Raw genomic sequence first — 144,179 nt, 5'->3', positions numbered from 1 at the left:
AAACAGAACGAGTTAGAGGATAGCACGTCGATGATGAAAGCGGGCAAGACGATCGTGTTTTGATAAACGAATTACCGGTCTGCGCTAAATTTCCCAACATTCTCAAGCCAGTGGGTTCATTAAATGCAACAAAATGTCAAACTGAGTTCTTCTTTAAAATTGCGGCGCTGCTCAACAGCTCGAGGCAACACACTTATTACAAATTGAGCCATTAGACGACAGAGCTGTGCTCTGGCTTATTGTTTACACTTTTCTCTCTCTCATCTCTCGTCTCTTCCTCTCCCTCCACCAGCTCTATAAAGAGAGAGATCACACCTATCCGCACAACCGCTGCTTTTGTCTGTGCTTGGGGGGGGGGGGGGGGGGGGGGAAGAAGAAGAAGAAAAAAAAAAAGCTGTTAAAAGACAAGATGTCGATCTGATGCTGCTGCGTTCGTACACCGACGTGGTGCTTTCACCACAAGGGCGAAGCAAGGACATCGTGCTAGAGAGGCCGCACGACGCCTTCTCTCTGATGACTCGCAGCTGATTAGAGCACACAAAAGCAGCAAGGTCACTCTCCCCTCATGCCCATAATTCACCAGTTTAGATCCCCACACGCACGCATGCACACCCATTAAAACATCAGGCAGAATTCGATCATCTCGGCTCAGGCAGCAGTAAAGAAATGCAGCGCCAGTAGAAAGAGCAGCGCAACCTGCTTTATGAGCCAGTCGCACAGCTTTTAAATATCACCCTGCGATGTTGCTCGGTTTGACCCGGGAGCCCTTTAAAAAAAAAAAAGGGGTGGAAAAGCGGAGGCTTCAGGGACTATTTAATGAGCTGTACTGTGTATGCACGTCGAAAAGCTATTAAAGTAAAAAAAAAAAAAAAAAGACAAGCGGCTCTACAAGAACCCATAATGTTATTAGTAGGTATGATGATACGGAAAATCCATGACTGACCAAGCGGCTCTTAATTAAGCGCGTAGTCGAGTGTCTTTCTAACTAGTCTCAGTTCCTCATGATTATTCATGATGGCTCTGGATGCAGAGAAGCCAAATAAGACTCCAAAATAAACGCTTTCGCGTACGCACCCTTTTAAAAATCGACTCCGAATTGCCTCGACTGCTGGAAGTGAATGAAACATGCCGCGGATGAAAGAGCTGCAACACTGCAGAAATATGATGCGTTCTGAATAAACAAAACGAGAAAAGAAACACTATGTAAATAAACAATATGTTTTAAAATACAGGTGGATCCAAAAGTCTCCATACATTTATGGGGATTACATCGGTTGTGCCTTCGTCAGTGGATGTCCGCGGACGTTGACTTCTCGGTCGGTCCGCAACACTCCCGGTTGTTTTGTATTTGTTAATAAGTTCGGCAGGAGTGTCGTGTGCGACGTGTTCGCCATGTTTCCTGTTAAACGTCATCGCAACCTTGCGACAGCTTTCCCATCCAGCCATGAGAATCATCTCAATACGTTGTTCTTTTGACAAAGGCGTTCTTAAAGGCTATCTGAAAAATATGTAATATAAACTAAGTATGAAACATTTTGGAAGACAAAGTGTTCATTTAGTCTCTGAATGCAGACCTCGAGAACACCCTGTAGGTCCTTGCATATATAAATACAGTATGTAATCATTTAGCATGCACTAACTCTTTTCTTTCTCTCTCTTTTTTTTTTGCAGTTTCTACACACTCTGGGCAAAGATTTGTTTACCTTCATCCATCACCAATTTAAGACCAATGAATGAAAGTTCTGGTTTTTCGTTGGTTCAAATACGTGTAGTTTGAAACAAAACTAAAACAGCAAACAAACACATCAGCTTTAATTTTGCTCTGATTCAGTCTCCACAAACAGTCTGAATTAGAGGTCAATCGTAGATTTTACCGATACTGATAACTAAGTTGGGAGGTACCCGCCGATAACCGATTAATCAACCGATAGTTTTAAAAATGGATACTAAATGAAAACATAACACTTAAAGTAAAATACTGCAGTACTGACTGTACCATGAAAATGTACTGCAATTTTTTGATTAAATAAATATATAAATATATATAAACAATTAATAAATATTAAAGTCAATAAAAGATATACATCCAAACTTGAACCAAAAAGTAACACTCCAAATAACAAATAAAAAGAGACATCCAAAATTAATCAAAAATACTTTAAATAACACAACAAAATTTGTCAGTGATAGTTTTTATTTCTCCTCTAGGGGGCCATTCTTGTACTGTATGATAATGACAGCTGACCCTTCTCAGCCGCAACCAGGAAAACCTGTCCTGTGTGGGCTATGGCTGTGACGGTGGCCATGACAACTGCACCACCACTGTGGTAGTTTGCCACCACGGTGGTGTCACATCATACGCCACGTTAATGGGCTTGAGTGGGCGCTATGACAAGTACAATGTACAACGTTTTGTACAGTTGCTATATTCATTTGTATTTATAGCGGGAGATTATATATATTAATACACAAGTTACACAATCATAATCAAATGCCTTATATGGCGTTGTCTTAGTTTGGCGCGGGTTTGTCTGAGCTCGGCAAAATCCATTCAGGCGAATTTTGCCATTTCACTTCGGGTTCTGCCGCTGCAATGGATCTTTATTGGGAAACCAAATGTTACATCGGTGATCTGGGAACATTTTGGATTCGTGCCTAATGAGAGAGGAACGTGCGTGTGCACCACTCCATCTCTTTATTATCCACTTCCTCTTTGCGGGTCAATCACAATACCGTATCCATCAGCGCCCTCAGGCTGTTTCTCACCGCAACAACACGACACAACAAGGCTGTATTTGAGCTGTTTCACTGACGGAAGTGCTACAATAAAGCCTCGTTTAAGTTTTTTATATTTTAGTTTTATTTAAGCCTAAAACACACACACACACACACACACACACACACACTATTATTATTATTATTATCATCATCATCATCATCATATATAGTGATATAAATTTCACCACCTTGGTTATTATAGTTTGTGATTCTCTGGGGAAAAAAGAACAATATCTGTCTAGAAGAGCTCACTCATGTTGTGGTGATTCAGTGTATCCAGACAAGACTGTATCTAGAATTTGAGTCCAATATCTCTGGTACTGATCGCTGCCTATGAGGCCAATCAATCTGTTGCAACATGAGCCGCTTGCAGGTGGTGGACACGGACCATGAGCGATCACTGATGAGCTATTGATTATCATTTACAATTCTTTGTGGGGTCAGGAAAAAGCCAAACAATGGCTCACCTTTGTGTAAGCCTCTGTACTGCTGCGATCAGGACTGCACATCTGTTCTGATGTATTAGGCTGGAGAAATGCCATGAAACGGCTTGAGGGACACGATTCGATTCTGTAGGTTGACGTACTTCCTTTTGAAACAGGAAGTCAGAGTGATGCTGTGTTGAAGTGCTCGACTAATTGACAGCAGCCAATAAGAGTTCCAGATGCACCTCGGTGAATCAAAACAAACTTACCAAACAAGCTAAATAAGGAGAACTTACGAAGAGGCTTTTTTTTGTGGAGGACTTTTTCCAACCACACCTGTTCTTGTAATGCTGTACACATTGGAGCACAGTATGCTCATTATTTGTATATACGCTCGAAATCCACTTTATTAGGAACACCTGCTCATTCATGCAATTATCTAATCAGGTGGCAACAGCGCAATGAATCAAATCATGCACGTGTATACATATAAAGAGCTTCAGATAATGGGGCAGGAAGTGATCTAAGTGTTGACTGTGGCATGGTTGTTGGTGCCAGATGAGCAGAAACTGTTGATCTCCTGGGATTAGGGATGGGCGATATCTTATCGTTTGCGAAATACCGGTAGAAATTCTCCCCACAATAAGAATTAGTCTGCCCATGATAATAACGATAAAGCCTAGTTGATGGTGTATTTGTGTGTGTGACCCATTCGCAGCTCACATGCAGAGCGAAAACAAGTACGGCGGAAAGCGGACATGAAGCTGAGGAGGATTTAAATCGTTAACCGAGGAGCTACCTCCACAATCTGGAACTGTTTGGTTACAGAAAATCAGTTTTACTTTTAGATCAGTGTTTGTGTTTTTGAGTCTCTCAAGATCACAGCTATCACGTGTAGCCATAAACAATGGTGCATGGTACTATATTTATATCGTCACTGATATCGTTATCGCAATAAATACCAGAAAATATCGTGATATAGTTTTAAGTCCATATCGCCCGTCCCTACCTGAGATTTCCAGACAACAGTCTATAGCGTTAGCTAAAAATAAATAAATAACAACAGATGGAAATGTCTCATTGATGAGAGGAGAAAGGCTAGACTGGTTTGAGCTGGCACAAACGCGACAGTAACTCGATGCACGACTCTTTAAAGCCGTGGTGAGCAGAAAAGCATCTCGGAAAGCACAACGTGTCAAACCTTGAGGCGGATGGACTACAAGAGCACTCCTGTCAGCCAAGACCAGGAATCTGAGGCTACAGCAAGCACTGAACAGATGAAAACTGAAAGAAAAAAACAAAGTCCAAGTCATGTTTTTCATGAATGAGACAGGTGCTCCTAACAAAGTGGCTGGCGAGTCGACTTTTGTCCAGGGTATTACAGAGCATTAAATCAAACCTTGTCCGTGCTCCAGGCCAGAACAGATACATTTAAATGCACGAATACAAGACGAGAACAGGATGAGTCATCAAAAACATTTTTAATATACTCCACAACACTAAAGGACAAGTGCAAACACCAAGTTTGTTTTCGGAGGCACTTTAACCATTGGATAAACGATGTCAACGAGTTGCTATGTTTACAGGGTGTGGCAGTGTATGGCATGCATCAAAGCCAAGAAACATTTCCCTGCTCTCTCCTTTCGACCTGTTCTGTCACAGCTGCTGCATCGGAGAAAACTGTACTGCCTTCGCTAATATATCTTCATCTCTCCGCCTCACATTCATTCACTTACAAACAGACAAACCAGACGGGGACCTCTGCGTGCGCATCTGACGGTCTCCCCCTTGTATATGTCTGGAGCTCTGGAAAAGGATATTGTCTGAAGAAAGCTCACAGCCCAGGCAATAAAACACTAGTACAGTGTGTGTGTGGGGAGCACAAAGCTAGCATCACGCCGTGTCATTACAGAAGGAAATCTCTTAACTAATCAGCAGTGTAACACTCACTCCAGTCGGCAGGGACAGACCAATATGGCTCCATTTTCCCACAAGATGGCATCTCATTTTCCACTCGCTTTACTGAAAACAGGCCGGCAGACAAACGGACAAACAGCTGCGTTGCTCTTAAAACATAAACACCAGCTTGTTCATGGCTTGTTTTGGTTTTTTTCCCCCATAGCATCCACAGCAATCCAGCACTAATTTCATTCTCCAACATCTGGGGTTTTTTTTTTTTTTTTTGGTTTTGCTTTTAAATTACAAAACAGTCCCTTCGTCTGATTCGGCAAGATGACGCCCTCAGTTCAGCTCCGTCTGATCTGGGACGACATCTTGCAGTAATCCGTAATTCGTTTGGGTCTGTATGATCCTGTGCTTCTGGGATGGAGTTTGACTGTGAGCCTGGGGTACTGCAGTACTACAGTACTACCTCGATTTAACATCAGGCCCCGGGCTGTAAGGCTGAAATTCAGAATCACTCGATAAAATGTCACGTAACACTGACGTGTGAGTGTCAGTGACATTTACTGCGGTGTAAATAGTCGGCTTAATGGAATCTGACCTCTGAGCTGTTGGAACACTGAACTGCTTGGAATTGCAGGTCTCATTTGGAAAGCAATCACATCTATTCAGGAAATTGTATTCAGGTGAGCTGTATGATTTTTCTAACAGTTAGACCTACACTACACTAACGGTGAAGCCAGCAATCTAGCATATGGCTGATTTCATGCTAGGATCAAGGGTCTGCTTATACACTCACCGGCCACTTTAATAGGAACACTCATACCCCTGCTTATTCACGCAATTATCCAGTCAGCCGATCACATCGAAGCAGTACAATGCTAAAAGAAAATCATTCGGATACAGCTTGAGCACTTCAGATAATGTTCGTCGGAATCAAATGTTGAAATTGAGGGAAAATGAGATCTCCGGCTGATCTCCTGGTATTATCTCATACAACAGTCTCTAGAGTTTTATGAAGTCTGCGGTAACTCGAATATCCACTCTTTACAAACGTGGTGAGCAGAAAAGCGTCTTGGAACACGAAACACCCCAAACCTTAAAACATGAGCTACAACAGCAAATCAGGTTTCACTCCTGTCAGCAGTGGTGGCTTGAGGTGGGCAGTGGTGGCTTGAGGGGGGCAGTGGTGGCTTGACGGGGGCAGTGGTGGCTTGACGGGGGCAGTGGTGGCTTGACGGTTAAGGCTCTGGGTTACTGTTCGGAAGGTCAGGGGTTCAAGCCCCAGCACTGCCAAGCTGCCACTATTGGGACCTTGAGTAAGGCCCTTAACCCTCTCTGCTCCAGGGGTGCCGTATCATGGCTGACCCTGCACTCTGACCCCAACTTCCTCACATGTTGCGAAGAAAAAAAGAATATCACTGTGCTGTAATGTATATGTGACCAATAAAGACTCATCATTTTCGCACGAATGTGCAGAGGTACAGGCGTTCCTAATAAAGTGGTCAGTAAACGTATGGCTCATAAGACTGCTGTTGAAATATAAGCAGCAGCCCCCCCCCCCCCGCCCAAACACACACCATACAGCAGTAGTTTAATACATGTAATGCCAGAGCGGTTTGTTGTTTTTACACCCGTTACTGTACTTCTACGATGGTAAAAATCGATCTTTTGACATTACAAATTCAAGCTATGGTAGCAGGCTGTGCACAGTCCATCTTGTACACGTATACTTAAAAAGCTCTTCTCGTTAATCTTTCATAAGACCATCAGCGTTGTGTAGTTTGGCTCGGAGACATTAAGAGTCTGATGAACAAAAGAAAAGGAGTTTGCTGTAAATCTAATACTACGTCCTCTTTGTGTCCTCTCGTTTTTGTTTATTTTTGTTTACTTTTCAGCTGGAGTACTTTTTGTATTTTGCAGCGCTTTTACATTGAAACACAGGCAACAGCAAAGGCCACAAGATGGCATGTTCCAGTATTTGGTTACAATACACCACAATATTAAACAAACCGATCTAGCTATTTGTAAATTAGCCAATATTGAGCAATGATTTTGTGAATAAAAGACCTCACGAAAAACTTCGAGTGTTTATATCGTTCCTTCTTACTGGTTTGTCCGACACACCTACCATAGAAAGGCGAAAGTGTTTCTGGGGAGCGCCTTAAGCCGAATAATTATAAAACGGCATTTAGGCGACATAGAATGAGTGTAAAAACAATGGTGAGAGTTCTATGAAAAACAAACAAAAAAAAAAAAAAAAAAAGAGGTGGCTTGATTTCAAACGGAAAGGTAAGCTGGAAACAGGAATGAGCGGCCTATCAACAATCAGTGTTTGGACGAACGTTTGTGTGATTGGTGTGTGACAGATGCTCGTCGCTAAGCTAATCAAACAGCCCATTGGATATTTCTCTGTACCATCAGCTCGGGAGGGTAGTGACATCCATCGACTCGGATAAGCAAGTTGCAAGCCCTAATTGAGGCTTAGCTTTATCGGAGAATAAAGAAAGGATCGTCTTTTTTGCTAGGGAGTAATTCTTGTGGATGTTAACAGTGAGAGCAGATCGAGAAGAGAGATAACTAGTCAGTTCCTCCGGGATTTTGCGATCAGAGAAATTGACGCAAAACGAAGGAAACACTGCGACATTCGCAGGATTTTGCAATTTTTCAAAATTACCGCAGATTTGGGCCAAGCCACGTCATGTGACGTCATCACAACACGCATTCAGCCAAAGCCCTCTTCGATTCACGTGTGTCGAACATGAGTACAGCTAAAAGGTCTCATTTAACAAACATCACTGCAAAAGACCATGCAAAACAATTTCATGCAATTGCAATGTCGCCAATTTAAGTGGTTTTCCTCAACAAAAAAAAAAAAAGCAAACAAACTCCACAAACTGCATCGCAAATTTTGAAAAAAACCATAGCAAAATCAAGCATTTTTTACCGCACAAAAAAAATAAATAAATAAAAACGCTGCAAAATCCTGTACTGAATGCACTAATGTAGCCTATCTTACAACTAAAGAAAATGCTAACCTAGCTAACTTACATAGTTATTCATGTACTGAATTAAGTTAGGTTAGCCAGCAACGCTACGAGAATGACGGTATATAAAGATACCTCGACTGAACTAACGTTAGTATCCAACATGGTTTGGAAGCTAAACAAAGTTAGAATGTGTTCACATGTAATGTCTTTTGCTGAGGAAAACCGCCAGTCAAAGTGTTTCTTCATATAAAAAAAAAAAAAAAACACAGTTGAGAACATCCCTCTGGGTGTTTTTGAAAACACGGTCTACATCCTAGGCTTATTGTGTAATACAGGTGCTGACTGCTTCAAAAAAAAAATGTAAAAAATTAAAAATAAGATGTTACGTGTGGACACGGCAGTTGAAATAAATGTTTAACTGATCCAAGAAATTCTGTCGGTCTCCTTCGTGTCGTTTGGTTGCATTTTCAAAATAATTACGTTTGTATTTCAGCATGTTTATTCTTCCTGTAGTGGTGCTAGAAATTTCTACATATCTGCACAAATATGACCTAAAACATCATTAGACTTTCACACTAGGTCTAAAAGTAGATAAAGAGAACCCAATTAAACAAACGAGACAAAAATATTACACTCGGCCATGTATTTATTGAGGAAAACGATCCAATGTTACATATCCGTGAGTGACAATAGTATGTAAACATTTGCTTTCAGTATCTGGTGTGACCCTCTTGTGCAGCAATAACTGCAACTAAACGTTTCCGGTAACCGTCGCTCAGTCCTGCACATCGGCTCGGAGGAATTTTAGCCCGTTCCTCAGTACAGAACAGCTTCAGCTCTGGGATGTTGGTCAGTTTCCTCACATGGACTGCTCGCTTCATGTCCTTCCACAACATTCCTATGATGTTGTTTTAGGTCATATTTATGCAGAAATGTAGAAAACTCTAAAGGGTTCACAAACTTTCAAGCACCACTTTATGTTAAGGCAATCCACATACAGTATATTTTCATTAAATCTCAATCATCATTATTCAGTGAAACGAATAGACTTTTGACTATAAGTACAAGAAGTGCTGCCAGCTTTCTTTCACAAATATGCCAAGGATAATGCTTGAAAACGAAGTAGAAAAAAAACCCTTATATTTCCTTCGAATAATTTCAAACCCCCCAAAGCGACTGCATCAAATGTAAATCTGCTATAAAAAAAAGAAGAAGAAGAAATAATTAAATCTAACAAATGTGAAAGAAATCAAAGTTTTTACCTTGTCGAGAGAGAATTTGCATGAAACTTGGTTCTGATTTTTATAACTAATCCGGAGCTCAACTTTTCCGGTACAAAGGTGTTGGAATGACATGTGACAGTAACAGAAGCTAAAGAGGAAGCATATAAATCAACGTGTTTATGGCTGTTTTAAAGCACTTGAACTAAAAGCGTGAGAGAGAGAAAAATCCTTCCCTTTCTACAGAATGCAGGCTTTTGGTGTGTGTGTGTGTGTGTGTTCTCTCGTATGAAGCAACCAGGGGTTTAAACTGAACTGCACATCATGTAGTGATTAAGCCCATACCAGTCTCCTCACATATATAACATGACATTAACGTTTCTATTTCATCTTTAGAATAAACCAATTAATAAATATGCAAAACAAGATACTAGTAGATTTATACCCTGACCATCCACTTTATCTGGAACACCTGCTCATCCAAATTTTATTGGTCTCTCACACACACACGCAGTATGACATGCAGTGAAATGCTTTTTTACGACTGTACAGTGCAATGAAATGATCCAATCGGCCAATCACGTGACAGCAGCGCAATGCATAAAATCATGCAGATGCAGGTCAAGAACTTCAGTTAAGGTCCATATTAAACATCAGAATTGGGAAGAAAAAGGACTTTGACTTGATGCCAGATGGGATGGTTTGAGTGTTTCAGAAACAGGGTTGTTGGTTTTTTTTTGTTTTTTTATACACAATAGTGGAATGGCGCTAAAAACAAAACCATGTGCAGCAGTGCTGTGGGTGGAAATGCCTTGCGGATGAGAGAGATCAGAAAAGAGTGGCCAGCTGACAGAGGGTTTACGGGAAAGCAAACAACCACGGTGTGCAGAAAAGCATCACAGAATGCACAACATATTGAACTGTGAGGCTACAGTGGGCACAGGCTCAGCAGAACTGGAATAAGACCAAGTGATGTTTTGTCAATATTTTTCCAACTGTCCAGTTTTGATAAACCTGTGCTCAGCGTAGCCGGAGATTCCTGTTCTTGGCTTACAGGAGAGGAACCCAGTGTAATCGTCTCTTCTTAGGTTCAAAGTGCTTTCTGAGATGCTTTTCTGCTCACCACGAGTGTAAAGAGTGATACAGGGATGACGTATTTTTCTAGGCCGACCCGGAAGTTAGCATCACCCTGGTTCCCTCGGCAAAAAGCCAGTCGGATTTTTTCCATTGGCTTTTGGATTAGTGTGGAAAATAATCTCCGTGGCCGACAAATGTTTCTGATTCTTACACGTTTTATTCATCGAGATGATCTTCACAAATGAACACGACTTTTTTTTTTTTTTTTAAATCTTGAAGCCTAAAAACGAACTACACCACGGTCACGTGACTTCAGCGTCACCACCCGACAACTCTGTCGATCTTTATTTTAAAAAAATACTACAATTAGGACATTGATAAAACCTAGAAATTGATAAATCTACAAGTTTGAGTGGGAATAGTTTGCAATAGTTTGCTCACTTTAAAGGTTGAAAATAAATGATAAAATCCTATAAACCAAGAATGAAAAATTGTGGAAGCCATAATTCCCCGGTGGATGGAGACATTCGGGATTCCTGTAGTTCAGGGTGTGCAGCCTATCTGAAGACAGCGAGACGATGAGAACTGAACCGCAAGCACATCAAGCACGTGTCCGTTCGATACGCTCGATACGAACACACGTGCTGTTTCTCGTGTGTTCTGAGGGCTGTCACAGCACATGCCTGCTTCTCCTCACCAACACTAAAGATGACACGGGATGGAACCTGTTCACACAAACCTCATGCTTCGAGGAGCGAGGGGAAACGGGGCTCTGTGAGGAAAACGACGTGATCTCCGCTTGCTTTCCTTACAGCGATCCCGCGCGTGTCGGCGTGGGGGGGCGGGGTGAAGCCGGCCTGTCTCTTTTCTGCCAGGTTGCCCTGAGTGTCAGCTGAATCTCTTAAAACGACAGACGAGCGGGCCAATTACCCTGCTTTTGGCACCCGTAACACACGAAAAAAAAAACAGATTCTGAAGAAGAGCAGAGCGCGGGCTTGTTGTTTGCTGTCAGGGAGTGTTGGCAGATTGTTCAATTTAATGAGTACACAGCAACTGAATGCCCGATCAAGAGTTCTTTTGAAGGAACACGGCCGCCGGAGTGCAGGAGAGCAGACTGTGCTTGATGTGGTCTGGACACACACACACACACACACACACACACACACACACACACACACACACACACACACACAGATTTCCAATGAACATTGTGGAAAAACACATTCACACAAGTCAGTAAATGAAAGCCTTAAATGTTGGGAAATGTAGCATAAAAACAAAGAGCTAGCCGTACAGACTAGATCCATCTCCAAGAAATCAGTAGGCCAGCGGAGTTTGGAGGGAAATAACAAACAAAAACAAACAAAGTAAGCTAAGGTTAAGTTTAATGAAGTGTTTAAAACAGCTTTTTAAGCCCGTGCCAGGTGATGGTGGATAACATCGTTCAAAGAGCCGGAAAGCTACCGCTGTCAGACGTTTCTCCGAAGAGAAAATCCAACGTCTTAAACCGACCCGTCCAAACACCGACTCCGATTTCTCATTTCACGATGAATGGACTGGGTTTTCAAATGGAGTGCGCCTCACACTGTGCTGTTCGGTGTCTAAACGAGTAACGAAATCAAATCTCGGCTCAAAGGCGCTGCGTCCGAGGGCTCCGTTACGCACGCCGGCCGCATGGGATCTTCCCTACAGGTTGCCTGACACTTCATAGGAAAGCGGCTCCGTTTGCAACACGTTACTTACTGCTCTCCGCCTGCGAGTGCTTCACACGGGCTATGGCAGCAGCCGCTCTCCGAATTGCCCTCTCGGGTGAACTCGGAACGCGCACCGGCTCAAAAGATGGATTAACGCTATGCCAAAAACGCTAACCAGATTACTTCTGTCCTGTCACCATCACCCTCAAGGCTTCCCTGGTTCTGAGAGCGAGACAGGAATCCAGGACGGCAGAAGACAACGTGATTGATGGAAGGAAAGCTGCGAGGGGCAAGTGAACAGTCGGCAGCGCCGCGTTCTCGTAGCGAGCACTAATCTTCCATGTAAAACTATTCTAATAAAAGACTCCGAGCCACAGCGATGACGATGAACGCTCGGCTGACCGAGCCAGCGAGAAGACGTGTTGTGAGAAAATGATTGGCAGTCGGTTTTAACGACGGGGAGCCGCACAAAAGGAATCTGCTTTCTTAAGCGTTTTGTTTTCTGAAGCCGAGCACAATGGGATCGGGTTGGGGGTTGAGCGAGAACGGTTCGCATACGTTGAGTCACTTTAGCAGAGGAAAAATAAGCACAGCTGTGAGGAAGTGTGTGCGACACTGGGTTTTGCTCAAACACAGCTTCTCTCTGTAGGACCCGTGAGACGTCTTCGTGCCCTCTAGCCTGTAGGGAATGATTACTAATAGATGCCTCCTACGCTGTTTGACTGCCTCTCTCTGCAATTCACAAAGAAGCGAGACATTATTTCACCATGTCTCACCCCAGCGCTAACGACTAAAGTGAGCCGTTATTCTACGCCTCCATAGAACTGAGACATTTGTACAAAGAATATAGGGAATGTTTTTCTTCCCCCCATCCAACCACCCACCCCCAAATCGATGGAGTATGAAATCTTTCTTGGAACAGAACATTACCTAAAGTGTCCACTTCATTCGATAACTGCACAGAAATACTGACGGTTGCTTGATGTGTATTTTAATACGTTTCCTTTTATTATTTATAAATGTCAAACTCCCACAGAGGATTAAAACCATAACCTGATACTTATGCTTGCACTCTACAGGACCTCAATAAAGACTTGAAACTCCACCCTGAAACACATTCAATATGATCACATGTGAGAACCTGGCGGTTGTCTGCTGCTCGGACGTGACACGGTGACATTGCCAATGCCGCTACGATGCCATTTATTAGTGGGAAATATGTTCGACCATCAGGGACAACAGTCGGGATTCGTTGTAAGCAAAAGAGCAAGAGCTTCGTTTCTCACTCGCCATTATCCACAGACACATTAATGAGAAATCCAAAGTAAATTTGACCTAGGATGCAACGTGACTCGACTGTGAGTGCTGCGTTATGCCACATACCCGACTCGAGAATACATGCGAGATGACACTGATTGTGGACAGCGACACGAGCAGGAAATCTGAAGTTCTGGAAGCTGATTAGAGATTAGAGATGAGGTGTGAGGGCGGGACAGACTAAAAGACACAAAGCGCCGCTGCACCGCTCTCTCTCGTTCTGTACATTGTTGTGTAATGCGTACAGGATTTCGCTGAGGGGTTGTTTTTTTGCGATTTTTGCTGCCAAAAACGGTTGATTTTGCGGCGTCTTTTTTCAAAAATTACCAAATGTAATTTGCGGAGTTTTTTGTGCTATTTTTTTCTCCAGAAAACTAATTGACTCTTTCGCAGTGAATCTTTGTTGCTAAACGAGACCTTCTGGCTCTACTCACGTTCAACGCACGTGACTCGAAGAGGGCTTTGACTGAATGCACGTTGTGATGATGTCACATGACACGTCTTGGCCCAAATCTGCGGAAGATTCTGCTGTAATTTTGAAACAAAATAAATAACGCAAGCTCCTCGGAACGTTGCGGAGTTCGCTTTTTTTGCGTTAATTTCCACGACCGCAAACATCGCGAAATCCTGGAGGGACTGACTTTATACAGATTAAAGAGAAGTCTAACAAAGAAGTAGTGCACACAGCAAACATTTGACTCAAAGTCCCAGAATGCGACGTGACGCAATCGTGCCATGTTAAGCCAGAGACCCGACACTTCCAAAGCGAGAAGGCACAAAGTGTGGATGGCGACATGAGCGTGAAATCTGAATCAGTCGGAGTATAGTGTACAGATGAGGTGCGAGAGCGAGAGACAGACTGAAGGACTGAAGCGCCGCTGCATCGCACTCTTCTCACACCGTCATGTAGTGCCCTTTATGTAGTCTTGCACCATGATCCGAGAAACAACATTTCGTTCTGATGTCTACCGGCTATATAGTGGAATATCAATAAAAACCACTTGACTTGAAGTGAGCGAGAAATCCCACTGCCACCACTCTCTGCGAGCAGTCGAATAGCATTGTGGGTAATGTAGGAAGCTCAGGATTTACTCAGTGGAAAATCCCAAGTCATTCAGTGTGGATGTTTTTCTTTAAGAAGGTGGTAAAGGTCTAATAATCCCAACGCATTATTATCTGTGTTATATAGAATTATTAACCCAGTGAAAGGTGTCTTCACCTTAAGAAGCGTCAACAAACGCCACCTATATCAACATCGTTGAGAAAACAAGGTCACCGAGAGGTGAAGTAAGCCTCAAACACAAAGGATTCACACGTCTCCGGCGACATAACCTGCAGGTTAAACCTGAATACATCTCTATGGACATCGCCACGCAAACAACGCTTACCAAGCAGCAGACAAACCAGTGCGAGCAGACTGACTCACTGTAAGCAAACTGTTATGTATTATACGACAGGCCTTGCTTGAGGAACGTGTGTGTGTGTGTGTGTGTGTGTGTGTGTGTGTGTGTGTGTGTGGAGAGAGGAAAGAAGGAGAGCGAGAGAGAGCAAGAGAGCACAAAATGATTGTGTGTGCTCCTCCAATCACACGCTGCTGAGAGCTCCATTTGGTCGTGGTGCAACACAGTGGCAGGTGGCCATACAATCCAGCCTGTGTCTCCTGCACACTGAATGGACCCAACACAATGACACGCTTATGATCTTATTCAACAGCACGGGGGAAACTTCCAATTAAACAAGCGCCCTTTGTGAAACAGGGTGTTAAAAAAAAAAAAAAAAAAAAAAAAAACCCACTACATACAAAAACGCTTGAATAAAAGAAATGTATGAAATAAAGGCAACAAAACATTTTAATGGTACTTAATCCTTAATCTTTCCTCTAGAGCTGTGCGATATGACAATATATCTATATCACGATACGTCACGATACACTTTCTGGAGATATCACGGGTATCGTCGTTACTCTTATAACGTTCATCCATTCACCAAATCTCTTACACACACACACACACACACACACACACACACACACACACACACACACACACAATAGACCAGCTAAGTGGAAGTTCAATATTTTTGCATGGAGGATTTCCCTTCGATATGAATATCACTGACGTGGTTTCTCAACACGGCTACATCGATAACACGATCTCACATATCGCTTGAAAACGTTTCGAAGATACATGACGTGCATCATGATACAGTCCCCTGCCGAAAGTATTGGAGCAGCAAGGTCGATTGTAGTTTTTGCTATACGCTGAAGGCATCTGGGTTTGAGATCAAAAGATGAATGAGGTGATAGACCAGAATTTCAGCCTTCATTTCCTCATGTTTACATCTAGACGTGCTAAACAACTTCGAACATGCTACCATTTTTGAGCTGAGCTGGAACATGTGCCTGATAGGTGGTTCTTGGGTTTCGCCTGTGAAGACTGCATTTGTTGTTAAAAAGGATAAACCAGTAGGAAGGCCAGGAGAGCTGTCTATGGGAGAAAAGTACGCCATTTTGAAGCTGAGAAAAGAGGGAAAGATCTATCGGAGCCATTGCACAAGCGTCGGGAATAGCCAATACAACAAATCTGGAATGCTCTGAAAAAGAAAGAACCCACAAATGATCTCAAACCCAAATGTCCTTCAACGTATAGCGAAAACATTCCTTGCTGTTCCGATACTTTCGGAGAGGACTATATAATACAGCCAAACAAGTGTGTTGCACAACAAAAAATATTACAAATTAAATACTAAAACAGGGCAAAAAAAATATATTCTTCTTTTATTTAACATTTAAAACAAAGATTTTTTTAAAATGAATAATATTTTTCAATTTTACTGAAAAAATGTTGTACAATATTTTAACATAACCAACTTCTCCTTATTACCTCAGAGTTTGTAATTGGTGTAAAAACCACAGGAAAATTCTGTGAAGTCTCAGAAAAGTGCCCTGACAGGACCATTTTTCAGAACAGCAATATATCGTCGTCTTGCTTTGTGATACATTTCCACATCTTATATACAAACTTCTTTTCCTAAACTCTGCGGCTCTTCTTCCATTACGATCGAAAACGTAATGGTGTAGTGTAGGTAGGACACAAACTCGTGCAAAAGACAAGCAGATGTTTTTAGGCCACATCTGACCACCATCTGTCCTCTTCAGGATTACACGGTCAACATGCGCTCCTTTTTCGCTCGGTTTGTCCACTCGGCTTGTTTTGATCAGTAGTAACGTTAAATGTTGACAGAAAACTTTTTTTTTTTTTTTTTTTTTTTAAACTGTAGGAATACTAAAAATAAAAAGAGAAGAAAAAGAAAATACAAGACACCCTTAGGATTAATTTCATAACCATAATCCAACAGATTAGCCAAAGGTGTACCAACTTGCCAAGATCTATTATGCTGTTAAAATTTAGATGTGTAATATTTTATATGTTGACAGTTCACTTCGTTTGATTAATGCTGAAGTTAGATTAAAGCTTTAGATTGAGAAGTACACACACAAGCACAACTGTAATCATTAATTCAAACCCATTCAGTTTCACTCTAAACTCTACATCATTCCCATAACAAATATATCAAACGTACAGGTATGATCTTGAGTATCTACATCAGCAGGATACTGTCCATAAATACAGGATCAGCACCTGATCAAGGTGGAGTTTCCCATCGTAGCATCATAACACGATGATGTTGAAGGTATATTAGTCTTTAACAGTATATTAGTCTTTTCATTTTCAAAAACTTTGTCTCTAATGTTTAGGTGGGTTCGATATTCGAATGATTCCTGGCCGTGTTCACGAAGCTCCGCCCCCAGGATCTTCGATGGCACGCATAGGCCGTTTCTCAGTATGCGTTCTTAAGAGAACTTGCGTCTTCGTGAACTCGTTCTATGTCCTCATCCACCGCTGAAGTTCAATTCCAATACTCAAGAACGCAAGTACCGGGGATGCATGAAACTACCCGGATGTGTTCCTGACATCGAGGATGCATCGGATGCAGACTGAACCCACCGAATCCGCATGAAGTCCCAGAAGTCTTTGGCCCATACCTGTAGCTGTAACATCTTTTTTTTGACAATAACCTGAATCAAACAAAACATGCATCTAGCAAGAATGATTTTGATATATGATTTAGATAGATCTGAGATATACATGAGGTTGTTGAAAAGTCGAATTTATCCCTCAGAAGTATTTTAATTTAACTACGCTAGCGTACACCCTGAGGTAACGGTAAACACGTTAGCTTACTTTTCAGTCCGCGGTAGTAAACAGAGTTTTTACTACATGAAATCATGCATAAGTAACTTTTGGTTAATCAGTCAGTTAACAGTAAACCTCTTAACCAGCTGAAACATATTACTTAGGGAGCACTGAAGAGACGATGGTCCTGTCCCACTATGAGAAATGTCCTGGGACGGTCCATTGTGCAACGGGAAGCTCACAGCACATCTCAATTCTCGCAAAGAGGCGTTATGTCCACCTGTCCTTCCGAGTTTGTTCTTTCAGGGTAGCCTGGCAAGATCCGGTCTTCACGAGAACGCAAGTCCGTTCTTTGTGCTCTTAAAATTGAGAAACAGCTACAGTGTCTAGAAAATGCCTGACAGGCGGTTCATCCAAAACACAAGCAAGCATTCAAAAGAAACAAAACAAAACATGCTTTCTCAACGACTTAAAACGTTTGCTACAGCCACGACTTATCCTACTGTTTTTGATCACGTTCTACATATCTTCTGGGTTATTTGAATAATAAAATACATTATTGCACCTTTAAATGGTTGAGTAAGCATCATATTGAACTCTTTCTTACAGCCGGGTTTACACTTTTGTGGTCACAAATTCGAATCACACGTCATAAACAATTCTTTGGCCGTTGAGTTTGGCGGTCTGGCTTAGAGCACATAAAGTGATGTGATTTAGTGCCACTGCAACCAAAGATATCCGACAACAACGTTCACAAGGTGCCAGAAATGTTTTATTCAAATCTCAGTGTGCGTACGCTGCCATCACGCCTGTCTAAAATCCACCAATAGGAAGATGGCGAAGAATTGAGTGAAAATCACAGAGCCTGTCCAAAACATGTTTACCTCAACGTGGTTACCTCAAGCTAACGGTGAAGGATGTTTCCGTTCACGTGACGTTTTGGATGGATCTCTCTGATCGAGGACGTAACCAGAATGCAGTTGTTTTCTTTAATCACAGCTCCATCGATACAAGATTGTACAATCTGACATGGAGAACGCATCACACCACAGTCTGTTACAGAACGCAGGTTTTATCAATATCCGTCGGGACGAGTCATAATCTAAAAAAGCTGAAACAACACAGTGTAAATAAGGCTTACTAAGCTATATCTTCATTTTAATGATGATTTATGGAAACAAGAGCCTGGATCTGACACGCTCTCTGATCCGAACCTGTGTTTTATTTTATTGTAGTGAAGGTATGTGTTTTTGACCGACATGCCTCAGATCCTGCACGCAGACACAGAACACAAACTGTCTTAAGGCTCGCCGTGAGCACAGCTGTGATGTTTGGGATACCTCTGCAACAAAAGAAGCTAGTAGAGAGCTTTTAAGTTACTTTGAGAACACGTCACGAATCAGTATCCAAAATAGAAAAAGGAGAAGCAGTGCGTTCGTAATGACCGCTGAGAATAGTTCAGAGTGATCATGATCACCACCATGTCATAAAATAATAAGCGAATAAATAAATAATCAATCATCATCATAATAATAGGTATCACAAGAAGATCAGCAGTTGAACGAGGATTACACTGAAAACTCACTCTGTCTCTCTTTACAGGTTAAGATCTTAACTTTATGATGTTTTGGGGAAACTGAGCCAGGATCTGGCACATTCTCCAATTTTATTGTCATATTTTTTTTTTTTTTTTGCAATTAAGACCGTGTTATTTTGAGCCATGTGATTCAAAGCATGTAAACACAGACCATTAACTGTCCCCAGCATCTCTTTTTTTTTTTTTTTTGCATAACTTCTAAACCGAAGCATGGAGAAGGGACTGCTTTGGTTACTGAGAGAAAGGTTTGTCAGCTGGACTCTCAGTTTAGATGTCAGCATCAAATCCAAAATATATATATTTTTTTTTTATAAAAGTAGACTCTGTGCATGCATAATGAGCTCTAGCAGTCACATCATTGACAATAATAAAAATCCTAATAACCTTAGACCCCTGGAGGTCTCTGGAGCCCACTTTGAGAATCATGGGGTTTAAGAAATGTGTGAGCGATTTTATTTTATCATTTTGGGGGGGGGGGGGGTGCTGTGTAATGAATGATACAAGTGCCATGTGAAAGACCAGCTGCTGGAGAGAGAGAGAGAGAGAGAGAGAGAGAGAGATTAGTTGAAGAGCAGATGGGTGAGACAGAAACCCGCTGAAGCCACACAGCAACAACAACAAATCATCAACAAAAGCACGAGTCCAGGAGCCTCAACAAGTTCAATATGCACAAGTCTCCAGAAGACAAAGCTTTCCAAGTTCAAACTTCATGCTGCTTCTTTTCTTTTTTTCCCCCCCTCCTTCTTGCACAGGCAAGTCAAACCCCTGTATTGTACCTGCAGCAGCCATGATAACGAGCATCCATCCCTGGCTGCTGCTAAGAGCCGCGCTGCTGTTTAGCTAGCTAACCCACCTCTCAGCACTATGGTGGCTAATCAGCACCCCCCAACACTGCTAGCTAATAGCCACTGATTAACACCGAGGCTAATTGCAACAGCCGCTGCGACCGAATATCGACACACACACACGGACGAATAAAGACGCTGTCGGACACGTCGAGGCTGGAAGTCGTAAATGTTATAAACTTACCTTGCGTCTTGCTCTACAACATCAGAGATTTGTTTGAGATGGGACTGCGAGCAACAAACACAAAGCGGCAGCAGGTAGCTACAGCTAAGGCTATAAAGCTGTAAAGCTATAGCTAGCAGGCTATAGCTGCTCTGTGGGTGGAAAAGGAGCAAATGAGTGATTCACTAACGTCAGGGAGCGAGTTTAATCATTCGGGAGGAAATCTTTGTAGGTGTGCGTGTTGAGAGTGATGGGATTGGGATCTCTGTCCTTCTTCAGTAAGAAAGAAAAGCCCTGCATGAAGAAGCTCCTCCCTCCCAGCCAGAGGGACCTGATAAAGCCCCGCCCACTACCAGTGTCCTGACGCAGGATTGGCTGTTCTGCTGCTGTGAGCGCAAGAGCAGCCAATGAGCTTTAGGTTTTTGTGATTTAAAAACGCGTGCGTGGGTGCGCGCGCGTGTTTGTGTATGTGCGTGTGTAGTAGATTAGGCGTGTGCGCGCGCGTGTTTTGTTGTCAATTCATAAAGGTGTTTTGTTGCTGAGGATACTTTTAACCACAGTCTGTTTGCTTTCATTTCAATCACTCAACACGTTTTTTAACCCGTCTTAAGTCTAATCAGTAACATTTAGAGACAATTGAATTATAATCCCGTTTTTTTTTTTTTATCCTTTTATAAATACAGAAATTCATAAACTATTAGATGTCTATGATGGGCCATCAAAGCTATTGATATTTCTCATCCTTTTATAAATACAGGAATTCATAAAGTATTAGATGTCTATGATGGGCCATCAAAGATATTGATATTTCTCTCTAAAACAAGATGTTTCCTAAATAAATATGTATATGTTCGAGCACGGCCAAGCTGCCAGTGTTGGGCCCTTGAGCAAGGCTCTTAACTCTCTCTGCTCCAGCGGGGCTGTATCACGGCTGACCCGTTGCTCTGGCCCCAGCTTCCTAACAAGCTGTGATATGCGAAGAAAAGAATTTCACTGTGATGTAATGTATATGTGACAAATAAAGACGTCTTCTTCTTCTATCGTTACATTTTCCATACCGTTTATCCTACACAGGGTTGCAGGGAGACTGGAGCCTATCCCGGGGAACTCAGGGCACATGGCAAGGGATAGGGTGCCAACCCATCACACACACATTCATTCATTCAAATGCCAATCAACCTGTAACACATGTCTTTGGACTGGGGGAGGAAACTGGAGTACCCGGAGGAAACTCCTGAAGCATGGGAGAATATGCAAACTTTACGCACACAGAGCTGGGTGGAATTCAAACCTCCAACCCCAAGAGGTGTAAGACAAATGTGCTAACCACTAAGCCACCGTGCTCTCCTTCTTCTTTTTTATATTATATAAATATTGATTGGCGACCATACCTTGAAATAAGGTAGCAAGGTTAATAAATGAATTTGCTGATAAAAAAAAACAACATAATTTTATAATTCCTTCAGGTTTTCCAGTTTGGACTGGATAATTTTACATAATATTATCTGCATGTTACATATGAGTATTCAGTCCTAGAAGATGTTGCAACTTGTTTTAAAAGAAAAAACATTCATATTTTGCATACTTGCATAATATTTTGTCTACTTTCACAAATAACTATTTACTCTAATAAACTGTCACCCTTCTCAAAAAGCTTTTTGAAAAACATCAGAAATACATGGGGATGGCTCTGACACCAACTTCTTGTCCAGTCCTTCTTGGTACTAATTTCTATGCCTCAAATACCCTTAAAATATACTTGGGAAGGAAGCTATTGAAGGCTAACCATTTCAGACATTTATCCTTGCTGTGACCTTGACCCTGTGTGGATCAGTTCAGAATCAGTTCCAAGCTGTATACAATGATCATTCTGTATAAATCCTACAAACTTTCAACTTCTGATTCTGGGGATATCGAAAGAATCTCAGAAGGACAGACGCAAAGACAAGCAGAAAACCTAATGTAAAAACATCAATTTCATCTTGAGGTTTAATAGTCCATCCATCCATCCATCTATCCATTCAGTTTTTATTCCTGGTCTCAGTGGTTGTCATTGGCAAAGTACACAGTGGATTAATGAGACCCATTTGATCTTAGATCATTTAATCACATTTACTTAAATATATATTTTTTTTTTTTTCAAAAAGAAATAGCAAAAATAAGTAAATCTTTGATCTACAATGTCTCACACAAACTGTATAAACAGCAAACAGATGATGCTCAGGATTGTGTTTGAGCCACTGTGTTATGTTACCACCAGCATGAATTTGTTCATATGAATTGAAGACAACTTATAATCTAGTGTGATCTGACTAGTGGGATCTATTGGGAGTCTGACTAGTTGGATATGTTGAAAAAAAAATTTAAGCTATCTTAAAAATCATCTTAATGGACTGACACAGTTTCAGTGTCAGTTTTGATTCTGTAACAAACAGCTTTGTTGTCATGCTCTCTGTGAGTGAGGAAGGTGACCCTGTGAACACAACACTCATGCACCACGAGCCCTGGCCACAAACTCACGCCATTATTTTTAATAAAAGCTTTTAGGCTGTAGGGTTTGAATGTGCCTGTGAGTGTATTCAGTGTGCAGCCCTCTGCAGGAGGGAATGATTGGTTTACAGTGTGACTTTCTAAGCAGTGTGTATTTCTCTTCCCCTGTCTAAGAAGCAGTTCTGGTCCCAAAGGATTCATTCACAAGTGAATGATCAGGCTGAGCCATTACCACTGAGCTCTGCATGCTGCACTTAACCCCCCCCCCGTGTGCTTCCTAACACAATACTGTACACTAGTGATCGTTTTTCTTTCTTTCCTTTGTCATTTTTGCTCCACAATAATTCAATCTGCATTGTCATTACACACAAACACACACACACACTGAATGAATAGATGCCTATTACAGGGTTTTTGGCTGAAGTAAAAACTGGCACTGCGCCACTAAATTCATGACCTTTTTCAATTTTCAGTGCTATTGTGTAACATCGCAGTTGACAGGAAAGCATGTAGGCCTGTGATGAAATAAAGCTACGAGGACGAAAATGCCTGGGTTCGGAATAACTGGATGTTATTACGGAGCAGGGTTAGAGATGATTGAGTGATAAGTAATTACAGAGTCACATAGATAGAAAAAGAAAAGAAAAAAAAAGAAACAAAGACGAATAACACACCCGGAATGATTGAACTTTACACTGCTTGGTTTTGGTATGCAGATCAGATTTTTATGGGGTGCCAGTAAAGCATGTTAAAGGTTAATGCAGGGAGAATTTTTCACGATTTACATATGTAAGTATAGACCACAAAGAGTGGTGAATGGCTATTCTGTGCTATCATCCCATGAGTGATAGTTTTATAGACTGCACCTAAAATGTTCCGCTGAAATGATCACAACTGGCTGTTTTTCATTTCCAGTACGATGGAGGTATCTGAGATACTGTGCACGGAAACGGATGGCTTGTTGTATCATGACAGGCCAAACGAACAATGCAAATAGAAGAAAAGGAGGAAATTCTAGAGTGAGTGTTGTCAGGAAGAGACCGGGTACGCTGGCGGTGATTGGAGAGGGAGGAGGCAAGAGGTGAGTCACAGCCAATTCACCAGAGTGCCTGTAATCACAGAGACAATAATGCCTACAAGTGCAGTTAAGAGACAGGCTCAGTGGCTCCAAAAGGAGCAAAGCACACCACCCTTTTTCCTTTGTAACTTAGAAAATGCATGCTTAATGGACCCTCTGCACACATAATACCCCCATCATTCCTGCCAGCACCAAACAGATGGCCTGAATCTCATTCCCACCTCTGAGCTACCTTGTCTTGGCAGCCCATCTGAAACTCTGCTATCAGTAATCCTTTACATGTTGTGCGTCAAAGTATAATTTACATTGAAGGTATTATTCTGGCAGAGTACCCCTACTGTGTGATCGAAAGATGTAATGAAGGGGTTAGTGGTGTGTAGCGGCTGTTTTCCAAGCAGTGCAGGGACTCCATTAGGCCACATAGCAAGGTTGTTATTTAATATTGTTATTTAATTATTATGGTACTAGCACAACTAAGAGTGTCATAACATAATCTATACAGTCATTAATGTGCACATGGATCTGCATGTTTTGTGCTAATGTATGTGTGCATTAGTCTAATTATTGCTAGTTATTAATAGACTGTACTAAAACAACCTACTGCAATGATTTCATTAATAGATGAGGCATGAGTCAGTGGGGGATAAATGCCTGCTATACACCATGACAGGCAGGGAGAGAATGATTATTATCAACGAGAAATGATTATTAATAGGGAGCCTTCTGTGCATGTTCTTCATGTTCATGTGGGTTTCATCCTACCTCCCAAAAACATGCCAGTAAATGGATTGGCTATGCTAAACTGGCCCTAAATGTGAGTGTGTGTATGTGCATGCATGAATGGTACCCTGCAATGGACTGGCGTCCCATCCATGATACAGTGCTGTGAAAAAGTATTTGCCCTGATTTCTTCTGTTTTTGTGTATATCTCACACTAAATTGTTTCAGAAATGAAAACAAAAGCTAAAATAAAACGAAGGCAACCTGTGTAAAAACAAAACACAGTTTTTATATGATAATGTTATTTATCGAAGCAAAAAAGTTATCCAATATCAACTGGGCCTGTGTGAAAATGTATTTGCCCCCGTAGTTACTAATTCCCCAAATCTATGAAACTGCATTCATAATGGGGCTCAGCTGGACTAGGCGCAACCCGGTTCTCATCCAATGATTCATCCAGAAAGCCACAAAAGAGCCAAGGACAATATCAAAGGAACTACCCTCTCTTGCATCAGTAAAGGTCACCGTTCATGACTCTACTATCAGAAAGTCACTGGGCAAAAACGGCATCCATGGTAGAGTGGTGAGCCAAAAACCACCGCTAACCCAGAAGAACCTTAAAGCTCATTTGAATTTTGCCAAAACAGACATTTATGATCCTCACACCTTTTGGGAGAATGTTCAGTGGATTGATGAGTCGAAAGTGGAACTGTTTGGAAGACAGGGGTCCCGTTACATGTGGTGTAAACCAAACACAGAATTCCACAAAAAGATCATCATACCTACGGTCAAGCATGGTGGTGGAAGTATGATGGTGTAGGGATGCTTTGCTGTTTCAGGGCCTGGGTGACTTGCTATAATTGAGGGAAACATGAATTCTACTCTCTATTAGAAAAGGAGAATGTTGAAACTCAAGTGCAACTGGATTATGCAGCAAAAGAATGATCCAAAGCATAGGAATAAGTCCTAGTCCTAGAAATAAGTGAAAGACTGATCTCCAGTTATCAGAAGTGTTTGGTTGCAGATGCCACAACCAGATTTAACGTTCACGGGTGCAATTAATTTTTCCACATTGGTGATAGGTGAACAAATTTTTTTGTTTCGATGAAATAAATAAATACAAACTGCATTGTGTGATTACTCGGGTTGCCTTTGTTTTATGTTGCATTTCGTTTGAAGGTCTAAAACTACAACCCCAATATATAAGGAGCCTCCAAAAAGCCTAGTCCTTCTAGAGCAAGGATGGGTTGAGGCTCGCCAATCTGCCAACAGATCTCTCAGTGGATAATCCAACACATTGAGAACAACATTCCCCAAAGACAAATCGGTTGGATTTTGGGCATTTCCCCTTCTACAGTGCACAGTATAATTAAAAGATTCAAGGAATCCGGTCAAATCTCGGTGCATAAAGGGCAAGGCCAAAAACCACTTCTGAATGCGCATGATCTCCGATCCCTCAGACGTCACTCTCTTAAAAACCGTCATGAGTCTGTAATGGAGATCCTGACATGGGTTCGGGAATACTTTGGTAAACCTTTGTTAGTCAACACCATTCGCCGCTGCATCCAGAGATACAACTTAAGGCTTTACTATGCAAAGCAGAAGCCATACATCAACACTATCCAGAAGCGCCACCGACTTCTCTGGGCTCGGTCTCATCTGAGATGGACAATAGCACAGTGGAATCATGTTTTGTGGTCTGATGAGTCAACATTTCAAATAGTTTTTGGACAAAACAGCCCTCGTGTTCTCCGGGCCAAAGAGGAAAAGGACCATCCAAGCTGTTATCAGCGTCAGGTCCAAAAGCCAGCGTCTGTCATGGTATGGGGGTGTGTCAGTGCCCATGGCATGGGTAACTCGCACATCTGTGAAGGCATCATTAATGCAGAAAGATATGTACACATTTTGGAGCAACATATGCTGCCATCCAGAGCAGGACAACACCAAACCACATTCTGCCCGGATTAGAAGCGCATGGTTGCGTAAACAGAGAGTGCGGGTGCTAGCATGACCTGCCTGCAGTCCTGACCTGTCTCCGCTTGAGAACGTGTGGTACATTATGAAGTGCAAAATAAGGCAACGAAGGCTGCGTACAGTTGCACAGCTGAAGAAATGCATAATCGATGATTGTAGGAAAATTCCACGTGCTAAACTTAACCAACTGGTGTCTTCAGTGTCCAAATATTTATAAGTGTTATTAAAAGAAAAGCTGATGTTACAAAGTGGTAAACAGTCGACTGTCCCAACCTTTTTGGAGTGTGTTGCAGTCATCAGATTTGAAGTGAGTGTATATTTTCAAAAGTAAATTAAAACATCAAATAATGTGTTTTCAGTGTAGTACAGGGTGAATGAATTTCCAAATGACTTTTTTTTGCATTTTCCAACCTGTCCCAACTTTTTTGGAATCGGAGTTGATAGCATTAGCATGATATATATACACAAACAGAAGAAATCAGATGTCAGAACAAATACTTTTTCACAGCACTATAAAATCCCGACTCATGTTCGCAGGAGAGCCACTATGACCCCTGACTCTGAGGTTACTGAAGGCAAATGAATGTTGCACAGATGTAGAAATCCCTCTATCCTCCAAGGATGGTGCCCTGCACTGAGCAGGTAACATAAGCAGTTAATTAATCAACCTTAATCACAATGTAGAACAACTGATAATTTGCCAGGTGTAAAGTAAAGAGGATAGTGATGCGAGATTTACACTGTTTACATGATCACTGTCAAGTTTAAAAATCAATAAGCTGTTGAGAAGGTTTGCATAAACAAAATACTAGAGCACAACCCAGAAAATCTACAATTGTAACTGTATGTTGTGGCCAGATGACATGTAAATAGAACTTTTTGGCCCTGAACACAACCGGCATGTTTGATAAAAAATGGGGACTGCATACAAGGTAAAGCACCTGATACCCACTTTAAAATATAGCTGTGAATCTTTGATGCTGTGGGACTGTTTTGAAGCTAGTGGCTTTAAAAGGAGCTCAAACCTGTTATTTTTTGCCAAGACAGATTTGTACAACTAAAGTAACACAGAAAATATTTCAAGAATACAAAAATCCATGTTTTGCAATGGATTTAAACCCTACTGAATACCAGAGGACAGTCCTCATGCACAAATCTAAGAATATAAAGCAGAAAACAAATATCAAACACTCCTCTACAAACATCTCCGCACTTACAAGAGACTTACTGGTGTTATTATCTCCAGAGGGAGCACCACCAAATATTAATGGAGGGGGTGCCAATAATTTTGAAACAAGTTAAAGATTATTTGACGTGATCTGAAAGCCTATAGCATCCCAACATGTTTACACTAAAACGTATCACTCATTGAATGATGCAGCCTTATGGATTCTGTTCCCCCTCCCCATGTTTAAAAATGTTGGAGAACTTATACACCCAAGTTTCACTAAAATAGAACACTTCATTTTTCCTTACATTCTTATTTTAAAATCTTTAAACTACTTGTTACAAATCTTAAAAGGTCTCTTCTTCTCCCATCATACAGCCCATCACTGTATGCTACACCTCAACTGAAAGGGCTCCCACACATTATATTTACACTTCACTTTAGCATCCAATCAAGTTCACTCATGTAGAAAAAAAAGTACCAACGATTGTGACAATTTGTCATACGCCATGACCTTCTCATTCTACACAATGTGGTTAATGGTGTGGTTTTTAGCTATCCACGTGCATTTGAAGATATACAAGCCAGCAGACTGCAGTGTAGAACTTCACTACCACAGTAAAATCTTTCAATACAGTATACAGAGTAAGCAAAGACGCATAAAATGAGGCATGTCCTTGCCTCCCTATAAGACATGAATTAATCAGGTCTGAAAAAATATGTTGAGGTGAATTTCAGTAGTTTGCTAAAGTTAACTGGCTATATTTAAGTTAACTTGTTTTCTTGCTAATAACAGGTTAGATTAGCATCAAACCCAGTAACTAAAATAACTGGCTAAGCAGCAAGTTAAATTCTAGCTAATGGTAAATATTGCCCAGGCAGCAAACTGATGCTAGCCCAACATCTATTTGGAGTGACTACAGCCTGATGTTTGCAGAAGAGCTGTTTTCAGAAAAACCTAGCTAATGCTGGACCAATGTTGGCAGGGTGGCTTAAAAAGCTGGTTGAGAGTCTGTTAGGCCTGGTGGCCCAAAGCTGGCCCAACAGTCCATCAACACATTCCTACCAGAGTGGTTATTTACATATTTTACTTCAGATGTATTAATTAGCAAACTATGTTGAATTACTAATGCATATTGTGTATGACTAGCTTGTAGGAGGGACAGAATTATTTTAGCCACAAACATATTTCAAAGACTGATTGGTTCCCCCCCCCCGGTGTAGCCATTTTATTAAAAAAATTTTTTTAACAGTTTCAAATAAGTAATGTTACTTTTGACAAAAGCATGGCATTACTTAATTTCATCAAGCTGTTTACTTTTTAATACCTTTAAAATGTGCAACTTAACTTTTTTTAAATTTTTTTTATAGCTCTATACGTCCACTTTTAACACATTATCTATTCTTTCATGTTTTATGCAACCCACTGCCAAGGCAAGCCAAGGGGGTCATGGAAAAAGAAATACTACCTTAGATAGAGCTAGGAAGAAAGACGTCAGCAGGGGGAGCCCATCCTCTTCAGAACAGCAGCCAAAAAAACACAAATCCACAAGTCTAGTTTATATGGAATCATTAGATAAATTAGCTGGACATAAAAAATACCATCTGTTAATCAGGGCCCGGTGGATGCAGAGTGCTTTTACTTCAAAGTAAAGTATATGCAATCTACATAAAGTAGAACTACAAGTACAGGCTGTGAAGCGCTTCAGATTGTGGCACTACTCTGGAATGACAGCAGAGGTCAGTACAGACCTGTACAGCAGTCCCTGCACAGGTTATCACAATCTATCCTTGGTTTTTCAAGCTCAACACTGGTTATAGTGAAACTTAGCAAAATTACTTCTTGCTTAGACCAACTATAACAAAAGTAAAAGACACCCGAGAACAGAAATGGTCAGTTGTTTCTTACAAACATAAATGAAAATACGAGGGATTAAGCACACAAGTATAAAGCAATAGTACAGATCAGATACCATGCTAGGGTTGCTATGCTGTCTGGTTATCTTGTTACTTGTTTCTCATGCATCATTGCCTGGGGCAGGAGGGCATCTCTTATTACCAGACTCACACCAAGGAGGTATTCTCTTCCACTCTACTCATGTTCCTGCCCAACAATCCTTTCAACTCACGGGTTCTCCACCATTGGTCAAATAGATAATCTATGAAGAGGTTTATGTAGCCAAGCAGAAAACTTAAACAAAAAAAAAAAAAAAACAGAAACAAACAAACAAACAAAAAAAAAAACACGCCAACACGTTACACTGACTCAGTAACACTTCCACAAGTTTATTTGTTATGCCACGCTTTACAGTAGCACTACAGCAACACTATGAACATAAGTTACACTACACAGTGCACTTGACTCTAAAGTAAGAGAAGACCAGACTTAGTACAACACACAAGAAGCATCTCACAATACAGATATAATTTAAAGGACCAGTGCTATTTGGGTGCCAAAGCATAGGAAGATGGCTGATCAGTTGGCACAGAAACAGATGCCTTAGCCTACAGATTGGACCTTGAATTTCAACGCCTTTCCAGCTCTTTCACTCTAGAAAATGATAACGTGGCTTAATGTGTGGGAGTGCAACTGTGGTAAGCAGTGGACTGAGAAAGGCCTGCTCTTCAGATGGGCTTCCTGAAGTTCTTGCCAGCAAAGCGGGCCTTGTCTCCAAGCTCCTCTTCAATCCTACAGAGAGAAGGATTCATCACTAATCTATAAACAAAACCTTCCACCAGGTCAGAATAAAGTTCACACGCACCATTTTAACCTAGTCACTATCCACTTATCAAAAGCATGTGTGGACCATCTACAGAAAATATTTTCAGTGAAATATTTATGTGAAGCTGGTATTTTTATAATACCCCCAATCAAAGGTAGCTGTAAATTAAAAGCAAAATCTGTATAAAGTGTTATTCCCACTGTCAGAGATGGGAATTACAGCTCACGTCTTGTCTCATCCCAAGTGATTTAATGGTTGCTTAGATACTCATGGATTAAATGTTTGAGGGAAGTCAATAGTGCCCTTAGGCTTTGTATTTTTTCACCCCCCATTACAGACTCTCAGCAACGTGTCAAAACTGTGGTCAACTCTCAAGCTACAAATGCATGTTCAATTTAAAATTCTGGAGTATTTGTTATACATGAAGTACATGCTGTGTGATCTAGTGTTATAACGATTGTACCTGAGCAGCTGATTGTACTTGGCTAGACGCTCAGATCTGCAAGGGGCACCAGTCTTGATCTAAATTAAGGCACACAAAAGACAAATTAGGTTATTCTTGGTTTTCATTAAATGAATACATGGATTTATTGTAGTCACACACTCACCTGGCCAGTGCAGAGGCCAACCACCAAATCAGCAATGAAGGTGTCCTCAGTCTCTCCAGAGCGGTGGCTCACCATCACACCCCAACCACTGGACTGAGCCAGCTTGCAGCTACATGATGGCAGGAAAGATGAGAACATGTTATAGCAAACAAACATTCCAGTATGTGCAGTGTGTTGCATGCCAGCTGATGAAAAGCTCAATACTGAAAGCCATCAGTGTGTGTGGTCACTCACGCCTGGAGGGACTCTGTGACAGAGCCAATCTGGTTGACCTTCAGCAGCAGGCAGTTGCAGGCCTTTTCTGATACAGCCTTAGCAATGCGTTTGGGGTTGGTCACAGTCAGATCGTCACCCACCACCTGGATGCTGGTGCTGGCGGTGAACTTGGACCAGGCTTCCCAGTCATCCTGGTCAAAGGGATCCTCAATAGAGACAACTAAAGGGAACAAACCCAGCTATGTGGTTAGAGGGGAAACAGGAAGGGGGGGGGCAGGGGGGCAAAGCACCAACTGCCTAAGCATGGTCTGAAATAGTTATGAAAAAAGGGCTATTGGAATAGCAAGATCAGCAGACATAAAAACAAACCACAACCCATCAATAAGCTTGCATTAGCTTTTATATCAAGCATGGATTAAAAATGCAGTCATCCGTTAAATATAAATTGCACAGAACCTCTGTAAGCTCCAAGGCCACTTTAAATGGGGGCTGTGTGCTCAGAGGCACGTACATCACAGAGTGCATTATCATGGCTCAGTTGATGGCTTCTGGGTTTATCCTACTAAAATTAACCCATTAAATGCAACACTACAGCTGTATCATCAGTTTGTTTTTAAGTCCAAAGTGTACACTGACTAATGTCCATAACTACAAAAAAAATTTATTTATTTGGACTATTGTGATCAAGCATATCTGCCCTCACACTAAAGTAGCTATAGTAGTGTATAAAGGAGCTGCCACATTTGCAACACATCGTGTTACACATTACAAGATCAGATCAATACCGTATAATAGCTGAAGCTTTCAGCAAACAGCTTAAATGATGTAAAAACTCTTGGACAAATCCTTAAAAGAAACTGACCAGGATAATCCTTCACAAAGCTCTTATAAAGGTCAGCCAGCTGGTCATGGCTGATGTAACGGCTGGGATTGTCGGGTGACTTGAAGTCCAGGTCATATTTGCCACCTTTGTAAAATTCAGATGCTGCAACATCCATGCCAATCACAATCTTGTCAGTGTAGCCAGCCTTGCTGATGGCATTCTTCAGCAGCTCAAGTGCTAGGGGAGAAATACAGAATTAAAATCGATTCAAGTTTATAAATGGCTGATAAAACAATCATGGGTGCATTCTTCTGCTTTTCAGCTCTTTCGCAATTTCTGCATTAAGAAATTTTCCTTTAATGTAACAGCTTCTAAAAAAAGAAGAAAGTTCTTACACACCAACAGTGAAATTCTGCAGATGCACCGACTAACAGAACCCAACAATAAACCTATGTGTCTGGAGACAGCAGGGTTTAATAGCCGAGGTCTCACTGTAGGTGTCCGACTGTGGCAGATGCCTGGTCTGAAATCAGAAACCCTGTGCTGCTGCTACTTAAAGAAGGAATTTCCAGTTACAGTACTAAAGTTCTAAAATTAGGGCCCAGGTTTAAACTATGCCTTGCATGCGTGTGGACATGACATGGGAACAGCTATGGGTGGAAGTGTGCAGGGACCTTTCTGACCTGATCTAGCAAACTTGTAACACCCCCCGCCCCAAACACTACTCAATTAATACAAAAGCAATAAAATTAACAAGAAACAAAACAAAAGCCATGGTTTGTGTGCTAGCCAAAAATAAATGCAGTCTGAAGTCACAATTAAATATTGTATATACACAATATGGTATTTGTAGTCATTTTTCCCCCCTCATTTCTAAGTTGCATTGGATAAAAGCGACTGCTAAATGTAAATGTCATGTCCAAAGGAGGAGAATAAGGTGGAATATTCCAGTCATTCATATTTAATCAGGGACCTAATAATCAGTCAGGGAGCTTATTGCCAGGCTTTGACAACCTGAACTAAAATTTCAAATAAGCAACATTCATTCCCCATAATTATTCTGGGTGGAACAAAGGCTTTGGGTTTTGTTGCTTAGCACCTGAACTGGAATTGAAAAAGTTCACTTTTCCTAACTTTCTGTGCAACAAAACTGGCACATTAGATTGTAGCATGTTTAAAAGTTATGATTTTTTTGTGTTGCTACATTCTTATTACATAATTTACTGTTAATTTTGAAACAGACCTTTATGATGTTCAACATAAAGTTAAAAAAGTATTAATATGACCCAATGGAAAGAGAAGACGAGGCATTACTCTGGACTTGTATGACCATAAAAATTTCAGAGCAACAGCATCTCTGCACCAATTGAGATTTCATAATCATGGCTTGCACAAGCAGAAAAACAATGTAACTGCAGACTTTTTGCAGAAGGAAGCACAATAACTCCAACTGCCACTCTGTCCTCTCACCTTCTTTGTTCTCCAGGATGTTGGGGGCAAAGCCACCTTCATCTCCCACATTGGTGGCATCTTTGCCGTATTTCTCCTTGATGACATTCTTCAGGTTGTGGTAGACCTCAGCACCGATGCGCATGGCCTCTTTGAAGTTGCTTGCTCCAACTGGGAGGATCATGAACTCCTGCATGGCCAGCTTGTTGCCAGCGTGGGAACCGCCGTTGATAACATTGAAGGCCTTGGGAATATAAAAGGACTTTATTATTAGTGTGCCAGAACTTTCAAACACCATGCCAAAGGAAAAAAAATGAGGCCAGATTACACCGACATGAGCACAATGCATGCTTACAGGCACTGGGAGGATGACCTCTGGATTTCCAGCAAGGTCAGCAATGTGGCGGTAGAGTGGGACGCCCTTCTCTGCAGCACCAGCCTTGCACACAGCCAGGGACACACCCAGGATGGCATTTGCACCAAATTTAGCTGAACATTTACAAAAGGAACACATTAAAAAGCAGCAAGTTTACATTGTTCAGCTGTACATCTACACATTGCTATGTGAAACAAGTGATCGTTACAATTTGCACAATCCACATTTCCTAGTGAGGATAGATACACATTCATTTGGGAGGTTAGCTTACATTTATTATCTGTACCATCCATATCAAGCATCAGTTTGTCAATCTTCTCCTGCTCCAAGACGGACACATCCTGTTTGAAAGCAAAAGGACAGTCGTAATAGTAAACCTTATGGCAGCAAGTGTTAGGCTATGAGGCTGGGTTAAATATCATGCAGTCAGCACAATGCTGGTGCAATGTTAAACAGGTTCACAACATACAACGGTTTAAAATAAATAAAAATCCCATGCCTTTCAGAATTATTGGCACACTTCATGGAAGTGAGCAAAAGTAACTGTATAAAATACACAGTCATCATTTTCTCTAGGTCAGGAATCACAAAATTTTAATTATACTGGTATCAATATTTAGCAGAACAAGTACACTACCAAAAAACAAACAAACTTCGAATTAAAAAATGCTTGAGGCTAATTTTACTTTACATTTTTTTGGTTTATTTCATGAAGGGTGCCAATAGTTCTGGAATGAATGGTATAACTTGTCCTGAGCAAATTAATGGCTCTCATGAAACCTCTGTTGGTCTATACATCACTAAATCAAAGCTGAATTACTATTCTAAATCATCTGAATCAAGTTTAAAAAAAAAAAAAAAAAAAAAAAAAAAAAAAAAAAATTTATGATCTACAATAACACATTGTTGCATTAGTCAAATAATAAATATTCCTACCTGGCTAACCAGGGCAGGTGCAATTGTTTTATTGATATGCTCAACAGCTTTTGAGACACCTGCAAGGAACAAGCAGACAATCACTGACCCGAGTGGAGGGGAACATGCAGAGTTGGCACGGTTAGACATTAGATCACAGGCCCTGAAGTTAACCCCAATTATTTATTAGCATTCAGGTGAGGGAGTTTTAGCACACAGTTTCAGATGTTTCTCAGGACTTCTGTGATCGGTTAGTTGCAAAAACAAACTCATGCTCTGGTACACTCGCCTGAGAGGACCCTAACTTCAGTTACTGCACACACTCATTTACCTGGTTACACAAAGCTGGGGCCAAGAACTCATTTACATATTTTACAGCTCTTTTCACCCCTGACAAAGAAGAAGGAACGTGTCAAAACAGGTGAGTTGGGAGGGGGGGGGGGGGGGGCGGACAAAAAAAAAAAAAAACAGGAAGAAACAGAGTACACAATGAGATCTACATTACTGAAGACCTGGAAGAATCTAAAACAGTACACAAGTGATGTTTGGGTGGCTGAGGCAAAGCAGACTTGTTTACAATTAAACTAAACTGGCAAGGTGCCGGATGTTCTGCATTAATAAGGCAATAATTAAAGTAACTTGTAGAAAATTATACACCGAAGGTTTTGTGGACGCATACATTTAAATGGTTAGACTCATGGTGAGGTCTGGGGGCTCAAGTGTAAAAGCTTTCTATTAGTTCTATGAGTGGAAAATAGAAAAATTCTCTGGCTCGAATGATTAGCCAAAAATGTTACAGTACACATTTAAGCCTAATTTAATAATGTGTCTAATTGCAAGAACAATTCTGTACTGATTGAGTCCATGATTAACAGGTAAAGAGGTCCTGATGCTAAATATTTGAGAACCCCTGGGTTTAGACAGTACATGCTTTTGTAAACCAAGTGTCATCAAAATACAATTTTCTCCAACAAATCTTAAAGAGTCAAAGATCAAGAGTAGTCAGTCATTTTGCAACAAACTCTAACCGCACCTTTGCCCAGATAGCGCGTCTTGTCCTCATCACGAAGCTCAAGGGCCTCATAGATGCCAGTGGAAGCACCGCTGGGCACTGCAGCTCTGAAGAGACCTTGGGGAAAAGCAACAGATTACCACATTTAATTTACATAGTTTCAGTTACAGTGACATCAACACATACAGCCCACCAGCCAAGGCAACTCACTTCCCAAGAATTCCCCTCTACCACTGGAACGGCTTTCTATGACATCAACATAAGGGGCTTCCCATAACCCTACCCACTCACATACTGCAGACAAGAGATTCAATAACACCATCATTAAGATATGCATGCTCCACAAAGAAAGGCTGCTGCCATGTTTTTGAAACATGTCCTGAAAGTCTTCAGGACAAAGATTTGTGCTTTCCTGCGACTCAGTAACAGGACTGAAAGGGCATGCATTTTTCTGTGAAAAGTCATCTTAGAAGTTGTAGAGACTACTCAATGGACAGTGCGTTCCTCCATCACCTGCTGTCCAATGCCGGCAACAAAAAGGAGAGAGAAAACACGAGAAAAACAGGGTAACAATGACAACCTGCAAGCTTTTGGTCTTAACTTGAGAGAAAAAGGTTGATGAAATGACTGCTTATAGCTATTGCAACAAGTGAGAACAGGAACCGACATGTTTCATGGTTTTTCCACAACATATAACTAAACTGAAAAACTGCATGTCATTTTTTGAGGACTTGTTAGTGTTGGTAAAATGCTGTGGTAGAAGAAATAAAATACTTCCAGGCATGCTGTTACAGGAAAATCAACTTTCTGTTGCTAACAGATTATAGTGCAAGTATATTTTTCTGTACAACATTGAATTTCACATCTAAGTGCAATTCACCTTTATTCCTCAAGGTAACAATGTTTGATAAACAATGATGACATGATCAATCGTAATTACCTCAGAAAAACGTTGCAAAACTTGACATGGCTCAAAGACTTACTGCAGAACAAGTACGTAATCAAATTTTAGAGCTGCTTGATGGTGGATCTGATGCAATCAGTGAACAAAATGTTGATTGATGATAAATCATAGTTGCCAGTAATGTAGCAAATGATTCAGATCATGAATATGAGCCGGGCACTGAATGCACCAGGGAAATGAGCTCTACCAAGGACCCTGATGATGGTGGGGACCAAGCTGCTCAAAAGGAGCCCTTCCAAATCCCAACAAATGAGACATGCACAAGCAAAAACGGACTTGTTAATCTTGGAAGTCAGCCACCCCTCCTTCAAGCAAGACAAGAGCTTATAATATTTGTCACAGCAAAGAAGGGCTTTGTAGCAAGGCAAAACTGGTGCTGACTGAAAGTGATGCATTTATGTTTCATTGATGACACTAACCAGTATGCTAGAATGTATAATGGTGTCTAAAGGTAGAGATCCAACCACATGGAAATAAGTTGAGAAAAAGGAGATGAAAGCTGTGATGGAAGTTCTCCATCGGCTTGGTGTCCGCCACTCAGATCTCTCTGGTCCAGCAGTCACAGTGGGAGGCCAATATTTTAAGCTGCATTCAGCATCATTCATGAGATTTGAGGACAGTGACAACAGGTGAGAAATCCATGACAAATTTGCTCCATTTACATCACTCTGGAATTCCTACGGACTACAACACTGGTGTGTGTGAGACACTTGAGCAGCTCATCACAGTCAGAGGACATTGCAGTTTCTGGCAGCACATGCCCCCCATATAAAAAAGATAAATAAAATCTTACAGCATGAAAGTTTCTGATGTGCAACTGCATACACTTTCAATGGGCTACCATACACTGGCCATGAAGGTGACTGTGCCACAACTAGTGTACAGAGAACAACAAGATGCTGGCCCTTGGCATATTTCTACTGCCTCAACCTTGCTTGATTACTGCAAAAATATTGACATAAGGTGTGACAGAGTTGGACTTATTTAGGAAACAGTTCTGATGGCATTAAACTGGAAAACCTTGGTGTGAGTGAGGCTACAGTATACACTACAGCAACTTACCAAAAATAGCTGTGAGTGCAGATGATTAAAGCTGCACTCAGATTGCAGAGAGGGGCTGTCCCTCAGCTCAGTACATTCTGGAAATCTACCCGAACCATTTGCTATCTTGGAGGCCCAAAATTCAAATCATTATTCACTGAGCTTCATTAACAATCAGGTCATATGTTAGGAGCTAAACTGCTGCATTGTTATGAACCATGCATTAAAAAGCTGGAAACTTAAAACTGCATAGTGGTTCAAAGTCTAAAGGACTTTGCAAAATGATTTCTTGGTGTATATACACGAGGTATAGTAAGCAAAAGGCAACTACTCACAGCTATGTGGTATTTATTTCCATTTAGTCACTTGACAGATGCTCTTAACCTCAGTGACTTCCATTTCATTTTACAGTGAGATGCAATCCAGCCTGTACATTACAACCACTATTTATATTCATCTACCACTTGAGCTGTTTTTTCTAGTCTACTGGACAGTTCATGGGAGACTGATCATGGAGAAAGCAACTCAATGGCGCACTCATTCAGAAACTCCCGGCCTGTATTTACCGCATTTTGCTTAGCAAGTTCTGACACCCCATCATTCAGAGTCTGAGGGAACACTCCGAATGAATAATGAGTATATACTGTGTTATATATTGGGATGAGCTAACTTTCTGCAAACATGACAAAAGTAATGGAAACCATTACCTTTCTTAGTGTAGAGATCAACCTCAACTGTGGGGTTTCCACGAGAGTCGAAAATCTCACGAGCATGGATCTTCAGGATAGACATGTTGCAGGATCTGGGGAGGGAAGGGGGGAATAAGTAAAAAAATTAGGGAAATAAAATCCCCATTGCAGCACACAATTCACAACGATAACTTAAAGAAGTGCAACACGTGATGAATTACTTTTTACATGCAAGACAATTCTGGAAGAAGGTCTTAGGGGGGGAACCCCTGAAAGCACAAACGTGATTCATTCTGTGTAAAAAAAAAAAACAAAAAAAAACCCACCAGTCACCACAGGACTGAATGAATAAAGCTACACTTCTCCTGTATTGCATCAGCATGCAAATGCTCTTTTAAGGGGAAACCATAAGTTAAGAGTCATTTGCAGAGCCTCTACTCGACCCTTCCAGCAAGACATCCAATGCTTAGCAAACTGGCATGGATCTCTCACTCACTTTCATTAAACCTTGGATCTGGAGCTTATCCTGGGAACAGTGTGTGTGAGGTGGGAAAACACCCTGGATGGGATGCCTGTCCATCAAAGGGCACCATGCACACACATTTACATGTATAAGCCAAATCAACCTACTGCCAACATGGTCAATGGGAGGAAGCTGGAAAACCCAGAGGAAACCCACTTGGCCGTGAGGAGAACACAAACTCAGGATCTAACCAAAGACCCTGGAGTTGTAATTTGGTAAAATCATCCACCATCATCCAGCGCAGTAATGGATCTCCACAAGACTATATGCAGATGGACACCAAACCAGCATCAATTCACAAATAACAGCATGCTGAACTGATCTGCATTGATCAACACTGCATTATTTAAACTCTAAATAAAAAGACACAAACCTTAGTGATCTGGAGCATGAATTTCCAAGAACTGTGCCAAATTGTGCATCACCAGCAACAGGATTACTAACTTTCCACTTTCAGAAGAATTCATACCAAATTCACACCAAATTCACAACTAGAGCTCACAGATCAGAAAAATAAAGCTATACTAAAGCAATACACACAGCAAAGTTACACTACAAGCAGATTTTCATACTTAAATGACACATACTTCAGTCACATCACACTACAGAATCATAGTAAAGGAAGACCTTGTTAACTTTATTTTTTAATGAAAACATACCACTTAAGGGACAACAAATACATTCACAGTAAGTACATGCGCTTTAGTTGGACCAATAGAAAATCTTGTAGCCTTAAATGTCAGTGAAAACTTGCCATTGGCCACAAAACACCAGGCTGAGTCCACAGACAAGATGGACAGCAGCACATGCGCGCTGCACTGACAAGTAAACGTTTATAGCATTAACAGTGAAATTACATACAGGACACAGGCAAAAGGAAATAAAACAGACTTCCTGGAGTTCATTTCTTCCTGTTTAACATGACAGGCATGATATTAAACGAGTGTTCCACACGCAAAACTCAACAGGTGACGGTCACAAAACCAGCAGAGAAAGCAGTGTAATTTACATGCTAACCCAGGCTCAACGGTCAGGTTCTGACGTCATCGTCGGTTACTTTTTTTTTTTTTATTAAAGCGTTTAGTACAAGTAGATAACGGATTGGAAAAGTTAGGCCGCTTGAGTTGCAAGGCAAAATACGCTTCTGTCGTCGACACAGACCCAACACTCAACATGAAGACCGACATTTACAATCCAGCTCTACCGGTTTTTATTTCAAGGGTAAAGAAGAAGAAAAAAAAAACAGCAAAAATCAGTCACTTCATGACAAGCGCAGCTGAAGCCTCACTCCTCCTCCGAGAGCGGCCATAAACCGACATGCGCCCTAAAATAGCACATACCATCACATACAAGTCTAACTTTAACTCTACTGCAGGATTAAAATCACAACTGTAGCTAGCTCAACGTTAAATTAATATTAACATTCTGGATAACTTTGATAGCTAGCGTGCTAAACATCTTCAAACATCCTGTCACGAAGGTTAAACCTGTCCAATCTAACCTGCCTCGGTTCAACCTCGACGGGAACATTAGAAAAACAGCAGTGTTTGTAGGAATATGTTTAAATTTGACCTCACCTAGCTAGCTAACTGTGTGCAAGGACAGCAGTCTGGTCACTTCACTCTCCGCAGCAGAAGCAGAGAAGGCGAACAGTCACAGAGCTGCGCAGTGATAACCCTGAAGGGGAGTGGGGGGAATCAGGAAGCAGCGCGTGATTGGCTAAATTGGCACCACGTGGCACGCTCGTGCATGAACAAGCGCACGTTCCCATCAATCACAACTTTCATCATCATTAGGTATATTAAGGAAACAGAGGGTCTTGGTGGTTCAATTTAACCGAATAACTAGATAAACGTTGATACAAAGCATTTTTTGTAGGGGAATTCAATCAAATCAGTTTTCATATTAGGTGTCTGATGTAGGCGTTTCCCAGCAGCCTACGTGCCGAGCATCAGCTACAGACTGAATGCGTCACATGGGGTTAGTCAGTGCATCCGGCTCCAGAACCATGAGGAATTTTCCAACCATATGAACTGTATATAATAAGGTTTAATTCTACCTGCATTTGATTTGGATTGCGAGTACACACACACACACACACACACACACACACACACATATATATATATTTAAAAGGGGATGTTAAACAATAATAATGTTTGTAGACAAATATAATCTCTAATTATTAAATAAAAGGCATTTGACTCACTAATAAATCATGACAATTATTCATACGAATTAATACGACTATACACTCATCTTCCACATTTTAAAAACTGGAGTCCAAATAAATCATTATTGTTTCAGAAACACAATCTTTCCAGTCTTGTATCCTCATACACAACGGCATCTTTTGGATAACAGACTCGTGAGTGTGTTCTGTGCATGCTTTAGTGATGCTGTGCAAAACCAAGCATCGCCTATGGCCGCCACTGACGCAGTGTGTGTGAATCAGTGTTTGACCTTGAGAGAGAATGACTCTGTAACTACGACACCTGGTGTCTAATAGAAGAACAGCATTACTTGTGGTAGTTCCTTCCAGCATTTTCCTGCTTGCTTGATTACAGGTGCATCTAAAAAAATTAGAATATCGTGGAAAAGTTCATATTTTCCCCGTAATTTAATTCAAAAAGTGGAACTTTCATATATTCTAGATTAATTACACTTAATTACACACAGTGAAATATTTCAAACTTTGTTTTGTTTTAATCTTGATGATTACAGCTTACAGCACAAGGAAATAAAAAGTCCAGTATCTCAAAATATTAGAATAAAGAATTTATAATACAGAAATGTTGCCCTGAGAAGAGCTCTAATCAGCTCATTAACTCAAAACACATGCATAGGTTCACTGAGCCTTTAATCTATCAGTCTGGTTCAGTACACACAACCACAATCAATTTTCAGATGAAAGTAAATGTTGCAGTTCATTTCGAAATCAAGGTCTCAGAGTCTGGAGGAAGAGTGGAGAGGCACAGAATCCAAGTTGCTTGAGGTCCAGTGTGAAGTTTCCACAGTCAGTGATGATTTAGGGAGCCATGTCATCTGCTGATGTTGGTCCACTGTGTTTTCTCAAGTCAAGAATCAATGTAGTGCCTACCAGGATATTTTAGAGCACTTCATGCTTCCATCTGTTGACAAGCTTTATGGAGATGCTGATTTCCTTTTCCAGCAGGACTTGGCACCTGTCCACAGTGCCAAAACTACTAGTAACTGGTTTGCTGACCATGGTATTACTGTGCTTGATTGGCAGGCCAACTCTCCTGACCTGAACCCCATAAAGAATCTATGAGAGACTCCAGACTCAACAATACAGACGACCTGAATGCCGCTATCAAAGCAACCTGGGCTTCCATAACACCTCAGCAGTGCCACAGGCTGATTGCCACCGTGCCATGCCCCATTGATGCAGAAATTCCTGCAAAAGGATTAAAGCCCCGACTAAGTACTGAGTGCATAAATTAACATACTTTTCAGAAGGTCGACATTTCTGTATTATAAATTCTTTATTCTAATATTTTGAAATACTGGATTTTTGATTTCCATGAGCTGTAAGCCGTAGTCATCAAGATTAAAACTAAACAGACTTTAAATATTTCACTTTATGTGTAATGAATCTAGAATATATGAAAGTTCCACTTTTTGAATTACATAACGGAAAAAAAAAATATTTTTCCACAATATTCTAATTTTTTTGAGATGCACCTGTATGTACACTTTAAACTTACTGTTCTTTCATTTTTCATCGCAAAATATACTATATCTTAAAATATAGCACCTATATTATATAAAACCATAACAAAAGGATCTGCAAAATCTGTTTAAAGCAATCAGTTCACTTCAGTTTTTATTATTCTGTAATATAAATGAATTTTAAATGTTTATGTAAAAAGAAAAAAAAGAAAAGTTACTAACAATAGATAATGAAATAAAACAGAATAGACCAGAAGTATTCAAGTATAACCCCAGCTCAGGACTATACCCTTCCCCACCAGCAGAGGTCATGCTACTGAGCTTGACATCTGACCCCAATTTCCTTCCTCATTTCACATATATAAGCTCATGATTTTCATTAGTTCTTTGCAAAGTCTTGCCAGTTGTCTAGTTGAATAAGCTCTGAGCCTTGGTGATGCCTGTTAGCCTTGAATATATCTGGACCCTTTGCCTTTTCATGTAACTACTCTTTGGATTAACCTCAGGATCTGTCTTTTGATGTTTGATTATGTTTTGTCCCTTGCCTGCTCTATGATTGTGTATTGGTTCTGCCAATTAAGCCTTCCTGTGTATGGATCCTAAACCTTCTCCTTAGTCCAGTGTATTACAGACTTCGTCTGTTCATGTGGATTTTGCAGAGGTTCAGGAATTAAACTCTGCATTCACCTCTCAAGGCCCAACAACAAGAAGCTTCACAGCCACAGCATGTTTCCGCGCAACTGAGAAGTTGATCAGTGTCTGTTCAGATAATACTGCACCCTCTTAAATTCCAGATGCAGATATGAGTCAGAGAGTGCAAGCAGTTAACCCTGAAATCAATGGGCCCAAAGCTTGAATAACCCTTCCTGAAATGTATAAAGTGTCCCTGGGCAAATGCAAAGATTCCCTAATGCAATACTCTCTTCTTTTCACCAGCACTCCCTTCATTCTACTCCTGAGCTAACTATAAGATAACATTTGTAATATCACTACTCACTAGAAGAGGGCTCCATTGGATCACAGCTCTTTGCCATACCCAAGAGTCACTATGACACTCATTCCTACAGTTTCATCCAGCATTCTTGGAGGTGTTTGGTCAATATGTTTCAAAGAGAGATGTAACTATTTTCTTTTGAGGACTCAAAGGGAGCCTTCAAATTGACCTAGCATGCAATAATGAACTAATGTCCCTTAATGGATTCATTCAGCTGGTGGTATGTACTGCCAAAACCTCAATGTATCATCCATCCATTTTCTATACCACTTATCCTATAGGGTCGTGGGGAACCTGGAGACTATCCCAGGGAACATGGTGTACAAGCCACACCCTGATACACCCTGGATGGGGTGCCAATCCATCGCAGTGCACAATCACATACATATTCACACATCCATTCCTACACTGCGGACACTTTGGACATGCCAATCAATCTACCATGCATGTCTTTGCACTGGTGGAGGAAACCGGCGTACCCAGAGGAAAACCCCACAGCACAGGGAGAACATGCAAACTCCGCACACTCAGGGCCATGGCAGGAATCAAACCCCCAACCCTGGAGGTGTGAGGTGAATGTCAGGATGCAATGTGAATGTGAGCGTGAGAAAGGAAAAAAACTCAGAAGACAACACAACTGCACTTACTACAGTGCTCTCCACTAAAATTGGCACTGTATTTTGGTTTGGGGTGATGGGGCTAGTGCATTATCTCTCTGAATGGCCAATTTGCCCTCAAAACTTCCCCATGACCCACATGAACATGTCCATCACCCCATGCTTAGAGACAACAAAGTGCACTTTACCAGTTTTATTTCTGTGAAGTATCCCCCCCCCATTATTATGCAGCTCTCATAGATTCTGGGGCAGTTGGTAACTTCACGGATGAAGACAACTCAAACAACAGCTCAAACTCCCTATCATCCTTGTGAAATGAGTCCATAGAAATAACCATAGAAATCCCAGCCCACCTGCCCCATCGCCCAGTAGCCCTGACCTCAGTTGTGATGAAGTGCTTTGAAAGACTAGTCAGAGACTTCATCACCCCTTCATTACCCAACACTCTGGACCCATTACAATTTGCATACCGTCCCAATCGCTCAACCGATGATGCCATCATACACCTCCTATACACAACCCTGAGCCATCTGTCCACCAGGAAAGGAAATTATGTTAAAATGCTGTTTGTTGACTACAGCGTAGCATTTAACACTATAATCCCCTGCAAAATCACCAACAAGTTGGAGGGCCTGGGACATAGCCTGTCCCTGTATCTGTGGTGCTCTAACTTCCTGACAGGCAGAACACAAGCAATAAGGGTGGGCACACATGTCTCACCCTCCCTCACCCTCAGCAATGGAGCTCTCCAGGGTTGTGTCCTGAGTCCCCTGCTGTGTGTGACCAATAAAATTTTCATTTTAATTTTATCACAGCTTCTGGTCACTATGGATACTTAATAATGTCCTATGGTCCGCACAATGCCCCCTCAGTATTCCAAGCCTTTGTAAATGAAGTCCACTGTAAATAAATAAATCACTTCAAACCACATAAAAAGTCCACTGTAAGTAGATGAACCACTTCAAATCACATACTCCCCTCCTCCTCCACACACACACACACACACACACACACACACACACTGCCATTTGTATTGGAGCTAAATGACTCAGAGAATAGCATGGGGCGTATTCACAACCCTAGGATAATCCTCCACATCCGGTACCAGACTTGTGCACAGGCTAACCTGGGCTGTAGCCAAGGGTCCTGGGACAAAAAGGGCCCCAAAATGAATCAAAAGTTATAAATAGATATGTAAGTCTTCAATCTAGCAATCAGAATATTTTCAAAGGAATATTACCACTGGTTTTTGATTTTGGCTTGCTGGGCCAATTTGCTGTGACCCAGAGAGAAGGGCACATGCCACCTGAATATCTACCAAACAAAACTTTTTGCCTGTGTGAGTCTATGAGAAATCAACTCACACTGGGTTCACATGTTATTTAACTCAGGCTATCCCGGTTTAGCACAAACCATGTTTTTCATGAGTAACAGATTCTGTTTCACCAGCTCATGATATTACCCTTCTCTACCAGTAGAGGATGCACTCTAATGGGTTCTAGTGTGATCTCTTCCCTTCATCATTTCATGTATATACAGTGAGGGAAAGAAGTATTTGATCCCCTGCTGATTTTGTATGTTTGCCCACTGACAAAGAAATGATCAGTCTATAATTTTAATGGTAGGTTTATTTGAACAGTGAGAGACAGAATAACAACACGAAAATCCAGAAAAACGCATGCCATAAATGTTATAAATTGATTTGCATTTTAATGAGGGAAATAAGTATTTGACCCCCTCTCAGTCAGAAAGATTTCTGGCTCCCAGGTGTCTTTTATACAGGTAACGAGCTGAGATTAGGAGCACACTCTTAAAGGGAACGCTCCTAATCTCAGCTCGTTACCTGTATAAAAGACACCTGTCCACAGAAGCAATCAATCAATCAGATTCCAAACTCTCCACCATGGCCAAGACCAAAGAGCTCTCCAAGGATGTCAGGGACAAGATTGTAGACCTACACAAGTCTGGAATGGGCTACAAGTCCATTGCCAAGCAGCTTGGTGAGAAGGTGACAACAGTTGGTGCAATTATTTGCAAATGGAAGAAACAAAAGAACTGTCAATCTCCCTCGGCCTGGGGCTCCATGCAAGATCTCACCTCGTGGAGTTGCAATGATCATGAGAACAGTGAGGAATCAGCCCAGAACTACACGGGAGGATCTTGTCAATGATCTCAAGGCAGCTGGGACCATAGTCACCAAGAAAACAATTGGTAACGCACTACGCCGTGAAGGACTGAAATCCTGCAGCGCCCGCAAGGTCCCCGTCTGAAGTTTGCCAATGAACATCTGAATGATTCTGAGGACAACTGGGTGAAAGCATTGAGGTCAGATGAGACCAAAATGGAGCTCTTTGGCATCAACTCAACTCGCCGTGTTTGGAGGAGGAGGAATGCTGCCTATGACCCCAAGAACACCATCCCCACCGTCAAACATGGAGGTGGAAACATTATGCTTTGGGGGTGTTTTTCTGCTAAGGGGACAGGACAACTTCACTGCATCAAAGGGACGATGGACGGGGCCATGTACCGTCAAATCTTGGGTGAGAACCTCCTTCCCTCAGCCATGGCATTGAAAATGGGTCGTGGATGGGTATTCCAGCATGACAATGACCCAAAACACACGGCCAAGGCAACAAAGGAGTGGCTCAAGAAGAAGCACATTAAGGTCCTGGAGTGGCCTAGCCAGTCTCCAGACCGTAATCCCATAGAAAATCTGTGGAGGGAGCTGAAGCTTCGAGTTGCCAAACGTCAGCCTCGAAACCTTAATGACTTGGAGAAGATCTGCAAAGAGGAGTGGGACAAAATCCCTCCTGAGATGTGTGCAAACCTGGTGGCCAACTACAAGAAACGTCTGACTTCTGTGATTGCCAACAAGGGTTTTGCCACCAAGTACTAAGTCATGTTTTGCAGAGGGGTCAAATACATATTTCCCTCATTAAAATGCAAATCAATTTATAACATTTTTGACATGCGTCTTTCTGGATTTTTTTGCTGTTATTCTGACTCTCACTGTTCAAATAAAACTACCATTAAAATTATAGACTGATCTTTTCTTTGTCAGTGGGCAAACGTACAAAATCAACAGGGGATCAAATACTTTTTTCCCTCACTGTACTGTAAGCTCACTCTTTTGAGTAGCTCATTGCAAAGATTTGGCACTTGTTCTGAGCCCTTTGCCTATTCCTTTCTATTACTTTTTGGATTATCCTCTGGTTCTGTTGTGTGATGCCTGATTGTGTTTTGACCATTGTCTGCTACTATGTTGGATTGGGTATTGGTACTGCCAATAAACCTTCCTGCATATGGATCCTAAATCATCTCCTGAGTCCAGTTCATTACAACAAGTATAACATATCAAATTATACAATAAAAAACTGCTACACTGAAAGATTACACAAAAAGATACTGATATTAATGTTCAACATTAGAACATATTGAAAAAATTGAGTCATAGACCTGAATATCACAGGAAAAAACAAAACAAAACAATAAATCTGTATTGGTTATCTATTTAAAATATTAGTAAAAGTTAGCTATAGCATTGCCTAGCTTTACCTCTGGTTTAAACGTGTTGCCCTTACCCTGCTTTACTAAATTATTTCAAGTTATCCTTTAAAAAAAATCAGGCAAATGCTTTTGGTGTCTAGTTTTATAGTTGTATTAAAACTGTATGTTTTAATGTATTATTTTAGTATAGTCACAGCACAGCTGCTGTACCTATACAATAAGACCCTTAATGCAGTAATCTGCCAATACTGTAAATATTTCCCCACAATATCTGTGAAGCACATTTCCGATATTATATTGGTTTGAACATAGCATTTCATTATAATATTTAGAGAAATTCTTTATTGCGCTGCTCTGCAATCTCTAAGATGTTGTGTATTCATATGTGCTATAAAGGAATTTTGAAATTTGTTGCGCAATTTCCACAGCCACTGAGTATTATATGTTATATGTGGGTGTTCTCAATAAACAAAATTCCACTGAATGCATGTCAGAGTGACTCTTTACAGTACAGAAGGCAAGCCTGCTCTTGTCTGACATTTAGTCATATCCTTTCGAATAAAAAGTTAATGTCCTTAAATAGCATGGCATGTTCATATAAATCCACTGATAAAATATCAAGGGTATCAACAAGGCAGTGCATGATGATAGGTCATTTTTTAGCCAATTTTTTCCCCAGGTTTTTCACATGCTAACTGGTGGATAGTTAGAGAACTTTAAGAACAACGTACTAAATGTAAATATGTAAGAACCCAGCTTAATAAACAGATGTCTTATCATTCTTAATTGAAAATGGACTTTCCAGGAAGTAATGACACTTATAGCAGATAAGAACACAGTCACACTGTGTTTAGACAGGCTACAAAAGGGTCATTCGCAAATATTTTGAATAATTCACAAATATTTACGCAACTAGTCTGTTATTGATGTAACCCAGGCTAAACTAGAAATAATATTTTATTCATGTGTCCTTTCAGATAAACATCATGTGATAACTGAGACATCCTTGTCACCTCATCACGTTACACCTTATATCTGCTGAGTCCATTGTCACTTTATACCTTACTTTAGGACAGTGCAATGCTTTGTTTACAACTCAGTTTTTTTCCCTCTTTCTCTTTCCTTGACTTGTATTATATTTTCTTTATGCTTGCTGTACTTACTTAATTCTATTTTGATCCTATTTCTACATGCTCTTGCATTGTATGTGCGTTTATATATTCTGTGCCTTATGTTAATGGTGTTAATTGCTTACATGTAATCATGTAAGCAATTTACCTGAGCCTCACCAAAAGCATTTCAGTGTACGTATGCTTAACATTGTACAAATGGCACAAAAATGGGACAAATTGCATTGGAGAGCCTCCACTCTACCAAGAAGTCTTTCAAGTAGATTTTGAACATATTCTTCTTGACAAAAATAATGGGCCAAGCCCAAAATGGCAAAATATTTGGCATAAATGTTTGTTTCTTTACAACAAAAAATGCACTCTTGAGACCTCCTGCGCCACCATTTGCTCGTTTACTTTTGCCGCAGCGAACTGTTTGGTTAAAAGCTAGAAACAGGGAAATTCACGTACAGTGCCCTCCACTAATATTGGCACCCTTGGTAAATATGAGCAAAGAAGGCTGTGAAAAATTTACCTTATTGTTCAAACTTTTGATATTTTGTTTAATAAATTCACAAAAATACTCTGCGCTCATGGATATTAAATAATTGCAAACAGAACACAGGTTTATAAAAATAATATCTTTGTTAAATATAGGTGTGCAACAATTATTGGCACCCCTATGAATTCATATGAAAAAAATATATTTGAAGTATATTCCCATTGATATTTAAAATTTGTTTAGTACACCTGGGTGACTAGGAACAGAAAATTGTTCAACCATGACTTCCTATTTCACAGGGGTATAAATATAGGCCAAATTCCCTTAGTCATTCATCACAATGGGTAAGACCAAGGAATATAGCTGTGATGTGCAGCAAAAGGTTGTTAAACTTCACAAAATGGGAAGTGGCTATAAGAAAATTTTCACCAATCATTTCCACCATCAGGATAATAATTAAGAAGTTCCAGTCATCTGGAAATGTTATGAATCAACTTGGAATTGGACGTGTGTCTATATTGTCTCAACGCACTGTGACGAGGATGGTTCGAGTGGCCAAAAAATCTCCAAGGATCACAGCTGGAGAATTGCAGAAGTTAGTTGTGTCTTGGGGTCAGAAAATCTCCAAAACTACAATCCAAAGTCACCTACATCACCACAAGTTGTTTGGAAGGGTTTCAAGAAAAAAGCTTCTACTCTCATCCAAAAACAAACTCAAGATTCTTCAGTTTGCCAGACACTACTGGAACTTCAAATGGGATCGGGTTCTATGGTCAGATGAAACCATAATAGAGCTTTCTGGCAGTAAACACCAGAGGTGGTTTTGGTGCACACAGAGAGGTAGCCATATGGAAAAGTACCTCATGCCCACAGTTAAATATGGTGGTGGCTCTTTAATGTTTTGGGGCTGTTTATTCTGCCAGAGAACCTGGACATTTTGTTAGAATACATGGCATCATGGACTCTATCAAATATCAACAGATATTAAATGAAAACCTGACTGCCTCTGCCAGAAAGATTAAAATGGTTGGATCTTCCAGCAGGACAATGATCCAAAACACACATCAAAATCAACACAAAAATGGTTTACTGACCACAAAATCAAGGTCCTGCCATGGCCATCTCAGTCCCCTGACTTGAAACCCATAGAAAACCTTCATGTATGCAAAGGTAAAATCATGATAATGATTGAAATGTTTGATGTAAAATTCAAACTAACACATGTCTAGGTGTACAAAATTAAACAAAAATAAAATAAAATAAAAAGCTGTCTGCAAGTTTACCCACAAGGCTTTGAGACACAAACATATTTTTCTGTTAAGGGTTCGTCTGCACATTTGCTAAAGACCCTGAAACAAAGCCTGTTTGAATTGCCTCAAACTGCTCCCTATCGGTACATAGAAGTGTATCGTGCCCTGTGCTTCATATATATAGTACATGTTCAGCACAAGCACTCAGAGCGCTCTCATCTTCTAACCTTTATTCATCCTGCAAACTTCTTCATCTGAGTAGATGAGTCTCAGAGTGTTGTCTAATTTCCACAACATTTTGGCTTCCCTGGTTGGGCTACACGAGTGTTCCAGCTGCTTCTGGGCAGCAAGCAAACCAGAGGACGCTCGTGAACTATTTCACCCTGAAGCCTGCACTGGCCACAGGTGATTTGCATTGTTGCGCAGACCGGGAGGACCGCTGTAGCCACACCACAAAATGGGTAGGAATCATCAGAAAACAGCCAAAAGGTAAATTAAAATTTTATAAAGTCATTGTGTATTGCTGTCTTTGTGGAAGTGAGTCAATGAAATAAGAAATACGTGTATTACATTGAGCGATTTCATTGAGAGATGTTCCGGGAACTTCGTCCTCTGCGAGGGCTGAGGTATTGGTGTTTCTTAGATCATAGCTTCAAAACTAAGATATATATATTGACGGATATATATGTTTATTAGTGTTTCTTAGAACACAGCTTCAAAACTAAGATATATATCGACAGATATATATGTATATGTAATAACAGCGACAGAGTTTACGGGCGGAGAAGGATAGCCCTGGGACCTCGCTGCTGCTTTTGCACTGTGAATCATCAGATCCTCCTGTCAACTCTCTCCAGCCTAGTCATTACTAGAACAGCTCTGAGCTGGGGGGACTCCCATCTCTCCGACAGATCCTTCAAGGTATTGTGGAGGGGGGGGGGTATTTCTGAAACTCAGCAACTCACAACTGCGGTTTCTCAGGGGTCAGTCCTAGGTCCACTGCCCTTTTCTATTTATACTACATCTCTAGGGCAGGAGATTGAGTCTCATGGCTTCTCATATCATTGCTATGCTGATGACACCCAGCTCTATTTGTCCTTCCAGCCTGATGATCCATCTGTCTCTGCACAAATCTCTGCTTGCCTGTCTGACATCTCGGATTGGATGAGGGAACACCACCTTAAGCTCAACTTGGCAAAATCTGAGCTTCTCTTCATCCCAGCCTGCCCCTCAATCAACCACAGCTTGGCTCAACCACACACAAGCCAACCAGGACAGCCAGAAATCTTGGGGTGACTTTTGATGACAGCTTGACCTTTACAGACCACTTTTCAAACTCTGCATGGTCATGTAGGTTCATTCTATACAACATCAAGAAAATCAGACCCTATCTCACCGAACAGGCTACACACCTTCTAGTCCAGGCTCTTGTCATATCAAAACTGGACTACTGCAACACACTACTCTCGGGCCTCCCAGCCAGCTCCATCAAACCCCTTGAGATGATTCAGAATGCAGTAGCACGTCACGTCTTCAACCAGCCAAAAAGGATCCATGTCACACCCCTCTTCATCTCCCTCCACTGGCTTCCTGTAGCCACCCACATCAAATTCAAGGCCTTGATGCTCACGTAAAAGACCTTGTCTGGAACAGCACCCTCCTACCTCATCACTCTCCTGAAGGCTTACGTTCCCTCACGCAATCTGTGATCAATTAATGACCGACGCTTACTAGTGCCTAGTCAGCGTGGCTCAAGGTCCCTTTCCAGAACCTTCACACTAACTGTCCTTCAGTGGTGGAATGAACTTCCAACCTCAATCTGGACAGCAGAATCTGTCACTATCTTCAAAAAACAGCTAAAAATGCATCTCTTCCATGAACACCTAACTAGTCCCTAAAACGCCAACCCCACATCATCCTAAACCCCCCCCCCCCCAAAAAAAAACAACCCCAAAACAAAACACCCTACTTTGGCACTTACACATCTATTCTGCACACTTTGCTTTTCTATAACTCAATTAATAAATCTTGTATGTGTCACGTATTCCATGTAATGAAGGTTAGGACAGATGCGAGTGCAGATAAGAGTTTATTTAGAGAGATACAGGCAGACAAATCCAAAACAAGAGACAATAGCGACGTCAAGAAACAGGCAATGGGTCAGGTGACTGGCAAACAGGCATAAACTGGGAAAGGCTAAAATCAAGAACGAGAAACAAGGTCAAGGAACATGAAACAAAATGAGGAACAGGGTATAATGGATTGGTACGGTGATAACACTCAATACTACACAAAGTCATCATGTACAAAAGGTCTCTTTTATAGTGTGGAGTGAGTGAGTGTGAGATTGGCAACAGGTGTGTGTGTGTGATTACCCCCCAAGGCCGCCCAAAATACACTTCCTCCCTCGGCGGTCCTGGCCCTCTGGGCAAAATGTAGCAATAGCAGGTTCCTCGAGGAGCCAAGGAGCAGACATGAGGCTGGGGCTGGTTCACCTGGGTCATCAGTCTCGAGCACGAGCATAACTTGGTTGGTCGTGATGTCCGCTTCAGGCTTGAGCAGGACTTGGTTGGCCGTGTCAGCAGACTCGGGTGTGAGCATGACTTGGTTGGCCATGTCAGCAGACTCGGGCGTGAGCAGAACTTGGCTGTCTGTGTCAGCAGACTCGGGCATGAGCAGAAATTGGTTGGCCATGTCATCAGACTCGGGCATGAGCAGAACTTGGTTGGCCGTGTCAGCAGACCCTGGCGTGAGCAGAACTTGGTTGGCCATGTCAGCAGACTCAGGCGTGAGCAGAACTCGGTGGACCGTGTCAGCAGAATCGGGCGTGAGCAGAACTCGGTGGACCGTGTCAGCAGACTCGGGCGTGAGCAGAACTTGGTTGGTCGGGACGTCGGTTTCAGGCGTGAGCAGACCTTGGTTGGTCATGACGTCGGTTTCAGGCATGAGGACTTGGTTGTTCATGTCAGCAGACTCGGGCGTGAGCAGAACCTGGTTGGTCGTGACGTCGGCTTCAGGTGTGAGCAGAACCTGGCTGGTCGTGACGTTGGTTGCAGACTGGAACTTGGCGTGGAAAGTCACATCATCGATCTCAGACTGGAACTTGGCGTGGGAGGTCGCCTTGTCGACCTCGGACATGAATGTGACTTAGGCCGTCTCTTCAACCTCAGACAGGAACCTGGCTTGAGAGGCCGTCTTGTCAACCTTGGACAGGAACCTGGCTTGAGAGGCCGACTCGTCGACCTCGGACAGGAACCTGGCTTGAGAGGTCGTCGTGATGTATGCAAAGTCATGGTGTCAAGGACACATATGTAAATAAAGTCAAGAGAAAAGCAATATGATCTAAAATACTTTTATTTAGAGCTTAAAACATGTTCAATGTTTGGATTTGTTTTAAGAAAATAAATAAATATATGAATAAATAAAAGCTACTGTCCTTGATGTGGGGAATATTGCATCACAAAAGCTAGGGAGACCATATTCTGGTTTTCCAAAAAGAGGATACTTAATAGCATTCAAAACAGTGTTACTATGGATGTAGATTTTTATACACTGAAAAAGATACAGTATTAGCAATATTAGCATCACATAAATATAGATAAATTCCTACATTTTTTTAATGTCCATGGAATATGAAGCAAGTCTACCACAAGTGTACCTTCTGCCATCATTTACAAATTTGAAAGGCCATGTAATAACAAGCAATGTGATGCAGGACAACATGAGATTAAAAATGACCTTATATGGCCATGGGCATTGTTTCAACTCAGGACAGCTGTCATTTGCTGCTATTGTCAAAAAACTGTTTGATGCCGTACACAACAGCGCTTCACCTTTGCGCGTTCTCTGAGAGTATGCTAATGGTTGAGAGGCAGGAATTTGGCCAATAGTTGCAGAACGTCTTTTATAATCGACCAATCGGTGTGCGAGAAGGCGGGAATTACAGAGAGGGTTTAAAGCAATGCAAATATGCACACACATGATGCAGTATTAGCAGCGCACGGTGGCTTAGTGGTTAGCACATTCGCCTCACACCACCAGGGTTGGGTTTGCATGTTCTCCCTGTGCTGCAGGGGTTTCCTCTGGGTTCTCGGGTTTCCTCCCCCAATCCAAAGACATGCATGATAAGCTGATTGGCATGTCCAAAATTGTCCATATTGTATGAATGGGTGCATGAATGTGTATGTGATTGTGCCCTGTGATGGATTAGCACCCTGTCCAGGGTGTACCCCACCTTGTGCCCTATGCGCCCTGGAAAAGGCTCCAAGTTCCCTGAGACCCTGAAGGATAAGCGGTATAGAAGATGGATGGATGGATGATGCAGTATTAGACCATAAGCACATCATAATTAAACTAAAGCCATTTTCTCAAATTTAGAAATCCCGGCTTTTTTAAGGCTATACTTTTTTAAGGCCTGAAAAAGAGGACGTATGGTCACCCTAACAAAAGCATTTCAGAGAACAATTTGTGTTAATTTCTACTTCTAGTAAGTTGCTTATGTGAGCCACGACTTTCAAGAGAGAACCAGAACTACAATCAAGCATTGGTCTATACTGTGTGTCAAAAATGTAATTTTTTTGGTTTTAAATGAAAAAAAAAGGAGTGGAAAGGAGTTTCACCTCAGGGCACCAGCATGTTTAAACCCGCCTCCATTCCCTTTCAACAGATGCTTAAGTCCGAGAGTGCCAAACACACACATACACACACACACAGATGCGCAATGGAGCTGTTCACTGCGATCATACATGCTGCTTCGCTGAGCTTTGTACTGGCTGGAGCTGGGGTACACTGGACATATAAAGGCAAGTACTATTACTTTTGTAAATTAGATTTAAATAGTAAATTTACACCTACAGTGTTATAGTGATGGATTTATATAAGCACCTTAGTCTTGAGGTGCTTATATAATTTACTCAGCAACTGAATGTTGTTGTGTATGGCACTCAGAACCTTCCTACAATTGTATTAGACATGTATGTAGAGTGCTTTGGCTGAAGTCACCCCTTTGGGAAAATGTGTTACAATAAAATGTAATACACAAGCACTGCACTCTCAGAAAACAAAACAAAACTGTACCATTTATTGTCCCTGGGTTGGTACCCTTATATATATATATATATATATATATATATATATATATATATATATATTTACATGTATTTTATCTGCAAATGTGGATATTGTGTACCTTTAAAAAAAATCTAAGGTATATAATTGAACTGTAATTTCCTTTTAGAATAAAGATTTAAAGGTACAGTATACTAGGTAATAGATACATACAAAAATACAACAGATGTATCTTTGAGGGTATCATTCCAGAGCCAAGGAAAGGTACAGTTTAGCATCATTTTTCTGAGAGTGTGGGAAAAGTTGTACATGTGGATATTTGAGGTTTCTGCAGCACAGTGTCATGTTTGGTTTTCATCCTTGCTTGGTGGTGCTATTTTTAAACCGTGTCACCTATAGATTTTCTTCCAACCTTATATTTACCAAATAAATATGTTACGATATGTCTCATTTTCAAGTTTTATTTGCCAGAAACTCTCAAGGAACAACCACAAGCGCGACTGTATTAAGATACCAAAGCTTTGTTAAGGCATGTCAGCGTTGGAGTCTGTTTTTCACCTAAACATCATGCACTTGTTTTCCAGATGGAAGAACTGGTGTAAACATGAATAGGTTGTGATAATGCTGTCTGTTTCGCAGAGGGATCTCTGGATCAGATCCACTGGCCAGATGAGTATCCTTCGTGCGGTGGCCGTAAACAATCCCCCATTGACATCCAGCGGCGCAACGTGCAGTTCAACCCACACATGCTGCAACTGGAGATGACCGGATATGGTGAAGTGAAGAATGGCAACTTCCTCATGATCAACAATGGACACTCAGGTAAGTGTCTCTCATCTTTATTATAAATGCTTATAAAGGATCAGGGGGTTAAAAATGCTGCGAATGAAAATCCTCAAAGTAAATACTGATGACCTACATCACTCTGCTCAAAAAAACCCAATATAAACTCTCAGAATTTGTAATGGTTTTAATGGTTATAATGGGAATTGTATTGGTTTTAATGGAAACTGTAATGTTCCCTGTGGGCCTCTACTGGTAATTTGTTGCCTTCTATTGGTGGCATGTTATGCCTAGTGGATACCATTAAGGATCAGTAATGGTAATGGTTTTAATCGTTAGCTGATAGTTTGTAATGGTATTTGTAGTGGAAAAACATTAGAAGTTTTTTTCAGCAGAGCACATGAACAGATTCCTCAAAACTTAAGATAATTCGAATTTTAATTCAGCACAAAACTCAACCTAGATATCAGGTTCGGCCAGTTATTACCTCCCAAGATGTTTTCTTCATCACTCCACCTGAATGGAACATGGTTCAAGTTTCATGCATGTCAGTACAAGCGGGGCAGGTATAAAACTGCCTGTCTTTACTACACACCACAGATAGCTTGCTTCCAATAAGCCCTGTAAATATATTATTCAGAAAAGAAAAAACACAACTATACACTCACTGTCCACTTTAACCGTTCCACATTGGGTGCCACTCCTGTCATCACCCAAACTGGACAGTTATAGATTAGAAAAAAAAATGTACCTGCATGATTTTATGCATTGTGCTGCTGCCACGTGATTGGCTGATTGGATAACTGCACAAATGAACAGGTGTACAGGTGTTCCTATTAAAGTGGACAGTGAGTGTATTTTTTGTTATTATACACTTCTACCCACTTAAACCCAAAATGTTGTTCATGTCTGAAGAAGAAAATTGTTCTGTTTCTTTACGTTTCTGAAATGTTCAGGTTAAACATTTTCTAAAGATATATGTAAAAGATATGTCATGTTAAAAGAAGACATTTTACAAATATAGAACAGAAGCACTGGAGCTATTTAAACACGCCTGTCTGTAGTCAAGTGCCTCTTGAGTTTTTAATGTGTTTGCCATCTCATGTTCAAGTGTAAGAATAATGACTGGAACTAAGCGAGATCATGTTTGGATATACTCATTCAAATATCTTAATACAAAGAGATATAGTGAATAATTCAAGGCAAGAACAAGACTCCTACATTCCTTCCTTGTATAACTTTAGCTTTTTATGTCTTTTTATTTCTTTTTTTCTTTAACTCTTCATTGGCAAATCCATGAACAATCTAAATGTGGATTCATGTTTCCAGTGATTATAGTTTTTCTTGTTGTGTGGGTTTAAGGGTTCTTGATTTTTCTCTCTTTTTGGTTTCACCAGTCCAAATTAACCTTCCCTCCACTATGAAGATAACGAAGGGGCTGCCAGCCTGCTACACAGCTGTTCAAATGCACTTACATTGGGGCGGATGGGACCTGGAAGCCAGTGGCGCTGAACATACTGTGGATGGCATCCGTTATATGGCAGAAGTAAGACATTTTGTTGTTTTAATATCACTGTTGTGCTCAACGCGTTCATCTTATGGATAGCAATATAACTGTGAAGTAGAAAGGGATCTGTAATTTATTAGTTTAGCACTCCTCCAATGTCTCCAATTTCATGTCTTGGACAAACAGTGTATAATGTATAATTATAACATGTATAATTCATGCCTTATCAGCTAACATAACATGTGGAGGAACTAAACCATAACTAAAGTATGAGAACTTTATAAGATCTGTGTTTTATTCCTACCATGTATGACTTGGCCTGCTCTATTTCACAGCTTCATGTGGTCCACTACAACTCTGATAAGTACAATAGCTTTGATGAGGCCAAGGATAAGTCTGATGGTCTGGCAGTGTTGGCCTTCTTTTATGAGGTAAGACATAAAACATTTATTAGCCTTAACATAACAAAATAATCTTCTTCTTCTTCTTCTTCTTCTTCTTCTACTCTATTTATTTATTTATTTATTTATTTATTTATTTATTTATTTTTCAAATTCATGTGGGTATGAGACTGCCATCTTGTGTAAAAAAATATTAGAATTCTTGACCTTTGGAATATTAAAATGGTAAATACCAGCAGGAAGTTTTAATTAAAAAAAATAATAGTTAGTTTTGAACGTTTTTCAATTATTTCAAATGCTTACAAATGTAAATGATTTACACTCAAGCTATTTTTAAAGAGCTCTTTTCATTGCTCAACTGAGGTTCTTTAAATAGTTAACCAGGTTTCTTCTGCAGGTCTGACAATATATGGAATTCCAATGTACTGATTTATAGACCTGGAAAAGTCATAATTTGGAGAATATTCTGCAAAGTGTACAAATATTGTTGTCAAAATTATATAGAGCCAAGATAATAAGGTGCTGAATCTATATTCTTCTGATTCTCCTACAGTATTCTGTGCACTCACATTCCCCGCCTATTGCATAGGGATATCATATGATCATATTCCATGGATTGTTTTTTTTAGCAGAGGGCCCATGAAATTAAGCAAAAATATTGAACATACTCTGCAGTATGTAATTCTGAAAAATGCACAAAAAAATCTGGAAAAATTGTTGAAAAAGTCTTTTTTTCACCAGAATGCTTTTATTAGTAGTTGGAACAAGTACAATTATTGAAACAATTTATCTAAAATGTAAGTGCAGTGCAGGGTCAGGTACTCTACTAAACATAGCCATTGATCTAGTCCAGGGGTGTCCAATCTTATGCACCCACACCGGAAAGGGCCGGTGTGGGTGCATGTTTTCATTCCAAGCAATCAGAAGCCCCACCTGAATCTACTGAAAGCCAAGATCAACTGAGTAAACAGGTGTGGCTCCTGCTTGGTTGGAATGAAAACCTGCACCCACACCGGCCCTTTCCGGATAAGATTGGACACCCCTGCTCTAGTCATTATGTGTCGGGTCACTGGCTTCTATTTTAATCCCAGATTAAGATATGCAGGCCATTCTGGCTAGTATTAGTGTTAGTGTTAGTGCCTGTCTGTTGTAACAGCGCTGCTACAGGCTTTCTCCTCAGCTGCTTTATGCAGTCTGTCTCTAGCTCAGTTTCTGCTTGTACCCAAGCTTTTAGCATTGATTGATTTGCACAAACATATGGTTAATTGTGTTCATCAGGGTCTACTGTCAGATTGACAGTAATAACTTTTTGATGTGTGCTTTTGCTTGTATCTAGGATGGGCATTTTGAGAACACATACTACAGCGACTTCATCAATAACCTGGAAAATGTCAAATATGCAGGTACCTAATGAATGTCATGACAGACATTTTACTTCAACACTCAGTCCTCATACACTTTCTATCTATAATCTTTCTCAGGGCAGTCCATGAATATTTCGACTCTAAATGTACGTTCCATGCTTCCTGAGAACCTCGCCCATTTCTTCAGATATGAGGGCTCTCTTACGACGCCACCATGCTACGAGAGCATCCTGTGGACTGTGTTTGATACCCCCATTACCCTGTCCCATAACCAGGTATTTCATGCTTATAATGCTTTTCAAACGTAACAATGGTCTTAAAAAATCAATCTCTAATTAATGACTATGATGTACAGATCAGGAAGCTGGAGAGCACACTTATGGACCTGGAAAATAAGACCCTGTGGAATGACTACCGCATGGCACAACCTCTCAATGACAGAGTGGTAGAGTCCTCATTCCTTCCTCGCCTGGGAAAAGGCAGTATGTACACGGTCTCACAGCTCTTTCTATTAAAAAGCAGTGGTTGAATATAATTTTGTGTGCCACTACATTTTGTTTTATTTTCATCTCTTGTCAGCATTTTGTAGGCAAGAGGAGATTGAGGCAAAGCTTTTAAATATTGAAAGCATGATTACCTCTCTTGGAAAACATATACACTCAGGTATGATTTATTTGTGCCAACACTGTAGGAAATAAACATTATTCTAGATAAATTGATTTGCTTTTCTTAACTATAGATAGAAAGTTAATCATTGTACAAATCATTCTTTTACCTTGCGTGCTGTTTAGATGGTGGTTATAGGCTTCCCAACAAAGGTAAGCATGAATTACATTTTTTTTCAAGGTTCCAAATAGTGAATGTCTCAGAAAAGACTAACAACGCCATCTTCTTTTTTCCCCATGTAAGATCCACAGGCAATATTCCCACTAGTACTTAATTTCCCTGCAAGCAAGCTAGAGAGTTATGCTCTGATTAGCCTGGCTCAACCAATGAACCTGCACTCCTTTACAGTGTGCATGAACCTGCGTATGCATGTCCGCCCTGTGCACACCGTGCTATCCTACTCCACCTCTGCAAATGAAAACGAGCTCACGATCACCATGGGATATGAGGTGGGGCTCTGGATCGGAAATGAGTTTGTCAACCTTCCCCATGACCTGAGCCCCCGTGCCTGGACGCATTATTGTCTGACCTGGGCTTCGCACACTGGAGGGGCAGAGCTCTGGGTGAATGGTGCTCTTGGAAAGGAGCAGTACCTGCGAGCGGGCTACACCATTCCTCCCGGTGGTGACCTCATCCTGGGAAAGGACCAGGATGGCTTCCTGGGAATCTCTGATTCGGATGCATTCGTGGGCTATATGACTGATGTGAACATATGGGATTATGTGTTGGGTCCTGAGGAGATCCAAAAGGTGATGAGCTGTGAGAGAAACTCAGAGAAAGGCAATGTGCTGAATTGGGGAGTTACACGCATGAGTCTGTATGGAGGAGTCCAACTGGAGACTGAACACAAGTGCTCGTAATTCAACACATTTAACTTCTTCTAAATGGCCTGAATAACATTATGTTGCTTCTCTCTCTAACTCTCTCTCTCTCTCTCTCTCTCTCTCTCTCTCTCTCTAACTCTCTCTCTGATATCAGTTTTGTTTTCTATGTAAGACAAATATATACATCCATTATCTACAAGCATTCAATAGACTTTATAAAAATTATTTGCATATTTTAATAGAACATGTTTTTAAAATAAAGTAACATACAAGATATGTTTTTTTTCCCAACATGTAAAACTGATTTGAAGTTACATTTTATATATAAGTCCCTCCAGGATTTTGCGATTTTGTGATCACTGAAATGAATGCAAAATCAAGCAAACACCGCTATATTGGGTACAGCTTGCAATTTTTCAAAATTATCAAAGATTTTCTGCAGATTTGGGCCAAGATGCATCATATGACATCATCACAATTCTCAATCAGTCAAAGCCCTCGTCAATTCACATGCATCGAAAATGAGTTCAGTTAAAACGTCTCATTTACCAGCAAAATCACTTTGAAATTTCATGCAATTGCAATTTCACCATTTCAAGTAGTTTTCCCACAAAAAAAAGCACAAAAAACTCTGCAATCTGCAGCATAAAGTTTTTAAAAAAGGTCGCAGCAAAACCAAGCATTTTTGGCTGCAACAATCACAAAAGAACTCTGTGAAATCCTGTACAGGCTGATATATACAGATAATAATTAAACTCTAGGATAGCTCAGGGGTTCTGAGCTATCCTATCTTATGAAAAAAAAACCATGAGAAAATAGTCCATTTTTGTCAAGATTTCTACACCTACACTCATAGAAAACTGTTCTTTAAGGGTTATTTAATTACTTACACGGTATTAGTTTCCTTGAAGGGTTTTACATGCAGTATCAATGAAACTACAGTGTGTACTACATAATTGTGTTTGCTGGACATAGCTGAACGCATTAATAAGTTCACTTAATAAGTAAAAAGCATGTCAACAGAATGGAAACTTCTTGCCGATTCATTCAAATGTCGCTACACCAGATGTTAGAACTTGCCTTGGTCTGATCTCAGGTTCCAAGACAGACAGCTTGTAAAATTGCAGTGCACACATGTAATACTAGCAGAGCCAGGATTTGTTCTACTATAATTATGCTGGCTATTTAACATGAACACTAGGTGCAGTCTGACAATGTCAGACATATAATTACGCTTTCAGCTGATGTTCCTTCGGAAGCAGACCAACTTTTTTCAACACCTGATGCCCTTTATGGTTAGTCTGCAGTCTGCGTTCTAGTCAAAGTGCCACCAAGTGAAAGGAGACACAACATACAGCGGGGGAAATAAGTACTGAACGCGTCAACATTTTTTTCACTAAATATATTTCCAATGAAGTTATACACATGAAATTTTCACCAGACTTTGGTATTAACTCAAGAAATCCACACATATAAAGAAATCCAAACATTAAAGTACATAAATGAAGTTATGTGTAATAAAGAGGAATGACACAGGAAAAAGTATTGAACACACTAACTGAAATTTATTTAATATTTAGTGGAGAAGCCTTTGTTTGTAGTGACAGCTTCAAGACGCTTCCTGTAAGAAGAAGTTAATCAGCTGCAATAGTCAGGTGTGATTTTGGCCCATTCTTCTAAACATATTGTCTTTAAATCTTGCTCAATTGGATTCAAGTCAGGTGATTGATATTTTCCCCTCTGAAACCAATTGAGAGTTTCCTTTGCTGAATGCTTTGGATCGTTATCCTGCTGGAACATCCACCCACGTCTCATCTTCATCATCCTGGTGGTTGGCAGCAGATTCTTCTCAAGAATCACCCGGTAAAGGGCTCCATTCATTCCTTCAATTATATGAAGTCTGTCAGTACCATGCAATTAAAAACCACCCCACACCATGATGCTTCCACCTCCAAACTTCACTGTTCTTATAGTGTTTTAAGGGTGATTTGCAGTGCCATTTCTTCTCCAAACATGGTGCGTAGTATGACAGTCAAAAAGTTACATTTTGCTCTCATCTGACCAGACTACACTCTCCCAGTATTTCATAGGCTTGTCCAAATGAGTTGTAGCAAACTTTAAACGAGCTTCGACATGCCTTTTGTTTAGTAATGGAGTCTTGCGGGGTGAGCGTGCATAGAGGCCATGGTGGTGGAGTGCATTGCCTATTGTTTTCTCTGTGACGATGGTACCTGCTGCCTTCAAGTGTTTCTGGAGCTCTTTCCGAGTGGTCCTTGGCTCTTGGGCTACTCTTCTGACTGTTTTTCTGACTCCCTGGTCAGAAATCTTGCGAGGAGCTCCTGTGCATGGCCGGTTGATGACGGAGTGATGTTGCTTCCACTTGCGGAATTGGAATTCCACATTGGCCCCAATGGTGCTTACTGGAAGATTCAAAAGTTTTGAAATTGGTCTGTATCCGATTCCATCAATATGTTTTGCAAGAATAAGGTTTTGAAGGTCTTGGGAGAGCTCTTTGCTTTTACCCATCATGAGATGTTTCTTGTGTGACACATTGGTAATGAAAAGCCTTTTTACAGACCATCGCTTTACTAACCCAGCAGATATTAATTTCCACAGATTAAGAGGTATAATTACTTTCTAATTACTTCAGCTGGTTCCTTGCCTTACCTTGCCTTGGAGAACTGCTTTTTCTTAGCGTGTTCAATACTTTTTTCCTGTGTCATTCCACTTTATTACACATAACTTTATTTATGGACTTTAATGTTGTGAATTTTTTATATTTGCGGATTTCTTGAGTTAATACTGATGCCTGGTGAAAATTTCATGTGAATAGCCTCATTGGAAATTTATTTACTGAAAAAAATGTTGACGCATTCAATACTTATTTCCCCCGCTGTATCAATATGATTTCAAACCAAAGTGTACTGAGCTTCAGACCTACACTAAAGGTCTGGTATATACATACAAAAACACACAGTAAGCCATCCTGTGTTTAGAAGGTTGTAATTGCATTCTTTTCATGGTCTGTCATGGCAGCCTCTTGCATATTACAATCTTCACCCTCAATCGCGATCTCCACTTTGTTCCTCTTAGCAAACAGCTTGCTGATCTCCAAGAAGGTGGAACCCTTGGTTTCTGGGATGACCACCCAAATGTAGATGAACGTGGCAAGGCAGATGGAAGCAAAGATGAGGAAGCTGTAGTCCCCCAGGCCTTTCTGTAGAAAGCACACATGGAAAACATAAGGAATGCGGTCCTGCTCGTTAGGTGTTGTGTTGACTATTATGAGGTCCTATGGGTGTATTCAATCAGAGACCATAAAACTCTCAAACAAGACTAGAGAGAATTCAAACTACCAATTACCAGTGAATTTACTTAAAATAATCAAAGATTTGACCAATTCAGGTACTTCTTAGATATAATCAAAACAGTATCTTTAGTGTGTTTGCATTTTGAATTGTGGGTGAACTCTGACCTCTAGAAAGGGGAACACCAGGCCTACGGTGAAGTTTGAAAGCCAGTGCACAGAGCCTGCCACCATAAAAGCTGCAGGTCTTGAGGACTGGCGGAAAATCTCAGTGGTAATCACGGTAGGAATTGGACCTGTAGGAGAAAGTAAGCACCAGAAGCCTTTTACTTAATTGTCAGAACACTTTTTTTTTTAGAAGCAATGTTCACCAAGAAAGCAAATGACTGAATTTAAGAGTCAACTTTATGTTTGTCATGCAAATGACACTTACTATCCAGAAAGGAGGCTTTAAACAAAATAAACTGAGAAGCACTGCATTAAATGAGATCAAACTTGCACTTACTTGGGCCTATGGCGTGGCCAATGACATAAATGATGACACAGGCGATGCTGACATAGGGCATCCAGTGCAGGCTCTCCTAGGATAGTCCAGCAGACGATTAATGCACTGTAACTTTTTCACATTTATGAACATCCTTCTGACACTGACTAGACAAAGAACTGCTGCAACAGCATATTCTCCATCCTAGTTCCAGGCCTCTATTTATGACATCTATCACACTCCACTAATGATATTTATTAGAGCGCTGAGCCCTCAGGCACTTACAATGAAATTGAAAATGATTTTGAGTGTTATACTAGGAGATTAGTGTTATGGGCTATACCTGCAGACTGAGAGCTACAGTGAGGACCACACAGGCTACACAGCAGATCCCGAACCCAATCAGAAGAAGCAGCTTCCTGCCTGCGGCTTCCACTATAAACACCTGTTCAATGCCAAAACACACTCATGAATGACAAGTCATGTGGAACAGCTTGGTCATGGTTTGATTAAGCACTTACTGCAACAAAGCTCATGAAGACATTCACGGCCCCTGTTCCAACAGTTACATACTGAATGTCGTTCTCTTTCACTCCGGCTGAAGAAAAGATGCTGTCCGCATAGTAATAAATCTGCGGATAGATGGGATTCAATCTCAGTAAAGTCACATATTAAACCAGCTGCAACAAAACCATACTGGCGTGTATTAAAAGCACATGGAAAGATGTAACAGGAAAGAATGGCGTTCTGAGCAGCTTGCAGTCTGTGTGGCGTGGCTTACAGCGTTCACTCCTGACAACTGCTGGCCCATGTTCATGAAGATTATGGACAACAGCTGCCAGCGCAGAGAGCGGAAGGTGAAGAGCTTGAACACAGAAAGCTGGCCCTCAGCTCTTTCTGACTGCTCTTCAAGTCGCATCTCTGTCATCTCCTCTTCTACATCCTTCCATCCTCTCAGACGCTGCAGTGCTGCAACACAGCACAGCACTCTCTATTCTATGTAAGGTTTGACATTATTTAGCTGATAGAGACATGAAGGAAATTAAATGTTGTAAAAATTTGTAAGCATGTAATACATTTGTACTGTGGTGGATGTTAAGCCTTTTCCAAAAATAATTCCACTGACTGAATATATGTATATTGAACCAATTATTCAACTTTTCCTTTGGGGGAACCCTTAGAGGTTCTATATAGAATCCTACCCAGTGGTGGTTCAACCCCCTATAGATAAAAGTGGGGCACCACCATATATATTAGAGGTTCAAATAAAGTCCTAGTTACCACCCCCATAAACTGCATATTTCATACTAATTACCTTACAAATGTAATCGTGGGGCAGTGAGCTCACTACTCCCATTTAGCTCCATAGAGTAATTATTGCACCTAGTGGTCAAAATGGGAACTAACAGGCGCTAATAGAAGTCCACTGGGCAGGAATTATGCTGCCCCGTGTTTGTAGGTGTAGCCGTAGACAGAACAGTTAATAACCACGTTGCCGGATTGAACTAGTCGAAAAATACTCTATGGTCACCAAGATATTGTTTTATGGCAAATAATCTGTATTAAATAAATGGTGTGCCAATGATGTACAAAACCATTTCTATTGTAAAATATATTACAAAGATTTGGAGAAGGAAAGGTGGGATTATGGAGTGGATATCAGCAATGTGTGTGTACCACAGTGACCTTGTTTCCCATGCAAACATTGAGAAAAAGAAGAAAAATGTGTCTTGCTGTTTGAATTCTCCAAATTTTCTGGGATAGTTTCAGGTGTTTTGTGTGGTTTTTGAGATATAGGTCGGCTGAAAATGTTGCTGAAACTAAATAAACTATTCAACTGCCTATTCAAAGACTATTCAAATTTATTAGATCACATCATTCTCTACTTCATGTCAGAAAAAAAACCCAACTGTACCAGTCCTGGCATTATTGTCATCACCCCTCTGAATGAGCATGTAGCGGGGACTCTCAGGGAAGAAGGGCAACAGAAGCAGCTCAATGAGGGCAGGAATGCCAGTGAGACCCAGCATGATAGGCCAGCCTACAGAAAGGACAGAACACCAAGTTCTCTTCATCAATATCTGGCTAGCACTCTCCTGTATACATAATCCACATAATATTTATGTTAGATAGCAGTAATGATAATATAACAATGGCCCAGATCCCTGAAAACTGAGTGGGAGATCTATATCAGAGAATTTGTTAGGCTTGCAAAACTAGGAAATTTAATTTGATCCGCTATTATATCTACCGTATCCCATATTATATCTTGCAATGGAAAATACTCATTGTATTATAATAATTTATTCAGTTACATTTACTTATGTAGTAGAGGTTTCTATCCATTACCGTAATTTGATTTAATAATCTACTAGAGAAAAATCTTAACCGATTGTGTATCTACTTTACCTTCAGCGTTGCCAAGAATATTTCGGATACCAAACACCTGGGCAGTGAGGATGCCTACAGTAATGAAAAGCTGAGGCACGATCCCGATAGCTCCTCTCAGGTTCCTTGGGGCCAGTTCTCCCAAATACATTGGCACCACATTGGATGAAAGGCCTGGAAAAAAGGCATAAAAACTTTATGTTGTCATAAACAATAGCAATTTAATATGTATCAGTGAGTACAGATCTACCCACCAGCACAGATGCCCACTAAGAAGCGGCCCACGATAATGATCTCAAAAGAGCCTAGCACCTCACTCACACCCATCATTATAGCAGGAACGATTGAGAAGATGTTGTTGAACAGCAAGGTCCCTTTCCTATGAACAAATATAACAGTATGATGGTGTAACCATGTAACTTCATATAGAGCTCACATTCTAAAAAATAAAATGTACATTTTTTAGCTGATAAAACATTAAGTTAATCATATTTTCAATGGTTAAAATAACTTTTATTACTTATCTAAAACTGTTAGATTACTTTTATATATGACTAGCGCTACTTTGTTTGCTAATGAATTAACCAGAAATAAAATATAAGGTAAATAGACGATATTTACCATTAGCTAGGATTAGACTTGCTGCATAGATAATTATCTTAGCTACTTGTCATTTAATGGAGGGTGAAGACGGATGCAGTTGCAGTTAAAGGCTTTAATGAGAGGCGGGCAGACAAATCCAAATCGAGTAACAAAAACATGGTCAAAAAACAGGCACAGAGTCAGGTGATCAGCAAACAGGCAAAACTAGGCGCAACAAGAATCAAACACAAGGACAAAACAGGATTAAAAAAAAAACATGAAACGAAGAACAGGGATCAAAGGCTTGGTCAATCAAAAATCAAATAACAGGCTGAGGTCAGGCGATCTGCAAACAGGATATACAAGTACTTTTTCCTCATAAAAATAGTGCATACTTTTAGTACATAGTATAAGTAGGCGAATTGGGATTCAGCCAAAGTCAAAGTCAAGGTCAAGGTCAAACTGGGGAAATATGTAGTAAAGATAAACGGGCTTGGTAACGTGAGAAACACAGGTAAGCTGAGCGTGTACTTCACCCCGAACAAGGAGACACGAGGGTTATAAATACACAAACTTTTCAAGGGCAAACTGAACACCGGTGAGAATGAATATGACACATAAGGGAGACAACCAATGACAAAACAAGGGAGGAGACAGGACATGAATCAAAACAAAACATGCGGCCAAATAAACAAAGATATGACAATACAAAAGTGCATGCTGTTGCACTACGGGCAAAGAATGCATCTGGGAGCACTCTGTGCGAGGGGGAAATACCTGACGCTACTCTAATTAATGCTAGTCTAATCTGGCATTAGTAAAGACTAAAGACAGGCTAACTTAGTTAAATACAGCCAGTTAACTTGAGCAAATTTTTTTATTTACTTCAACATGCTTTTTCAAAGTAGATGGAGTTCATGCCTTCTATGGAAGCAAAGGATAGCTTCATAATTTTCTGTATTTGCTTACTCTAGCGTATTGAAATATTTTACTGAGGTAGTGTCAATGATTAGAATGATTATATGCTATAAAATCATTAGAAGCTTATAATGAATTAGGAGCTGATTAGAAGCTGAAAGGATGAGATGCTAATCTGAGCCAATTAGATTGATATATAGCATATAGTCATGGCTAGATGAGGGAAGAAGCGACCATTGAGATTTGTAATGAATACTTTGAAGGTATTCAATACAAATGTAAGGTGTAAAAGTATTTTTTGTCGGAAATAATAGCAAGTACAAGTATTCAATTTCACTAATATTCAAGTAAAGTATAAATACGCCAAAATAATACTTAAGTACACTATACAGTATGTCCAAACGTTTGTGGAAATCTGATCATCACACCCATATGTGATTCTTCCCCAAACTGTTGCCACAAAGTTGGAAGCACACAATTAGAGGACGTCTTTGTATGCTGTGGCTTTACATTTTCCCTCCACTGGAACTAAAAGAGGCCCAAACCTGACCAGCATGAGAATGCCCCTGTGCACAAAGCGAGGTCATGATTTGCCAAGGTTGGACTGGAAGAACGTGAGTAGGCGGCACAGAGCCCTGACCCCAACCACCCTTGGGATGAACTGGAACACGGACTGCGTCCCAGACCTCCTCACCTGACATCAGTGTCTGACCTCACTAATGCTCTTGTCGCTGAATGAGCACAAATCTTAACAGCCACATTCCAAAATGTAGTGAAGCCTTCCCAGAAGTGTAGAGGTTATTATAACAGCAAACAGGGACTAAATCTGGAATATGATGTTAAGTAAACACAAACAAGTGTTTGCTTAATGGTCAGGTTTCCACAAACTTTTGGTCATATAGTATATATTAACAAAGTACAATTTCTTAGTAACTAAGTATTTCATGCAATATTGTCCTCATTTAAATGTGAAGTATAGTACACCAAAAACTGTGATATTTTGTTGTATGGTTATAAGACTATCATGGTTTTTATAACATTTCACTTTGAAAGCAGAATTCCATCAAGTAAATTAGAGTACACTTTTAAAAGAATGGTTAAATGTAGGATGATTAATGGTTCAGTTTGTCCCTCTGGTAGAACTATGTCCAGAAGAGACAATTCCAAGTAGAACCCTAGGAAGCTAAAAATCCTCAACTATACAAGGAAACCTCTTTTCTTAAGAGTGTGCAATAAGTAAACTTGCAGAATATCATTGTTATGACCTCAGGAAAAAAGACATGAGAAAATAAACATGTCACTAAGGGAACAAAAATGTTATTCAAGGATTTGTTTGATAGCTGAGGGTCCTTTGGTTCCTAATAGGGTTCTACTTTGAACCCTGTCTGATAGGAGACAGACAGAAAAAAAAAACCCTTAAGAATTATAGATTTTTTTTTAGTCTAAGCATTATGTGAATTAAAAGATCTGGTTACCTTCCTAAATTATTGACCAGTGGTGCCACCATGAGAGAGCCGAAGAACCCCCCCAGTGGATACACAGACACAGTCAGAGACCACAGCAGAGTTAACAGACTTTCGGTGACTGTGCTATTGCGACTCTCGGACACATTGGTGTAGAACATCTGCATGTCCTGAAAATCCATTTATTTGCATGCATTGGATTACACTGGATTACAAATACCAATACACAAAGATAGTAAATAAGTAAACTCAGAACCAGTACCCGGGCTGGAGAGTTGATAACAGCTACATTGTAGCCATACTGAAAAGACGAGCCAAATGCAGAGATCAGGGTGGCAAAAGCCAACAGCAGAGTAAGTTTCTGGAAGAGAAGCACTTGTTTAAAAAAGCTTCCAATTAAACTACACAACTTTGACAGATCATGTAGAAAAATGCTCTAAAGCACAACACAAAGGCTCAGAGACACAGTCATAGGTTTACAGAGTGGCTCAAGCAATAATAATGAGGTCTTCTTTGGTTGCAACATGAGACACAAATAAAGAAAGTAACATATGTGAATAATAACAAGTGACTCACCCCTTTTCTTTCCCCCAGGTTCTCCATATGGATGTCTTTTGACAATGACAAAGACAGTGACAATGTGTTTTAAATAACTCCTAATATAAGCTCTGATCATGAGATAAATGCATGCAGTTTTTTTTTTAAAATGCACTTTGGACATTGCGTCACTGCTTGGGTGCTATTACAGACTTACTGATCACTGATAAATGCCCCGTGAACACCGCAATAAAGTTACAAGCTTGGGGTGAGACCTATCCATGATAACATGACAATGAATAATAATAGTAGTAATAAAAAAATCTCAGAATATCACTCATTTTCATTTAGTTTCAATTTTGAGTAAAACAAATATATAATTATTTTGTTGTCCATTTATGAATCAAAATGGTGTAGCCCTTTATCTGAAGCCTACAGTAGTAAGATAGGATAAAAGGTTTTGTTCAATGTCTTGCTGAACATGTGTCTTATTCCAAATATTTCATAGGTGTGCATGTATTAAAGGTAACAGGGTTGAGTGGATGTTGTGAGAACTAAAATGTAGTAACCTAAAAAATAAGATTTTTGAAGACTATTTCAAGGTAAAGTGCAGTTATTGTGAGCTGGATGGACATGTGATGGGCTGATTGACATTTCACTTATGGATATAATATCTTTTACTTTATATACAAATTTGTACATGTAATATCAGTGGGTCACAGATGGCACCCCAATCTTGCACGCCCATAAGCAGTGTGTACAGTAGACTGTTGAACTCAAGTTTATCAGATGAGGTATTAGAGGTACACTTCTGGAGTAAATATGGAGTACATTCTCACTTTGTGTACTGCCTTTCTTTAATAGATTGTGTAAAAATAGAACAAACAGACAGAGGAAAGAAACATAAGAGACCTCTGTCTGCTTATAGCATTTAAGGTGCATTTTTTTTAAAATCCTTGAGTTTGTTGTAACAGAAAAACCACGTATGGACATATGTAAGGGTGTTTTTTCTCTCCTGAATCCTGGGCTTTGTGTTTCAATGCCATCCTGTTTTGCATCTCAGAAACAGACTTAAATGTAGCCTGAGGCCAATGTTTGAGAGAAGACAAAAGCACTCGATAATGTACTTGCTTTCATCTAAAAGTACATCTATGTGCTGATTGTTCCTTGATAGATCTAGCTGATGCTATCTATACAGGTAAATTAACTTTGTATTGAACCAGGTACACATTTTGTAGGCTTAAAGTAAGTCCTCCTTTTTCTGATTCATTCACTAATTTGATGCAAAATCAGACTTCCCCAACCCTGACCTTATTCTGTCCTTGCCTGAAGAGAGCAATGCGAGCTCGGCTGACAGCTGAAGCGTGTAGGCAGTGTAAAGGCTTTTCGTCTGACGTGGCGAGAGAGGAAACACTGAAGGCTGTTTGGAACTGGTTCGAATCTTTTGTCAGGTCTGGTTTAACCCCCCAACTTTGATCACTGTAACAAGCAGTTGGCAGGAAAAGGAGGTCATGAACAGGCCATTTCCACTACCTTTGGGGCAGTTTCTAAAAGAAACCATTCTTGTCTGAGTAGGTCTTATTTCTCCTGGTGTGGAAGGTGGATACTGACTATGCAAAGCACACCAGCTCCCCCTACAGACATTAATGTAGATGACTTTGAGAGTCACTGGAAATGTATAGATCTATGTAGCATCTTACTGGCTGGCACTGTGACGCCATGACTCAGACTCATATTTCTGCAGTTTCTGCACTGGCTAAAGGAAGCACACATAGTCTATTATCATAAATTTGAATCAAGCCTGCAAATTTTAGTTTAACCTCATTTTGCATCCTGGATTATTATAGCTTTCATTGCTTTTAGGCAGTTGGGAATCATTTATATTACTAATTATGTTACAATAAAATAAAGAAATAATGTATCATACTTATTTATCCCTCGTACACTGTGTGCTTGTGCTCTCTTTACACACTGTGCAAACTTTTAATTAACACATCTACTGTTCCCTATTTCACACACACTTGCACAACAATGGTAGCCAGGTAACCAAAGGTCATTATCATCTGTCCACATGAGATATATGACCTCTGGTTTTCATATACAAAAGAATGTGAAGACCTCCTGGAAGGGGTAACAGAAGGATTTCTCAATGTCAGGAGATGGAGAAAAACCTTTAACGCAGTGTAGAGTAGGGTTTTTATGAGCAATTCACAATGTAGGTGTCTTCTGATGATAATAACACTGATGCAATTCTTGTGGATTTACTAACCAGCATTAATACGGGTGGCTGTGGCTCAGGTACTAGAGCGGGTTGTCCACTAATCGTAGGGTTGGTGGTTCGATTCCTGGCCCAGATGACTCCACATGCTGAAGTGTCCTTGGGCAAGACACTGAACCCTAAGTTGCTCCCGATGGTAAGTTAGCACCTTGCATGGCAGCTCTGCTACCATTGGTGTGTGAGTGTGTGTGTGTGTGTGAATGGGTGAATGAGAACCAGTGTAAAGTGCTTTGTAGAACTGTTAAGATTAAAAGCACTATATAAGTGCAGACCATTTACCATTTATCCAGCTGGACTGCCTAACCAGCATTATCTAATATTATCCACTTTTGGTAGGATTGTAGACAGATTCTCCAATCAGAAATGTGTAAACTAGTAGCATGACCACTGTTTCAGCATACAGTTGAGTACAAATGTTTGCACCTGTGTACTTCATCAAGATGAAACAAAAATGTTTAATGTGAACAGAAGTTCTTTCATTATCAAGTGATCAAAATGGTCTGAAAAAAAGATATCTTAAGATATTAATTGTTCAGGGGAACAGTGGCTTAATGGTTAGCTCATTTGCTCATTTGCCTCGCACCTCCGGGGTTGAATCCTGCCTCCACCCTGTGTGCATGGAGATTGCATCTTCGCCCCGTGCTTTGGGGTTTCCTCCTGGTTTCCTCGCCCAGTCCAAAGATGTGTTGTAGGCTGATTGGCATTTCCAGATTGTCCGTATTGTGTGAATGTGTGAGCGATTGTGCCCTGCGATGGGTTGGCACCCCATCTAGGCTATCCTCTCCCTTGCCCTCCCACCTGGGATAGGCTGTGTAGGATAGGCGGTATGGAAAATGGATGGATGATATTAATGGTTCATTCAGTCATCTTCAGTAACCATTTTGTCAGGGTTGCAGTGGATCTGGAGCCCATCTTAGGAACACTGATGCAAATCCATCACAAGGAATGATGCGCGCACACACTGGTATGTTTTTGGGAGGTGGGAGGAAACCAGTGAACCTTTAGGAAACCTACACAAACACAGGGAGAACATGTGCATCTCCACACCCAAGCTGAGAATTTGAATTTTTTTTCTTCTTCACTCATTGGTAGTGTCTTTGTGGCTATATTCCTTTTATGTTATAAAAGTAATATAGCCACATAAATTCATTTTATGAGTTATGGTTTTCACTAATATATACTTTTACACCCGTTTCCACTCTGAAGGTCTTGTGATATTTAATTTTCCCACTGAGGAACATAAAAAAAAAAACCCTAAAGCATATCAATGGGGATGCAAAATTTGAGCTTCCTGGTAAATATTACCACTGAAGACTCGGTTGCTATAATATTTCGGCTGGATATTTTAAGTGGTTATCAATGGGGAAACTAGTGAGACCACACACTTTTTGGTGACAATTAAATTAACATGGAATTTCTTTTGTAAATCAACTGTAAAATAAAGTTATATGCATATATTTGTTTTATCCAGAAACCAAGGGCGATGCACACTCTTACACCCAGTGTCTACTAGGTGTGTATACCTCAACTTTTCACGATACGATATGATTTTGATTCTTCGATCAATAATGCAATATTTGATGATGTCACAGAATCTGTTACAATCTAGTACAATACTATATGATTTGATGTACAAACCTGCATAATAATAATAATAATAATAATAATAATAATAATAATAAATTTATGATTGATGTCTCAATTCATTTCAGCCATTTGCCTTTTAAACTGACACATCAATCCAAATTGTCCAATCACTGCACCCCTATAATGCATAATGTGTCTGTAGCGGTAATGTTTGAGAAATAAAGTAGCATCTGTTTAAGGCATAGCATCAGAGCCTTTCCTGTCAGTTTTACCAATTCTGGATGGGACTTGTCCAGAAAAGTCTTTTCTAACCCCCTTTATAAACACATTTTAATTAATCAGTAATTCTCACTGGTCTGGAAATGTTCTTTTTAACCTTCAAGCAGTGGTGCTCTATGGCATCAGCTCAAGCAGCTGTCATTGCATAATCAACAATCTACTATCTGAATAAAGAAGTTGTGGTAATGTATTTTACCTCTGTGCTTTGCACCTAGCTCCCCTGTCGCAGACTTAATGAATTAAGTGGGCAGACAGCCAAAACACCAAGAGGGAAAGTACAAGAACTCTAGAAGAGTGTGTATTGAATGACATAATTCGCTGGGTGTAGAAAGCTGCCAAAACACTGTGCTCATGCCAGTATAAAGGAATGATAAAACATTCCTTGTACAGCATCTCAACAATTATTATTGTAGAATGTGCCTCTGTTAAAAGTTCATAGGGCTTAGATTCACAATTAATCAGTGTACCTCTGCATTTACATTACATCAGTACAGTTTTTTTTTTTTTTTTTTTTTTTTTACGTTTCCAAATTATTACAATCTACAGTATATCAAAGATGAAAATATTTGGAGAGACTCAATTATCATATGCAATTTTCTGGAGATTACACAATTCATAAATTAGAAGAAAAAAAATATTGCATCAGCACAAGCTTATTCAAGTTGTTCTGATGTTAGAGAGTTTAACCTTAATGGCAGATGGACTAGTAAAGAAAAACAGTTTTTACCCTTGAAAATAGTGTACAAATAACTGAAAACAAGGATCAAATCATTTTCATCTATTATCCGTCATCTCAAGGTCACAATACTACAATACGTCGAACTTGCAAGAATATTAACAATGAACAGTCACAGTTTCTCTCCATGATTGTTAATGAATGATCAAATAATTTTCCATCTCTATACATTTATGGCATTTGGCAGACGGCCTTATCCAGAGCAACTTACATTCATCTCATTTATACATTTGAGGGTTAAGGGCCTTGCTCAAGGGCCCAGCAGTGGCAGCTTGGCAGTACTGGGATTTCAACTCATGATCTTCTGGGGAAAAGTCCAACGTCTTAACCACTAAGCTACCACTACCCAGATACCACTATAACACCCAGACCATATCTGAGGATGTCTGAAGAATTGCTCAGTCGACAGTAGGGGTCTCTGTGCGACTGGGATTGACTCCCTCCTGCAGTGCAGCACTGCAGACTGCCTCATTCCTATTCCTCCCTGAACAACTCATTAATCTTATTGATTGTAGCGTACCTCGTCAGCTTAAACAGGAGGGACTTGGCTCTTTTATTTCTGCAGTGCACGGGACAAACGCTGAGCTGAGGTTTGAAAAGAGTAGTGTGACCACACAGCATGGTCTTTAAAGGCGTTTTTTTATGTGTGGGATGTTCCTCTGCAGTGTCATAAAGCATTAGTATGAGGGAATGTGCACCGTCCAGGAACCGGACACTGAGAGAGAAAAAAAAGGATAGTGCAAGTTTACAGTATTCAATAAATTGTATTGAGAGCACAACCCTGAGGTGTAGTGATACAGGCTAGGTCAAGGTCAACAGCTCAGTATTAACTGGGCAGCATTGTAGCAAACAAACTGGAGGTGGCTGGGGGAAATGTGATAAGGTTGTAATATATAGTGCACACACAGAACATGAAAATGAGCCTTAATAAGGGAATTAATATATTACACTTATACATCAATTCATCTTGGTGAATTAGGTTCTAGATCTGCAGAATCTGGAGATTGGTGGATCTGGAATTTATCCTGGGAACACTTGGCACAAGGCAGGAATACACCCTAGATCGGACGCCAGTCCAACGCAGGGCACCATGCATACACTCACACGCTGGTTCAGAGGGAAATGAAGAGTTGCTAATCCACCTGCAGGCATGTATAGGAGAATATGCAAAACTCCACACAATCAGTAACCTGAACCCAGGATCAAACCTGGGACCCTAGAGCTAATAGGCAGCAAAAGTATCCTCTGCACCATGCTGCATGATACTGAATATTTTATATTTCTTTAACACAGTAATATTTAATGTTTGCTTATAGACATAATCCATATGTGCACAACTCCAGTCCTAGAGGAGTACAGTTTGACGATTTATCTGCTCCAACATGCTCCAAATAAAATGCTAAATTTATTTTCATGTGAAAAGAGGACTTTGGACCACTGAGCAACGGTCCAGTTCTTTTTTTTTAGCGCAGCTAAGACACATATGCATAAATTAACAAACTTTTCAGAAGGTTGACATTTCTGTATTATAAATATATAAACTTTATTCTAATATTTTGAGATACTGGATTTTTGATTTCCATGAGCTGTAAGCTGGAATCATCAAGATTAAAACAAAAAAGCTTGAAATATTTCACTTTATGTGCAAGGAATCTAGAATATATGAAAGCTCCACTTTTTGAATTAAATTACAGAAAAAAAAAGAACTTTTCCACGATATTCAAATTTTTTGAGATGCACCTGTATGTGTGTGTATATATGTGTATGTGTATATATATATATATATATATATATATATATATATATATATATATATATATATATATATATATATATACACACACATACACACACACACACACACATCAGCCTGACCTTTGAAATGCACAGTTTGTAATATTTCTGCGCTGCACGATATGCCCCAGTCAGCTGTGATAACTGTAAAGAGCACAGCCATGAAGTGGTACACTACACAAACTCACAGAAAGGAGCCACCAGGTCCTGAAGTGTGTAGCACTACAAAAATCACCTAATCTCTGCTGCATCCCTCACTACAGAGTTCCAAACTGACTCTGGAAGCAACAACAGCACAAGATTTGTGCATCTGGAGCTTTATGAAATTTTTCATTTAAGGTTTCCATGGCCGAGCAACTGTACACAAGCCTTAGATCCTTATGTGCAATGCCAAATGTGGCTGAAGTGTTGTAACGCACGCTGCCACTGAACTCTGGAGCAGTGCAGACTAGTTCTCTGGAGTGACGAATCACACTTTATTGTCTGGCTGAACGAATCTGATCTTGGGGGATGCCAAAACGCTACCTACTAGAATGCACAGTGCCAAGAGTAAATTTGATAATGGTCTGGGGCTGTTTTTCAGGGTTTGGACAAGGCCCCTTAGTTCAAGTGAAGGGCAATGTTAATGCTACAGCATACAATAACGTTTTAGACAATTGTATGCTTCCAACTTTGTGGCCACAGTTTGGGGAAGGCCCTTTCCTGTTCCAGCATGACTATGCCCCTGTCCTCAACAGGAGGTCCATAAAGCCATGGTTTGACAAGTTTGGTGTGGGCAGTGGTTTACTGATCATTGAAGGCACTGGACTACTGATTGCAAGATCACGTGTTCAAATCGTGGCACCGCCAACCTGCTACTGCTGTGCCCTTGAGCAAGGCCCTTAACCATCAACTGCAGTTGTATAAATTGATAAATCTAAGTCACTCTGAATAAAGGTGTCTGCCAAATGCTGTAAATGTAATTGAGGAACTCCAGTGGCCTGCGCAGAGCCTTGACGTCACCCTCACGGAACACTGAAATGTTAATTGTGAGCCAGCTCTTTTCATCCAACATCACTGCCCGATCACACAGTCTTCACGCAGTGAAATGACCAAACTATGCTGGACTCTGGCCCTCCTGAACAGGATTTTTACACTACTGATAGCAGTATGTAGATAAGCTCTTGACTAGACCGCTAAATAAATTAATCATAAAACCATAGTTAGCTTATCTCAGTTTAAGTAAACTGTAGCACTGTAGCATAACGTAATATGTTGTTGTTAGTTTTGAGCAATCACAAGACTTGCTTGTCAATAGCTGTTGCCTCCGGAGTAGATTCGGCATGGCACTGTGTCACATGCTTAATGAAATTTTTTTCGAACAGACACTTCCTCTTGTCTGCTCTCTAGCTCTGACTCTAGCTCCAAGAATGGTAAACATTAGCTTGGAGTTAAAAGTGTTTTTTAGTGAGTTTTACCAGCTACACTAGTACTGGTGTGCACGGTGGCTTAGTGGTTAGCACGTTCGCCTCACACCTCCAGGGTTGTGGGTATTATTCCCACCGTGGCCCTGTGTGTTCGGAGTTTGCATGTTCTCCCTGTGCTGCGGGGGTTTCCTCAGGGTACTCCGGTTTCCTCCCCCAGTCCAAAGACATGCATGGTAGGTTGATTAGCATGTCTAAAGTGTCCCTAGAGTATGAATGGGTGTGTGTGTGTGTGATTGTGTGCCCTGCGATGGATTGACACCCTGTCCAGGGTGTACCCCGCCTTGTGCCCCATGCTCCCTGAGATAGGCTCCAGGTTCCCCGTGACCCTGAAAAGGATAAGCGGTATAGAAGATGGATGGATGGACAGACTAGTACTGGCTTGGCTGGACATGAAATGTGGAGACTATGACTGACTTAATGAAGAATTATCAAAGAGGCGGATGATGTTTCAGTGTGCTAACCATCACAAACACGGATAACATAATGAAACACAGTGACACTGGAATATGTTCAAATGACTCTTGGTCAGTGTAATTTTACTAAACAAAACTAAAAACAAGAACAAACCATAACAAATTCATAAAAAACAATATTTGCAAATCAATAAAGTGTACTATGCAAAAGCCACAAATTCCCCTTTTTGACTGAATCTTATTCAAATAACACATTTCACTATAAAGATGAATGATCTGAAGCAGTAATGTTTTTCCAGATATCCTGTAGATTTCACCATTACGTTTAATAGAAAACAGTCTGGTTACAGTTAAATAAAAAAAGACAAGCTACATATCCAACTTTGTTTCAAAGACAATGTTAGTCCATTTCAAGGCACTCTGTTCTGGGAGATGTGTTTAGTCAGGTAAATTGACTGAGGTATTTGAATAGTGTGTTCACAGTATGTTCAGTGTTTTGGTCACTAAATTATAAATGACCTCTAAACCCTCACATCCCTGAGCTGAAGATTAAGTGGGAAAAAAAAAGTGCCAGCATACAAAACGGCACTGCTACATCGTGAATATAAAGCGCACTTGGACTCTATGGACTGCAGCATGTGACTGTAGTCTTCTTTAATCCTCGCAGGCACTCCACACACACACACACACACACACACACGCTCCTCCGTGTAGAAAGCATGGCGGACTTCACTTTAGTTTATTGACTTTTCTGCAAAAGGACACCTTTCTAGAAGCTGCAGACCTGCTCGATTGAGCGTGGTGCTCCAGCTAAGGTGCTCCAGCTAAGGTGCTGAAGGTCAACAAGCCACAGGGTTTTCACTTTAACACTTACTACTCCTCATCCTCGCTTACGTCCACTTCCGTGTGGGACACACTGCGCCCGTCTGTGTGAGAAAGTGAGCGTGTGTGAGCTGTGAATTGGGATTGCATGTCTGAGTTGCTCAGTGCGTCATGGCTTCGGCAGCACAGCCAAGCCACTAGTCTTGCGCGCACTGGCCGAGTGCACAGAACGAACATGATGCAGTTTGCGGCTCCTTGAAACGTGTTCCCGATTCCCTGCACAAAAAAGCAAAAAAAAAACCAAACAAACAAAGCAGAGCACATTTGAATTTCACCTTCATTTTAACTGTGAATCCTAGAGGTTCACATACTTTTTCCACTCACAGATATGTAATATTGGAATAAGTTAATAATAAGTTAAATATTATTAGCGGCTGTGGCTCAGTTGGTAGAGCGGGTTGTCCACTAATCGTAGGGTTGGCGGTTCGATTCCCAGCCCACGTGACTCCACATGCCGAAGTGCCCTTGGGCAAGACACTGAACCCCAAGTTGCTCCCGATGGCAAGTTAGCACCTTGCATGGCAGCTCTGCTACCATTGGTGGGTGAGGTGTGTGTGTGTGTGTGTGTGTGTGAGAATGGGTGAATGAGATACAATGTAAAGCGCTTTGGATAAAAGGGCTATATAAGCGCACCATTTATTTACCAAATAATAATAAGTTACCAAGTGTAATATCTTTGTCTCATTTGTTTAATGAGAGAAAGATTGTCTACTTTTATGACTTGATGATGTTTAATGTCGTATTTATGCAGAAGGGTTCAGAAACTTTCAAGCGCCACTGTATAGAACATGAGGAGGAACTCATGCTTAAACACAAGTAGGTTCAGTTCTGTGAGACTAAGCTACATTTACAATCTTCTCCACGATAAAGTTCACTATACCTCAGAACATAACACTTCTTTACAATACATAAACAAAGCTAGTTTTTCTAAAATGTCATGATTTTGTATCATGTTTCGGGTTGTTGTCCTGTTGCAGGGTACAAGCAAAGTAATCTTTGTAGATCACTTTTTTTATGGTGAATTGTTTGTATATTTTATTTTTTGTGCTCAACTTTATACACTTGCATTGCGTTCTACCTCACTAGTAACTCACACTGGAAAAAAAAACTATTCGAATATGAATAAATCCTGAATCTTTACACAATTTTTATTTGTATTTTATTTGGTGGAGCTGTGTGGGTCTTGCTTACGTGTAAGGTGACCAGCACAGGGTTCTGTCCGGCAGGAGAGCGAGCGAGCAGTAGCACGAAGCGAACAGTGCTCCATATGCGCAGTGCGATGAAGATGATGGGGATGAGGGTGAGCTTTCTGTCTGCCATTGCAGGAATTGAGTGGGAAAGTCGGTTACAGGCCAAGATGGGTCGGTACTCTGAGAGGGCTGCATGCTGAAAAGAAAAATGCAAGATGTTTACTACAAATAAGAATCAGCAACTGGAACTGTGAAGGTTTATTTTCCTGGATCTTGAAGCCAATGTCATGGATTTATGATTGGCTGTCATAAAAGAACACACCCAGTTACTGAAACAATAAAATGAAAATGAATACCAATTTCAGTCAGCTATATGATGAGAGTAAAGCTGGATTTAGCACTGGGTAACTGGTTTATGTGGCGTCATAATACAGAAAATGGGGTGAATTATGAAGCTTGTGTCCAGATACTACTCTCTACTAAACTCCATTCATCCCATAAAGCAAAATACAAGCAGAAAATTAAGAGCTGATAAAAAAAAAAACCTTAATGTATTGTGCTCAATTTTCCAACTCTTAAGCACATAAGAACAAGAATATGGCAAACCAAAGACGAATGTATAGTACATAAGTAGAAAGCCTCACTAGTTCCACATGGTGCAGTATCTATACTGAAAGCACAAGCACAGACAGTTTCACAATGTGACATATCTATAATGAAAGCACAAGCATAGACACCAGTGGCTTACCGCTTTGTGGATGTGCCTCTTAATGAGGATGTAAAGCAAAGGCAGTATCACATAAGCAAGCAGTTCCCATATCTTGCCAGTCAGTAGCATCCACAGCACGTGATCGTCTTCCTCAATGCTGATCCAGCACCATCCGACGGAAACCTCGGACGCATCATAGCCGATCTTCTGCATGGACACAGCTGCTACTGTGATGGCCAGGGGAACACCCCAACTATAACAAACAGTATTAGATGAAAACACAGCAGTCGGTTATACAGTGTTGGACAAATTGGTGGTGGCATTTACTGACCTTCGGCTACAGCGCTTCATACAGTTGGATACTCTCGTTGCGTTGAAACATGTTAAATAATTTATTGTGAACCTGTTATGTACAGAGTACTGTCTTGATGGTTTTTTAACTTATCTCCACCAATAATAAGGACTTGCCTCATGTGGGGTTTCCTGAGATTTAAACGAAGAAAGATTTACCTGAATAAAATACAGCCACAAGTGGTGATCTGTGGGGTCCAAGCACCCTTCACAAATAGCACCCCAAGTGGCCGGTTCTTGTCAATGTAAATAGTTTAAATCATAAACACTTACGGGATCACAGTTTATCATACTACTCAATGCTCAATGCTAACCTTGTAAATGGTCTGCTGATTGGCTGCTAGCAGCCATGTTTTTAAATAACACAGTCATCATTAAAAATCCACTTACAGATTGGCACAAAGACACAGTACACAATTTAAGATCAATCAAAATGTAATTAAATATATAGATTACCAGATTCAAGGTTTGGATTGAATTGGATTCAGCGCATTTTGAATGACTAAGAATTTGGTTGATGAACCTGCAGATCAAATCAATAACAATGTCGATGAATCTATTGAATCTTTGAAACAAATATTTAGAACATGGTGAAGATGTGTCAGCATGTGCCATATATAACAAAATGAGGATGTGAAACTCTGAAGCTCAATGAAACTATCACTCTTATGCAGTGTACAGTTTACGTCTTGGGTCTATTTTAAAAGATGTAGGGGAAGACTGACAGAAATGAAAGAGAAATAACTTATGTATAATACACAGGGTGTCCCAAAAGTCTCCATACATAAGGGGGGTGGTAACAATTTTTTTTTAAGCAAAAATGCCCTGCAAAATTTTTCATTCTTTATATATATATATATATATATATATATATATATATATATATATATATATATATATATATATATATATATATATATACACACACACACACACACACACACATATATATATACATATACATATATATACACACACACACACACATATATACATGCATATATATATATATACACATACACACATACACATACATTCCCTCAAATAACCTTTAAGAATGTCTTTGACAAAAGTCAAAGGGGCAGTGGTGGCTCTCGGTGGTTAAAGGCTCTGGGTTACTGATCAAAAGGTCCGGAGTTCAAGCCCCAGCACTGCCAAGCTACCTCTGCTGGGCCCTTGGGCAAGGCCCTTAACCCTCAATTGCTCAGATGTATAAATGAATGTAATAAGTGCAAGTCGCTCTGGATAATTCCGTAAATGTAAAAGAAGAGCATACTGAAATCATTCTCATGGCTGGATCTGGAAGCTGTTCCAAGGTTGTGATGGACTTCAACAGGACACACATCTCACACACACACACACACTGTTGCCAAACTTATAAACAAATTCAAAAAGACTGGAAGTGTTGAGGACCAACCGAGAAGTGGACAACCATGAACTGGCGTACATAGTCCCCTGCGTATGGAGACTTTTGGGACAGCCTGTAGATTCAGTGGACAGTTTGTTAGGCACACCTTATACAGTAGTGCGCTCAGAAAAAGGGTCCTAATCTAATCTACCTAGAAAGGTGCACATGTACCTTTAAAACTTTACTTTAAAAGCTAATTACAGTCTAATGATTACATATATCCATACCTACATGTGAAAGATAAATATTAAAAGCTGCAGAAGATAAGGGACTAACCTCAGAGACAAGGAAAGGAACAGATTAGTAGGCCTAACATTTTTTTCTTCTCTTGCCTGAAAGTATACGGAGTGCACTATATGTGTCAGGTTGTGCTACAGTGATGCACACTGATGATCAAATACATTTCTGCTAACCAGAAACAGAGGAACAGACTGTAAACACAGGTCACCAAAGTGGGAAGTTGTCGTTTGAATAATAAAGCTCATGTAGCCTGGAAAACAAGCAGCCATGCTACCTGATGAGATGAAAATACAAGACCAAACTGTCGGCTTGTCTCTGACTGGACTGCACGATGAAGATGTACAGGTACACAGCAATAGCCACGGTCCAGAAGAAGGAGCTCGTGTTGGAGAAAGTGGATATAGCTCCTTGAGTGACGCAGTCCCAAGTGTTCGCGTTAAAAACCTTATAAACTCCATAAGAGTAGGAGACGGCGGAGAGGAAATCGGCTACAGAGAGGAAGACTAAAAGCTGCCTCGGTGTGGTTCTCAGGTCGGGCCACTTCGCGTACGTGCTCACAACCAGCACAGAGCCCAACGCCGAGAGAACACACGACAACAACACCACAACCTGCTCATACACAGCCACGTCCGTCTGCTCCAACACCGCCATGACTTCCTCAAACAACTCCTCGGACCGGATTAGGAACTGATTTAATGTGTGAGGAAAGTCAGGCGTCTCCAGGTCACTTGGTTTCGGCGACGCGTTGCAGTGTTTTAACGTACAGGAGACTTTTCATTCCTGGTGAACTACAAAATGGCCTTCGTTTTATTCTTACACACACTCTAATAAATCAGGTCAGGAAAGTTTCGTCACTTGGAAAACCACGAAATTGTGTGTGCGTGTTTGTGTGTGAGAGCGAAAGCTTCTCCATGTCACTTTAACTCCTCCCAGTATAAGATATCAACGCTTAATAACCAAACTAAAACTAATGTAGTACAGGGTTCTGTTTTTATTTATTTATTTATATATTTAAATCTCATATTTGATCAGTCTGCTGAAATAATCTTTCTTTCTTTCTTTCTTTCCTATGGTTTGATTATTTCTATTTTCGTAGTCTCATATAATATTAAGAGTAGCCGATTTACATATTCCTTTATATATAAAAGGAACAAGCGAAACAATTAACAGCAAATGATTATACTGTATATGTTAATATATTTATTATTGATTATTTAAATAATAATTATATAATAATAAAAAAAGTTATTCCATTTGTAGTAATACCAAGTGGACAGTAGATGGCGCCATAAACCATGAGGCTAAATCAACAGCGCTTTTACAGCGTCGAAGTGAATGTACACAGTAACTGAAGGAGATAAATGTATTACTTTTCATGACTGATTTATTTTAGAGTTATTTAAATGGGAAGAAAATGTAACCATAACTATAAATGTAGTCTATATATTTTTTAAAGACAGACAGTGATTTCCCTGATGAATAAACAAACAAACAAACAAACAAACATTATAAACCCTTGTAGTGTTTATAATGGGTTTAATGGTTATAATGGGATTTGTATTGGTTTTAATGGAAACTGTAATGGTCCCTGTGGGTCTCTACTGGTAATTTGTTAATTTCTATTGGTGGCATGTTATGTCTAGTGGATACCATTAAGGACCTACGACCTTAATACTTTCTACTACGTAATGGAAACCATTTGATAATGGCTGATGGTTTGTAATGGTATCTGTAGTGGAAACAATTAGATTTTCTATAATGGTTTCTCTCTTTTTTTTTTACTCCAGTTGTCCTACTCTTCTTAGCTTTCAATCCCGAATCACTAAATTGTGTGATGATGTTCAGCTAATACAGATGCAGGCTAATTCTGTGAACATTATCAAAATAAAATAAATAAATAAAAGATACTAAACTGTCCCTTTCAGTGTACATCTTTTGTACCTGTATTTTCCACATAAGTGAATATAGTGTATGTTTGAAACTCGTTGAACCGACATAATTGCACCAAAAGCGTCACATGAACATTTACTTTGTAATTTTGGATACAGTTTGTACGTTAATTATTTTTCCCTAAAGGTGACTAGAACAGATATCTTTTTTTTTTTTTTTTTTTTAGATGTAACAAGCAGTTGAACATTGTTTTAAGTTAATATCATCTATTTTTGTTACTTTTTAAATTATTTTTAGTAATAAGATGAATACATTCAGTGAACATGGATATGTGCAAATATAGAAATGCAGAAAAAGAAACACAAGAGAAAAGAGGTAGGCTAGGTTATAGAAAGAAAGTATCCAATATCTCTTTTTATCAGTATCAGTATCAGTCTAGCCTCATCAGTCTTTTGTGAGCTAATGAAAATTGATATGGAGATATCCATCCATCCATCTTCTATACTGCTTATCCTTCAGAGTCACGGGCAACCTGGGGCCTATCCCAGGGAGCATCGGTACACCCTGGACAGGGTGATATGGAGATATGGACTTTAATATTATTTGACACAGTGTCTTGCTTTTTATTATCTTTTGTGTGGTTTATGCAGTTTTACTTTAGTCTTTAATTATACATTATGCATCGGAAGAATTTATTTTTAAATTCTTTTGCATGTCTTTTCAATTATCTTGTCTAACTGTAGGCTATGGCAGTTCTGCTTTATGAATTAACTTGACATGACCTACATTTGTTGTTTTATTAATATGAATAAATGATACATTCTACTCAAGAAGATCAGCTTTATATTACATTCATTTGGGTAACTGTGATGATGCTATTATTATTATTATTTTTTAAATGGTTCATAAAGAATGAAAAAAGTATTTCCAGGCTTTCTGGATTCGGAAATAAGCAGATATAAATGCCCTTGTATTCTTTCATTAAAAAAAAAAATCAGAACATTTTTTGCTTGCTATATAAGAAGGATAGTGAGCAGGGTTCCAGTGGCCAGATCACTGAGTTTGCAGATTCACTGATGCATTGAAGGTGAAATCACCCCCTCCTCATTTAGTTATCTACAGGCCGATGCAGAGCCTCGCCTCCTGAAGAGCTGCAGTCTTTCATTGTGCTGTACTCTGCAGCAAATGCATCATCTCATCTCATCAGAGAGAGAGAAAGAGAGAGAGAGAGAGAGAGAGAGATTTTTTTTTGTAAACATGCACCAACATATGTTAGGCCTGTTTTACTGTACAATTTTCCCTGTGTGGGTGTCATGCTGTGGCTCATTTTCATTCTCCAAAGCTGTACATACATAGCTGTAGGAAGTATCATTGTATTTTGCCTCTGAATCCTACACCAGAAATATTCACATCAGACCTATTGCTACAGTGGCCTGAGAATCAACGATCTGTGTCTTAACCTTTTATACACTACCATATTGTGTCTTGCATAATTGTGTGTTTCCACAAAAAGAAGTCAAAACAGACTAATTATAGTCGTTTCATAGGTTCTTCAAGCCGAGAGCCGTGCTTTGTCCTCTCATTTTGGCGCAGATTTTCCACTGGAAGCATGCTGCATGACATATGTTGTACTATATAGAGAATTACATATTCTGTACGCTTAAAATAAGAACTAGATCTATTGTGATATTATAGTTCTACTATGAATCACTGATTAAAGAAATGCATTACTTTACATTTGTTATTTCTTAAAGAGTATATACTCCATGAATAGTCCTAAGTATTTATGTGTTTATGGAATTAGTATTACAATATTGTATTAGTAGCCTATAATATTATTAGAATTATATACGAGATAGATTCATGTAGTCTGTAAATCCAGACAGTTGTAGACAATTCACAAAATAAAATCAGAATTAGGTTCAGCGATTAAACTGGGATTGCTGTTAATTAGAGAAATCAGACTATACGTCTACTCTGTGTATACTCTGTACAACATATCATACTGTATTTGCCACCGTCACATTTAGTTAACCAATACACATTTTTAAAATTAAGTACATGTTTTTATATGTATGTATGCGGTGGCATTGTCTGTTCAAACATTTATATTTGCATAAAATGATGCTAAAGGCCTCAGATATTACTTTACTGTAATAATTTCCATTGTAAATGTATATCTTATAAAAGTGACATTATTTTATTGTATGTGTTTAAATGGCATTATACATATTTGGATAAATGTCAGACATAAAGTATAAACAACAAACACAAAAGCAACCATAAATGGCTTATAAATCTCAGTATATATTTAAGATATAATGGATTTTATATAGTATGTCACTATGAAATCTGGTCTGTTGGGTATAATTTTTTTCTTCACAAGCTTGCACGTTTTCTGCATTCAAGATAATGTTAAACAATATTAGAGTATTTTTTTTTTTAGTTCGATATTAATTTGATTTGAGTGACATTAACAAGTTTCTCTCATTTTATATAGAAATGATCTCACCTTTAGTGAAGGTCTTCTTAAACAAATGAACTGATTTATTGTGTCAAATATAGTAGAAACTCAGTCATCTCTGACACAGATTTATATGCGAGCTTCCTTTATTTCAAGCACAGGCACATCAGTATCATAAAATGATTTCACCACCAAAAGCCCCTTCTGACTCACTGTCAGGAGATACTTCTCACACTTACAAAACCTGCTGTTCGTAAGGAAAACCAAGCAGATCACTGAACACAATCGAAAAAAAAATTCCACTTTACTGCACACATCACTGAACACACTCATAACTCATATTATATACTTTATACTTTATATATATATTTTTATCTTCAGTGATATCCAAGATTTTGTATTGAAATTCAGATTTGGTTTTTTAAAAATATTTTAGTCTAAACTTCTTTCACTGACATTTTGATCTATTTTCACTTTGCCTATTAGTTTCCTACATTACTCATAATGCATTTTTTTGCTTGCTCATAGTGCCACCAGTGGGATTCAACACTTGCCTCATCTCTACCTAAAGAGACCAATGCAGCAGCACTTTCTGTCCAGCTCTCTCAGCTCTTCATCTGTGACACTGAATATCACGGAAAAAAGATGAGTAAGAAAAGAAACACTTGCTCTTTTCAGGAGTGTTCTTTCTACGAAAGTTGTGGAAACTTAACACTTCTCAAAAGGTTCCGTTTTAGTACAACCGATCCATCACTGAGATCTTAACCTCATCCATAACTGTGTGGTTCAGCTCAGCCTCCTCTTGTTTAAAGACAGAAAGCACAGCAGAAATGCTGGTTGGTCAGCAGCAGCGATCAATTCCGGAGCTGCATGACATCAGGTTGAAGAACTGAGCTACGAACAACAACAACAACAACAACACCAAAAAACAGTTTCAGAAACTCCCAGGTAAATGGTTCTTCTCCGTCAAAACCAGTACCACACAACATCTGAACCCCCGCCCGCAAAAAAAAGGTCATCAATTCTCTCAACAAGCCATCTGTAACAAATACAGTTGCAATCAAAATTATTCAACCCCCATTGCAAATCAGGTTTATTGTCAAAATGTATATACTTTTGGCTGTTTGCAATGAACAAATCAAACAAAAGCAATTGAAATAGTTCAAAACAATGAATGCTTCAAGTGTTTTCCCCAAATTCAACTGAAAATGCAACTTAATTATTAACAAAATGATTCAACCTCTTCATGGCGAGCATTTTTAGTACTTAGTAGAGCACCCTTTTGCTGTTATAACCTGCTGCAAACAAGATGCCTAGCTTCTGGCTGCATTCCTGATGAATCTTAGCCTATTTCTCATGAGCCTCCAGTTCAGTAATATTTTTGGGTTTGCATGCTGCAACCGCCTTCTACAAAGAGATTTTCTATGGGGTTCAAGTCAGGTGACTGTGATGGCCCTGTAGAATCTTCCAGGACTTCTTCTGCAACCAAGCCTTGGTGGAATTTGAGATATGCTTAGTGTCACTGTTTTGTAGGAAGGTCCCCTGATGCCCAAGCTTCAGATTCCTCACAGACGGCATGACATTTTCTCCGAGGATATCCTGATACTTCAACGAATGCATCTTGCCTTCCACATGCTGCAGGTTTCCAGTGCTAGAGGATGCAAACATCCCCAGAGCATCACCAACCCGCCACCATGCTTGACTGTGGACAGAGCGTTCTTTCTTCATTCTTCTTCCTCCAGACATACTGCTGATCCATTGTGCCGAAAAGTTAGTTTTGTTTCATAGCTCCACAGAACAGAATCCCCAAACTTCTGTGGCTTATTTATGTGATTTTGAGCCGACTTTTCTTGTGCTTTTGGATCAGTAGTGGTGTACGTCTTGGAGTTCTTGCATGGAAACCTTCTGTGTTTAGTATGTGCCATACTGTGCTGACTGAAACCTGCAGTTTTCAGGTCTTGCTACAGGTCTTTTGCAGTCACTTGAGGGTTTTTCACAAACTGCCTTCTCAGATATTTGGTTGCAGCCATTGATAGCTGCCTTTTTCTGCCCCGTCCAGGTATTTCGTGAATTTTCTACCCCTAGCCAGTTCAGGTATTTCATGTGTTCCAGCTCAAGCACACCTGGTGCAACTAATGAAGCCCTTGATTAAAACAACACCTGTTTTGCATATTTGTGCTACTGTGAGGGATTCTATTCAGGGGATTGAATAATTTTGAAACTGGAGAAGTTGCATTTTCAGTTGAATTTGGGGAAACCACTTGAAGCATTCATTGTGTTGAAGTATTTCAATTACTTTTGTTCAATTGTTCGTTGCAAACAGCTGAAAGTCTGTAAATTCTTCCATTTATCATATAGTGTTGTATGCAGAATTTGTATTTGTATTGTATTTATTATATTATACAGGGTGTCCCAAAAGTTTCCATAAATAGGGAGATATTTATGCTTATCTTCATCAGTGTATATTCGAAAACGTCCACTTCTCGGTTGGTCCACAACACTTTGTTAATTGTTTGACAATCTTTGTTAAAATGGATTTGTTAATAAGTTTGGCAACAGTGTCGTGTGTGATGTGTTTGCCATGTTTCCTGATAAAGTCCTTTGCAACCTTGTGATAGCTTCCTGATCTAGTCATGAGAATGATTGTTACACATTCTCCTTTTGTCAAAGGCGTTCTTAAAGGCTATCTGAAAAAAAAAAAAACATAATCTAAGTATGAAAAACTTAGAAGGTATTTTGCTAAAAAGCCTTAATTTCCTCTATGTATGTAGACTTTTAAGACACCCTGTATTTTATAATCCACACTTTTGTAGGTCTGTTTATGTTATTTGTTTGTATATTGTATGTTTCTGCACTGATCTGCCAAGATAAATTCCTGTGCACTTGTACATTTGTCCAATAAAGTGATTACGATTCTGATAACAGTTAAAACTCTGATACTTAACCATTCTCACTGTTTCATATTGCTGAATTATTTCTCCTATTGAAGACCATTGTAACTGTGCTAACAATGCTCCTGAGACGACATCTCATGGCGATAATATAAATACGGCGCCAACCGACAAATCAGCACCAGAATTGCTAAGCACATCACAAATATTTCAATATACAGTAAGCATATTTATTGTGTTGCGGTGTTTTCCTTTAAGAATCACATCATTGTAATGTGCTGAAACAGACTTAACATCTTTAAAAATAAATAAATAAACAGGCTCTCTGGAACAGCCAAATGGATGTCTGGCTTCTGTTACTATGTTTCAGTAAAGTGGTGCACTTAACGCAATCACAGCTTAAAAGGAGAGACGTGTTACATAGCAGCTACTTTATTAAGACCTAAGTGTCGACAGTCGCAGTGAAACAACTGCAGATGCTCAGCATGCCAGGATGCCACCGAGCCCGCATTATCGCCAGGTTGCCACTGTCAAAAGATGTTATAAAAAATGATTAATTAAAAAAAAGCAGTTGCTGTTTATTGCAACAGGTGACTGAGGCCTTGCTGGTCAAAGAGCAAAATCGAGCAGCATGGTTCAGCTGATTTTATTACAAGAGAGACTCATAGAAATGACAGAACACAATGCAAAATAATAATATGTTACAGAACGAAACACTACAAATACACAAGAAATGAGAAATTGAAGTGCAAATATTAAGAAATATATCACTGTGTTGAACAGTCCTGAAATGGAGGCTGATGGGATAAGATGGAGATCCTTCTTTCTCTAGGTGAACGTGTTGCAAATGCGACTGGACGGGCTTTGCATGGTGACGAGTTTCTGCGGCAGTATACTTGCTGATTGCTTCGTTCTCACTCCTCACAACAACCAGCTAAGACACTGCCAGAGAAACACTCACAGTAAGCCACTTTTCTTGACACACCTCCTCTTCTTCTCGTCTCCAACTTCTCCTCAACTCTTTTATTTATCCTCTTTACTTTCCTCATGCTCGTACCTTAAGAACGGATATACTGTACACATCCTACTTCCTGGAAGCGTTTGTGTCAGCAAGCAGGAGTTTTTATGAGCTGTTTCTTGACTGTCCAAATATTTTGCTATAGCAGCTGATGACAGACAAGTGCAGACATTTCACACTATGGTGTAACAGTCTTGAAGGATGTCTTGAAGGATGATGAGTTTATTCTGTGTAAAAGAAAAAAAAAAGTAATGAAAGTGGTGTAGGTTTCATGATTCCTTTTAACTTTTGGGGAACACAGCGCTTGTGGCACATACTATAACAGATATATGTTTTATACACGAGATATGATCTATAAAGCTATTTTAGCTCAGGACATACTACAATAATTAGGGGGCCTAATTCAGTGTCACTCAATATGCAAAATATGGGTACTTTAAACACTTCAAATGGCTGTCATTATATTTTCAGTACGCACGCTTACACTGTCACGCCTTCTTCTATCTGTTTACAGTTATAAAGAGGTACTATGATAGTCCAGAGTCTTACACATTACTTTTTATATACATTTTTCTGACATCATTAGCAATGTCAATGCACAGAATCAAAAGGAACCAGTATATACTCAAATTGAATACAATAAATTTAATACAAGACAACCAGTCCAGGGAACATGATCTAAATATTCCTCTGAATTTGTTTGATTTGTGTGTGTGTGTGTGTGTGTGTGTGTGTGTGTGTGTGTGTGTCCAATGCCCATGTCGCATCTATAGTCACTCCTTAGTTACACAGTCCACAAAACATTCTGACCCCCTAGATAAAAAAGGATGTGATCTTAAAAAAAGAAAGAAAGCAGAGAGTTTTAAAAAAAGTTTTTCAAAGGCTCCAAAAGAGACTCCTGCGACTGTGTGTATGTAATAGCAGTCCTTTTCCAACGTGTCTCTCTAGGCTATAAACTATGATCGCCTTCTCAACCTCATAAAAAGGGGTGACTCACTTGTTCACAAATAAATGCTGAATCCAGGTTCATCAGGTTCAGACTATATTTGCCTTAAAGAACTTATTAGATGAGGGAGTATGGTTTTGTGTGTGTGTTTGTGTGTGTGCATGTGTTGGTGTTTCTAAGAAAGGTGGCTGACATGAACATGCTGTAGGAGTGTGAGCGGGAGGAAAGTGGTAGAGCCCAGGCTATGATTTGCTGAGCACCCACAGAGACAGCGTTCAGGTTTATCAGCTGGTATTCCCCACCGCTGGGTTATTTTAGGTTACTTGCCCCTCTCTCTCGCTCTCTCGCTCTCTCTCTTTACTGCTCTGACAAAGACCCAGGTCTCACAGCTGACAGAAGCCGGCCTGCTCCTCTCACTTACAATAGAGAAGGAAAGAAAAGGATGAACAAGAGAGAGAGAGAGAGAGAGAGAGAGAGAGAGAGAGAGAGAGAGAGAGAGAGAGAGAATCAGGGCCTGCCAAGGACAATGTAGCCAAGCTTTATTCATTACCCTCACAGTCAGCAACTGCAAGCTCATAAATCCCAGGCTGAAACAGTGACCCTCATTTATCACAGTTGTGTATGACCAACGAATGGGAGTACACAAATTCTATCAATATCTGTACCAGCAAATATCTATACCGAGGGTGTAAATTTCCAACATCCTGAACTAATACCAATATCAATAACAATAGGAAATATAGCAAACAGTGTCATATAAGTAATATAATAAAAAATGAAATCATGTTACTAACCACAGTAACCTTGAACTAATAGCCTATATAGGTAATGGGGTTTAGTGTCACCGTTTGTAAATATGAATCAGAATAAGCGGAGGCGGATCTTTATCAGCTGATTAGCTCTTGAGTTGAGTAATTTGTGATGCATTTGTGTTCAGGAGGCACCATGAAACACTGACCTGGGCGCAGAGGTTTGGACAGGCAAGCAAGCTTGGATATTGTGGTGTTTTTTTTTTATTTTTAGGTTAAAACACAATCTAATTTCAACACTAAAACACATCATGCACAGTTTATTCATTTTGTTAGTCTGGTTTTCACCGTTTCATTTTATTCAGGATTATATTTACAGGAAATAAGGTTTGTTCTGAATGGAAACTCAGCTCAACAATATTTATAGGGAAATAAAGAAAAAAAAATCAAATGATTCAAATAAAAAAGGTAAAAAATAAAAACTAGCTATAAATAGTTCACATTTCTACCTGATTTTGACCTTAAACAGCTTTATCAAAAACGAAAAAGGGTTTGGAAAGGCCAAACCTTTCAGATGTTCAGACGTTAATTTATTGATCATTTTATTTTAAGATCTCATTCTGTGCTTAACGTCTATGCCGTTTCTGAGGCCTTCGATAAGACCACTAACACCTCTAACTCAGCTTCACTCAAATTTATTTTCTCCTCTCCATTCACCTCTTTCTTCAGATCCTGAATAACGGCTGAATGCTTTCCTTTTATCGGCTTAATATCGCTATTTTTAGGGTGTATTTCATGTGAATTAAATGTATATGAGGTTAAACTGTGGCTTGTCGTATTCATATGGCATTCAAATAGTGGGCGGGAGCTTGCATCCCTGCAGCTGTAGCTGACTCATCAACTGTGCTTGAATCATGCTTGTTTTTCATGTTGCATGACAGTTTCATAAATCAGACACCAATGCCCTATGTCTCAGATCTGTGCTCGTCAGTTCAATTAATTCATCGAAATGTATTAATATTCAAATCAATTAATAGAAAATGTCACCATTTTGTAAAGTAATCTCTATGTATTACATCTGTATAGTAGATGTGTAAGTGATTACCACAGACGAGATTTTCCATGTTTGCATGGAGAAAAGAATGAAAAACCTGAAAAACCTGAAACTCACTTATAATTATGGAAGGAGTTGTTGGGATTTAGAATGTGTTCATGAATGATATGAAATCTCATGTTTTATATACTGTAACTAAATGTAATACATAATTACATAATTACATGTCCTAGAATTGAAAAGCTGGATAAAACTCTATAAGGCATTTATTGTTAGAGTGTAAAAGTTATGGATGTGGATTGTAAACATGTAGTGATGTAACTGAACAACTGCCGTTAAATGTCCATTATGAGTGAATTTCAAGTAAACAGGTTGTCTGTTTTTTTTTTTTCTTACCCATGGTTAATTACACATATATGACAGAAGCAGTTCTTAGAGATTAGGTTGAAATATTGATTGAATATTGACCGGCTCGGATTAAAGAGACTAAATATTTATCATGCTAAAGAAAAAAATCCCTCTATACTGCAATTCCACTGTGATTGTGATTATACAGCAATTGCAATATGTTTAAATGAATTGGTCATGCAACATGGTTAATGATTGGTCTGTAATTGTTTTTAACCTACATTATTTACGTCGTTGGATCACATGAAAGCCGTGATTCATCAAAATACTCATCTAATCACTCAGCTTAAGTCTCTACGGGATGCTCAGCACAGGTAATAAAATGTGTATAATCATTGCAAAGGACAATAATGTACTGATAAGAAACAACCGGTAACTTTATCCACCTCTGTGGCTGGTTGTTCTGGCTCCGTGTATCGGACAGTCAGGCACCATTCATGACGTTTTATGATAGCTGCTGACACAACATTCCAGGGGCCAGATGTGTTATCAGTGCTTGAGCAAACACACTTGTAATTAGCAGGCTATTTTAATTCCTTCTCTGCTTACTGCCTTATTCAAGAGTCATTTCGGCCAAACTGAAACTGATCTTGAATTGAACAACACACCAAGTAAGCGTAAACTCTCTTAATGTATAATGCCATGCCCAATGTTTTGTTCTCCTCACGACAATTTCAAGCTCTGTTAAATAAATATTAGACACACTTCTATTCTAGTTATCCTCCTGTTCAATCGTCTATGTTTCATTTCCATATTTCACACACCCTGTTGGCTGTGCAGTGCCAGGTGTGCTGCTGCGTCATTGTACATCACCTCTGTACACGCCTGCTTGAGGTGGAGAACTCTTTTGACTAGAAAAGCATGTGAGCTGACATGCCACTTGTCTGATCACATATTACAGGTGGATCCAGCCACCAGGGACACTGAATAGATCTTGAAACAGTTCGGGGTAAGGGTGGAGTAAAACGCATCATGCTCATAAACACAACCTCATAAACATATTGTGGCCATAAAACCATCATTCTTTGCCAGATAACACGTACATGAAATCTTTCCACCTTTCCTGACAGCAAAGGGAAAGATAAGTGTGACGGTTTTGGACTAGACTATGCAAGACTTACACCCTCACAACCACCACTGCTAACACCCCCCACCCCCAAGACACACACACACATACACAGGCGCTAACACAATCAAAAACCTTGTGATCCCCTTTCTGCTGCACTTGCCAAAATACAGCGTTGTGTTCGTGCGCGTGTCTCATGAGGCAGACGAGGGCACATGACGACAGGAATTCCATGCTGCCTTAACCCTGATGTAATCCCTAATACCGGCCGTCAGGAAGTAGGGGAAAAGCATGCGACTTCCAGCTGGCACTCCCCAGCCCTGCTACCGGTGTGTGTGTGTGTGTGTGTGTGCGTGCATGCGCCTACACGCCTCTGACACATGACTTCTTCACTGATTCCCATTTTTACTCTCAAAAATAAGTTGATATAAAGGATGTGACATTCCTAACATGCTGAGTCATTGTCTATAACTCTAAATTTTACAGTGTGAAAGTGACGCTATAGGAGGCTAATCTTGCGTCTGGTGGTTGAAAATGAAACCCCTAGGAATAAAAAAATAAATAAAAAATCTTTTTAGATACAGTTTCTCCCCTTTTTTGGTGTAAAAATATTACTGCCTTTTCTTTCTTTCTTTTTTTTCTAAAGTTCCTGTTTACTAAAAAAGTTAACATCGGGCACCCAAGTCACATGTGGTCATGACTAGAAGGTTAGCAGAAAACTGAGCAAGCTATTGCATATGGAATAGTAAAATAAAGTTGGAAAGATGGAGAAATGAATAGAGAGACACAAAGAGGCACAAATAATAATGCGTACATGAGCTCACCGTTGTGCCTGCTTTAGTTTCTCAGTCACTGCAAGGACATCTGGTGAAACTGCTGTGAAAGAAGAGTACGGGAATGATTGTTATTCTCTTTCTCTCTCTCTCTCGCTCTCTCTCCTACACACACATACACATATATTATCACTCTGTCCATTCTACCACAGCGTACACCAGACATTCCACACGCTTAATCATCTTAAAGGGAAAGTACTTGTCACCTGAGGCATGTGCTGTATATACCCTACGTTCATTTCAAAATGCTGAATGTTTGCGTTTCATATATTTATTTTAACGATATATGATTAAAAAATATATTGACCCTGGGTATGGACCTAAATGTCACTGTAGAGATTAGAAGACATTTTTTAAAATCATACCGCAAAATATCTGGCGTCTGGGTTGCCCAAAAAACACTCACAAAGTGTCACTCACAAAGCTGGCTGTAAAGCAGTACAATGGGTGTCACTAAAATTTTAATTTGAAATCTTAATGTCTAAGATTTTTGGATTTGATGGGACAGCTCAGGAGGACAAAGTGCCACTCAAAATAGAAATGGCTGAAAAGAAGAACTCTCTAAAGTGAAATAAAATTGTATCCCCCAGTTTTTTCCGAAATATGTCATTCTTAAAAAAATGAACACGGGATGAAAAATCTCTTGTGGGAACTCCGACAGTAGCCTGCACACTCTTGTGCCTGAAATCACTGACAAGGGAGAAATTCGCTACCGTTCCTCTCCAAAAACAGGAGACAGTAAGGAACAATCTGGGAAGACAAAGTGCAAACACCGCATTCCTAAACAGTATCAGTTACCTCAAGAGATTGGTGATCAATGCAAGCTCTATTTGTGGAACTGGAGAGCATTAAAAATTTAATACCTCACCTTTCAGCCAGAAAAATACACTACTAACATCAGCACATTGCTCGTGGTGACATACAACTGATATAAGCATACACACACTAACATAATATAGCCTCATTTTCAATACTGACATCACAGAAAGCTGCAGTATGCAAATGAGCCTTCTAAAAAATAACCCATGTTTATGGTGTGCTGTGGCCATCCTGACCAATCTCATGTGATTCAACAGACAAGAATTGTTTTTGGTCGAAATAATATGTTAAATCTCAACACGTAGTAATGTAATCACAGTATGATCTACATCATGCAGTATATTTTTTATATTTTGTTTATTATCACTTTCAGATTATATCTTTATTTTTATTTTATAGCTTGTTCAATATAATTTTAATATAAATGTTCTGTCTTACTTTCTGAATATTATAATAACACAGCAAAATATTACTTAAAAATATTTTTTCTTATCCTAACTGAAGGTCAAAACTTTATGGCTCAGTATCAAAATTGTCACAGTTCCCTTACCAGTCACTATATAACTGGATCAAAGACTCTTTTTTTGCCTCCAAAATATTAATGCACATAAATATTATATATCCCACTATTACCTTTTGTTGTCTTGTAAAGGTCTTAATAGGAAAACAAACTATTTATGGGAATTTTAATGTTATTTTAAATTTATATTATGGGATATTGAATTGCACGTTTTTCAAATAATGGACTGCATTACAATTTTAACATCAAATCCTTAAAATGTCAAATATAATTATATACATTAATATATACTGTATATAAATTAATTTCTGGGACATATTTATAAAGATTGACATTTTTCCTGCTTTGAAAACTCCTGAATTTCAATCGAAATCCATTTAAAAGAACATCTTTTAGAAGATTAAATTGTTCTACAATTATACACATAAAAAAAAATCTAAAATAAATTGTCTATCTGTGTTAAAATATCTGCTAACTTACCTAATGTCTCTTTGGGTCGCAGGAACAAATTAACAGTCTCTCTCTGCGTGAAGAAACAGAGTGAATTATGGTAAAGTTGGGGTTTTCCAGTGAAGGGACAACCACCGACAATGTTGCTGTTGAATAAAAAACACAAACCACATTCTATGATCACACACACACACACACACACACACACACACACACACACACACTCACACACGCGCACATGCATGCGCGCACTCACACACACACACACACACACACACACACACACACACACAGTGATCTCAGTGACTGGCAATTCCTTCACTTTGTTAAGCCCTGAGTGCTAAAAAAAGTTTTAGATGGACTTTTCCAGTAAGCAAATTGATTTCCTCTGTTCCTCAAATGGGTGCTATTTGTTCAGGGAAGGGGCTGAGGCTGGTGGAGGTGACAGTGGGTATAAACTCACACTTCAATGAACATGGCGGCCATGAAAGATACATAAGCCTTAACTGAAGTGCTGAGTTCAACACGAACACCTCAAACTTACTAAAAAATATTACGGCTGCTGTGATTAACATTATTACATGCCTGCAAACAATACATTTACCTATATATTGGCAGTTTAAGTGTATATGATGTATATGAGTTCCATACACACCTACTGTATTGAATTACAGTGTTATTTCACCACCTTCTACAGAGTTTAATTAACACCTACATCATAGAATTAACTCTTATAACATTTAATAAACTTAAATGAGCTCATACAGTGTTCAACTATCCTATTACAGTATAGATTTAACACCTACCATATTGCCTCAACTCCTACAGAGAACGTAAATGAGATATTACAGTGTTCACATTTACTTATTACAGTGTAGAATTGACACCCACAGTGTTGAATGAACTATTTCGAAATGTAAACAAACTAAAACCTGGTGTTAGATTACCTCCTACAGCTTTAACACCTACTCTGTGGAATTGAGACTTATGACACAAATGAACATGTTTGGTGTTGATTCCACACTGTAGGTGGTAAGAAAGACACTAAAAAGCAGTTGTAGAGAAAAGGGTGTTCACACTACCTGTGAAATGACACACACACACCCCAAAAGTCTCTTACCTAGTCCAGGGCTTAAAGCTGTAAATCCACTGCACAGGGCAGACACACAGACACCGATAGAAACGAGACTTGTGTAGTTGTCTTCACCCTAGTCAGGGCCAGTTTGCAGAGGGAACAAACAAACACACACACACACACACACACACACACACACACACACACACACACACACTGCTGCGTTGACCACAAACCCGAGCTGTCTTCAGACAAGCCGGTACAAGTCAAGGCATGTTCCTGTAGAGCAGAGAGCGCCCCCTAGAAAGAAAGAGGAAGGGGTGAGAGAGAAAGGGAAAGGGAGCGGGGCAACAAGAGGAAAGACAGGAGAAATGTAGAAAGATTGAAAAAGAAAGAGTAAAGAGATAAAGGTAAGACAGTTTGGTCCATCAGTATCAGAGGTAACAGGATAATCGAAATATTTATTTTATGTACTATCGTGTCTTAGTCAAAAAGCAAATATTCACTTATACATACCATATGTGCACTATAACTGACTAACTAACTAACCATCCAACCAACTAAATAAATAAAGAACTACTATATTTGAGATGTTTTGTCTGATAATTTTATATCAGTGCTTAAAGTAAACCTACAGCTAAACCGTAAAATGTAAAAATATATATATATATATATAATAATAATAATAATAATAATAATAATGAAATTACCAAAAATTAATAATGATAACAACAACAACAATAATAATAATACTTACTTGACACTACCATTATCATTCTCTGGCCATAAACATTTTTGCACAATTCTATCATTTAAAATATGATTATTATGAATCACATTAATTACTATGAATAATAACTGAACCATTTGCATGTTTCTAAATTATGTAGGGCCAAAACTATGAATAATAATATCTGACCCTATCATGGAATAGTCTGATGGAATAGTCTGATTTTAATTGCATTGAATTATTGATCATTTCTACTCCAGTATTTAATGCTGGTAATACATGATCATGATTTAATATGGGAGTGAATTGTAAAATCTTAAAAAGCTGGCGTGCGTCGATTGCGCCCCCTGTTGGAGGAGCTTTATAAATGAACATTGAACCTGATTACTGTCTTCTTTATTCATATTTTCAAGTGTCTTTTTTTTTTTTGAAAGCCTTTTAAATGAGGTTTTATTCAAAAACCATGTGAGGTATCCGGCCTACACACTGTTAGCACTAAATCAAGACACTTTTCAACCATGATCCTAAAGGAATATAACTCAAACATATTAGACATTAAACAGCTTAATATTAAATATACAATGCCATCTTGTGCTCATTTGTGTGTATACACTGTGAAGTCCTACAGCCTTAGCATTCCAACTGATGTATTCCCCATTGATGATAGGAATGAGCTTTTTGTGGTTTAAGCCTAATTAAGTTTGAACCAATTGGACGTCTCTGCAGGAGGCGGGTGTAATGGATGGTTACAGTATGCAGGTTTACAAGCGCAGCATCCTGGAGTTAGAGCGTAGCTCAGCAGTCTCTCTGTCTTCGACTCTCTGCAGTCTGGGCTACTGTACAGTAGCTGCACGGTGACTGCACTCCACTCTACTGTGTCCAAGCACTTTCATACTGATGACCTTATCAATAAACGGAACAAAGTCACAAAAGCCAGCATTTCCCATTTCCGCCACAGCGCACTCTTCTGCACCTTGACATTTTCTCCCCATGTTGTGGTTTCGCCCCACTCTGATAGAGTTCCGTGCCTACTCGGCTGTTTTATTTATTTAATTTCTTTACTTTTTCTATTTGCAAAAATCATGTTTTTCAATGTTTATTTACCTCAAGCTATAACCTGCAGGTGTATTGAACTTTCATGGATTGGAGTGTGGGTCTGTTAAGAGTGAGGGTTCATGATCTGCATGAGTGTGTCCCACTGCAGAGAGCCTCCTTGCACATGTGGCTGAGTGAGCCAGAAGCTGCAGTGGCCATTAAGACAGTGATAGGTGAATGGCCTACTGCATTGGAGTCCCATTTCTCTTGAGTCATCAGAATCCATAAAGCACGTCCCCTATATGAGGCCGAAACACTCGACTGATTCCCTCCATCTGAATTGTATATACGGAACAGTCTCAGTGAAGTGTGCTGCCTTAAATCTGGCACCATTTTGTAATGAAACTGCGTTTATTGGTGGTAAATGATCTGTGTCTTTCATTTTTATACAGCAGATATGACTGAAAGGGGGATAGTAAAAAATATGAATGGCATGTGCAGTGAAGGGGATGAAGTGTCTTCACAAAGATATCTATAGGAATTCTTAGTGGAGCAAGTTCAAAGCTTGCTGCATTGATTACATCATCGGGAGGACTAGAGCACTGGTACGGGACTATGCACCATTGGCAGAAAGTGTATGTGTGAAGGGGGTGGGGGGTGGGTAAGAGTGGTGGTGGTCAGGCTAATCTGTCTGTTTCTTTAGAGTCTCCTGTATACACAGAGGGCACATTGACGCTCATAGCTGCCAAACTCAGCAGCAGAGTCATTCTTCTCTCTCTCTCTCTCTCTCTCTCTCTCTCTCTCTCACTCTCACTCATTCCCTCCATGTGACTGCATTGCTGCTCCAGGCTAACCCAACACTGCAGGAGCTGTGCTGCAGGACACTGCAGGAGAGTCTCTGCTTCTCTCTCTCTCCTTCTCTCTCTCTCCCTCTCTCTCTCTCTCTCCTTCTCTCTCTCTCTGTCTCTGTCTTTCACTCTGTTTCTCCTCACATGGGATGGAGATCAGGAAAAGTGCTGCATGCTTTGCTGAGTTTTTTAATGTCCCACAGAAAAAAAAAGATGCTCACATTGCACTATACCGGGCAGCTGCTCTCTGGGGAGCTAGAGAAAGGTAAAGAAAGAGAGAAGGAGATCAGGAAGAGATGGAAAGGGAGAGGGAAGGAGGAAGAAAGATGGGACAGAATAGTGGTGGTGGGGGGAGGGAGGGGGTGCACAGAGTGTCAGGTGAGTGCGGCAATTTGCAGCAACAGCAAAACCCCAATACTCCCCCCATCCCCCCCCCCTTTATACCCCCCACCATCCCTTCCCATCCCACCACCATTCAGCAAGGAGCTGCAGAAAACTGCAGTTTCTGCTAATGATGTCAAGCTGGGAAATCTGACAATGATGTATCACTCCTCACTTCATCCTGAATAAAGTATAAAAACCTAAATCTCTTGCAAGGCCCTGGATATGAATGTTGAGCAACGCCTGAAGCTCACTGTGCTACCTTATCAGTGAGAGTATACATAATATTTTACCGCAAGGAAACTAATTTAATGAAGTCCAAGAAAAAGCTTTTACTATAGGCTCTTGTTTATTTTAATTGTCTAGATTCCAAGGACACACGTGGACACGATGCACACTGTAAAAGAAGGAAAATACAGTGTAAGCCTGCACCACAAGAAGAGTTATGAGTCTGTAGATAACCTGCCATTGTCACCCCCTCTACATTTTTCTTGATCTGTGTGCAGTTCTGTGGTCAAGTAATGGACAAACGGTGGCTAAAGCCTATGTGTTCAATTACAGAATAAATTAAATGAATTACAGAAACACTGAATCCAGTCTTTCAATCACCCAAATATCAGCGTATTAGCAGCTCCTTTTCCATTTACAAAGCCACACACTTATACACACTAAGGGGGGCTCTTGCGCACCTGGTCAGTTTAGACTTAATGTCAAAATCTTCTGTTTCAGCTGTAGGGTTTTTGTGGATGTGACACTGCTAGATGACATGCACTGAGCGTTCAGTTCCGCAGTGGGAACCTTCTGTCCCAGCTAGGCCGCCCTCGAAAACTTGTCTCCACTTTCACTTCTGCTGCAAACTGCTTAACTCTTTCGCTCCTGGTACACACATACTAAACATATAGATAGGAAGAGGCAGCATGCAAGCTAGAGAGAGAAACAAACGTTTCAACATTTCAGAATACTAGAGCTGCATCTAGCATACTGCTGACTAAGATGGACTGATATCTTATATTTGTGCCTGCATGCATAGACCCTGCACCCACACGGCGCCTAATTCCCTCCTACATCCGGCCTCTCTGCCTGTCAGGCAGACTTTCTCTGCTATTTAAAAATCATGCCATGTGTTAGCTCACACACGGGAATCATTTGCCGAGCCGGCTGGTGCAAAGCAGTCGGCCACGCTTTGCCAGAAACAGGAGGCTGACTGCAGAAGAGCACTCATCGTGTAGGTCGATACATCCTTTACCCGGCATCCCGTAGAGCCTGGGCCGGGTAGGAGAATTTATCCTTGCTTCCTAGGATAATTCTCAAGCACCTGATCTACACCATAAGGTGAAAAGTTGTTCATGCACCCTTAGCCTTTGAGAGATAAGCAAAGTTCTATATACTCACTCAGCCTTGCGTTCACTTCCCAGGACGTGGAGCCTCTGCCGTGTCTCTGGTTGACTTCAGCAGCAAAGTTGACTGCAGCATCGCCTGCTGAACGGAATGACATTGTTTGCGCTCGCTCCCTCTCTTTCTCTCCGCCTCGTTCTGCTGTCTCCCTCTATCTCTCCCTCCCTCTCCCGCTCCCTCTCCCTCTCCCTCTCCGTATTCCTCAGTGCGTGCTTGCTGGCTCTTCAAACTGCACAGCTCAGCAGTGTTCCCCTACTGCCGCAGCAGCTCCTGCATGAGCGAGTGTGCCGTGACTTTTAAAGGGGAACGCAACCTGGAGGGTCAGCGTGCACCTCAGCTCCCTCCCACTGCCACCACCGTTACCCTCCACCCCCTCGGCTGCATCAGCTGGACAAGACGCTCCTAAAAAAAGGGGGGGGGGGGATTGAAAGTGTGCATGTATAGGAGGGGGGCACCAAATCCAAATCCCCTGCTCTCCATAAGTGCTCCGGATAAAGGGGTGACCCTTTTTAAGAGTGAAGTGTGCAGGGAGCATCCGTCCTTACAGCTGACACTGGCCTAAATCCACATAGTGCGTCTACACTTAGAGTGGTTTGGCAATCAGGGCTTAATTATATGGAACTACATTCAAAGCCACATGCTTCATCCATCCTGTTTCTTTCTCTGCTGTACTACTGGCAAAGCAGAGAAGCAATAGGAGGAAAAGGAACGCGGAAATACGAAACTTCATTTTACCAGCATCTTAAGAAACTGGATCCTGGTACGTCCAAGGTGTATCAGGAACCAGCAGGTCAATGGTCTGCGAGTGAAAGAGATCCATTACCAGTGGCAATGCAACATAATATCTGACACAGGAAGCTCACAAAGCATTTTGACAATCAAGATGATTGTAGTGTGGTCTCAAGCTGCTTGGCATACAACTGAGATCCTTACAACAACACAGGAAAAAGCAGTGAATGTTATTAATTCGGTCATATTGTATGAGAGAGTGCAGTTAAAGGTTTGGTCTTATCTGGGGATGGGAAATCAATCTCAACTTCACTGGCTCCACATCAGCAGTGCTGCATCTGCTGCATTCCTGCAGCACAAGCGTTGCCGTTTCCGTTTCTCTACACCACTCTCTTAGAACTTACACCTGAACAGAGGAAGGAGGTTTGGATTACGTTAAAGAGACTTCAAGGAATAGGATATGTCTCTGTATGTCTGGTGACCTGCAAGCAAAACTAACGAAACGGGTCGATTCACGCTTGCTGACCTTGGTCTTATAACCGTTCTGCTCACTTTCTGTTTCCAAATTTCTTCTAAAATAGAATCACAATATAGTGATTTATAGCTTGTTTTTTTTATATATATAAATATATAACCATAGAATCACAATATAATGTTTTATATACAGTAGATTGGAGTCAAATATGCTTATCAAAAAATGGCTGACCATATATGCTGATCAGAGTCCATCGATTCTTCACTTTCATGGCCTCAGACAAATACACACTCCTTCATACGCCGTGCACTGCTGGTCAGGCCTTTCAGCATCACTGCACCACTGCAGCTGCACTGTACATGTTCACATCCTGTGCCTATTTTGACATGTTGTCACCCTTGCATCTCGTCCCTGAGCGGCACCCTTCAGTAATGGCATCTCCATTGATAAATAAAACAGAAGCGAAGGCCCTTTTACACGGCCGATCACATTACCGCGCCTCACCTGACACTCTGAGTCAGCTGTTACAGTGTCCTCTCTAGTCTTGCTGCATACACGCATGCATTGGCTCTAGGACTGCTGCTGTCTCCATGCAGGTGTACTGTAGCTGTGTGTGTGTGTGTGTGTGTGTGTGTGTGTGTGTGTATGCATTTAATTTGTTTGTATCTGTATGTGCTATATATCTAACAGTGACCAAACCCATTTACACAATAATAAAAATGAACAGTATTGCTGCAGCAGTGTGTGCTGCATGAGGCTCCTGTAAACGCTGCATTCTCTACTGAAGTCATTCTATGCTGGGCGCGATTTATATAAATTAATAATGAGATACACCAGAGTCAGCATGCAGGCATGTTCGCTGCATGTGCTGCATAGATGCGGTTTATTTCTCCAGCCTATATATAGACTGGGCCAATAATAAAAGCCTCATTGATTTTATACACTACCCAGCAGTTCTCTGTCACTTAGTCAGGTTAGTGGTTTAACCGAATCGAAGTGTTTGCTCAGTCTGTCCCCACTTGCGCCTGACAGAGACAGCTGTCCATGCAAAGAATACAGCTCCAGCATGATCCACTCTCCCTCTCACAACCAGCTGAGAGTGTTACAGGACTGACACAGGTCTGCCGTTAGTCAGTTGGTCAGACTAGCACAATCCATTCACGAAGCCGCTGCCTTTTCGATGACCTCATTTTTTGGAAGCAGGGCAAATTGCTCTCTGGGCCAAGACTGGAGCAGAACACTCACTCGCACACTCACACTCACACACACACACAGACACACACAGAGGACATTCCGCTGACATAATTATTAATGCAGCTAATTAATGCTTTGCTACTCCTAAATCTAACTCTAACCATAATCTCAGTACCCAGAAGGAAACCTTTTACCTTTGCAAAAACTCACAATAAAAATGTCCCTATCAGGATAGAAATATCTGACAGTTTTGACCTTGTGGGGACATTTGGGCTGTTTACACAGCCCCCCCGCCCTTTATGTTCAGGTATATATCCATCCATTTTCCATACCACTTGTCCTACACAGGGTCGCGGGGAGCCTGAAGAATATCCTATTGAACTCGGGACACCCTGGATGGGGTGCCAACCCATTGCAGGGCACAACTGCACACACATTCACTACGGACAATTTGGAAATGCCAATCAGCCTACAGCCTACATGTCTTTGGACTGGGGGAAGAAAATGGAGTACCCAGAGGAAAACCCTGAGGTACGGGGAGAGCATGCAAGCTCCATGCACACAGAGTGCATGCCCTGTGTAACATCCCCCCCATCCCCCCAACCCCCACACCTGTACACACACACACACACACACACACACACACACACACACGCGCGCGCGCGCACACACACACACACACACACACAGACACACACACACACACACACATTTCAAATTTTGTGCACTGTTTATATGGCGGATCTTTTATCACCTAGACTTTTCCTTCCCAGAAAGAAATAATACTGAACCGCTTGCATAAAAGAAACCTCAGCCTTATTCTCATGTGTGTTATAAAATGCAGAAAACCTTCTAAACAAATGCCTGCATTCTGTGCTCTCTGTGTTTCTTCAAGTACAAAGCAGGTAGACGAGACTCAGAGTTGTACGTTTGGATGATATTCACTTGCTGCTGCGTTGCCTGTAAACTGCAGCATTAGAGAGATTAGAGTAAATGCTACATGATGGATCAGCTGCCTCTGGAGTGGCCATATGTACATGTGAGGCACATGGCTTCATGGCTTCATGAGAGGAAATTTGTTTTGACCCCATGAGCCCAGGAACCTCATTCCAGTGATCTGTGTGTGAGCCAAACCCAAAATAACTTGCTCAAGTAATTCGGATTTTCAAAATAAACGTTGCGTCCTTTGCATTCCACTTGCGTTGTTGCACATTTCTGTGGCAACTCCTGAAAAAAAAAAACACTTAATGAAACGGGTGTGCACGGATCATTTAACTCCTCAGTTAAATATTAAGTGGTTCATTGAAGTCTAGAGTGGTCGGTATTCACATGCCCATGGTATTACATGAGATATTAACACAACAAGAGAAAAGCACAGATTTCCCATACTGTGCTTGGTTGCACAAAAACAGCATCTTATTGTATTTTTGTGTACAGTAAAGTATAAGGATGCATATATAGATCTTCTGAAGATTCAGATAGTAAGCATGGTTTCTCTCAATGCTGCATTCCTTCTAATAGTGTTTAGCCACAGGGAATGTAAGCTGCCATAGGATTAAAAAAAATCATTTCCATAATAGCATTTCTATGACCTTTCTCTGACCACTGTTGAAACTAAAGGTTCAAGAAATCCACACAAGCTTCTACAATGTAGCATTTTATTGCCATTTCATTTACACCAAATGTGCCAGAACCTCTCTAATGTGAAAAAAAGTTCATGAGATAATGCTAACATTTGGTGTCGATTCTCCTTCTGCAGGACACCATTTAATACCAGATTTTCAGCTCTAAGGAATCACAGGACAAATCTGCTGCTTTGCAGAACACATCAACGGAGAACATTTTGCAGTAGCACATTTAAAGAGACAGTACACCGTTGCCTGGTGTGACCTGGGGGGAAACAGATTTGCATAAATGTGTCATACAAATGGGCTCTGTTCTAATTTGTGTGTTTAATGAACCTCTCAAGTTCTCTAACGTATACACAAAACCATTCCTGTACAGATAGACAGTTTTAAGAGTTATACAGCCCTTTTTTTTTTTTTACTGCTTTATAAAACATTACAGGTTAATATTCAAATAACATACTGTCAGTTAATAGTTCAGAATATTTTGTGTTTGTGTTAGTACTGAAACTATGTTAAATATTTGGTTATTATTATTATTATTATTATTATTATTATTATACTACTACTACTACTACTACTAATAATAATAATAATAATTATACTACTACTACTACTACTACTAATAATAATAATAATGATAATAATAAATTGAACCTCAGTATTGTGTTATCTATGTATAAAATAAAAATAAAAGGAACAATTTTATAAATGTACAAAAATTTACAAGGACCTTGATTAATTACTGATTTTTCACAACATTTTAGACCCAATTTCTCTCTGTATTGTGTTGTTTTTGATAATCTATCTATCTTTCTTTCTATCTATCTACACTATATGGCCAAAAGTATATAGTGCGGATAGATAAATAGATACAGTAGATAGATAGATAGATAGATAGATTAGTTATCAAAAACAACACAATACAGCGAGAAATTGGGGCTAAAATGTTGTGACAAAATCAGTAATTAATCAAGGTCCTTGTACATTTTTGTACATTTATAAAATTGTTCCTATTATTTTTATTTATTGTAATTTGAATATTTTTTCTTGTTTTGTGCACTGTTCTATCTTTTCATCTATGCTTGTTATTCCGTGGTATAAAACAAGATATGCAAAACCAATTCACATTTCTATACTGGAATTCGATTCACGGCTCCAGAAATTAAGCATGGTTTATCAAATTACAGCGATTAAAGTGATTTCTTTTGTTTGTTTCAAATCCCTGTAATGAATGTAATTTGATAAACCATGTATTTAATGATAATTTTAACAACAGTAAATGATATATACCTATGCCTGAAATGTAGAAGTAGTTATGATTGTTGTTGTTGATTAATTACAGGTGTTCCGGTTCAAGCTCTTTCCTGTCCTGTTTCCTTTCTTATCCCTGATACTTTACACTTTAGATTCAATCTCCCTCTGCCTCATGAAAACAGGTGCAGCAGAATGAAAAGCTTTTCTACAGGGACATTATGTAGTCATGTCTGTGTTGTATATGGATCATCTTATACAGCTACTGGAAGCCATCACAATATTTTAGCTGTACTAGTACACCATCAAAGAGCTTATTTACAAATAAATACAAAACGAACACCTAAAGCAATATATTTTTTCCTCTTTCAGATGTACAGTATGTGAGCTTTCTCTACACAATGGCTATTGTGATGTGTCTGAGTGTTTTTTCTGTCCTGGCTTGAATACATCTTTACAATTTGTTAAAGTCAGATATATGGCATAGGTTCCAGAAAACCTCCCTCCGTGAGATCAGGATGTTGAAGCAGCAGTCTGTCATAATGTGATAATCTCATTGGAAAAGCTTTGCTTGAAAATCACTAAGAATGCCTTCAGTCTAATGATGTTATTGGACAACAGGCTTATGCACAGGAAAGAGGGGCTTATTACCAGACATAAACATACAGCAGAATATGATACACAACTTACAGTGTTGGGATCCTTTTCTATACTGTGTTGAAAATATCCAGTAGTATCCAGTAGAATATTGTTCATTGTTTTCATCCTTTAACATACAATACTGTAAGTATACAAATAACATCACATGACTAACATGTCATGTCCTTTTTTTAATATTTACTTTGCTTGATTACAGCTACCATGCTATCAGTTATGTTATTTTAGAAATTAAAGAATCCATTCAGAAAACATCACTAGTTTATTTTTAATGTGCAATATTCACTGAGTTGCCAGTTTGTTGGTTATTACAAATGTATCCCAAATACAGCAATTTGGTGTAGTTCCAGTGTTGAGAATTTAAAGCACTGTAGACAGGAAATGTATCAGCTATTACAAGGGCCAAAGATAAACTATGACCTGAATAAAGGTACCAAGGGTTTTGTCCTATACATATCCTTAACTGGCAACATTCATGTCCAGTATGTGCTGAGAAAATGCCACTTTTGATAAAGCAAAAAAAACAAAAACAAAAACAACAAAAAAAAAAAACTAAATGGTAAAAGGAAATAGAAATTTATAAAAACAGATCTACATAAAAATCTTTTTTTTTTTCATTGAACACTTTGTGTGCATCGTACTTCCTTACAGGGTTTCCCTTGCTAGATTCCTTTCCCATGGAGAGCCCAAGGAGACTGCAGCAAATGAACACTATGGTCCACATGCAATCCGCCACAGCCATGTTTTAATGCTGATTGCCTCTCTCTTTCAGCAGCAATGCACCACTCAAGACCTGCAGGCAATTTGACAAATGAGCTGCAATAATAGCAGCGGTGCACGTGCACTGCAGCAAGCGTCCCACACTGCACACCTTCCTAATGACTGAAGATCACTGCATGAAAGTTCACAGCAATGCACAAGACCATACATACACCCACCTTTATGTGTATACAGCATATATTCACAGGCACACTCACATACACACTCTAAAAAAAAAAAAAAACTACAAAAGCTCACCTTGCTCCCAGCTGTAGTGCACCTGGACTGATGCACTGCATTTTACATAAACCTGTGATGCTCACAGTAAGCACTCTCATCTTTTCGTATGGGTATGTGGAAAGAGGCTTTAGAACAGAATATTGAAATCCCACTCCAATGATTGTTTAAGTTTAAAGCAGATATTAAATTAACTCAGCTTCAAAACATTTATGACTGCATAGATTGGACTAGAATAGAACACTTCAATTCCACATTGAGTGATACAATAAGAAATTCAATTCAATCCACTGCCAGATGTTTAAGAGTAAATAGAATAGAATAGAATAGAATAGAATAGAATAGAATATGTAAGTCTCACTTTTTCTGTTTTTTGGCTTTTTTGGGGGTTTTTTCCTGGCATAACCCAAAGATATAAATTCAATTGGTTGCAATATATTTATAAGTAAATAAGTAGAATGGAATAAAATAGAATAGAATAGAACACTTTGATTCCAGTTTTTTTTGTGTGTCAGCTATACAGTGGGATAATAAATTCAATCCACTGGCAGATCTTTATGAGTAAATTTATAAAATGGAATAGGACAGAATGTGTTGATCCCACTTTGATGTCTTTCAGCTATACAGTAGGATATTGAAGTCACTCAGCTGCAAGGCATTTATAAGTGAATAGAATAGAATAGAACAGAACAGAATAGAATAGAATAGTTCTGCTGCACCTTGATATTTTTCAGCAACACAAAAATATACTAAATTCACTTAGCTGCAATATATTTACTTCTAAATAGAACAGAATAGAATACTTCAATCCCACTTTGATGTTTTTCAGCTATACTTTTAATTTAATAAATATACATTAATTCCATCAGCTGGCAGATTTTTATGAGTAAACAATAAATGCAGTAGAATAGAATACTTCAATACCACTCATGATGATTTTTAGCTTCACAGTTTGATATTAAAGTCACAAAGCTGCAAATTATTTATGAGTGAATAGAATAGAACAGAATAAAATGCTTTGACCCCACTTCGATATCTTTCAGATATACTGTAGAATATTAAAGTCAATTTATCTCTAAGGTATTTATGAGTGAATAAAAAAGAATAAAATAGAATAGAATAGAAGAGTACAATCCCACTCTGATGTTTTTCAGCTATAATGTATGATGTTAAATTCCATTAGCTGGCAGATTTTTATGAGTAAGTAATAAATGCAATAGAATAGAATACTTCGATCCCACACTGATGATTTTTAGCTTTGAAGTTCGATATTAAATTCACTCAGCTGCAAGGTATTTATGAATAAACAAATTCCCTCTCCTATCACTATGCCAGCAATTTGCTGCCATAGTGAGCCCACCAGCAGCTGAATGCAGAGGAATGACTGCACTTCCTGACGCATCAGGCACTCACTCACCTTGACGTAAACCGGGGGAGCAGAGCTTTAGCTGCTGTAGGAGAATGCGCAGGCCGGGGGCTGCCTGATGGGACAAGGTATTGATTGCTCTGAGATGGAGAGATTTTAAAAGGCTGGCGGAAAAAGAGGAGGAGTAAGCGAGCCGCTCGCAGCAGCATTTGCATGCCTCCCCCCTGCAGATATCAGCACGCTCAGCATTATTGTGCTGGTGCTGTGCAGGAAAATGTGAATTTCACATACAGACAGCTGAGTGCTGGGTAATTTAATTCTGCACCCAGCTTCTCTGCCAGCAGTGTAAAGTGAGCCACGTTACCTTCAAACAGACTCGACCTTTCATCCTCGTCCCTAACGATGATAAATAAACGCGAAGGAAAAAAAAAAAAAACATAATGCATGGAATTGCCTGAACACAACAGTAAATGAGTGCAGCCATTGACTAAATATTCTATTTATAAACAAAATGGCTGCAATCCAAAATCTAAAACAAAAGTACTACATCCCATGTTAATGGGCTGATAAATATTTCTAATATTTTCACTCAGGTTATTGCTGATAATTTAATTTGTAATGAAAGCCTTTGTGATAAATGAACTATTTAACTATTAACTAATTAAACAGAATAATTTTCACTAGTGATCTCAGACTTTTGGACTCCAGTCTGTCTGTCTGTGTGTGTGTGTGTGTGTGTGTGTGTGTGTGTGTGTATGTATATATATATATATATATATATATATATATATATATATATATATATATATATATATATATATAAAGTGCTGTGCAAAAGTCTTAGTCACATGCAAAGAAATGCTTTGGAGCAAATATAATCAAAATAATGAAATTAAATGTTTCTCCATTAATAAAATATATAAAGAGCAATAAATAGTAATCAGGGAAACAAAGGCAATATTTGGTGTGACGACCCTTTGCTTTAAAAAAAAAAAAAAGAAAAGTAGTCTCAGGTAAAATTTGTGCAGTTTTATAAGGAAATTAGCTGCAAGTTTGATTGAGCATCTTGCAGAACCAGCCACGGTTCTTCTGGAGACTTTGACTGTTGCACTTGCTTCTTATTTTTGCAGCAAACCTAGCAGTCTTCATTGTGTTTTTTTGTCTGAAAAGTGTCTCTTACCACTTAATATGCTGCTTTCTTTACTAACATACAAACATTTAATTTTGTGCTGAAAAACTAATGTTTGGGAATCTAAAATGTTTTCGTCCTGACTCAAATGTAGAAGTCATAAAATAAAAAATCTATAACAAAGTTTGTACTAAACAAATAGGGTGCCTAAGACTTTTGCACAGAACTGTATATCTTTGTTAAATATAGGTGTGCAACAATTATTGGCACCCTTTAAGATAACAGCTCTGAGACTTCTCCTATAATGCCTGATGACGTTGGAGAATACATGGCAAGGGATCTGAGATCATTCCTCCATACAGAATCTCTCCAGATCCTTCAAATGTCAAGGTCCATGCTGGTGGACTCTCTTCTTCAGTTCACCCCACAGGTTTTCTATGGGTTTCAAGTCAGGGGACTGGTATGGCCTTGAGAGGACCTTGATTTTGTGGTCAGTAAACCATTTTTGTGTTGATTTTGATGTATGTTTTGGATCATTGTCCTGCTGGAAGATCCAACCATGGCCCATTTTAAGCTTTCTGGCAGAGGCAGTCAGGTTTTCATTTAATATCTGTTGATATTTAATCAAGTGCATGATGCCATGTATACTAACAAAATGTCCAGGTCCTCCGGCAGAAAAACAGCCCCAAAACATTAAAGTGTTTCCACCACATTTACCCGTGGGCATGAGGTACTTTTCCATATGGCTACCTCTCTGTGTGCACCAAAACCACCTCTGGTGTGTATTGCCAAAAAGCTCTATTTTGGTTTCATCTGACCATAGAACCCGATCCCATTTGAAGTTCCAGTAGTGTCTGGAAATCTGAAGACGCTTGAGTTTGTTTTTGGATGAGAGTAGAGGCTTTTTTTCTTGATACCTTTCCAAACAACTTGTGGTGATGTAGGTGACTTCGGATTGTAGTTTTGGAGACTTTCTGACCCCAAGACGCAACTAAATTCTACAATTCTCCAGCTGTGATCCTTGGATATTTTTTGGCCACTAGAACCATCCTCTTCACAGTGCATTGAGACAATATAGACACACGTCATCTTCCAGGTTGATTCATAACATTTCCAGTTGACTGGAACTTATTAATTATTGTCCTGATGATGGAAATGGGCATTTTGTGAAGCTCAACAACCTTTTGCTGCACATCACAGCTATATTCCTTGGTCTTACCCATTGTTATGAATGACTAAGGGAATTTGGCCTATGTGTTACCTCATATTTATACCCCTGTGAAACAGGAAGTCATAGTTGAACATTTTCCTGTTTCTAGCCACCCACGTGTACTAATTATTATTATTATTTTTAATATCAATGGGAATATACTTAAAATATATTTTTCTTATATGAATTCATAAGGGTGCCAATAATCCTGTGTTGTGTTTGCAATTGTTTAATATCCATGAAAGTGAATTTTTTAAACAAAAGATCAAAAGGCTAAACAATAAAGACAATTTTTCACAGCCTTCTTTGCTCATATTTACCAAGGGTGCCAATATTGTCTATATATAGACAAATAGATGGATAGATAGATAGATAGATAGATTGATGGATGGATGGTTGGATAGTTAGATAGAAAGATAGATAGATAGAAAGATAGATAGTGGTAATGTTACTTGATCGCCACATCACTCTAAATATCACACCATTATTTAGACCTATTTCACAATTATCCAACAAATCCCATGGCATGTTATTAACTATATGAATAAATAAATTTCACTGTCAATATTAATTCACTTCATTCTCATTCACTTTTAAATCAAACTGTATGTGCTATACTAAACACAGGGAGGCAGTAAAGTACTTTCCCTGCAGCATCTCCATCCTTTTCTGAGTGCCGAACTGCAATTTAGAGTTCTAATTTAAGCCACTAATCTTGAGATTATTGTAGTTCCAATTTTGTGAACAATGCAAAATGAAATTAATCAGAATAAGCAAATGACTTGCTATAAGTCTCAGCTTATTATTAGTCTGTGCCTTCTTTGCATAAGCAAATGGCTTTTGAACAATAACTACTTTTTTTTTTTTAATTAGGAAACCAGCTAATTATGTGAATACAAACAATGTTATCTTTAAAATGATGAAATCTTCAGATTTGCATTAAGCCAGAACTTCTTTGTTTGTTGTCGTGAATCAGATGTATGAGTATAATATTGTAGTTTTTACAAATGTTTTTTTTATAGCCTTACAGAAGTCACAAATGTTATATATAAATTTCAAATGTTCAAACGTCACATGAAACCATGAATTTCATGTTTTTTTTTTACAGTTCACATGCTGTTTTACATGTGACCTTTTGAACATCTACTGAACATGTTTTTTTATGTTTGATCAATTATTTTCAAGTCAACTAGAGCATGTTGTTTTTATTTCATATTTGAAGTGATTTTCTCACATGATTCATTAATTTTCACACATGAATTTTTCACGTGTTTTGATTTTTTACGCATAATCACATATTATTCACATGATTTCACATGTCTTTCCTCAAATTTATATTTGAAATTTCAGGGCATAAACATGGCATAATGTTTTTCACACATGAGCACATACTTCTTTCATATTTTCATACCATGTGATATATGATCACAAATGAAGTGTATGTGATTTTTTGATAATGGTTTTGCCTCCGGGGTCGGGGGTTTGAATCCCATCTCTGCTCTGTGTGCACAGAGTTTGCATGTTCTCCCCGTGCTTCGGGGGTTTCCTTTGGGTACTCTGGATTCCTCCCCCAGTCCAAAGACGTGTTGTAGGCTGATTGGCATTTCCAAACTATCCTTAGTGTGTGAGTGTGTCTGCGATTGTGCCCTGCGATAAGTTAGCACCGCATCCAGGGTGTCCCCTGCTTTGTGCCCCAAGTTCCCTTGGATAGGCTCCAGGCTCCCTTGAGACCCTGCGTAGGATAAGCGGTATGGAAAATGGATGGATGGATGGATGGGTTTTGCACAGCACCAATCAGCCATAACATTAAAACCACTTTCAGGTGAAGTGAATAACACTGATTATCTTGTTACAATGGCTCCTGTCACAGGTTGCGATATATTATGCCATATAATGAAGGTAGGATATATAAGTAAACAGTCAGTTCTCAAAATTGATGTGTTGGAAACAGGAAAAATGGGCAAGTGTAAGGATTTGAGTGACTGCGTCAGAGCATCTCTAAAATGGCAGGCCTTGTGGGGTGTTCCTGGTATGTAGTGGTACCACATAAATACTGCCAGTAGTGAAAAAGTGTGCAAATGATGCAATTGCCATGGTATACTAATGCAATGGCCCTTATATGAGATAAGTACTGAAAAATTACAAAAACTATACGATTAAAATCTGTATGTTGAACGGAAAATCATATCTTAGAGATTTAATTTTCAAAACGAACTATTCCTGTATTGTGAAAGATGCACTTCCTATATTGTGAAGGATTTTATATATGAAAAAGAAACCCTTTAGTGTTATACAGTCAAAATTGTACAATGTACAATACACAGGGAGTGTGACTATGTACAATGAAAGAATGGATTAGTTTAAATATCTTTGGTGACTGTGAGATTACCTCATGTTACATTTCCTTTAGACATGACCTAAGGACAGAACAGTGACAAAATTCGCCTCCAAATACCTCAAGCCTGACATCTATTTCTGAAAAGAAAGAGGTGCTTGTGCTGAGATCTCTGGAGGCTCTGGTGGGGAAACAGAGAGAGAATGAGTCACCCAGAGCTGAGGTCTGCATGTGTGTGGTAGCAATGAGGTGGCCAAAACCACGGACAACCAAACAGGACTGCACAGAGATGGAGTGTGTCCTGTGAAGGATTAAAGCTCCAAATACATGACTACTGTTTAAAAGCCAGGGTTATGTAAGTAAACTGAAGGAAAAACTTCAGCTTTTCATAGCAAATTATTACTGTACTCAGAAGAAAAAAATTACATCTAGAAACTCTGAAGGTACTTCAGGTTGTCCATCTGGGGAAAACTTTAAAGGTTGTTTGTAGAATCCTGCAATAAAGGTAGAAGCTAAGAAGCTACCCACAGATCACTTAAAGAACCCCTTTTACTAAGAGGGTAGGCATATTAGCAATTAATGGTCTGCTTGTGATGAGAATCTTGAAGCCTTTCTATCCTACAGATCAGTGCAAAAGTTTGCATCCCCCATGATTCATTGGAGGAAAAAGAAAAAAACAACATACCTTTATTAAAATAATAATAATAATAATAATAATAATAATAATAATAATAGCAAATGTCACATTTATCTCATTTATTTCATCCAAATGGTATGCTGACTTTTTTGTATTCAGAGTTTTGTAAAACTGAAACTACCGTATTTGGTACAACTCGTCTCATTCTTGTACCGTTCCTCTTGATCCTTTCCTAGGTGGCTTCCTGAAATGTGCAAAGCAACTGGGTTTTTGTAGCATTATTCATCAGAGTGTGTGTGTGTGTGTGTGTGTGTGTGTGTGTGTGTGTGTGTGTGTGACATCTTTATAGGTGATCAAAAGTGCAACATTGTTCATGTTCCCAGGCATTTCGGAGTCAATAACATTCTAGTATATGTGCTGGAACACCATTATTGTGATAAACAGTCATAGATATCAAAGCAAGTGCTGCCAACAAATAAAGCAGACAGTGTGAAATATAGGAATAATCCACCTTCCTGAATAGTGGGCATGCTATTGTTTCTGATGTGTAGTTCCTGATTAGGATGTTCTGTGTCTGAGTTGTGCACAGCCAGTCTGAACACAAGGGGACAGTAAAGCCTTTTTAACACTCCCGACACAGCACCACTGATTCCTATTAATCTCAACATTATTGCAAGAAGACTCCTTGGTCTCTCTGCTGCACAAGCCTCCTCACCAAAGGCATTTATATAATGCCTCAGACTGACTAAATTATCTTCTGGCAAAAACAGGGTCTCATTTTATTTCTTCCAGAAAACGAGACAACAGGCTTTAGCCAGGAAGGTGTGGCATTATTGTGAAAGGTTTGAGGATGAGTTCAGCAGGCCTTCAGACGGTTTAGACTGCTGTAATGAGCCTGGCTGCATGTTGAATCATTATGGAAAGCAGCCACTGTATTCAGGGAAATGCAGTGAGTCAACACAAGGGGGGCATGAGAACAGGTGGGCAGAGGTGGTAAAGTAGTCATCATGAAAGCGGATGTGTTGATATATAGTACACCTGTAGCTCGATATCTCACAGTTCTATTGTTTGCTTTAAGTAAACATGTGGGGCTAGAAAACATTATTCCCCCATTTGCACTCTCAGGAAAAAAATGTAATGTGTGATTTAGGGTATACGCTGTGGATAATACCTGGCCTGTGACAAAGAATTTTTTATTAAAGTATTTTTGCAAAATTAGGCCTGGATTACTAAAGGCCCCAAACTGGACTGGATCTGGGACAAATAGCTGATGGTGGTGTTGCTTAATATTTTTAGTTACCCAAGAACACAAATAGTATACTTTTAATTTTTTTCCCCCTTGGTACATAATTTTACTTTGAGGATCTCTGACATTATTTGAATTTGTATTTTTGGCTATACTTTTTGTACCTTGGGATTAACCATGCACCTGTAGAGTACATTTTCTCACAGTGTAACCCACATTTTTTGAAAATGTATTTTTATTTTACATTTATTTCTAGAGAAAATTAAATCTTGATCTTTTGTATGGTCTATTTCTAACCTACGCTCATTACCTGATCTACCGGTAGATGCTTTTAGAGAAACTCTCTATTATCGTGTGTCAAGCGTTGCCCTGAACCGCATCCTAGTAAGCAGACTTCAAATATTTCAGGAAAAATAGTACGCGACCAATTACACATACGACATTCTATAAATTGTTCCTATACACGATAAGTGCACTGTTAAGCAGGAATGACACACCATTTAGTACAGAAACGCGAGGCTTTGGAGCACTATTTAGTGAGGTAATAGCGATTTGGAACGCAGCCGGGTGGGCGGGTCTTAGCAGCTGGGAGCTATTTGACCACGTGACCTTAAGGGCTGGTTCTCTCGTTGTAGCAGCCATCATATCACCCTAATACAAGTCCTGATTTTTAAAAAAAAAAAAAAAAAAGCAAGCAGAGGCGCTGAGGAACAGGGCGGACAGCCATGGGTTTGCACGGGAATACAATTTAAAAAGCGCCTCTGAAAACGCTGCTAGATTTATGTTTCGTTTTCGTGTGTAGGCCACATCAGCTGCAGGTAAGTCAGTCTCTTTCTCTCTCTCACTCTCTCTGTGTTCGGCGCTATGTACACAAATTGCTTGGCTTTTGTTGAACTGGGATGTGTTTGTGTAGCCAGACGTTACATGGGTCATGTATCAGGCAAGCAAGCGAAAGCCAGTGTTTTCAATAGACACGGAACCATGTTAAATCATCCTGCTGAAAACGGACACCGAGACGCGGTAACGTCACTTTTGTAACAGGTTTGTCTTTAAATATAAACAACGAAGTCGAGTGCACGACATGAGCACTTCCTGTAATCGAGGAGGCACATTTCACCGGACCCATATTATTAGAGTAACACCTGGGACATTAGCGACAAGGGAACACTATAAACCCATCTCTGACCTCGATTCATTTAAACGATATAAAACCGAGCCCATTGGCATGGTAACGTTTTCGTTGTATTAGCTAGCTTCCCTGTTAGGACAGGTAAGCGCAACTTGTGCTGCTGTTGAATACTGCACGGTCGCGTTAAAACACGCCTCCTGTCGCAGGTTTTTTTTTTTTTTTTTTTTTTTTTTTTTAAAATCAAGCCCTCTGCCGTGGTAAATATCACACCTGTTCGGCTAACGAGCTCATTACTAGCCTAGATGTGTGTTTTTAGAGTGAGGTGTTTTGGCTACGACAGAGTTAAGATGAAGGATTTCTAAGACACGGTCATTACCTGATCTACCGGCTGATGCTTTCAAGAAACATGTAGCGTTCAAGTGCTACGTCGAATTCGACATCAATTTATTACTTACAACAAATATTACTTTGAAATAGTAACAGCACGTTGGACATAAGTCAACAGATATTAGTACAGCACTGTACTGTGACGTTTGTCACTGTTTGAAACGTTTCTTTAGTACTCCTTAAACTTCGTTGCAAAACGAAAATGCCGGCTTACTGCTTCGCTTTCGTTTTGAGTGGAGGGGATGAGACCCATCCTGTTTACTCTCCCCATAGCCTGGGGTTTACCAGGTTTACCATAGCCTGCTGTTTGATACACTTAATCAAATAAAAATATATATTTGTGGTTTTAAACTGAGCGTTTGGTATATACTAGAACCTGCTTTCATGCACAAAGCATGCTCTCAACTTCAGGGGAAAATAGTTTACCTCAGGTATGCTAAAGGGTTCTTCAGTTTGTCGCGTTGTAGAAACCTCTTAAAGGTTCTACACAGAAACCTATCAGAGGTTTTCCCTTTCAGAAAAGCTTTTTCAAGTATAGCTAGAAACCCTCTTGGACTATGCGGAGAACCCTTGAGGAAATCCCTCCCTCTCCCATGAGTGTAGGATGTTCCATTGTGTTTTCAGAGATTTGTCAGTTGCTGGTTCTTTCAGGTTAGACGATTTGTCAGTAATTAAACATCACCACTATCTATAGACCTGATAAGATGAGGGTGTTTAGTCTTTCTTGTCACCGATAACATGCTTGGTTTGAAACGGAGCTGCTATGAAGAGTCTGTACATGTTGCAGGTTCTTTCTTTTACACTACAGACTGGGTTAATGCTTTACTATTTTGAGTAATAGCCAGTCACTATTTGAGGCGCCTTCTGATTTCAGTCAGTGTTCGAGGTTCCTTCGGGTTTCTGATCATCTCGAATTATGTGGTCCAACATGTTAGCCTGAAAGAGCAACTCTAGTGACCTGTACTCCTGCTGTGCCACCCTTATCATGCTCATGGACACATACTTTCCAACATAGTATGATGGTACATTTGTTTTATGATTAACCATGATCTTGGTATTATTATTATTATTATTATTATTATTATTATTATAAAACAATATCGCACGATCAAGTGCGGTATACTGTATATCAGCAAGGATGTGATTCGGCTGTAGGCATGAAGCTGCAGGCTGATAATTCAGTATAACTGCACGATTTTTCGAGTTTGATGGTGCTTTTAAACAACGGATATATAAACAAGAAATTAACCTCCAGTGACTGACATTTGGGACACAATAATCCCAAACGTTTTGTTTTTCCTCCACTAGTTGAAATGGATCCCAAATCAGCCACACTCGCTTTATAGCACATTGTCTAGCCGGCTAGCTAGCTCACATTGATTTCCCACTAAAGGTGCTACTGGTAGAATTGGCTTCTTATTTTTTTTTCCATCACCATGTGATGAGTTTTCATATTTTAATTCATAAGTTATATTCATGAAAAATTGTATCGTTTGTCTTGTCTGCTGATGATGTTACGAACACTACTGTAGTAACCGTTTTGAACTAGGAAGTGGAACACTGACGAGTGGTGTGATGCACTGATGAGTGAAACGTCCCAGTGAGGTGGTACTAAATGTAAGCAAGCACTCCTGGAACATCGCTCGAAGCAATCACATTAGTGGAGCAGAACTAACTGTTGTATAATATTGTACCTTTTGTTGAAGAATGAATGGAAGAAACTTGTAACCCCAAAGTCCTGGAATGCATCAGTTACATTTAATAGCTTTTCTCCACTTCCACTGTAGAAATAGCATTTGAAAAACTGTACTGGTTAATGAAACGATACATTTGAGGCATGATTTCCACAGCTCTTTCTAGTTAGTGTCTGGACAGTTTCAATGAAACGAACCTTGTCCCAGTTCATGGTGACATCATGGCATTTAACGGGAATCTAACATCATGTCAGTTTTTGGGCAATACACTGGTATAAGAACATTACTTTTATATGAAAATACAAGCCTGCAGTTGCGTCTTCTTTTTAGTTGCATTTTACGTAGTTTCGTTGGTGTTGCACATAAAGAAAGGACAAGCTTTCTCTTGTCACCCGAGTGAGCAGTCGAACTCTTAAAGGAACATTTATCTTGGACCTCTGCAGTGTGTCAAAGCTTACAGTACACAAAGATTCAGGTTTGTTACAGGGTTCACTTGCACAATGCAGGTGACTGCGGTATAAATATTGTGAAAGGCAATACTGCGATAACTGTAAAAAAAATTTGTTTTGTGCAGGCCTAGATTGATCATATTCAGCGTTTTGAATATGTATCATAATAGCATTTTGTTTGATTTTTATGGCTTATTGTTCACATTTAACTTATTGGCCAGCTATTAAAGTATCTTGACCTGCCATCAAGTCTCAGCCCTTAGCAGGAAAATTACTGGTATTAGTGGCAGTTTTGTAAACTGCTATGCTGCAACATTAGGTATGATCAGTGTGACAGTAGTGGATCCTGTTGGTGCTATTTCTGGTACTATTTACAATGCAATAACTTGTTTTATTATATATTTTTTAAATGACAAGGCACCTTGGCTGCCTTAATACCCATACAATAATAATAATATTTATAATGACAATACAATTTTTATTTTTTTTTTATCTCAGAGGTGGCAGTAAAAAATTGCAAAATACTAATAAAAATATAAAGATTATAAACAACCTTTTTTCAAAACAAAACTAGGCAATGGCTGTTTTACTTTAACTTAACTCGTGAGGGGGGGGGGGGGGGGGGAGAAGTGCACCTGTCACAGTGCTCAGTGCTCACCGGACTGAAGTGCTCTGCTTTGCGTTAGCAATTTTTAAAATTATTTAATGGTTTTATTTTTTATGTTTGCATAATCTACTTAAGACAATAACATGCTTTTTGTATAAGCTAGGCATGATGTCTGCGTACAGCAAGGGCTCATAGTGCCTTGTCCCACCAAGCTCTTTCAACCAGCACAGCTCAATAGCTGTGGTTTTAGAACAATCTAATCTACAATAAATCTGTAAATAAATACAAAAAATAATCTACAATTCATGTGGGATATCACATTGCCCAACATAATGTTCAGTTCTTTTAACATGTTGGAATACTTGAGTCTTGATACAATTTGCATGAAATAAATCAGTAAATGCATGTACGTACTGTATACACTGCTAATTTATGCAGTTATCCAGACGGTCAATCATGTGGCAGCAGCATAATACACAAATGCAGATCAAGCAGATACAGTTCAAGCTCTTCAATTAATGTTCACATCAAACATCAGAATGGGGAAAAAGTGTGCTCTGTGATTTTTAACCGTGGTATGGCTGGTTTGAGAGTTTCAGAAATTGCCGATCTCCTGGGAATTTCACACATACCTGTCTCTAGAGTTTACACAGAATGTTTGATGTGAACATTTAACTGAAGCTTTTGGCCTGTATCTGCATGATTTTATGCATTGTGCTGCTGCCACATGATTGGCTGGTCGGATAACTGCATAAATGAGCAGGTGTTCCTATTAAAGTGGACGGTGAGTGTATTCCCAGGGAGTAACTGCAGTGTACTTCAAAAGTCCGTTATCAACTGCTGAAGCTAAGTGCAATGTAATATAAAATTCAAAACATAATAGGAAAAGGTTTCTTTTCTATATGTACAATTATTACTGAAGTGCACTTCCTGGATTTTGTGTGTGTGTGTGGCGGAGCCGGATTGGTTAGCAGTTGTTTTGTAATGTTACTTTGTTTACTGTGTCTGAGGTTTTAGTTTCTGATGCCAGGCCAAATACAGGCCTGCCTTTCTGAGTTATGTAACTGGAATAAATTAGTGAAAACTCATTAGGTTAACAAGATTTTGGGGTTCAGTATTCAGCACTCACTGAGGCCTATTGAGTGTCGATCTTCCACTAAGCTGATTTGAGCTCTAGTGCAGTCACGTGTGCTTGTAGCCTGAACTGGTTGACTTCATATGGTGGAAGCTTGTGTGTGGGTTTTTTATTTTATTTTATTTTAAAAAGGTAAGCAGACTTTCTCTCCAATGTTTAGTCCGCATTTTAACGAGTGTTGATCCTCTGAAAGTCTAATACTGTGAAATTGTGCGGTGAGGCATATGATGAACCACAGATCCATCGAGAACGGGTGTAACCAACACACCTTTTACTGTAATGAATATATGACAAAGGTATTGTATGCTTGGATATTTGCTCTGCTTTTAATTCATTTTTCTGAAGCTAAGATTACAACACAAGAGAATAATGAATAATAAAACACATTTTCTGCAAGACACTTGCATCAGATTGAAAGCAGCATTTGGAAAGCTGCTTTTTCCTTTTCTTGAATGTGAATTTATGGTAAACTGAGTAAACCGTGTACCCAGTGGTCAGTAAAAAAACAAAACAAAACTCCAGTCGTAAAACTCAATGTCTGATACTCTCAAAGTTGACATAAAATATATAATTTTTTCTAATAACAAAGTAACATTTATACTTTATTATTATTATTATTTAATTAATTAATTTATTTTTAAACAATAAATCAGGAAAACCATGCAGTTTTCCTTAAATGTCTTTCATCAAGGTCCTAAAATAGGTACCATCTTATTAATTATATTGACATTAATAAAAAGGAACTATTAGAATTTAGACCAGCCTGGCTAATTGACAATGAGCACATTCATACATTCATTTTGAATTAATATTACAAATATATTATATTATAAATATTATAAAACCGGGTTCTACAGTTCACTTCCTCCAGGTGCTCAGGACAAGATTACATGCTCAGGCCCATGTAATACAACAGGCTCATACAACATTCTTTTCTATCAAAAAACTTTTAATATAATTTATCTAAATAAACTGTTTCCATGCATTTGTTTTGTTCTTGCATGTGAATGCTAATTGCGTAACAAATGTGGAAGTTGGATTTATCATAAAGCTTGCCTCGGGTGTTAACACTTTTTGCAGGACTACCAGACCGGTGAAATGTAAAAGTTTTTGGCTAACATGAGACTAAGCTAGTTTGGTGTTTGTAGCCAAGGGGAGGCACAATTAAGCTATCATTGTATGGGTTTAGCTGCTACAGTGTCATGCAGAGTATGTTAGCTGTCCTTATGCTCTGCTTGTATCATGTTCACGTAACTTGGAACTCGTATAGACATTTACACACCTTGTTTTCCTGCACAGCATGAGAGGATGTTAGTGTTTCAGTTTCTTTACTGGAAAAAAAAAATCAGCATATATACATTTTTCTCCTCACATTAACTGACTATGAGCTAGCATTTGGCAGAATTGAGACATGTCCGCCAATAAGACAGGTGTATTTCCTGTTTCCGTATTGTCCTGTAAATCCTGCCTGATCTGTCTTGCCTTAATCCACTGAGGAAAAAATGCAACACTCTGTTCACTGAAAATACAAAATTACAACACTGCATGTTCTTTTATTGCCATTCAGTTACACACTACACATTGTATTTCCGCTCCAAGTGGAAAATTATTTTGGGGCTAAAGAAAAAATCTTTGGGTGTACAGCTCCGACTACCCAGGCCAGGTTACACCCTTGCTCAGGCTGTTAGTTTTCTTTGTTTATTTTTAATTTTTAATTTTTTTTTTTTAAATTAATGTGCCCAGCAGACAAGTAAGCTATTGGCTTGTGCAAAACAAAAGCATTTATTTGGTATGCATATTTAAACTCTATGGTGCTGTAACTGTAGTGGACGCTACTCGTTCTGAATCCCGCTGCCTGCTTCAGTACATACATCAGCTTTTGCTAGTCTGATTGTTTCGCTTACATAGATGCGTACAAGCTGTTCAGAATTTGTGATGTGCTCCCTCAGAAATGACAGTAACAGGAATTTATGTACTTATTTGTGTCTATGCTTAACCAGCTAATGACATTATGATGGCTACTGTTTATGTATGTGTATGTATGTATGTATGTATGTATGTATGGAAAGATGAGATTCAACTTTGTCATTGTGCAGTGTACATGTACAGAGACCTTGAAATGCCGTTAGCCCCTGACCTGAAATGCAAATAGCAATAAATGACAAGTTAAATAAAAGTATTTACAGTAGCAGTAAGGTGCAAGATTATGAACAGCAGTGGCAGTTGTAAACTGTAATTCTGAAAAGTACAATAGTAAAAAAAAGTTCTTGTGCAAAGTTGTGTGTGTATATATAATTTATTTGTGTATGTGTACATTATATTTTAATCATGTCCACAGTGTGGTGAACATTTCTGCTGAATATGCCAGAATTTTTGCTTAGTTTTTCATTGTAAATGTGTGAGGTTTCTGTGTAATTACTTAACAATGGTTTCCCAAAGACAGATGGCAGTCAGATGTAATATCAGTATCGCATACTGTTTGATATTAGGTTAAGGTTGATGAATTAGTGCTGATATGAGGCATTAACTAGGTTGTGTTGGAATAAAGGACTAAAAGAATATATTTGAAGACACGTTTTTGTGCCACTGATTCTTCGTATTGGGCGAGGATTCCTTGATTGAGGATACTCTTCTAGGGTTCAACAAAGAACCTGTATATGGTTCCCTTAGAGGCACGACCAGAGAACAAACAACGGGTCTTATTTAACAATTTGGGTACAAACGGATTTATGTGTAAATCGTCTGTATGAACATTTACACACACAATTTGGTATTCACGAAAGTTGCTTGCATTCGGGACAAACTCTGGTATCTTGCACCCGTGTGTGTGTGTGTATTTATGCATAAGATGGCTAATTAATGTAAACTTTGATTCAACTTTGAATCTTATAAATTGCAATGAGTGACTGCATCTTTATGTACGGAATATGCGGTCAAGTTCAAATCGTCTATTTGTGCGCACACATTAAATACTTTTTTTAGACCTGTTGTTTCATAAAGGCTTAAATGACATTAAGGAAATATTGTGTACATGTATAAAAGAACAGCGAGTCGACCGAAATCCATTTTAAGACCATCTATTAAGATGAATTGGCAGTGTATAAAGGAGGATGTACTGGTCTGTGCAGATGGGAGCTAGACGCAAAGGCAGTGCAAGTGGCAGCAATAGTATTACTGGAAGAGTCGGCCCATGATGCCCTTAGGAGGCAACAGATATTTAGAGACTAGTATGACTTAAAAAACACAAAACACACACACCCTTTCCTGAGTGGGTGAATACGTCTAGTCCATTTGCCACAGCATTTGGTCAGTTTTAATAAGCTTTGTCATGGTTTTGCCTCCCCCATTAGCAGAGAAACGGTAATACATGAGACAAAAGTACTTCAATCTCTGCCGCAGGGAAATTCTTCTGTTTTGGCCATTTTTTATAATAATAATAATAATAATAATAATAATAATAATAAACTTTTATATAGCACCTTTTAAAGCAGCACTTTACACAATAAGAAAATGTCAAGGAAAAAAAAGCACGGATAAAAACAAAAAACAGACTGGAATAAAAAATGGTTAAAACCATTTAAGAAAAAGCTAACCTAAAAAAAGAGATTTTAGGTTGGATTTAAAAATGCTCAAATTTGGTGTGTCTCTAATATGAGCAGGGAGTGCATTCCAGAGTCTAGGAGCATAGGACGAGAAAGCCCTGTCCCCTACAGATCTCAGCCGTGTCTGTGGGACAGCCAGTAAACCAGCTTGAGAGGAGCGAAAATGACGCTTGGGAGCATCATTAATTTATTGTCCGTTTTGCGCTTTCTTCTCTATGAACTTGGCCTTTTTATTAAGTTTTGTGGGCCTCACCAAATGCTAATCAGCGGTGGAGTACACGCGTCTGGCCATTTACAGGTGACTTGTCATATGTTGATAATTGCCAGTGAATATGAAAGAAAGTCGTACTCGTGTTTACTAAACTTCTGTAAATCTGGCGTAAACTTTTTAGTTCGATTTGGCTCACGCAAACTTTCACACACAACTTTAATCAGAGGTTGAAGACTGAGGCCAGTTGCTGTCACATTTCACCATCGCAAACACTTTTTTAAATCATTTTTTATTTTCCCCTCCACCTTAATCACAAGCACTTTTTCATGACCGTTCACTGTAAAACTGTCGACAGAAGTTCTTATTCTGTATCTTGTGTGAAATTCTGAAAGCTTCTTGAGGCTGCTATAGATCATTTGATGGCATTTGGTCAAGTTAAATACTGACATCATCTCTTTATCTCAGCACTGATCTGCATATCTGTTGCTAGAATTATTAGGAAATGAGAGTTTCAGACCAGGTTCTTCTTATCTGCAGCTGCTTTTGGCTGTGTGTTGATTAATATAACAGGCTTGAGGAGAACTGTTACTTACTCTCTGGGAAATATTTGAGGGATTTCATGCAGGAAGTTTTGTAACGATGTGTGTGTGTGTGTGTGTGTAGATGGATATGGATATAGAAAGAACTAGGATGGTTATAAGCTGTTTGTCTTTGTCTTTGTATCTGCGACAGTGCTGGTTGGATTTGGATGGTTCTTTTGAGAAACTGCTGACCTTGCCTGACTGAGACAGTGTGTCTGAAGAGGTAGACATCGATCTCCATTATGTTTCCAAATTTGAGCAAAGTTTATAGCGGATGTGGGTCGGAAAAGTGTCCCGTAGGGTAGGTAGCATGTATCTAAGAGTGTTATTGAGTTATTCTACTTATTATCCTGTTTTACTCGTTACTTGTAGAACGTATTAAATTAAAAAAAAACAAAAAAAAAAACAAGTAGGTCTATAAATAATATCTTCTTGAACCTGATGTTCCCTTAGTGGAAATTTTCCGGAAGAAAAAGCTCTAGGGCTTCAATAAGGATCCGGGATTTTATTGCCGACATTTAAATAATCAGCGTAATATGTGAATAGTTTCATGTTCCCTGAATAAGTCCCTGGCTGCAAAAAGTTTTAGACTGTACAAGTAGTGATTTTTGTCGTAGATGCACATTATGCATAATTCATTTAATTTGTATAGCGTTTTTCAATAACTCCAACGGTCACGATGCATAACAAATGTTGCATACAAGAAGCTGAGATTATAGTTGGCTACATAATACACTTGAGCACTGATCTGGAGATGGAATTTAAAAAAAAAACAACATTATGCAAGTATATGACTGTAACTGTTATATGGTGTTAATTAACTGTTTAAAATGTAAACCGTTCCATTACATAAACACAAGATCATTCGTCTTTATTGCACTAGGAGTATTGTGACTTTGTGGAATTTTCCATTCTTTAATGGCATCACTTTCATAAATGTACACATGGTGAAGCTAATGCTGTTTTGGGATTCAGTTAGGAAGACTGCTCAGTGTCTCCAACTTTTTGAGCGACTGCAGAGAAATGCAGTTCCATCCTTTACAAATAACTTAACATTAAGTAAAACGATGTGTGAAGTGAAACTAATAGGAAATATAGTTGCGTGCTGGGTTATTATAAGCCATTGACCTTGTTTTCTGGCACCTGCTGGTGAACTTCTGAGACACTTCACTGAGGTGATTAGGGGTAGGTGATAAGATCTGCTATTCTTATGGCAAGCAGTAATGTCGTAATATGGCAAAAGATTAAACGAACTTGCATGTTTCAGAAAGTTCTAGATGCATCTAAAATTTTATTTATTTATTTTTTGGTAGAGGAAGCCTATAAAACAACCAGTTGTTATTGTCTCTAAACTCAGTTCGGGGTGATGATGGCTAAAATGATCATTCAGCTTTTTTATTCATCGTCTTATTTTAAATCAAGAGACAAAAACAAAATCCTTTAAATTCCATCTACACACTGTTTTAAATGAAATGCAGTTAGACTCAAATCTGTGTTTACCATTACAGCAGACAACTACATTTGGGAAAAAAACTAAACAAATGGAGAGTTTATGATTCACTGCGTTCGTGTCAGTAAAAGTGGTCTCTTATGTTGGGAAGTCAACTAACTGTGTGTGGTTGTACTATTTCAGTCAGTGGCTTTAAACACCTAGGTCAGTGTCATTTTGTGCCACATCTAGGACATATATATTCTTCCCTTTACCTTTGTGCCATTTTTCTGGCACAGCTGCATGCTGGTTTGTCTAAATACTCCACAGTGTAGGCTTTAGTCATTATTCTTTATAAGCTTGTTCTTGAATGTGTTGAATTTAAAATGTCATTTTGTGTGTAGTGCCTTCATTATGATGTCTCCACCACTAATGATGGTGGATGGCTGCACTATTCACTGCCTGTGAGTGTACGGGTTTGGACTTGCTCTTTTGTGTTGTGTGTTTTTTTTTTTTTTTTTTTTTTTTTGGTCTTGTCATTCAGTTGAAGCTGAATGATTCGATGCCAATGCTTTTGTGGTTTGCAGCTGGTGTTACTGCTTTGCATGTTCTCTGTGGTTGTGAGCAAGTTGGCTGCTGAGCATCAAGAGTATTTTTGAATGCATGGTAAAAGTTCATCCATGGACCATTAAACCTTGTGGAACATGACTTTTCAGAATAAAATGAGTAATATATCATTAGTTTATATCCAACAAATATTTGATATACACCTTCTAATATGTGATATACACCCCAATTATTTTATGTATATGCTTCCTATTAGGAGTGAGCGATATGGCAAATACGTGATCACGTTACTTAGACATTCAGTCCCTCCAGGATTACACGATCACCGAAATTAAGGCAAAATTTAGCAATTTCCGCAGTATTCGGAGGAGATTGCAATTTTTCAAAACTACAGCAGATTTGGGCCAAGACGCATCATTCAGCCAAAGCCCTCATTGATTCACGTGCATCGAACGAGTACAGCTAAAAGGTCTACCAAAAAACTGTGCAAAACAATTTCGTACGATTACAGTTTCACCAATTCAAGTAGTTTTCTGCATAACAGCACAAACTCTGCAAGTTGCATCAAAAATTTTGTAAAAAAGCCGCAGCAAAATCAAGCATTTTTAAAATCAGCATAAAAATATTTAAATTCCGCAAAATCCTGTAAGGAATGGACATTTTTGTACATGATTTACATCACAATATTTTGGTTTGCAAATTAAGTCCAGCAAATCTATAACATTGCATTTATGAAATAAAGGAGAAAATTATACAGAGTTTAGGAAAGGTCTACAAAAAGTTTCAACAAAAACATTTGGTATTAGAAAGGAGGAATTAGATTGAATTACTTAACCGCATTTCGTGTAGGAAGGTGGAAGTGTCTTTCTTTTGATAGCGGGCAGCTTCTAAAAGTTGTAATGTATTCTGACTGTGTACTGGAGATGAGCACTACTTTTGATTTTCATTTAATTTTCACCATATTCTGCATGTTTTGAACTGATTGACGAAGGAAGAAAATGAAACTGTGCAGTCTCTGCTACTTTCTCAAGTGCATGCAGTTGAGATGTTTGTACAGTGTTTATTCATGTTGAGATTGGATCGTCCAGTCACCTTTAAATCATAAGGGGACAAATTGGAGATGAGTCATGCAAGCACTTCACTTTAATCCATCTCTTTGGAAAAGTTCAAAAGCTGCGAATGTTTCCCAGACAGTGCAATTCTGTATAATCTTCCACAGATGAGGCCATAGCTAAAATTGCAACATGCTTATCCCAGTCAAAGCATACCCTTTTATTTATATGGACAATAATAAAATATGCACGTTCACACATCAGGGTGTTCTGTCTCCTAACTAACCTGTATAGCTGAGGTCTGCCTAATGTTCAGAAAAACTCTGTGCGTTCTGAAGTTTGTTTCGGTCAGCCCTCGGAAACAGTTCTGATGACATGTAATGTTTGGTGCTGAAGATATAAAGCAAGAATTACTGCAGCAAAAATATGAATGCGTGTTCACCTTTTTAAAGTTCCGATATCGTTTGTCTAAGGTTCGACAGATATTTCTTGAAATGTGATATGCAGCAAAATGCTTAGGCACTCTTTAAAATAAATTTTAAAAAAAGTCTGCTCCACTGATTTGATTGACTGACTTGCAAGCAATTATGTTGCAACAGTTTAGCCAGTCACCTCACTTTTAGGAGATGTGTAGAGGCATCAAAGAGCTCCGAGTGGTGATTCAGCAGCAATTTGCTCGGTGCGTCTTGTGAGGATATGAGTCCTACAACTGTCACTTCTTAATAGCGGGTGAAGACGCTTCATCACTTTGGGTGTGTGCCTAAAAAAAAAAAAAAAAAGTGAGCGTGCCCTTTCAGAGTTTGATTTGACAGTTGTGCATGTATGTGTTAGCTCAGTGTGATGGAATGGGACCATTATGACTGCGCCCGTTTTGGAGTTGTTGGACTCGTCTAGTGAGGGACTTTGCTTGCGCAGCGTGTGCTTTTCTCACGGCTGCTGTGTAGGCAGCTGTGTGCCCCAGCGAGTATGCTGGTATGTGACTAAATTGCGTTATTGCTTTAATCCAGGGTGAGCCCAAGTTCATCTGACGTTCAGTGAAAGGACTCCTCGCCTTCAAAAAGCATTCTCATGTTTCAACTTTTTCTCCCCGCCAAAAAACCACTACCATTTTTAATAAACAACCTTTTTTCTTGCCACTGTTCAGGCATGCTTAGGTCTAGGAGGTTGTCTTTTTTTCTTTTTTTTTTTCTTTTAAAAAAATAAATAAAGAGCCTGTTTTTCAAAAGCGAACCTTTTTTTTTTTTTTTTTTTTTTTTTTTTTTTGAACTGAGATAAAGGTTAGCCATTGTTCAATCACCAAGTTGATTTTTATAACTAATCAGCAAAAGTAGATGCTCTTTTCAGCGATTGTTGTGAAACTGCACAGATGTGCCAGACGTTGTTCTAGGATTTAGACATTTAGCATGAGGTTGTTATAAATGGATTCTGTGAGGACTCTTAAAACTGATGTGCATTCACTGTGAAATGTAATAAAACTAGTTTGACTGGAGCACATATGATTTGGGGGGGAGCTCAGTCGGAGTTGATCTGAATATTTAGAAGGGTTTTGTGTTGCATCACATTTCACAGAATGCTTCTTATATGGAGTCTGTGGTTAGACTAATTGACTTGGGCAGGTAGATGTGAGACCTATGAGGAAGTGAGTCAGCAAAACTTGATGCTCTGGTGGAATTGCTCGGCAGGATTTTATTTATTTATTTATTTATTTATTTTTGTCCTTATGAGCATGGCTTAAAGTCTTTTAAAACAAATTGGATTATGCAGTGCAGTGCAACTCATACAGGCAAAAAAGAAAGAAAGAAATACGATAAAATGCAGTCATCTAAAAGCTCTTATACCAAAATTAATAGTTTTGGTTTGTTGGTTATTTGGCATAATTAAATGAACTGCTTGAAAAAATGGCTGTGGGGTGCATGTCTGAAAAGCTTATTGGTAACGGGTATAGTGGTTGAAAAAAGAAAGCTAACCATTGCCAAATCTCCTGAGCATTGACAACAGAGCTGGTGCTGAATGAATGAATGAATGAATGAATAAATAACTAGTTCATTGCTCCAAATATCCAGAGCATAACTGAGCCAAAGGTCTGTCTAGTAGCTTTTTGAATGAATCACAATTATGATTCACTCCCTGCCCTTGGGTTGGTTCAGATTTGAATCACTTTCTCGCTGCAGAGTTCACTTGGAAGCGGTCCAAGACCACCTTGCTCAGACGGTCTCTGACCGGCTGTTTTGGTCCGCACCAGGGTGCGATTTGCTGTGTTCTCGCCTGACCAAACAAACCACACCGATGGAGAAAATACACCCCACTCTTGCTTCACACAAACCTCCAAATGAGGGACTCTGTGTTTTCCGTTCATTATGCGATCAATCTGAAATAAAACTTTAGAATTTTTGCATGTGCTACTATTTTCCCATCTACTTTTTTCAATCAGTCTCTCATTTGCATAAATTGAAGTGAGGTGTTCGCAGCTGATGGACTGTAACTGAAACGCCCTTTACTAAGCATTTCCCTTGAAGTGGTTTGGGCAAGTTTGTACCAGACTCCAATTGTGTGTTATTGAAAAACATCTCACACATTTTATTTACACAGATTTGGTATATTTGGCATTGATTGATTTTATATTCCGTTTGATGAGTTAGCAAATGGGTAAAACATTTAAGACAAAAAACAAGCATTTTAGCAGTTGCTACAGCAACTGCAAGTATATAAACACCCCTCCTTTTCCCCTGTAAACAGACTTGTTTAAGCTCCAGAGTAAAGGAAATCAAACTCGAGGAAATATGCTGTTTGCTTGCCACTTTACCATGTCTGTCTAGGTGGGACATTTCTGTCTTCACCATGATTTGCCATCCTCTACCTTCCCAGTCTCGCACTCTCAGATATCTGTAAGATGCCTCGAGTGTGTGAATGCAACATGTCCATGCTACAGAACCTGTTTCAGCTTTGTGCTGCATTGTTGGAAAGGAAGTATGTTGCAACTGCTGTTAATTTATAATAATTTGGTCTGATTTAGCTTAGCACTCTTCCTCCAGTCCCATTCTTTGCTCAGTTGGTCTTCAGTTCTATAACTCTATTAAAGGCACGGCCAATAGACTGCTTTATAGAGGAAAGTGGCACCAATTTGGCACGTCACACTTTTAATTTAGTTCCAGGAAAGCCCCTATTAGCATCAGTATTAAAATGTGGTCTTGGTGGTTAAGACAAAAGCTGCCAGTGTTCCCCAGACCCTGCAAATCCACACAACGTCCTGTGCATTTCAATCAGTTCCCCACATACGAGGCCAGGCGCTGTGACCAGCAGGAGCCGCAGCCCTCAGGTACCAAAATAAACCTGCCGAAGTGACTCCACAGCATGGTGTCACTTCCATGTGTCGTGCTCTCCCACTCCGACGAGCTCCTTGGCCACAATACTTCTGGCGTGTTGTCGTTATGTTTGGGGAATCTTCTTTCAGAATTGTTTTATAGTTCATATAGTTGATGGCCTTTTTTTTTTTTTTTTTTTTTGTATGTTTTCATGTCGCTGTAGCGGAAGGGAATGTTTAAACTGTTGAGTTGCAAATTAACATGTTTCTTACTTTTTAAAGGTTGGACAGCCATTAAAAAAAACGCTATTGTCTGTATTTGCAAATTCGCCACCCACCCACTCGCTTGCTTGTTTTTTCTCTCGCTCGGTCAGACCATCACCGGAGAGGCATGACCCATTTAAATGGTTGTTTACTTGTATCAGAACAAGGACCAAGACGCTCCTCAATGAACTCTTGTCTACAATTCAATTAGGACTTGGCGCCTTGGGTTGTCCCGTATTTAACATAGAAGGACTTGGTTCTCTTTATGTCTTTGCTTTCACATAGAACTGTTATGAACAGTGTGAAGAAATTCTGCCGTGTGTGTGTGTGTGTGTGTGTATGTATAGAGTAGGACTGCGGATAAAGATATCACAGCCTGCACTGGTAAATGTAGACTCCCTATGTAATGAGGTTTTGTCATCTTTTTCTGCCACGGCCTGTCTGGGAGCCAGACAGAATATTGCTGCTTGTGGCTTTTCCTGAAAACAACACCACTGCATATTATATATTTTTAAAGCCAGACATGTTATTGCTTTTCCCGTTATCTTCTGCCTAGACAAGCTTGAAAGAGGAAATGGCTTGCCTTCTCTCTGTCCTCCTTATTTCCTTATTTATTGAAAAATTTGTTGCGACTGTGCTGAATGTAGTAAGGAGTAGTGGTTTGTGTGCATTGCCATGTGATGTGATGTAATGTTACAGTGAGAAATCCCCCAGACGCATTAACTGTAGTGGAATATTCACAAGGGGGACATGTGAAAAGCAAGATTCTCTGAGGCTACACTGCTTTCATTACATCTTTTTGTGAATGAAGTCTCAAAGGAGCATGAATGTGAATCTCTTGGTAATTTATTAGTAGCCAGGCATAGAATCCAAATCCGAACACCTCTGTGTGGAGAGTAATTGGGATTTTACAGATGTGCATAAATCTTTTTTAAAAAAAAAAAAAAAAAAAAAAAAACCACTTTGCATTGAGACTAGCAGAATGCAACTGACACCGTTATGAAACCACTATTGTTATATAACACCTGCATAACACACATTTGCACGTGTGGCTCAGTGGAAGAGACCGTTTGCGTCCATGTTTAACGTTTGTTTGACTTTGAATGCGAATATCAGTCATGTTTGCCTTGTTCTTTTTTGCTTATTACAGGTGGGGAAATTGGTGCCTTCTTTGCCCTGTTTTTGTGGCACCTCTTGATCCAGAACCATCACGACTCTTGAGGTCTGTGGTGGGGCCGAGTTAAAGGAGCGGAACCCCGGCCATCTTTGCTGCTTGCCACTCCTTGCTGGGTTTTGAGGCGGGAAGGAGACTCCAGGCACCAACTGAACCACCCAGAGCATGGGGCAAAAGGTTCCAGGGGGCATCAAGACCGTGGACATGCGGGATCCCACGAGCCGGCCGCTGAAGCTGCAGCTGCAGGCCCTGGACTACAGCAAACCACCACGGTTGGACATGCTACTGGACATGCCGCCTGCCTCCAGCACAGTGCAGATGCAACACTCGTGGAACAACGACGACCGCTCACTTAACATCTTCGTCAAAGAGGACAACAAGCTCATTTTCCATCGGCACCCGGTGGCGCAGAGTACGGACGCCATACGCGGTCGTGTCGGCTACACACGTGGCCTTCACGTCTGGGAGATCTCCTGGGCCCTGCGTCAGCGTGGCACTCACGCTGTAGTGGGCGTGGCCAGCGGGGAGGCCCCTCTGCACTCGGTAGGATACACAGCACTGGTCGGGAACAACAACGAGTCCTGGGGCTGGGACCTGGGCCGAAACAAACTCTACCATGATGGCAAAAATCAGCCCAGCAAGACCTACCCAGCCTTCCTGGAGCCGGACGAGACCTTTGTTGTCCCAGATTCATTTCTGGTGGTGTTGGACATGGATGAGGGCACTTTAAGTTTCATCGTAGATGGACAGTATTTGGGAGTGGCTTTTCAAGGACTGAAGGGCAGGAAATTGTACCCTGTTGTAAGTGCAGTTTGGGGACACTGTGAAATCAGAATCCGGTACATCAATGGACTTGATCGTAAGTACTGCGTGGGTTTTTTTTTTCTTTTCCCTCTCGGTGCTGTCCGTCTATAGAAACTTACACTGTTAATGCTTGCAAATATCAGAAAGCTTATTTAGTCTAGCCACGGTCTTAAGACTCATTCTGTCACTGCTGTGAAGGGTTAGGAATGAATCGTATTCTGATATTTGACATCATTATTTAAATGAAACTCAAGGCTATTTCTTTTATGTCTGTAGTAAACCCACCACATGCAAAATTCATGCTAAGCCAGTTCTCATGAGTCTCGTACTACTTTAACATGTCTACTGCTCTAGGAAGCTTCTGTAACAGGACTTTACCCAATGACCCACATACAGCTCTGTATGAATAAACCACTTAATAGTTCAACTCTGAGGTAACAGGGGAAACATTTCAAGTGGGTGGTTTGATGACGTGTTTCTCATCTACAAGAGCTGTAATATAAAATGCAGTTTGTAATGAGGACCTGTAAATGTACAGTGGTGCTGCAGTCTTTGATTAACCGGGATGGAAGCCCTCAAATCGAAGCTGTGATGCGTCTGAGGAATTAATACTAGTAATAAAGCGGCATGCAATGAACTTGTGTTTCACTAGTGTGAACTTGTGTTTCACTCCTAGTGCTTTAGGAGTTACCTAACCTCATGAGCTAGGGGAAATTAACTGAACTGGTAAAAACATGCCTGGCTGGGGAAAAAAACCCCAAAACAAACCCATTCAGTCAGTCTGAATTTAATTCAGAGTTGGTTGAGAAGTCCAGTGTTTTCTCAAGGGTGTGAATTGACCTGTCTGTGGAGTCCTGCTGCCTGAGTTTAGATAGAACTCTGTTTGTAATTATTGTAATAACGTAACCCTAAATTTGAAAAGTTTTTTTAAAAAAATGAATGAATGTTCTTGTAATTACTATTAAGGTGCTTAGTTTTTCACTAAGTGACTTTTAAAGTGGTACAAAAAAAACCCCCTCGTGTTCAGTCAAGCTTTGCACGATGATATTTGAATGATGTCATTGTAGTATGGTCCAACAACGTGAGAGACGCAGCTGAGTACGAGCAGTCTAGCCAGTTCTTTGCAGTCTCCCCATAAACACCCTGTTTTGCAAAGGAAACGGTCTCCTGACCACCAATTGCATCCTGTCTAATCAAACCCATGTCCGTCATCCCACCGGTGCTTTGTGCGTCCTCAGACGGTGAAAAGGCTCTTAAACGGCCTCCCTTCAGGGGATCGAGTGAGTCGACTGTTTTGTTTTGTAAGAACATTTTAATGATGGTCTGACTTCAGGAAGATGCTTTTAATGCAGCCTTAATGTGCCACATCAGCTCAGGATGCAGGTGTCTGTGTGTTTTTCGTCCTCTCCCGTGAGATTAGCTGGCTGAGAGAACACAGCCAGTGCATTACTCAGCCTCTAGAGTCACCGGCCTTGGCTGACAGTGAATCCGGGCCCTCAGTCATAGCATTTGTAATGTGTTTCCTTCAGCGCAGAGTGAATTGGACGAAAGCCTAAACATGTCGCTGCGTATATATAATGTTTCCCTCTCTGGAGTGCAGTTTGTGAGGTTATAAGTAAGTGCAGTGTAGCAGGTGGTACAGTGAGAACCAAGATGAAACACAGATGATGTAGCGGAAACCGACTGAAAGCCTTATTTTGGGGGAATTTGTTCTTATCGTGAAGGTGTGTGGGTTTTGCGTGTTTGGTTTGTAACATTCTGTTTTTTTCTTCTTCTGTTTGTCCCTACAGCTGAGCCCTTGCCTCTCATGGACCTGTGCAGACGTTCAGTGAGATTAGCATTGGGCCGGGAGCGACTGACCGAAATACATGGACTTCCTTTACCCGCCTCTCTCAAGAACTACCTACTCTATCAATGATAATAGGAGTGCCTTTACTTATTGTAAGGCAGAGTGGCAATTCTCTCTGGGATGCGTTTATTATTATTATTTTTTTTTTTCCTGACAGACTCGTTTTCTTAACTGCTTTTCTCCTCACTTTGGATTTTGGTACTTTGGGACTTTTTTTTTTGTTTTTACACCAAGGACGCCTCGGTCTCACATTTGAAGTGTTTATGGTCATGTTTTGCGTCCACTTCTTAAAACTCTTGTTTCTGTGGCTTGCTTCAGTCATGTCATGTCATGTCATGTCGTATACTGAATACACAATGGGAGACGCACTGAACCCTGTGACACGAGCTGTCCCAGAAAAGAACAACGTGACTGGATGGAGAAGTGCAACGAGTTTGAAACCTCAGATGTTTGCCATAATGGTTGCCTCTTTTTGTAGGTTTTTATTTTAATTTTTTTTTTCTAATAAATTAGAAGTACATGGAGATGTGTGACCGGTTTAGCTTTTTGAATGCGGTATGCTGGATATAGAATTGTAATTGGTCTACTTGGGCATCAGTGATGTACCTGCAAACCTTTATGAATTTGAGTTTATGAATTTAGAGCTGTTTTTAAAGTTTTTAATCTCCTATTCATTTCTGTCCCTCTCAGAATTGGCAGGAGAGATGCAACTGAATGCAAAGTTCAAGACAGAGGGTGTTTTTTTTTTTTTTTTTTTTTTTTTTTTTTTTAAAAGCAAGATGCAAATATAAGTTGACTCATTGTAGCAGACTGAGTGCGTGGCAATGGCTTTCCCCCTTTCCTCTTGGTGGGTTAAATATAGCTTGGTGTTAGCTCTAGCAGCCCTAGCTGTCTGGCTTGGGGAAACGGGCTTTGACCTCCTGTGTGTATATAATGGAGGTTGAAAGGCTAGCACTTGCACGACATTACACAGCTAGCATGTTCTAATAGCCTGCCTCGTTGCTCCTACAGCCAACATGTCCTTTCCGCAGTTAACACTGTAATATCTGAAGTGCCTGCCCATGGGAGTTTAGAGAAAGAGCCATGATTTTAAATAAAAAGAAGGATGGCATCACTGTGAAACTCTGCAACATTCACAAACAATAGTAAAAGCAGCAGGCTGTTTGGCGGTTGGTCTCTTCCCCCCCCCCCCCTTTTCTTTTAATAATTGCCTCCCAGTCAGTTTCTCTGTAGTTGTACCCAACCTTTAATTTTGCCATGTTTGTGAGAAATGTTGTTTTTAATCTGAGTCAGCGTTGAGAAGAAGGGTTAATGGTCCGGAAGTGAGTTAAAGTGCATATGTTGTGACACTACTGTAACGTGCCTTGCCCATGAGCTAACCATTGACTCCCCTATTGTCGATGGGGGGGACATTGATATACTGAAGCGGAAACGTTCAAGTTTCTTTGCCCAGCCCATTCTCAGTTTACTGCGTAATCTCGTTTTTAGATGTGCAAATGTAGTTTCCTGTCTGGCATCCAGCTTGCTGGGTGATGCTCAGCTTTCTGTTCTTGTGTCCTTCCTGCCTGCAGACCGCCACCCTCTTTATTAAGTGTTGTAGATAATGTTGATGACTGTCTAATAAAGTTTATTATGAATGAGCAGTTTCTCTGTGTTTTTTATTTTATTTTTTTAAGATTCATGAAAAGTTAGTAAAAGGCCAACATGATTTTGTTCCTCATGAAATGTTTATTATTATTATTATTATTATTATTATTATTATTATTATTATTATTTTAATGATGAGTCTTTAAAGAGAGCTGGTTATTTAAAAAAAAAACAATGGCTTAAAGATTAGTTTAACTCTGTTCTAATTAGTCTACATTTGGAACAGATCACTGCATTAATGATACTGCAGGAAAGTATCTGGTATACTGCAGTGAAGTGTCTGGTATCAGGGAGTTAGCAGGGCAAAGCCAGCTCTGCTTTTCAATGATGAAGACCTCAACACAAGGTATCATTTTTGGCAACCACATCAATTTATTTGCTGTTTATAAATAAATAAATAAATAAATATACACACAGTATCTCACAAAAGTGAGTACACCCCTCACATTTTTGTAAATATTTGATTATATCTTTTCATGTGACAACACTGAAGAAATGACACTTTGATGCAATGTAAGGTAGTGAGTGTACAGCTTGTGTAACAGTGTAAATTTGCTGTCCCCTCAAAGTGTAACTCAACACACAGCCATTAATGTCTAAACTGCTGGCAACAAAAGTGAGTACACCCCTAAGTGAAAATGTCCAAATTGGGCCCAAAGTGTCAATATTTTGTGTGGCCACAATTATTTTCCAGCACTGCCTTAACCCTCTTGGGCATGGAGTTCACCAGAGCTTCACAGGTTGCCACTGGAGTCCTCTTCCACTCCTCCATGATGACATCACGGAGCTGGTGGATGTTATAGACCTTGTGCTCCTCCACCTTCCGTTTGAGGATGCCCCACAGATGCTCAATAGGGTTTAGGTCTGGAGACATGCTTGGGCAGTCCATCACCTTCACCCTCAGCTTCTTTAGCAAGGCAGTGGTCATCTTGGAGGTGTGTTTGGGGTCATTATCATGCTGGGATCATGCTCTGCTTCAGTGTGTCACGGTACATGTTGGCATTCATGGTTCCCTCAATGAACTGTAGCTCCCCAGTGCCGGCAGCACTCATGCAGCCCCAGACCATGACACTCCCATCACCATGCTTGACTGTAGGCAAGACACACTTGTCTTTGTACACCTCACCTGGTTGCTGCCACACACGCTTGACACCATCTGAACTAAAGTTTATCTTGGTCTCATCAGACCACAGGACATGGTCTCAGTAATCCATGTCCTTAGTCTGCTTGTCTTCAGCAAACTGTTTGCGGGCTTTCTTGTGCATCATCTTTACATTTTACAAATGGAGACACTTTGGGACTGTTGCTACTCTACCAAGAAGTGGGTGCCCAGTCAAAATGACACCAAGAGCACAACGAAGACTCATCAGTGAGGTAAAGAAACAACCCCGAATGACAGCCAAAGATTTCAAGGCATCATTGGAACTGGCTAACATCGCTGTTCATGAGGCTACAATACGTAAAACATTGAACAAGCAGGGTATCTACGGCAGGACACCACAAAGGAAGCCACTGCTTACTTAAAAGAACATTGCTGCACGCCTGAAGTTTGCAAAAGAGCACATTGACACTCCACAGCAGTATTGGCAAAATGTTTTGTGGACTGATGAAACTAAGATCGGGGGGAGGGGGGTGAACCAGTTATTAATTCTAAGGGTTCACTTACTTTTTCCACTGCCATTTTGAATGTTGAATGAGCGTGTTCAATAAAGACATGAGGGATCAGTTTTTTTGTACGTTATTATTTTAGACATATTATATTTGTCAATACCCTTGACTTAGATGAAGATCAGATCATATTTTATGACAAATTTATGCAGAAAACCATGCAATTCAAAAAGGTTCACGTACTTTTTCTTGCCACTGTATATGTGTGTATATACATACATACATACATACATGCATATATATATATATATATATATATATATATATATATATATATATATGAAAACCATGCACGGAATGGTGTGAAGAAGTAAGGGTGAGGCTAATTTCTTTGTAGGCCAGACTAGATTTGTGCAGCTAATAGATTAGGTCACATGATTACACAGAGTGAAACTCTCCATAAATTTGGGTTGATGTTTTTTTACGGCCAGCTTCTGTGACACATGGGTTACATAAAGTCATCGGCAGTGTTGGAGACTGTACATGTGAAATACAGAGTCTGGTGTAATGAATGTGAATAAACTGGATTATTTTCTCTCTATTTTCTTGGAGGAGAAACTTAAAGTAGATGGACTAAGTAGACATTGTCCACAAATGACACAAAAGGGCAAAATGATGGAACCATAAGTTTAGTGTTACTGCCTATCTGTCTGTAAGTGTGTGTGAGGTGATAGTTTGCTTCACATCATTCTTATTGCACCATTTGATGAGACCCTGTGATTATAATGCTTTGCTCAACCTTAATAATTTAATTCTCAAGCTTATTATATTAGATGTTAGTCCTCCCATCTCTCACTGCCTATTACTATATTTGTATCAGTTGAAATTGTTAGCAGTTTTAACAGTCAGTGCCTGTTTCCTTCCTGAAGTCTTGTTCCTCTGCTGAAAAGACGTTATCTTAACACTTGTCCTTTGTACTTGAGCTTGTCTCTAAA

The 144,179-nt window shown here is 39.7% G+C and overlaps 6 protein-coding genes and 1 long non-coding RNA gene across 8 annotated transcripts in view; 2 read left to right on the top strand and 5 right to left on the bottom strand.

Annotated features, from left to right (window-relative positions):
- Positions 1-20,450, bottom strand: part of rerea (arginine-glutamic acid dipeptide (RE) repeats a) — a 193,788-nt gene extending 173,338 nt beyond the window's left edge. Inside the window, exon 1 of the mRNA XM_053643153.1 lies at positions 20,226-20,450. The gene's annotated coding sequence lies outside the window, so the exon portion shown is untranslated. The remainder of the gene's footprint in view (positions 1-20,225) is intronic.
- Positions 20,451-29,900: 9,450 nt separating this feature from the next.
- Positions 29,901-40,674, bottom strand: eno1a (enolase 1a, (alpha)). Of its 2 annotated transcripts, none has more exons than XM_053643707.1 (12): positions 40,551-40,674; positions 38,469-38,563; positions 35,778-35,873; positions 35,076-35,134; positions 34,101-34,170; positions 33,809-33,942; positions 33,475-33,697; positions 32,044-32,241; positions 31,200-31,401; positions 30,966-31,074; positions 30,821-30,879; positions 29,901-30,323 (listed from the first exon to the last, which is right to left on the bottom strand). In XM_053643707.1, exons 2-12 carry the CDS (start codon positions 38,551-38,553, stop codon positions 30,260-30,262), a joined length of 1,299 nt encoding a protein of 432 aa, XP_053499682.1. In that variant the 5' UTR covers positions 38,554-38,563; positions 40,551-40,674; the 3' UTR covers positions 29,901-30,259. The 2 variants fall into 2 exon arrangements, with proteins under 2 accessions (XP_053499682.1, XP_053499681.1); XM_053643706.1 differs by lacking the exon at positions 35,076-35,134 and adding an exon at positions 34,766-34,824.
- A 14,482-nt stretch (positions 40,675-55,156) lies between these two features.
- On the top strand, positions 55,157-61,516 carry ca6 (carbonic anhydrase VI). Its single transcript, XM_053643744.1, has 10 exons — positions 55,157-55,447; positions 56,352-56,534; positions 57,893-58,041; positions 58,338-58,433; positions 59,740-59,806; positions 59,885-60,042; positions 60,123-60,249; positions 60,347-60,430; positions 60,559-60,585; positions 60,677-61,516. Exons 1-10 carry the CDS (start codon positions 55,279-55,281, stop codon positions 61,291-61,293), a joined length of 1,677 nt encoding a protein of 558 aa, XP_053499719.1. The 5' UTR covers positions 55,157-55,278; the 3' UTR covers positions 61,294-61,516.
- Positions 61,470-71,063, bottom strand: LOC128619523 (solute carrier family 2, facilitated glucose transporter member 5). The gene is made up of 12 exons (XM_053643745.1): positions 70,976-71,063; positions 70,662-70,760; positions 70,412-70,569; positions 67,691-67,815; positions 67,458-67,610; positions 66,964-67,089; positions 65,830-66,017; positions 65,570-65,680; positions 65,392-65,493; positions 65,070-65,145; positions 64,733-64,860; positions 61,470-64,474 (listed from the first exon to the last, which is right to left on the bottom strand). The coding sequence occupies exons 1-12, from the start codon at positions 71,000-71,002 to the stop codon at positions 64,250-64,252; spliced, it is 1,518 nt and encodes a 505-aa protein (XP_053499720.1). The 5' UTR covers positions 71,003-71,063; the 3' UTR covers positions 61,470-64,249.
- A 6,671-nt stretch (positions 71,064-77,734) lies between these two features.
- gpr157 (G protein-coupled receptor 157) lies at positions 77,735-85,321 on the bottom strand. The gene is made up of 4 exons (XM_053644200.1): positions 84,544-85,321; positions 82,310-82,523; positions 81,563-81,757; positions 77,735-80,587 (listed from the first exon to the last, which is right to left on the bottom strand). The coding sequence occupies exons 1-4, from the start codon at positions 84,918-84,920 to the stop codon at positions 80,363-80,365; spliced, it is 1,011 nt and encodes a 336-aa protein (XP_053500175.1). The 5' UTR covers positions 84,921-85,321; the 3' UTR covers positions 77,735-80,362.
- Positions 85,322-92,144: 6,823 nt separating this feature from the next.
- On the bottom strand, positions 92,145-100,210 carry LOC128619870 (uncharacterized). The gene is made up of 3 exons (XR_008388021.1): positions 99,408-100,210; positions 97,580-97,631; positions 92,145-92,759 (listed from the first exon to the last, which is right to left on the bottom strand). It is a non-coding gene; the product is annotated as an uncharacterized LOC128619870 (long non-coding RNA).
- Positions 100,211-120,257: 20,047 nt separating this feature from the next.
- Positions 120,258-141,570, top strand: spsb1 (splA/ryanodine receptor domain and SOCS box containing 1). Its single transcript, XM_053643527.1, has 3 exons — positions 120,258-120,512; positions 137,253-138,135; positions 139,871-141,570. The coding sequence occupies exons 2-3, from the start codon at positions 137,442-137,444 to the stop codon at positions 139,996-139,998; spliced, it is 822 nt and encodes a 273-aa protein (XP_053499502.1). The 5' UTR covers positions 120,258-120,512; positions 137,253-137,441; the 3' UTR covers positions 139,999-141,570.
- Positions 141,571-144,179: the final 2,609 nt, after the last annotated feature.

This window comes from Ictalurus furcatus, chromosome 15, assembly GCF_023375685.1.
Source record: "Ictalurus furcatus strain D&B chromosome 15, Billie_1.0, whole genome shotgun sequence".
Classification (NCBI taxonomy): domain Eukaryota; kingdom Metazoa; phylum Chordata; class Actinopteri; order Siluriformes; family Ictaluridae; genus Ictalurus; species Ictalurus furcatus.
This window is presented reverse-complemented; position numbering and strand designations above follow the sequence as displayed.

Excerpts from the sequence above, each read along its gene's own strand:
- gpr157 (XM_053644200.1), bottom strand. The coding sequence starts at position 84,920 with ATGGCGGTGTTGGAGCAGACGGACGTGGCTGTGTATGAGCAGGTTGTG. Across the intron at positions 82,524-84,543 it reads TTGTATTTTCATCTCATCAG|TTGGGGTGTTCCCCTGGCCA; the intron begins GTAGCATGGCTG and ends TGTTTGTTATAG. Across the intron at positions 80,588-81,562 it reads CTGTGCTGGTCACCTTACAC|GGAATCGGGAACACGTTTCA; the intron begins GTAAGCAAGACC and ends TTTTTTGTGCAG.
- spsb1 (XM_053643527.1), top strand. The coding sequence starts at position 137,442 with ATGGGGCAAAAGGTTCCAGGGGGCATCAAGACCGTGGACATGCGGGAT. Across the intron at positions 138,136-139,870 it reads GTACATCAATGGACTTGATC|CTGAGCCCTTGCCTCTCATG; the intron begins GTAAGTACTGCG and ends TTGTCCCTACAG.
- ca6 (XM_053643744.1), top strand. The coding sequence starts at position 55,279 with ATGTTTAAACCCGCCTCCATTCCCTTTCAACAGATGCTTAAGTCCGAG. Across the intron at positions 58,042-58,337 it reads GCATCCGTTATATGGCAGAA|CTTCATGTGGTCCACTACAA; the intron begins GTAAGACATTTT and ends TCTATTTCACAG. Across the intron at positions 59,807-59,884 it reads GGAAAATGTCAAATATGCAG|GGCAGTCCATGAATATTTCG; the intron begins GTACCTAATGAA and ends AATCTTTCTCAG.
- LOC128619523 (XM_053643745.1), bottom strand. The coding sequence starts at position 71,002 with ATGGAGAACCTGGGGGAAAGAAAAGGG. Across the intron at positions 66,018-66,963 it reads TGACAATAATGCCAGGACTG|CACTGCAGCGTCTGAGAGGA; the intron begins GTACAGTTGGGT and ends GCTGTGTTGCAG. Across the intron at positions 64,475-64,732 it reads TGGTGTTCCCCTTTCTAGAG|AAAGGCCTGGGGGACTACAG; the intron begins GTCAGAGTTCAC and ends TGCTTTCTACAG.
- eno1a (XM_053643707.1), bottom strand. The coding sequence starts at position 38,553 with ATGTCTATCCTGAAGATCCATGCTCGTGAGATTTTCGACTCTCGTGGA. Across the intron at positions 35,874-38,468 it reads TGATCTCTACACTAAGAAAG|GTCTCTTCAGAGCTGCAGTG; the intron begins GTAATGGTTTCC and ends CTTTTCCCCAAG. Across the intron at positions 31,075-31,199 it reads GTCACAGAGTCCCTCCAGGC|CTGCAAGCTGGCTCAGTCCA; the intron begins GTGAGTGACCAC and ends GCCATCATGTAG.